This window comes from Cydia strobilella, chromosome 9, assembly GCF_947568885.1.
Source record: "Cydia strobilella chromosome 9, ilCydStro3.1, whole genome shotgun sequence".
NCBI lineage: Eukaryota > Metazoa > Arthropoda > Insecta > Lepidoptera > Tortricidae > Cydia > Cydia strobilella.
The window spans coordinates 1,710,446-1,852,245 of NC_086049.1; the positions used below are offsets into that span (position 1 = coordinate 1,710,446).

Consider the following 141,800-nt stretch of genomic DNA (forward strand, 5'->3'; position numbering starts at 1 on the left):
TATATACGTTAGTCACGAAGTCACGAACCTTGAATATACAATAGTGTTGTACCTAAAATATATTATCTAAACTAATCAACTTTTACTTTGCATGTCTATATCCTATAAGTAGGTACTCATAAAATATAATGCATGTCATGTAGATATATTAAGTATATAGTGTATATTTATACCCACCAACAAACTACAGGCGGTCACATCTAATTAGCGGTTTCTCCCAGAAATCCCTGGGGTGGGCAAAGGAAAAGTACCTACATAAAGTTTAAAATGTTGCAACAATAAAATTATCAAACAAAAACAAAATTTGAAACATACAACATGTATTATACATAACTGCTCACTGTGCACCTTGGTAACCTTGGTTAAAAGAGAAAAACGTAGGTCTGTTCCAGACATACAGTTTAACAATTCATTTATTTATTATAAAAAATATCCTGTCATATTTTAAGTTAAAGATTCAAATATAAAATAACTATAATAAAAGAAATGCATATTACTTAATCGATAAAAAAAATTGCAAATATAAATATGTAATTTGTGACGTTCCACTTTTGTCGTTTTTAATACAGCCTCGAACGGTCGCATACTGTCAACGTCAAGCAGTCGTCAACGTTGACCTCCTACCCCTCATCCGATTCCGATCATCTTGTCATACAGCTTAAGTTTTTGCAATAAATTCAATTTATTTCGTTTCTTTTTTTTCTACTTGTAGTAATTCATATACAAATAAAAGTGCTCAACAAACCAAGCTAGTGGTAAGTACAAAACATTCACTATTTACCGCATAAAGTACCACGTTGATTAATCATCATTTAAATTTCACCACAATTGATAAACATCTGGTTTTCTTTATTTTTCAGACTTGGTAGCACTCAAAATCCGAGGCCTCAGGCCTCGGCCTGTGGGCACACATCCATAAACTATAAAACAAACCGCAAAAACGCTTTAAATTCTTCGTCGCAATTCACCCCTCCTTTATAATTTCACACTATTATTCTACCGTCGTTAAGATGTCTCAGTGGAACAACTCTTACCCTTACAACCAGGATTACCAGGGCTCCAACAGCTGGAATGGTGAATTAGGCAATCAATATTCAAATCAACAGTACTATCCCACCACGCAACCTACTTACGAGCAACCTAACCAGTATGTAAACTTTCAAGAGTTTCTCTCTCAAATGCAAGGCGGTAACGCCGCCGCGTCCAGTTCTGCCTCATACAGCAACACTCAGTATCAAAACTACCCTAGCAACCAGTATGAATACCAAAACATGCCTTCAACATCCCAAAATCACGCTCAGAATCCATACTATCCAACAACAACTGCCGTGAATGGTACAAATCTTCAAACATCACATAGCCAAATGAATGTATCAGAACCTAGCTATAGCAATCAAATGGTATTCAAATCAAATCTCACTGCAACAGCAACAGAATTTGTGCCAAAGGGAACTCAGAAGCAACCAAGTCCTCCAGAAGACTCTTCCAAAGGACTGTCGGAAAATAAGGATCACACTGCCGGAAACTGGAGAGAAAAGTCTTCCCAACCTAGTAGCTCCCGTAGCTTTAATGAACCTCGGAATGATCAGGAATCAAAGAAAAGGCCAGAAAAAGACCGCAGACGGCGCAATGAAGGTCGTAACCATAATTTAAGTAGTCAAAATGAACCTAATAGTCAATACAATGAGCTTAATAGTCAAAATGATCCTGATGGTGGTGAATATGAGTCAAATACTTATAGTTATGATTCCAATAAACATGGTGCTGAGTATAGCAATCGTAATAATGAAGGCAGCAGTCGAAAATATGAGTCAAATAAAAGTGGGCGTAAAAATGAGTCTAGCCGTAACAATGAGAGTAGCAGCAACTATGACTCCAATAGCTCCAACAATGAACCAAGCAGTCGGAACAATGATTCTGACCGTAACTATGACTCTCAAGACCGTAACCACTCAAATAGGAATACAGATTCTGATAGCCGGCACTATGAGTCTACCAGTCGTAACTATGATGGCAACAGCCGCAACTACGACTCAAAAAAACGCTACGAATACAATAATCGTAATTATGATTCTAGCAATCGCGAGAGAGATGGCGGCAGTCGCAACTACGAATCAAATGGTCGAAATTACGATTCTAACAGTCGAAGTCAAGACAGCAACCGTGGTGCTGACTCAGGGCGCTCCGACTATAACCGTCGCGATTTTAACGGACGTGACAGTGACCACAATAGTCGTAATAATGACTACAATCAGGATCGTGAATATGGTCGTAACCAGGACTATAATAGTCGTGACTACAGCCGTGGCTACGACTCTCGTTACGACAGAGGAAATAAAAAGTCAGTAAAAAGTAAAGAAGCTGATAATAGAACTTACTACAACAGTACAGCTAAGAGTAGTCAGGACGTCAGGAGTGGGAGAGCAGAACGAGGAGAAGCCTCGGGCAGGAGTAGGAACTGGCCGGGAAGCCAGCGGGTGAGGCCGGTGGAAAGAGCTGATGATGACCAGTTTGCTAAAGGATATCTGGATAATCGGGAGGATCGGTATGCTAAAGGCTCGAGATCAGAAACCACTTCTAGTCCGATGAGGAACAGGAACAAGCAAATAGATCATGGTGGTAAGTTGGATTAATTAAATTTTATTATCAATACTTAGTTTGTAAAGTATTTGTTTAAACTTATATGACCACTTTTAGGGTTAGGGTAAGTGTCTCTGTTTGGCCCTATGGTTGACTGGTAGAGAATGCCATTTGGCATTAAGGCCGCCATTTGTACATTGTTGTATATATTTTGTGCAATAAAGTTTAAATAAAATAAATAAATAACTCTACACTCTTTATGCCAAATCGTCCTAAATTAAAAATTTACCATAACATTGCTGGGCAAAACCTATTTAAATGAAAAAATAATTGAAAATAACAACTTTGGTTTCTATGTCAATGAGAGCCAAATTTCAGCCCACACAGTGCGTCCTTTCGTCTCGTTTTAGTTCATTGATAAATTTTAGTTGAATTTGAATCTGTATTGTAATGGGTGTAATTATTTTTCTTTCACATTTGGCTTTTTATCATAACCGTTTCTAACACAGTCTTTGTACAGGGAACGCAGACTTGACCCAACGGGAGCGTCTCTCAGAGCAACTAGACAAGGGAACGTTGGAATGCCTGGTTTGCTGCGAGCGTGTGAAGCAGATAGACCCGGTGTGGTCCTGCGGCAACTGCTACCATGTGCTGCATCTCCGCTGCATCAGGAAGTGGGTCATAAGCAGCATAATAGGTATGATTAATTTGAATGAAATTTTATTTATTATTCTGTAAAGCAGGTAGGTAGTTGTAAAAATATGTGTACGCTTTTACACCGTAGACAATAAAGTCGTGTTCGCATATTTTTGACCAATTGTCTGGATCGATATTTTTGAATGTGTGTTTTTTTTTATACCACGTCGGTGGCAAACAAGCATATGGCCCGCCTGATGGCAAGCAGTCACCGTAGCCTATGGACGCCTGCAACACCAGAGATATAACATGTGCGTTGCCGACCCTTTAAAAACTTGTACACTCCTTTTTTTGCAGATTGCAAATGGCGCTGCCCCGCCTGTCAAAACACGAGCTCCAAACTTCCCTCAGAGTACCGCTGCATGTGTGGCGCCGTGCGGAGCCCCGACTACCAGCGTGGGCAGCATGGAGCCCACACATGCGGACAGGTAGGACAGACATGCATGAAAAAAAAGTTTTGATGGTTTGAATTTTCATACATTTTATAATGCGTAACAATCCATTACAGCAAAACTAAATAAACAAACAGAGAAAATATTAATTAATAAGTTTTATTGAAAATAGTTCTTTCCATTATTAGTATTATTATTATTTGTATCTCCTAAATTTCACGGGCCTATAAATCCCGGTCTTTTGATAGGCTTGCATGGGGATATAGATCCAGCACGTAGAGGCCCCTTGGAGAGCTTTAATGTCATGTAGAATGCCTGCTGGAACCCGTTCACAGGTGCAACAATAGACACCCATGAACCGGTCGCAGCAGGCATTGGGATTATTATAGAAAAAGTGAACAGTATACCGGTTTATGGATTGAAGTTTGGCTGGTCAAAAGATTGGGCTATTGCTGAGAGGTCCGGACACCTGCCATAACAATGTCTGTACACGTTATCGAGGCAGGCGGTGACTCGCCGCTGACTAGATGGGCCCCTGAAACTGCCGTCGCGAAGACGACCAGGAGCAACACCGGTGTGAGCGGCTCAGGGGTGTCGAGAGGTGTGCGCCGCTTTCTACCCAGTGGCTGTTACCAGCCACTGTGCCAACTCGCGTCTTATGCATCTTTCACTTCCACCCCTGGAGCATATAGCTCTTACGACTCCCCTCTGGACGGCCAATATTATTAGTAGTTTGTTTGTTATTATTAGTATTTGTGCTAATAGATTTTTTCCACCACCATGTGACGTCCCCTATTTTCTTACAACTATATGATGGTACTCAGCTAGGTGCTACATTATTGGCAATATTGGCATGTATGTATGTGTTATTGGCAGACATGTCAGCGGCCCCGCTCCTGCCCCCACCCGTGCACGCTGCCGTGCCACCCCGGGCCCTGCCCGCCCTGCCAAGCCACCGTCTCCAAGTAAGTACTTCTCACCGGTCACTGATGTATTTCAAGTGATGAGGTCCGACTCTTAGGGCCACTTGCGCCATTCACTAACCGGGGTGAGTGTATAGATTAGCTACACAAAATGTTTGTTTCCCAAATGTTTTTGTTCCATTCGCGTTTTTACCCATTCGGTTTTTGAACAATTCCTTTATTTTCTCAGTAGTTGATTTTATTACACGCGTAAATACGCGCGTCCTTGTTACAGTACTTGTACTTTTTAGGGTTCCGTACCTCAAAAGGAAAAAACCGAACCCTTATAGGATCACTCGTGCGTCTGTCTGTCTGTCTGTCTGTCTGTCTGTCTGTCTGTCTGTCCGTCCGTCCGTCCGTCCGTCCGTCCGTCTGTCACAGCCTATTTTCTCCTAAACTACTGGACCAATTAAGTTGAAATTTGGTATACATATGTAAGTTTGTGACCCAAAAACGAACATGTAACGTAAACAAATGAATTTTAAACATGGGGACCACTTTTGGGGGATAAATGAGAAAATTAAAAAATAAAGTTTTTTAAACTATACCGTGTTACATATCAAATGAAAGAGCTTATTGTGAGAATCTCAAATATATTTTTTTATATAATTTTAGGATAAACAGTTTAGAAGTTATTCAAGAAAATAGGCAAAAAATTACCTTACCCCCCCCCCCCCCCCTTATCTCCGAAACTACTGGGTCTAAAATTTTGAAAAAAATACATCTTAACCTATAGATTACAGGAAAACCTATTAGAAACGTGCAGTCAAGCGTGAGTCGGACTTAATTGCTTAGTTTTTGATCGACCCCTACGGGTTTTTAAAAGACATTTTTAAGACTCATGTTTTACATAAAAAATACATTGTTTCAATTGTGTAATGTACGGAACCCTTGGAACGCGAGTCCGACTCGCACTTGGCCGGTTTTTTTTATGTCCTACCGTAAATTTTTAACAAATCTACTCGACCAATCATATTGTCGCATTGCGTATGTTCTGTCCCTCACGGGCGCACGCGGTAGGCCACTTCTATAGGATCCTGCCTTCTATGTTCCCAGGCAATGCGGCTGCGGCGCTGAAACCCGCTCCGTTCTCTGCAGCAGCAAGTTACCTCAAGTCTGCGGCCGAGTGTGCTCCCGCAAACTGGAGTGTGGGGTGCACTCGTGCGAGAAGGAGTGCCACGAGGGCCCGTGCGACGCTTGTGGGGCCTCCGTCGAGCAAGGTAAAGCAGACTTAGACCACCGATGAACAGGTGCCAAACACAAGTTACCACAAGTCTGTGGTAGAACGTGTTCCCGCTAACTGGAGTGTGGGGTGCACTCGTGCGAGAAGGAGTGCCACGAGGGCCCGTGCGACGCCTATGTTTTGTTCAGGGTCATGGAATAATAAAGGATACAGGATTCCTTTCCATTACCTAAGTGAATCGTGTTAAGTAGCTATGTAGACTAATTAACATTATATCGAAACTGTTATTTTCCTAGTGTGCCACTGTCCAGCCGCTACAACGCGCTCCGTCCCGTGCTGCGCGGCCACCGGCACGTCGGCGACGTGGTCGTGCGGCGCCGCGTGCGCGCGCGTGCTCGCGTGCGGCGCGCACGTGTGCCGCGCGCCGTGCCACGTGCCGCCCTGCCGGCCGTGCGCGCTGCTGCCGGCCGGCGTGCTCACGTGCCCGTGCGGCCGGACCAAGTACGTCTACAAAACATTTTTTTGTGGCAATTTTTTTATCTCAATTGATTCCGTTTCTATTCGGATTCAATAAGCTTCTTAGATATACTAACGTATACCGTTCGTTTTTTTATCATTAGAAAAAAGGTAAACAATTAAGAAAAGGAAAGCAGCATATTTTGGACATATATATATAGAAACAATAAATACAACTTTAATAACGAAACTTCTGTGAGACACAGACATATTAAATATATTAATAACGGGTCACTCACGTGTTTAAGTCGAAAACGCTCGACATGTTTCACTCCGTACCGAGAAGCGTCATCAGGAGCTTGCGTCGAGTCATCGGGCGCGGAGGGCTGCGGCCCACAGTCTGCGCCGGTCCGTCACCGTCGACGCAAGCTCCTGATGACGCTCCTCGGTACGGAGTGAAACATGTCGAGCGTTTTCAACTTAAAACACGTAAGTGACCCGTTATTAATATATTTAATAAATACAACTTACTGAAATTAATAATTGAAGGAAAAATTGAAGGGAAGCGTGGTAGCGGTAGAAGGCGCACATCATGGACTGGAAATATAAGAGACTGGTTGGAAGTGAAGAACATAGATACCCTAATTCGCATGACTGAACATAGAGAGACATATAGACATATGGTCGCCGACCTCCTGGACGGAGATGGCACGTGAAGAAGAAGAAACGATCTTGTCATGTCTTTTTATTAAAAAACACTTTTGAAAAATAAGTTACAGCAAATATGTAACAATTATATATTTCTTTTGGTTAGGGATAGGTTAGCGATCTAGGAAAGCCAGAAATTAAAGAAAATGTTCATCATACATTCAGTATGGCCGAACTAAAAAGTATAGACCCGCTCAAGCCCAAATTAGATCGTATAGGATTTACACAAATTAACATGTATATGATGATCATAATGTACCAGTATTGTTTAATTTAGCAAACATTTTTGTTACAGGTTACCCAAAGACAAGCGCAAGTCATGCACGGACCCGATCCCGCTGTGCGGTAACATCTGCGCCAAGCCGCTCCCGTGCGGGCCGGAAGGCGACAGGCACTTCTGCAAACTGGAGTGTCATGAAGGTAAACTACCCAAAGACACGCAAGTGTTGCACGGACTCGATACCATTATGCGGGAACATCTGTCGGAATGCGACAGGCTCTTCTGGAAACTGGAGTGTCATGAAGGTAAACTACCCAAAGACACGCAAGTGTTGCACGGACTCGACACCATTATGCGGGAACATCTGTCGGAATGCGACAGGCTCTTCTGCAAACTGGAGTGTCATGAAGGTAAACTACCCAAAGACACACGCAAGTCTTGCACGGACCCGGTACCATTATGCGGGAATATCTGTCAGAAGGCGACAGGCACTTCTACAAACTGGAGTGTCATGTAGGTAAACTACCCAAAGACACACGCAAGTCTTGCACGGACCCGATACCATGCGGGAATATCTGTCGGAAGGCGACAGGCACTTCTGCAAACTGGAGTGTTATGAAGGTAAACTACCCAAAGACACACGCAAGTCTTGCACGGACCCGATACCATGCGGGAATATCTGTCGGAAGGCGACAGGCACTTTGCAAACTGGAGTGTCATGAAAGTAAACTACCCAAAGATACACGCAAGTCTGGCAGGGACCCGATTCCATTATGCGGAAATATCTGTCGGAAGGCGACAGGCACTTCTGCAAACTGGAGTGTCATGTAGGTAAACTACCCAAAGACACACGCAAGTCTTGCACGGACCCGATACCATGCGGGAATATCTGTCGGAAGGCGACAGGCACTTCTGCAAACTGGAGTGTTATGAAGGTAAACTACCCAAAGACACACGCAAGTCTTGCACGGACCCGATACCATGCGGGAATATCTATCGGAAGGCGACAGGCACTTTGCAAACTGGAGTGTCATGAAAGTAAACTACCCAAAGATACACGCAAGTCTGGCAGGGACCCGATACCATTATGCGGAAATATCTGTCGGAAGGCGACAGGCACTTCTGCAAACTGGAGTGTCATGTAGGTAAACTACCCAAAGACACACGCAAGTCTTGCACGGACCCGATACCATGCGGGAATATCTGTCGGAAGGCGACAGGCACTTCTGCAAACTGGAGTGTTATGAAGGTAAACTACCCAAAGACACACGCAAGTCTTGCACGGACCCGATACCATGCGGGAATATCTGTCGGAAGGCGACAGGCACTTCTGCAAATTGGAGTGTTATGAAGGTAAACTACCCAAAGATACACGCAAGTCTTGCACGGACCCGGTAATAAAAATGTACCTTTTTGGCGACGTGCACGGTCTTTATTTTAAAGTCCTTGATGTTTAACGCTTTTCATGTCCAAACCGGTTTTTTCAACCATTGAAAACTGACCACATCAAACATCTCATCTACAGTATACTGACTGACCACATGAAAATATCTTATAACATTGAGTACTACACAGGTGCCTGCCCCGTTTGTCCGGATAAGACCCTGCTGCCGTGTCGCTGCGGCCACTCCAGCCGCGAGGTGCCTTGCTCCGAGCTTCCAGAGATGTTAGACAACGTCTTTTGTCAGAAGAAATGCAACAAGGTGAGCGGTAATTGCACTAAACAAAGCTATATTTGCCTTACACAGGAGTATTAGTTTCAACATTTATGTTTTCTTACAGAAACTGTCCTGCGGTCGGCACCGCTGCCGCGACTGCTGCTGTGCCGCCACCACACACCGCTGCGGCGTCGTGTGTGGCCGCACGTTAGCCTGCCAGCTGCACCGCTGCGAGCAGTTCTGCCACACCGGCCACTGCCCCCCATGTACCCGCGCCAGTGAGTACTTTCTCCACACACCGCTGCCGCGACTGCTGTGTCGCCACTACACACCGCTGCGGCGTCGTGTGTGGCCGGACATTAGCTTGCCAGCTACACCGCTGCGAGCAGATTATACATTCATGAGTAAAATCCATTTGGGTGACGATGAACAACTCTAAAGGGGTCTCGTTTGTCTACTCGGTCGCGAGAAAGTATGACCGAATTTGGTATCAACTAAAACGGCTTTTTTTTTTTTTTTCTTGATGGACTTGAGGGCGGTGTTGCCCATAGCCAATGACACGTAAAAGGGTAGGAACAAAATAAATGCCCTTAGAGCACGACGCTGTTCGGTGGTTGTTGTAGTTGTCTCGTAAAACCGATAGCTGGATTTTACGAGAAGCACGTGGACTACCGGCCGTTGACTCCAAAATGGTGGTTAAACACGCTTTGAGATTAATTCTCCATTCACTGCACACTACCACATTAGATAATTGTATAATAAAGCTATCGATATTACACATTAAACAATATTAATGAGCAAAAAACAAAGGAATTAATCGCGAGGCTACTATCAAGATGGCGTTCGAACCGGAAGTCTCAACTAAAACGGCTTCTCCTAATCGCAGGGCGATCAACCAATGATATTCTTGTTCCTCACAGGTTTCGAAGAGCTAAGCTGCGAGTGCGGCGCCGAAGTGATCCTTCCCCCCGTGGCCTGCGGCGCCAAGCGGCCCTTGTGCAGCGCGCCGTGCCGCCGGCCCCGCGCCTGCGGCCACCCCGCGCTGCACGCCTGCCACTCCGGCCCGTGTCCACCGTGCGTGGTGCTCACGGCCAAGCGCTGCCACGGCCAGCACGAGGTATGTACCGTCCCGTGCCGTCGGCCCCGCGCCTGCGGCCACCCCGCGCTGCACGCCTGCCACTCCGGCCCGTGTCCACCGTGCGTGGTGCTCACGGCCAAGCGCTGCCACGGCCAGCACGAGGTATGTACCGTCCCGTGCCGTCGGCCCCGCGCCTGCGGCCACCCCGCGCTGCACGCCTGCCACTCCGGCCCGTGTCCACCGTGCGTGGTGCTCACGGCCAAGCGCTGCCACGGCCAGCACGAGGTATGTACCGTCCCGTGCCGTCGGCCCCGCGCCTGCGGCCACCCCGCGCTGCACGCCTGCCACTCCGGCCCGTGTCCACCGTGCGTGGTGCTCACGGCCAAGCGCTGCCACGGCCAGCACGAGGTATGTACCGTCCCGTGCCGTCGGCCCCGCGCCTGCGGCCACCCCGCGCTGCACGCCTGCCACTCCGGCCCGTGTCCACCGTGCGTGGTGCTCACGGCCAAGCGCTGCCACGGCCAGCACGAGGTATGTACCGTCCCGTGCCGTCGGCCCCGCGCCTGCGGCCACCCCGCGCTGCACGCCTGCCACTCCGGCCCGTGTCCACCGTGCGTGGTGCTCACGGCCAAGCGCTGCCACGGCCAGCACGAGGTATGTACCGTCCCGTGCCGCCGGCCCCGCGCCTGCGGCCACCCCGCGCTGCACGCCTGCCACTCCGGCCCGTGTCCACCGTGCGTGGTGCTCACGGCCAAGCGCTGCCACGGCCAGCACGAGGTATGTACCGTCCCGTGCCGTCGGCCCCGCGCCTGCGGCCACCCCGCGCTGCACGCCTGCCACTCCGGCCCGTGTCCACCGTGCGTGGTGCTCACGGCCAAGCGCTGCCACGGCCAGCACGAGGTATGTACCGTCCCGTGCCGTCGGCCCCGCGCCTGCGGCCACCCCGCGCTGCACGCCTGCCACTCCGGCCCGTGTCCACCGTGCGTGGTGCTCACGGCCAAGCGCTGCCACGGCCAGCACGAGGTATGTACCGTCCCGTGCCGCCGGCCCCGCGCCTGCGGCCACCCCGCGCTGCACGCCTGCCACTCCGGCCCGTGTCCACCGTGCGTGGTGCTCACGGCCAAGCGCTGCCACGGCCAGCACGAGGTATGTACCGTCCCGTGCCGTCGGCCCCGCGCCTGCGGCCACCCCGCGCTGCACGCCTGCCACTCCGGCCCGTGTCCACCGTGCGTGGTGCTCACGGCCAAGCGCTGCCACGGCCAGCACGAGGTATGTACCGTCCCGTGCCGCCGGCCCCGCGCCTGCGGCCACCCCGCGCTGCACGCCTGCCACTCCGGCCCGTGTCCACCGTGCGTGGTGCTCACGGCCAAGCGCTGCCACGGCCAGCACGAGGTATGTACCGTCCCGTGCCGTCGGCCCCGCGCCTGCGGCCACCCCGCGCTGCACGCCTGCCACTCCGGCCCGTGTCCACCGTGCGTGGTGCTCACGGCCAAGCGCTGCCACGGCCAGCACGAGGTATGTACCGTCCCGTGCCGCCGGCCCCGCGCCTGCGGCCACCCCGCGCTGCACGCCTGCCACTCCGGCCCGTGTCCACCGTGCGTGGTGCTCACGGCCAAGCGCTGCCACGGCCAGCACGAGGTATGTACCGTCCCGTGCCGTCGGCCCCGCGCCTGCGGCCACCCCGCGCTGCACGCCTGCCACTCCGGCCCGTGTCCACCGTGCGTGGTGCTCACGGCCAAGCGCTGCCACGGCCAGCACGAGGTATGTACCGTCCCGTGCCGTCGGCCCCGCGCCTGCGGCCACCCCGCGCTGCACGCCTGCCACTCCGGCCCGTGTCCACCGTGCGTGGTGCTCACGGCCAAGCGCTGCCACGGCCAGCACGAGGTATGTACCGTCCCGTGCCGTCGGCCCCGCGCCTGCGGCCACCCCGCGCTGCACGCCTGCCACTCCGGCCCGTGTCCACCGTGCGTGGTGCTCACGGCCAAGCGCTGCCACGGCCAGCACGAGGTATGTACCGTCCCGTGCCGTCGGCCCCGCGCCTGCGGCCACCCCGCGCTGCACGCCTGCCACTCCGGCCCGTGTCCACCGTGCGTGGTGCTCACGGCCAAGCGCTGCCACGGCCAGCACGAGGTATGTACCGTCCCGTGCCGTCGGCCCCGCGCCTGCGGCCACCCCGCGCTGCACGCCTGCCACTCCGGCCCGTGTCCACCGTGCGTGGTGCTCACGGCCAAGCGCTGCCACGGCCAGCACGAGGTATGTACCGTCCCGTGCCGTCGGCCCCGCGCCTGCGGCCACCCCGCGCTGCACGCCTGCCACTCCGGCCCGTGTCCACCGTGCGTGGTGCTCACGGCCAAGCGCTGCCACGGCCAGCACGAGGTATGTACCGTCCCGTGCCGTCGGCCCCGCGCCTGCGGCCACCCCGCGCTGCACGCCTGCCACTCCGGCCCGTGTCCACCGTGCGTGGTGCTCACGGCCAAGCGCTGCCACGGCCAGCACGAGGTATGTACCGTCCCGTGCCGTCGGCCCCGCGCCTGCGGCCACCCCGCGCTGCACGCCTGCCACTCCGGCCCGTGTCCACCGTGCGTGGTGCTCACGGCCAAGCGCTGCCACGGCCAGCACGAGGTATGTACCGTCCCGTGCCGTCGGCCCCGCGCCTGCGGCCACCCCGCGCTGCACGCCTGCCACTCCGGCCCGTGTCCACCGTGCGTGGTGCTCACGGCCAAGCGCTGCCACGGCCAGCACGAGGTATGTACCGTCCCGTGCCGTCGGCCCCGCGCCTGCGGCCACCCCGCGCTGCACGCCTGCCACTCCGGCCCGTGTCCACCGTGCGTGGTGCTCACGGCCAAGCGCTGCCACGGCCAGCACGAGGTATGTACCGTCCCGTGCCGTCGGCCCCGCGCCTGCGGCCACCCCGCGCTGCACGCCTGCCACTCCGGCCCGTGTCCACCGTGCGTGGTGCTCACGGCCAAGCGCTGCCACGGCCAGCACGAGGTATGTACCGTCCCGTGCCGTCGGCCCCGCGCCTGCGGCCACCCCGCGCTGCACGCCTGCCACTCCGGCCCGTGTCCACCGTGCGTGGTGCTCACGGCCAAGCGCTGCCACGGCCAGCACGAGGTATGTACCGTCCCGTGCCGTCGGCCCCGCGCCTGCGGCCACCCCGCGCTGCACGCCTGCCACTCCGGCCCGTGTCCACCGTGCGTGGTGCTCACGGCCAAGCGCTGCCACGGCCAGCACGAGGTATGTACCGTCCCGTGCCGTCGGCCCCGCGCCTGCGGCCACCCCGCGCTGCACGCCTGCCACTCCGGCCCGTGTCCACCGTGCGTGGTGCTCACGGCCAAGCGCTGCCACGGCCAGCACGAGGTATGTACCGTCCCGTGCCGTCGGCCCCGCGCCTGCGGCCACCCCGCGCTGCACGCCTGCCACTCCGGCCCGTGTCCACCGTGCGTGGTGCTCACGGCCAAGCGCTGCCACGGCCAGCACGAGGTATGTACCGTCCCGTGCCGCCGGCCCCGCGCCTGCGGCCACCCCGCGCTGCACGCCTGCCACTCCGGCCCGTGTCCACCGTGCGTGGTGCTCACGGCCAAGCGCTGCCACGGCCAGCACGAGGTATGTACCGTCCCGTGCGACAAGCGGCCCTTGTGCAGCGCGCCGTGCCGTGCAGCACGAGGTACGAAGACGTTGCACTTTAGGCCCTGGAGACTTATAGGTGATTGTCATTCCGGACACTTTTATCACGTCTCCGACTCAAGACGGCGGTTCCCTGAGCCAGAAGGCGAAAAATCTCCTTATATGATCCTGTTTTTCTAAGAGGCGTTGATATTCGTAGACGTGGAAAAAATATATGTAGTTCTTGACTATATTATCTTTAACAACATAGCTTCCGATACACGAATTATGACACTTCGCTCGATACAATTAATTCCCAAAGTAACCTCTAACTCGGACTTTTAATCCTACTTTACTCGGTTATTTATTATGTGATACTATAAACAAAAAAAAAGAAGAAAAAACAATCTTACCATAAATAGTAATTTCATAGCTTTAGAATTTCGATATTGTTAGGTAACGTTTTTAAAATAAATAAAAACCGACAAAATTCGATCAAAATTGACACTTGGCTCGTATGTTCTTTTCCGTTTTTTCTTGCGAAATGTGACAAAGACAGCGGCAAACCGATGGAACGGCCTTAAGAAGCTCCAAACATAACAACACTTCATAATATAGTCAATATATCAAACTTAAGGTTCTGCGAGCATCTTGACCTACTTCCTGCCATTTCAGATTTTTACTTAAAATCCGGAAATGGACATCAAATGATCTAAATTTAGATACTATTGCCCCTTGGTTTATCTTACCAATAAGTAATCTATTCCATATTGTCATTCAATTTAAGAGCTGTGGGCTCTTGTCGGTGCAGCGTGATGAAGTTGTCTCCACCTTGGTCGATCCGAAGCCAGCCCTTTGGTATCCTGGTACGACACGGCCCCTGCATGCTCCTTTACTTGGCTCATATAACTTTTTCTTCCATATTGTACAGGAACGCAAAACGATCCCATGTTCACAAGAAGAGTTCTCGTGCGGGCTGGCATGCGGCAAACCTCTACCTTGCGGCAAGCATACTTGCCAGAAGACGTGCCACAAAGGCCCGTGCGACGCCGGCAAGTGAGTACTTTTCTAAATTTTATCTGAACAAAGACTGCTAACGATTTTTTTTATGAAAAGCACAATTAGCCTTATGCATGAAGTTTATATTTGAACGACCGAAGTGGAGGCATACAGTGAGTACAAAAGTGCAGGCCTTCGAAGAGCAGAGACGAGTGGAACTCGACGCGAAGCGTGACGAGTTAAAGGTGGTGGAGGTGGTCGGGCCACCTGCGGTCATCAACTACAATTTTGTCGGAGGGGTGCTGACCTGCGGTGAGTGTGGCCGTACATTCACTGCAAAAATAGGCTAAGTCACAACGGTCGCTCTCACTAGCCAGTACAAACCCAGTCGCCGTGGCCGAAACCGCCCAGGACAGGATGATGATGATGATTTGAACGAAATATTTTTTTATTCGGATGTTTGTTACCGTTATATCCTGATACAAATGCATTTCCGTTATTAAATTATCATTTAATTGCTTAAAATAAGAAATAAAAAGTACAAAAATTTGCCCGCGAAAAGCTACTGAGCGAAACGTCACGTGACGTCACGCATCTGACAGATTAGTTCACATAAGTGTCATTAGTAGCAAACGTGACGTCATCACGTTGTGTCGAATTATGAGCGTTTCAACCGTTCAAAATTTTTCTACATTTTTAAATATTTTTTAATAAAATAATGTGAAGGTTTACGAAAGTATTTTTTTTCCGGGGTTCAAACGATATAAATTATGATTACAAAAGCAAAAAAAACATGCATGGAGCTCAGCTTCGTGACTCTAAAAATTTTCATAGTGCAAGTTATCGTAGGAAAATTCTTCTAACTTAAAGGCGTCATTCATTTATTACGTTCGTTACGCCACCCAGATGCACTCAACCATGCAACGAGAAGCGTCCAAGCTGCGGCCACCCCTGCGCCGCGCCATGCCACTCCGGCGACACCGACAAAGCCGACAAGGCTGACAGAGACAAGGCTGACAGAGACAAGGCTGACAGAGACAAGGGCGACAGAGACAGAGACAAGGGCGACGTGGCCGACAAGCCAGCCTGCCCGAGCAGCGCGCCGTGCCGCAAGCCCGTGCGGGCTACTTGCCCGTGTGGGAGGCGGACTGCCGACCGATCCTGTCATGAAAACGCTCGTGATCTAGCGAAGTAAGTTTTTTTTTCTTGGTCCAATACGCATTGCGTCTCCCTCTTTCACTAAGCAAAATGTGAGCCGCAAATACACATTGGACAAAGACATTGGACAGGTGGAAATGCCACCCATATGACGAGGTATAGTTTGTCAAAGGACTGTCTCATTTCAAACATAGACAGACAGAATCATACTATCTTTGTCTTAAACTAGTGCTACTAAAGAAAAGGATGGGTATAGTTTTTTTTTGTTTTTATTTACTGACAATTTGGTTTGACCAACTATAAACGCTGGTATTTTGCAAGTTTCATAGATATGAAACGGTTAATTTTTTTTTATTTGGTATTTGATAAAAATATTTTTTGCAGAATAATGAGTACGCTGGCGGCATCGAAGATGCAAGAAGGCGGTTCGGTGGATTTGTCGGAAGTTCAGCGCCCCACAGCCATGCTCAAAACGTAAGTTCTGTGTTTTAGCTATTGGATTTGGGCTATTAATTAAAAACGGCACACAGCGATTTATAAGAATTGGCATTTATTACCGCTCGCACAAAAGAAACAATGGCTTTTGTTCACCTGAGGCGTAAAAATCATTTGAGAAAATTGATAGTATATACCTAACCTCTTTACTCTTTACAGATTGGAATGCGACGACGAATGCCGCGTGGAGGCCCGCACGCGGCGCCTCGCCCTCGCCCTGCAGATCCGCAACCCGGACGTGTCGGCCAAGCTGCAGCCGCGCTACAGCGAGCACGTGCGCGCGCTCGCCGCCCGCGAGCCCGCCTTCGCGCGCCAGGTGCACGACAAGCTCACCGAGCTCGTGCAGCTCGCCAAGAAGGTAACCGCAACCCCGACTAGCCGAGAGAGTAGCAGACCCGCAACCCGGACGTGTCGGCCAAGCTGCAGCCGCGCTACAGCGAGCACGTGCGCGCGCTCGCCGCCCGCGAGCCCGCCTTCGCGCGCCAGGTGCACGACAAGCTCACCGAGCTCGTGCAGCTCGCCAAGAAGGTAACCGCAACCCCGACTAGCCGAGAGAGTAGCAGACCCGCAACCCGGACGTGTCGGCCAAGCTGCAGCCGCGCTACAGCGAGCACGTGCGCGCGCTCGCCGCCCGCGAGCCCGCCTTCGCGCGCCAGGTGCACGACAAGCTCACCGAGCTCGTGCAGCTCGCCAAGAAGGTAACCGCAACCCCGACTAGCCGAGAGAGTAGCAGACCCGCAACCCGGACGTGTCGGCCAAGCTGCAGCCGCGCTACAGCGAGCACGTGCGCGCGCTCGCCGCCCGCGAGCCCGCCTTCGCGCGCCAGGTGCACGACAAGCTCACCGAGCTCGTGCAGCTCGCCAAGAAGGTAACCGCAACCCCGACTAGCCGAGAGAGTAGCAGACCCGCAACCCGGACGTGTCGGCCAAGCTGCAGCCGCGCTACAGCGAGCACGTGCGCGCGCTCGCCGCCCGCGAGCCCGCCTTCGCGCGCCAGGTGCACGACAAGCTCACCGAGCTCGTGCAGCTCGCCAAGAAGGTAACCGCAACCCCGACTAGCCGAGAGAGTAGCAGACCCGCAACCCGGACGTGTCGGCCAAGCTGCAGCCGCGCTACAGCGAGCACGTGCGCGCGCTCGCCGCCCGCGAGCCCGCCTTCGCGCGCCAGGTGCACGACAAGCTCACCGAGCTCGTGCAGCTCGCCAAGAAGGTAACCGCAACCCCGACTAGCCGAGAGAGTAGCAGACCCGCAACCCGGACGTGTCGGCCAAGCTGCAGCCGCGCTACAGCGAGCACGTGCGCGCGCTCGCCGCCCGCGAGCCCGCCTTCGCGCGCCAGGTGCACGACAAGCTCACCGAGCTCGTGCAGCTCGCCAAGAAGGTAACCGCAACCCCGACTAGCCGAGAGAGTAGCAGACCCGCAACCCGGACGTGTCGGCCAAGCTGCAGCCGCGCTACAGCGAGCACGTGCGCGCGCTCGCCGCCCGCGAGCCCGCCTTCGCGCGCCAGGTGCACGACAAGCTCACCGAGCTCGTGCAGCTCGCCAAGAAGGTAACCGCAACCCCGACTAGCCGAGAGAGTAGCAGACCCGCAACCCGGACGTGTCGGCCAAGCTGCAGCCGCGCTACAGCGAGCACGTGCGCGCGCTCGCCGCCCGCGAGCCCGCCTTCGCGCGCCAGGTGCACGACAAGCTCACCGAGCTCGTGCAGCTCGCCAAGAAGGTAACCGCAACCCCGACTAGCCGAGAGAGTAGCAGACCCGCAACCCGGACGTGTCGGCCAAGCTGCAGCCGCGCTACAGCGAGCACGTGCGCGCGCTCGCCGCCCGCGAGCCCGCCTTCGCGCGCCAGGTGCACGACAAGCTCACCGAGCTCGTGCAGCTCGCCAAGAAGGTAACCGCAACCCCGACTAGCCGAGAGAGTAGCAGACCCGCAACCCGGACGTGTCGGCCAAGCTGCAGCCGCGCTACAGCGAGCACGTGCGCGCGCTCGCCGCCCGCGAGCCCGCCTTCGCGCGCCAGGTGCACGACAAGCTCACCGAGCTCGTGCAGCTCGCCAAGAAGGTAACCGCAACCCCGACTAGCCGAGAGAGTAGCAGACCCGCAACCCGGACGTGTCGGCCAAGCTGCAGCCGCGCTACAGCGAGCACGTGCGCGCGCTCGCCGCCCGCGAGCCCGCCTTCGCGCGCCAGGTGCACGACAAGCTCACCGAGCTCGTGCAGCTCGCCAAGAAGGTAACCGCAACCCCGACTAGCCGAGAGAGTAGCAGACCCGCAACCCGGACGTGTCGGCCAAGCTGCAGCCGCGCTACAGCGAGCACGTGCGCGCGCTCGCCGCCCGCGAGCCCGCCTTCGCGCGCCAGGTGCACGACAAGCTCACCGAGCTCGTGCAGCTCGCCAAGAAGGTAACCGCAACCCCGACTAGCCGAGAGAGTAGCAGACCCGCAACCCGGACGTGTCGGCCAAGCTGCAGCCGCGCTACAGCGAGCACGTGCGCGCGCTCGCCGCCCGCGAGCCCGCCTTCGCGCGCCAGGTGCACGACAAGCTCACCGAGCTCGTGCAGCTCGCCAAGAAGGTAACCGCAACCCCGACTAGCCGAGAGAGTAGCAGACCCGCAACCCGGACGTGTCGGCCAAGCTGCAGCCGCGCTACAGCGAGCACGTGCGCGCGCTCGCCGCCCGCGAGCCCGCCTTCGCGCGCCAGGTGCACGACAAGCTCACCGAGCTCGTGCAGCTCGCCAAGAAGGTAACCGCAACCCCGACTAGCCGAGAGAGTAGCAGACCCGCAACCCGGACGTGTCGGCCAAGCTGCAGCCGCGCTACAGCGAGCACGTGCGCGCGCTCGCCGCCCGCGAGCCCGCCTTCGCGCGCCAGGTGCACGACAAGCTCACCGAGCTCGTGCAGCTCGCCAAGAAGGTAACCGCAACCCCGACTAGCCGAGAGAGTAGCAGACCCGCAACCCGGACGTGTCGGCCAAGCTGCAGCCGCGCTACAGCGAGCACGTGCGCGCGCTCGCCGCCCGCGAGCCCGCCTTCGCGCGCCAGGTGCACGACAAGCTCACCGAGCTCGTGCAGCTCGCCAAGAAGGTAACCGCAACCCCGACTAGCCGAGAGAGTAGCAGACCCGCAACCCGGACGTGTCGGCCAAGCTGCAGCCGCGCTACAGCGAGCACGTGCGCGCGCTCGCCGCCCGCGAGCCCGCCTTCGCGCGCCAGGTGCACGACAAGCTCACCGAGCTCGTGCAGCTCGCCAAGAAGGTAACCGCAACCCCGACTAGCCGAGAGAGTAGCAGACCCGCAACCCGGACGTGTCGGCCAAGCTGCAGCCGCGCTACAGCGAGCACGTGCGCGCGCTCGCCGCCCGCGAGCCCGCCTTCGCGCGCCAGGTGCACGACAAGCTCACCGAGCTCGTGCAGCTCGCCAAGAAGGTAACCGCAACCCCGACTAGCCGAGAGAGTAGCAGACCCGCAACCCGGACGTGTCGGCCAAGCTGCAGCCGCGCTACAGCGAGCACGTGCGCGCGCTCGCCGCCCGCGAGCCCGCCTTCGCGCGCCAGGTGCACGACAAGCTCACCGAGCTCGTGCAGCTCGCCAAGAAGGTAACCGCAACCCCGACTAGCCGAGAGAGTAGCAGACCCGCAACCCGGACGTGTCGGCCAAGCTGCAGCCGCGCTACAGCGAGCACGTGCGCGCGCTCGCCGCCCGCGAGCCCGCCTTCGCGCGCCAGGTGCACGACAAGCTCACCGAGCTCGTGCAGCTCGCCAAGAAGGTAACCGCAACCCCGACTAGCCGAGAGAGTAGCAGACCCGCAACCCGGACGTGTCGGCCAAGCTGCAGCCGCGCTACAGCGAGCACGTGCGCGCGCTCGCCGCCCGCGAGCCCGCCTTCGCGCGCCAGGTGCACGACAAGCTCACCGAGCTCGTGCAGCTCGCCAAGAAGGTAACCGCAACCCCGACTAGCCGAGAGAGTAGCAGACCCGCAACCCGGACGTGTCGGCCAAGCTGCAGCCGCGCTACAGCGAGCACGTGCGCGCGCTCGCCGCCCGCGAGCCCGCCTTCGCGCGCCAGGTGCACGACAAGCTCACCGAGCTCGTGCAGCTCGCCAAGAAGGTAACCGCAACCCCGACTAGCCGAGAGAGTAGCAGACCCGCAACCCGGACGTGTCGGCCAAGCTGCAGCCGCGCTACAGCGAGCACGTGCGCGCGCTCGCCGCCCGCGAGCCCGCCTTCGCGCGCCAGGTGCACGACAAGCTCACCGAGCTCGTGCAGCTCGCCAAGAAGGTAACCGCAACCCCGACTAGCCGAGAGAGTAGCAGACCCGCAACCCGGACGTGTCGGCCAAGCTGCAGCCGCGCTACAGCGAGCACGTGCGCGCGCTCGCCGCCCGCGAGCCCGCCTTCGCGCGCCAGGTGCACGACAAGCTCACCGAGCTCGTGCAGCTCGCCAAGAAGGTAACCGCAACCCCGACTAGCCGAGAGAGTAGCAGACCCGCAACCCGGACGTGTCGGCCAAGCTGCAGCCGCGCTACAGCGAGCACGTGCGCGCGCTCGCCGCCCGCGAGCCCGCCTTCGCGCGCCAGGTGCACGACAAGCTCACCGAGCTCGTGCAGCTCGCCAAGAAGGTAACCGCAACCCCGACTAGCCGAGAGAGTAGCAGACCCGCAACCCGGACGTGTCGGCCAAGCTGCAGCCGCGCTACAGCGAGCACGTGCGCGCGCTCGCCGCCCGCGAGCCCGCCTTCGCGCGCCAGGTGCACGACAAGCTCACCGAGCTCGTGCAGCTCGCCAAGAAGGTAACCGCAACCCCGACTAGCCGAGAGAGTAGCAGACCCGCAACCCGGACGTGTCGGCCAAGCTGCAGCCGCGCTACAGCGAGCACGTGCGCGCGCTCGCCGCCCGCGAGCCCGCCTTCGCGCGCCAGGTGCACGACAAGCTCACCGAGCTCGTGCAGCTCGCCAAGAAGGTAACCGCAACCCCGACTAGCCGAGAGAGTAGCAGACCCGCAACCCGGACGTGTCGGCCAAGCTGCAGCCGCGCTACAGCGAGCACGTGCGCGCGCTCGCCGCCCGCGAGCCCGCCTTCGCGCGCCAGGTGCACGACAAGCTCACCGAGCTCGTGCAGCTCGCCAAGAAGGTAACCGCAACCCCGACTAGCCGAGAGAGTAGCAGACCCGCAACCCGGACGTGTCGGCCAAGCTGCAGCCGCGCTACAGCGAGCACGTGCGCGCGCTCGCCGCCCGCGAGCCCGCCTTCGCGCGCCAGGTGCACGACAAGCTCACCGAGCTCGTGCAGCTCGCCAAGAAGGTAACCGCAACCCCGACTAGCCGAGAGAGTAGCAGACCCGCAACCCGGACGTGTCGGCCAAGCTGCAGCCGCGCTACAGCGAGCACGTGCGCGCGCTCGCCGCCCGCGAGCCCGCCTTCGCGCGCCAGGTGCACGACAAGCTCACCGAGCTCGTGCAGCTCGCCAAGAAGGTAACCGCAACCCCGACTAGCCGAGAGAGTAGCAGACCCGCAACCCGGACGTGTCGGCCAAGCTGCAGCCGCGCTACAGCGAGCACGTGCGCGCGCTCGCCGCCCGCGAGCCCGCCTTCGCGCGCCAGGTGCACGACAAGCTCACCGAGCTCGTGCAGCTCGCCAAGAAGGTAACCGCAACCCCGACTAGCCGAGAGAGTAGCAGACCCGCAACCCGGACGTGTCGGCCAAGCTGCAGCCGCGCTACAGCGAGCACGTGCGCGCGCTCGCCGCCCGCGAGCCCGCCTTCGCGCGCCAGGTGCACGACAAGCTCACCGAGCTCGTGCAGCTCGCCAAGAAGGTAACCGCAACCCCGACTAGCCGAGAGAGTAGCAGACCCGCAACCCGGACGTGTCGGCCAAGCTGCAGCCGCGCTACAGCGAGCACGTGCGCGCGCTCGCCGCCCGCGAGCCCGCCTTCGCGCGCCAGGTGCACGACAAGCTCACCGAGCTCGTGCAGCTCGCCAAGAAGGTAACCGCAACCCCGACTAGCCGAGAGAGTAGCAGACCCGCAACCCGGACGTGTCGGCCAAGCTGCAGCCGCGCTACAGCGAGCACGTGCGCGCGCTCGCCGCCCGCGAGCCCGCCTTCGCGCGCCAGGTGCACGACAAGCTCACCGAGCTCGTGCAGCTCGCCAAGAAGGTAACCGCAACCCCGACTAGCCGAGAGAGTAGCAGACCCGCAACCCGGACGTGTCGGCCAAGCTGCAGCCGCGCTACAGCGAGCACGTGCGCGCGCTCGCCGCCCGCGAGCCCGCCTTCGCGCGCCAGGTGCACGACAAGCTCACCGAGCTCGTGCAGCTCGCCAAGAAGGTAACCGCAACCCCGACTAGCCGAGAGAGTAGCAGACCCGCAACCCGGACGTGTCGGCCAAGCTGCAGCCGCGCTACAGCGAGCACGTGCGCGCGCTCGCCGCCCGCGAGCCCGCCTTCGCGCGCCAGGTGCACGACAAGCTCACCGAGCTCGTGCAGCTCGCCAAGAAGGTAACCGCAACCCCGACTAGCCGAGAGAGTAGCAGACCCGCAACCCGGACGTGTCGGCCAAGCTGCAGCCGCGCTACAGCGAGCACGTGCGCGCGCTCGCCGCCCGCGAGCCCGCCTTCGCGCGCCAGGTGCACGACAAGCTCACCGAGCTCGTGCAGCTCGCCAAGAAGGTAACCGCAACCCCGACTAGCCGAGAGAGTAGCAGACCCGCAACCCGGACGTGTCGGCCAAGCTGCAGCCGCGCTACAGCGAGCACGTGCGCGCGCTCGCCGCCCGCGAGCCCGCCTTCGCGCGCCAGGTGCACGACAAGCTCACCGAGCTCGTGCAGCTCGCCAAGAAGGTAACCGCAACCCCGACTAGCCGAGAGAGTAGCAGACCCGCAACCCGGACGTGTCGGCCAAGCTGCAGCCGCGCTACAGTGACAGGACACCCGCGACCCCAACTAGCGAACAAAGTAACAGACAATCAACCCCAAATAGCCATGAAAGTAAGAGACCTGCAACCCCAATTAGCCAAGAAGGTAACAGACCCGCAACCCCAACAAGTTAAGAAGGTAACAAACCCGCAACCCCAATTAGCCAACTAGGTAACAGACCCGCAACCCCAACTAACTAAAAAGCTAACAGCCCTCAACCTCAACTAATCAAGCAACTAACTTACCTGCAATCCCGATTAGACAAGAAGATAGCAGACCCGCAACCCCAACAAGTTAAGAAGGTAACAAACCTGCAACCGTGACTATGGCTTGAACGATGAGTTGGTGGACCTATAAAAACATTTCTTATTTTTAAAAGAGTTAAAGAGTACCATAAATTAATAATCTAATGAACGAGCTAAAATGTAGTTTGGCAAACCAATTTGTCAGTAGAAATAGTAGAAAATTTGTTTGAGAGCTCGACTTAACTTATTTTTAAAATTGCCGCCTTCTTCTATTGATATAATTAGTTTTCCAAACTATACTTGATACGCAGAGGCTAAGTTGACGTATTTTTCCGCAGTCGAAACAGAAGACACGCGCCCACTCCTTCCCGTCATGCAACTGGCAGAAACGTCAGTTCATACACGAGATGTGCGAGCAGTTCGGCTGTGAGTCTGTCGCGTACGACGCCGAGCCGAATCGCAACGTCGTCGCCACCGCCGACAAGGAGAAGGTATGTCTCACGCTGCGAGTGCGAGCAGGACAGCATTAATCTGCAGCGTTGTGTGCTGAAAGCGAAAAACTGAGCGCTTCGTTTTTAGTTAACGAATTACTCGTTAGATGGCGCTGACCGTGTATGCCGGAATCCTGCGTCGCGCTGTTACATTTATCTTAAAAAAAATTACCCAAAGCATTAACATTTTGTTTTTGTTAGTTTATTTATTTTGTTATTTTAAACTTTATTGCACATCAAAAAAAGTACAAAAGTCGGACTTACTGCGTAATGGCATTCTCTAGCGGTTAGAAAAATTATGAAACAGATAATTTATGTATAGATGATGATAGTAATTTCGGGGAGGAGGGATATATCTCTTCCTAACACTCCGCGCCTCGTTTTTAGTTAACGAATTGCACGCTAGACGGCGCTGTACCGTATAAGCCGGAATCCTGCATTGCGCTGTTTAAATTTTTCTTGAAATAAGGACCCAAAGCATGAACATTTTGCTCTTAATTATTTTTTAACAAGCAGAAACGTTTGCGAGCGATGTTATTAAGCTTAGAATAAATTTATAAGTGGAAAGTGGAAAAATTACTGCCTTGGGTGAGACTTGATCCAGAGGCCGTGAGTTCAAGTCTCACCCAAGGCAGTAATTTTTCCACTTTTAAATTTATTTTGCTCTTAGTTGTAGTGTTTGTTGGTGCCTCGTTTTAGTTGACGAATTTCACGCTAGATGGCGTTGTTCCGCATACTCGCTTCGCCCGGGACCGATATTTGCTTCGTTGAATTTTTTTGTAAAACGATCATTTCTGTTTCAGTCGTGGCTGCCAGCTATGAGTGTATTGGAAGTGCTAGCTAGAGAGAACGGCAAACGGCGCGTGCCCGGGCCAGTGCTGCGAGCGCCGGCCGCACCTGCGCCTGCGCAATCCACAAGCGCAAAGTCAGTATAAATAATTAATAAACATTATATGTTACATAGATCGACCTAGTCCCACAGTAAGCTCAATAAGACTTGTCGTGGTCAGATTATAGAATTTGATAATTATCAATTAGCCTCATGCATGAAGTTTATATTTGAACGAAATATTTTTAATTCGAAATGCATTTCCGTTATTAAAAACATTTAATTGCTTAAAATTATAAATAAAAAAGTACAAAAATTTGCCCGCGAAAAGCTAGTGAGCGAAACGTCTCGAGACGTCACGCGTTCGACAGATTAGTTCACATAAGTGTCATTAGTAGCAAACGTCAGTTGGACCATCCAACTTGTGTCGTCATCACGCCCTGTCGAATTCGCGCCAAAAATTATGAGCGTTTCAACCGCTCAAAATTTTAAATATTTTTTAATAAAATAATGTGATGGTTTATGATTACAAAAATGAAAAAAAAACATGCATGGAGCTAATTCTAAGATCTGGTCATGACATTCGGTTCGGTTTATGGTTCGGGGACAAATAAAAAAATATACCGTAAATTGGCCAATCGCTCCTATTATTTGTTGATTAAATTTTTGGAGTTTTTTTTAATGGCGGATCCATAGGGATCACGAAGTCTACAGCTTATGGCTCCTGACACACCTATGCAGTGGAATGAGATAGCAATATCACTTGCTTCCTCTAACGCATAAATGCGTCCCTTGGACTAGCCTACGCTGGGCCATCGAGTAAAGAAGCCATTACAGAGCCACCAGGGCCTTTGCCCTCACTCCAGTAACCAAGGGCCTGACACTCTTTGATAGAGAAAGATAGTCTTATTGCGATTCCTATAAGAGGAAAGAGAAAATAGTGCCATTGTAGCCGCCGTGCAGGTCTCGACGACTCAAATAAAAAGACTTCGATTTGAACTAATATAATTTCAGTAGGTACTGGTTACAAGGTACAGTTGACAAAACGGTTAAAAAGTGTAGAAGTGGTGGTTGTGGTATGGAGGCTGATGAAAAAGTGATTAAGCAAAATCGAACAGTAAAAAAGTGGTTTAAATTTAGGTGCCTCTAATTGGCCGCGATACAAATGATGTGGAGCGCTCCTATTGGTGTTTTAAAAAAGCCTCCACATACTAACCGAGCCCGACGGCTGCGTTTAGCTACTGCTAGGAAGAGTTTATATAAATAAAAAGTTGCATTCGCAACAGCCATGCTTTGTCTTTGTCGCTTTTGGCATTTTTTCATTGTCGGATTATGGCATTAGGTATAGCAAGGAGGCGATGGCGAAATACCGAAATTTATAAGAGTGAAAGAGAAAAAGGATTATGCTGCCATGCATGAAACTGTCAATTTATAATTATGTCTTTCTCTTACCCCTGGTCTCTCGGTTTCATGTCTATAACTATTTGTATATACTACCTGTACCGGCCAATAATATATCATCTTCATATTTTTACAGTATAATTATTTTGTTATATTTGTTACTGACTTTCACCTCACTGTTTTAGGTAGCCTAGTAGTATTCCTTTGTACGGGCGATGAGAAAAATTGGTCTCATGTAATGGTTTCTTCAGAGGTTTTTTTTTTTAAATGTATTGTTGACTTCATTTTTTTGTTAGAGGTTTTTTAGTAATATGCTGAGTATCCTATTGTAATTCACAGTATTTCATTGCAATATTCATCATATATTTGTATAAAATGACTAGTAAAATAGGTGATATATTATATTATTAACGACCGATCTGGCCTAGTGGGTAGTGACCCTGCCTGTGAAGCCGATGGTCCTGGGTTCGAATCCCGGTAAGGGAATTTATTTGTGTGATGAACACAGATATTTGTTCCTGAGTCTTGGGTGTTTTCTATGTATTTGTATATTATATATATCGTTGTCTAAGTACCCACAACACAAGCCTTCTTGAGCTTACTGTGGGACTTAGTCAATCTGTGTAAGAATGTCCTATAATATTTATTATTATTATTTATTATTGGCCGGTACTGTATATATGTCTATGCCAGTAACACACGAAACTATTCCCCAGGTCGGGCAGTGGCTGGGCGACGCTAACATCGACCAACGCGTGGGCTGCGCGCGCGCAGAAGGCCGAGCAGCAACAAGCGCAGGCGCAGGCGAAGCCCAGGATAGACTACTTCGACAACCCGCCCGATAACTAGACACGTAAGCGCAGGCTCATTGGGAAATATTTCTATACTTATTCGTTAAACTTTACGGACATGATTTAGTTAAAATTATGTTATATCCCTTTCTTACAAATACATAAGTCAAAATGACAGATAAAGACAAACGATTTATACCTAATTCAGGCCAGTAACGCGTTTATGAATAACGCTATTAGTCTGACCAACATTTTCGTGGTCAAAATGTACGTAAAATGCGGTTAAAACCACAAGTTCTTTCACCGCGATATGACCGGCTGACGATTTTATAATTCCCAATAACAATCGATCGATCAAATAATTTATTTGCCAGAATACAGTTTTTGATTATAAACGAAATAAATATAACGAAATAAATATAATTTTTCATAAGAAAGTAATTTAATTTGTTCTTAGTTTTTGATTAGTTGGTAATACAGTTTATTTGCTCAGTGTATTCGGCCCACATACAGGCATGCAAATATTGAATTAAATAAATACCTAACACATAATTTAGGACATTTTTGAATCAATATAATCAAAATTCATTAAATAAGAATAAATAATGTCAGAATAATAAATAATAATTAACATCTAAACTACCTATAGTCCGACAAAGTTTAAATCTGATTTGATGACTAATTTTTTTACTGTTGCTGCTTTTCCTTAACCCACCAACAGAGCAGCAGCTGACTTCCACGAGGGTTCATTACACATCGCCCTTAACCACTTAACGAGTTATCGCTTTGGATGCAGACGATGCAGTGACTGACAAAATTTGCGCCTGGTTCGCGGTCTATTATGATACGTAGTAGAAAGATAAAAACTATCATACCATTTACCTACAGTATCTATACGTCAATTCGAGATCAAAACAACCATCTAATAAATCTGATAAATTTCATCGTAATCCGTTTTTAGATTGTTCAAAACGTAATTTTTTTTATGCCAGTATAAATAAATAATAAATAAATAAATATTATAGGACATTCTTACACAGATTGACTAAGTCCCACGGTAAGCCCAAGGAGGCTTGTGTTATGGGTACTCAGACAACGATATATATAATATATAAATACATAGAAGACACCCATGACTCAGGAGCAAATATCTGTGCTCATCACACAAATAAATGCCCTTACCGGGATTCGAACCCAGGACCATCGGCTTCACAGGCAGGGTCACTACCCACTAGGCCAGACCGGTCGTCGACTATAAGACATTCAAGCAAGTATCAGAAATATTTCAGAATCAGCCTGCACCTGCAGTCTACCCTAATTAAATTTTAAGGTATTTCAAAACCCCCTGCGAGTTATATTTATATAGATAAAATCATTTGTATTTTTTTTTTATAAAATTGGAGTTCCAAAGTTTCAACCCAGGGCTCGGAAACCGCTTTTTTTTCAAACCGGTTTCGTTCATTCACCCGGGAACGAAAAGGATTTCGTTTATGTTTGGGGTACCAGTTAAAGTACTGTTCTTTTGAAATGACGGTTTATGCCAAATACGTTCTCATTTCGTTTTTGAGGAACGAAATTAACCGGTTAAATTGAAAATATCGAAGCAAGATAGAACGAGTAAGTTTTGCTGTTCTTTCACGTATGACAACGAGTTTAGCCGAGAGTCTCCGAGAGATGAGAGTAACCGGTATTATATCGTTGCCCTCGAACCATAAAATCCCGTTCCCTGTTTTTACCGGTTAGAAGATAGAAAGATTTTTTTTGGTTCGCGTTCCATCAATTAACCGGTTTTTAATGAACGAAATAAAATAACGGATTTGGAACGATTTTAACAGGTACTTCAATACCGGTTCCGAGTCTTGTTTCAACCTGACTCACTTGTTAATCTATTGAAAACTCAACTGCTTATTACCTAATGACTACTTATTTATTTTGTCTCTAATAGGGACTTTTAGGTACCGGTATAAAGCCATACCAGTAATATATAATCACGCGCCATGTTGCGGAATTTCACTGGAACTAATTTTTTCATATACTGAACTGTCACCCTATACATGAGAATAACAGCGCCCTCTTGACAATGATCATATTACTGGTCAGGCTTTAACTTCATTTTTGGTGAATTATAATTATTTTAGATGTTTTAAAATTGTGATTCAATAATGAAAACTATTTAATGACACTCATAATTCTCATAAATACAAAAATAAGCCTTTTTTTAATTACATATAATGTAAAAATCTACCGGTACTGTCTCAAATTGTATTTATAATATTATTTTGTGTATTCCCATGTGTCCCCGCCGAGCACAGATGGGAATAAATACATTCACATAAATCATTTCCTTCCGCCTCATGTACGGCTGGCGGCGGTCACGTGAGGCGGGGACAAACGGGAATACACTTACCAATTGTGACTTTAAATTTAAGATTTCTACTTTACTTTTTCGCCGGTTGTGACTTGTGAGTATTTTTTTATTGATATATTTTGCGATTTTTGCGGTTATTGGGTTATATCATTATTACTAAAGTGATATTTATTATTAGCAAAGATACATTGATTGTGTAACTGTAAATTGTGATGGCGGTGTACGGTTCCGATTTTTTTTTTTATTCATGGCTTTAACTCCTAGCTAAATTTAGCAAAGTGGATTCTGTCAATGTCGAGGTGTAGACTTTTGACTTGTGAGACGAGAATGTTCGGTTAAATTTTGATTTTGTGGAAGGATAGGCTGGGAACCGAACCTACAACAAACAATTCCGTATTTAATTGTTGCAGTAATTTTGGCTGTCAAAAGTTGACGTTTGACAACTCACTGGCACAAAACATGGCGTATGTATAGTCATTAGTCTGTAGGTACCCGTAACAGATGGTACTACCTATACTACGTCAAACTAGGCGGCACGTTTTTTTCTGAGATTACCTCTCTATTAAAAATAAAACACTTTAGTTTAGGTACAGTAAACTGACAGCTCTTTTGTAATTCTTGATTTTCAGTGAAATTTTAATAAAAAAGAAATAACACCTTAATGCCAAGATATTAAATAGAGAGTAGGATAAGTAGCATTATTATAAATCCTACTCTTTATTCCTACTATATAGTTTGTCAAACGACTGTCTCATTTCAAACGTAGACAGAGAGAATCATACTATCTTTGTCTTACACTAGTACTAGCACCCAAAAAAAAACGGGTATAGTTTTTTTTTGTTCTTATTTACTTACAATTTGGTTTCACCAACTATAGTAATCCCATTAAATACACGCCCGCAAATGTCAGTTTAGGTACTCCATCTAATTCTGAATTCGAATTCTAAACCAGGTTTAGGTTTATGGCCTATAGGTTATAACGGTCACATTTCTTTTTTTTTCTATCAAGTGAGTGTGATAGAGAAAAGTGAGAAAACGTATCGACAACGAAATGGCTACGATATGCCTTTGAAAATAATGATGGTCAATTTTATGGAGTACTTTTGCCCGCGACTTTGTCTGCGTGGAATTAGTAATTTGGGTACCTTAATTTTAAACAAATCTTCTTTTAAATCCACTCTCTTTTTCATCCCCCAATTGGTCCACTCTATAAATTTCCACCCCATTTTTTACACCCTTAAGGGATGATTTCGGGGATAAAAAATATTACATATCCTTCCCCACAGCTCCAACTATCCCCATACCAAGTTTCATCTAAATCGTTTCAGCGGTTACTGATTCCCCATACAAATTTCCACCCCCCTTTTCACCCACTTGAGGGGTGAGTTCTGGGATAAAAAGTATCCTATATCCCCGGGACTCAAACTATCTGTATACCAAATTTCAACTAAATCGGTTCAGCTTCAGCGGTTTAAGCGTGAAGAGGTAACAGACAGACAGACACACTTTCGCATTTATTATATTAGTATGGATGAAAACCCTTATCCAATGTGTAGGTATTTGCGTCTCACATTTTGCTCAATGAGAGAGTGAGACGCAATGCACATTGGACACATGGACCACCCTTACTTGGTCCCAAAAGTTAAAAGGTTTTTCGAGAGAATAGTGAATCAAATGTGGCTTTCCAACACAGAAGGATCCTTATGCTTTAAACGTAATACGGACGTTTCCATCTGAAATTCCGATAGAAACGTCCTTATTGACCCTTCTCTAATGGAAAGCCACAAATATTTAGAATAATAAATAAAAAAACATTTAGAATATCGTTTACGCCACGCCGCGCGCCGGTGACAAACAAGCATTCGGACCGCCTGATAATTGGAGCCTTTCGGAGCTTTCAAGTGTAGACGTGTCACATAACACTATAAAGAGTAGGCGATTTGATTGTGACGTCACATGCTAGTGTTTCATATAAATTCCATAGTAGCAAAATCGTTTTGACAGTTCGAAAAAAGAAACTGATTTGACTAGTAGCCAAATACCCTATATTCAACCTACGTGCTTTCCGACACGGTTTTTTTTTTACACTACGTCGGTGGCAAACAAGCATACGGCCCGCCTGATGTTAAGCAGTCTCCGTAGCATGAGTTACATGCGCGTTGCCGACCCTAACACTCCTCTCCCTCGTTGAGCTCTGGCAACCTTACTCACCGGCAGGAACACAACACTATGAGTAGGGTCTAGTGTTATTTGGCTGCGGTTTTCTGTAAGGTGGAGGTACTTCCCCAGTTAGGCTCTGCTCTAGATCTGGAATTACATCCGCTGTCCTGTGCCCTACCACACAAAGCGAGAGGTCATTCACTGTGCCCATGCCTCTCTTATGGTTTGAAATGACGCACCGCACATTGAACTATTATTAGTAACGTCACAATAAAATAATAGTACATACTCGTATTAAGTACAGAAGATTCACTCTCTAACAAAACGCGTCTATTACGACAGATATGACCGCTAGGTGGCGCAAGCGCGAACAGGCGTCCGTAGCGGTGCGCGGCGACTACTATGGCTAGACACCAAAATTGGTGTAAGCCGCATATACTTGTAGCGTACGACGAAATCGCGGAGTGATCCACGCCTGCCATAGTATATGTTGTTTTGACAAGAAATCATAGAAGCAGAGCGTGAGTCTCGCGACCTAAACGCGTAAGCGCCATGAATTTTACGGCGCTTACGACGTTTTGGTCGCACACGGCGACAATTTCATTGTTCAGTATGGCTTTATAGTAATAATATTGACCACACACGATAGGCGTGGCGCTTAAAGGCTATTAACAACAGATTTAATATACATATACGCTATATGACGCAAATATCACGATTTGTATTGAAACCAAGCGTGCCGACTTTTTATACAAAATTTACGCATAATATAATTTTAAAATTACTTACCTGTGATAGGAAATATGTTTTTGCCTTTAGGTGCTCGCAATTTTTGGGCTGTTGCTGTTTAAATATCACGCAACGAGGTATTTTTTATGTTTTCACCGACGTCCGGCTGTAACAACTGACGCGCGTGGACTGTCAAGAGCGACAGTCAACCCCGAGGATTTCTCGGGGTTCGGAGATGCGAAGTAGATGCGTTTGCGTTATCTATGGTGTATTTATATCTTGGGTATTAACCCAAAACATTGTTTAGAGAACACCAAACCGTAGTCTTACCGTATCTTGGTTATGTTCACAGACCATTTGCTAATGTCATCCAGGGTACGTAGGGGGCGTTCAAATATTACGTAACGCAATTTTCGCAGATTTTTGACCCCGCCGTAATCATGGCAAAGAGTGACAAGAATAAGTTAAATCACCCATAGGTACCATAGTTTGTCAAAGGACTGTCTCATTTCAAACACAGATAGAGTCATACTATCATTGTCTTACACTAGTACTAGCACCCAAAATATGAGTAGATTTTTTTTGTTCTTTACTGACAATTTGGTTTGACCTATAACTCCTAAATTCGACCAATTATTTCGCAGCACAAGGTTCACTTTAAAATAACACCAATTTACTTCCAACGACCTCATGTTATTAAATACATGAAACTCGTAAAGCTCGCTCCAGACTACGCGGCGCGAAGGCGCGAACGCGAGTGTGGAGTCGATTTCGCTGATTAGACTCCACACTCGCGTTCGCGCTTGAGTGTGGAGGGCCCTTATCGATAATATTTATGATAATATCCAGTGCAAATATTTATATTGGTGGAGCGTTCTTAATCTTATGAAAGTTTTGTGACTCCATATTTGTAGTTTATAAATATATTGTAATAATATACGCCGCTTTCAGCAGGCACATGTAACTAATAAAGTGTTAAGTATTTGTTATGATGAGTTTTATTTTAACCAAGGGTTTTTTGAAAGGAAATTCCTAACGGATTGGCTTGGTCATATGTGGCTTTCTATCAGAGAAGGGTCCTTTTATGCTTCATCTGCAATAAGAATGTTTTTATAAGAATTTCTGTTCAAAAATTTCAGATGGAAACGCCCTATTACACTTGCTTGAAGCATAAAGATCCTTCTGTGATGGAAAGCCACATAGAAGAAACGTAAGTCTAGGTCAAGAGTAGTATAATATATAGGAGAGTAGGTCCTAACCCGTTGTATACATATACAGGTGACCAAAAAAAGGGTAAGGTGTATTTGGATAATTGAGACTACCTATTTCAAAAGTGTCGGCTATTACATTTATACATTAAGCCCGTCAGAGACGGAGCGATAATATAGCAAGGCATCTTACGATACATTTAGTCCACACACGAGCTATAATATATATTTTGGTATATTACGATATCTTAAAGCAAGGCATCTTAAGATATCTTGTTAGCTCGGTATATTTATATTTCGTCTCTCACAATGTAGGTGCTAGACAGAGAGCGATATATATTTTGGTATCGTTGTGTGTGGTGCTTAGCTATTCAAACACAAAAGCTGTCAATCGGACGCCACGTCACAGAAGTGTCAAAACTGAAATTGAACTTTATGCACATGCACGTCTTATGTTGCTCTGTGGTCTGTGACGGATTAATCGGTCATTGGCGTTGGACCGGCGGTGCCGATATATCCGTCATTGGCGTCCAAAAGGTTAATACATATCATCGCTACGTCTCTCACGTCTGTGACGGAGCTTTAGTCTATTTTTTTAATTACCTAACATTCGGAATTACCCGAATATATAATGTAAGGTCTAAGTTAGTTTCGTCTGTTAGTTTTACCTATAGAAACTATCGAATTTTATTTGCAATAATCAAATGAAAATCAATTTTGTTATACATAACAAAATATTTATTTATTTGCCTTTCTTAAATGCAATAACAGTGAAAATTGTTTACAAAATATATGGAATAAAAATTCAATATGTATAACATTGCACAAATGACATATCAGTCAGATAACATAACATTCAATCTAAATAACGTTGTACTTAACAAATTATTAATATTCTTCTTAAAAATAGTGAAATCATTCCTAATAACAGTAATAACTACACCATCAATACTAGTTATTTACTATACAAGTGCGAAATTCGCATCGGGTGGCGAATTTTAAAACACGACCGAATGGAATGTTCTAAATCGACACGAGTTGCGAATTGCCTATTCGCACGTGTATCGTACAACGTGTTTACAGTACATACCCTTAAAATTTTCGACGTAGTTACGTAATGCGCTTATTATAGCACAGGGTGTCGTAATGGAGAGATGTACTGTAAAAATACTGTATAATATTTTAATGGTAGTCACATAACCTATAGATAGGTAGGATGGGTTCCTTAGGTTGATTCAGATCTCAGGGATCATGAAAATGATTTTCACGATCCACGACATGACTAGGAATTTCATGATCTGCCTGATTTTACGATCAGCCGCTGACATTATATAATTACAGTTATGTTGTAATTAATTAATTAGACGTATGTAGCACTTATATGGCACCAAAGTAGCAATATAGTCTGTCAAGCAAATCTTGTCAGTAGAAAACTACTGTCTACTGACAAGATTTGCTTGACCAACTATAGTTATGAGTCATAACTATAGTATGTCATAACTATAACACTGATCTGGATCGGTTTGCGAGCAGGACAGCGCTCCGACGTGCAGATCCGATGTGAAGATTTTAGTGTCCCTTGTATACAGGTTTCCTCTTCTCAATGAACGACACCATGCCCTCAATCCGATCCTTCATAGGAATGTTCTGCTCGTAGAACTTCTGTTCCACCTCATAGCCGTCTTTGATGCTGCCCTGCACACCCTCGTTGATGGCTTGCTTGGCGCAGCGGAGGGCTATTGGAGCGTTGGGGATTATCTCCCGGGCCAGCTCTAAGGACTTCTCGTAAGCTGCATTCTTATTGCTGTTCTGTGGCACAACATGGTTTGCGATGCCTGGTAACAATTAAAAAGTATTATAAGCATTGAAAAAAAAACCGGCCAAGTGCGAGTCGGACTCGCGCACCGAGGGTTCCGTACTTTTTAGTATTTGTTGTTATAGTGGCAACAGAAATACATCATCTGTAAAAATTTCAACTGTCTAGTTATCACGGTTCATGACATACAGCATGGTGACAGACAGACGGACAGCGGAGTCTTAGTAGTAGGGTCCTGTTTTTACCCTTTGGGTACGGAACCCTTCTCCGACCTCTTCTCCGAGACCACGGGCACAACGCCGTCCTCGAAACGTCGTAGGTAAATTTAAAACTTATTTTTCGCGATTACGTTCCGCCGTTGCGAATAATAATGAGTTGAAAGAACTGTTACAATTTCAAAAATCTAGTAGTTCTCTTACCCATAGCTTTGGCTTCAGCACCACTGATAATTCTGGAAGTATAGATAAGCTCCTTAGCTATATTAGGATGGATGACCCTGGGTAGTCTCTGCGTACCCCCAGCCCCAGGAATCAGTCCCCGACCTGTCTCCACCAGGCCCAACTTTGCCGTCTCTGCAGCCACACGGATGTCACAAGCTAGTGCTAACTCCAAGCCTCCTCCGACAGCCACTCCTTCAATGGCCGCAATCGTTGGCATCGGAAGGTCCTCAATTTCAATTAATGTCTCTCTTAATCTTCGAACAAATCTGGCAACCTCTTCATCAGGCATTTTAAACCTTTCTTTCAAGTTTGCACCTGAAAATATATGTTGTGAACATTATTTCATTATTTCTTAACCTCCTAAAGCCCAGTGTCCTACCTATAGTACTTCTTCAGTTCGATATGGTTCGATAAAATTTAAACCATATTCAATTCGAACAGTTGCACTTTTGTTTCGGTAAATTTTCAAACAAATAAAAATCAACTCTGTTCCCTGCACTATAGGTTCAAATTTCAGTGGCAAATTTTGGTTGTTTCATTTGTATGGCTGGGCCTTAGGAGGACCTTGTAAACTGGTGTCATTACTAGCCAGATGACAAAATCTTGATTAACATGTTCACTGCGGCACAGATTATATAATACTATACTACTGCGGCAATTAGTATAACTCCTTTAACCATACTTTGTATCAGGTCTTTTGGCCCCATGCCGCAGTGAGTGTGTTAAAATTGTTATAAATGTAATTGTAGCACTATCAAGACTTACAAGGAGAGTGTGTTTATTTCTAACTAATCATTTCTCACAAATTTTTAAGTTTTTAAGAGTCCCCAACAAGCTCAGGCGAATTTCACCTTCCCATACAAACGGAGTTTCGTTCTCATTTTAAAAGTATGTGTTGGATTGTAAAGAAACTATGCACATACAATGACATGAGGTATATCTGCGTCTTTAATTAGTTTATATAGCTCCAGTTTATAAAACAAACGAAATAGAGCAAAAACAAGTTTTGTATGAAAAATTTAAATTCACTGTATTTTTTTAATTATGGTATCTGAAGCTACATAAACTAATTACAGACATAGATATACCTTATCCTATTCTAAGTACAAAGTTTCAGAGCAAACTAGATACAAAGATAGATATAACTCCGTAATAGATGGATACAGTCTAAGGAAAAAACGTGCCTCGAAAATCAAGAAAATTTGATTCTCGTTCAGAGGGTGCTACTAGTTTTGGCCTACAGTCGTATAGATGGCGTTGACGGTTTTGTTTGTTATTTAACAATTTTAACGCATATCAGTGAATAGTGAATTTACTGGGGTTACAAAATTTACTATGACAGTACCGCTCTAGTATAAGTTACTCTATGCTAGCTACTTGTTTTAAAATTACAGCGTAACTAATTTTGCATGGAGAACCGAGCTTGCCGGGGACCCTTCATGGAACACTACTTACTACATTTGCTGAGTTAAAAACCTATGTACATTAAACTGTTGTCGAAAAGACTAGATGTGTAGTTTTCAATCAAAAGGTACCACATTGTAGCTTGACATAAGGACGCTCTGACAGGTTATTCGTAAAAAATACAATCTAATTTCGTCCTTATGGTAAGCGACAATGTGGTACCTTTTGCTTGAAAACGTCACAGATATTGCTTACCAGCGCAGAATATCCCAGGCACCAAGCTGTACAGTATGACAACAGAAATCTTAGTATCCTCCCGCAACAGCTGATTGACCTCGCGCATAGCGTCGACCATGTCGTGGCTGAGCGCGTTGCGCGTGGCGCCGGCGTTCAGCCCATACACCGCGATACCCTTATCCTCGCCAGATAGCTTCTCGAACACTACCGGCCCTTCTGGAGCCGTCGCCAGCCCGCGCCACGGCACTTTGCATAACCGCCGCAAATTGTTCAGTCTTGTTATCAGCATCTTAGTTTACGAATTTACACTAGTTGAGCAATTTTAGAGAATTACAGATATGATATAATCTTGATATGATGACTGATAACAAAAAAGAAAGATTTTCACAAGATTTCTTAGAGCAAGAGCAAATCAGAGTGATTTGAATATCAGATAAACGTCAAAAGACCTATTTTAGATAACGCGTTATCTTTTCGTCAATGTTTTAATTAACTAAACTAAAAAATTAATCTCGTAATTTCGGATCGTAAACAAGTCAAATATATTTTTTTTACTACTAATACTACTATGGCATGGATGCGAGTCTTTTAAGCCAAACAATGTAATGTGACGGTTTTCAGGATATATATATAGTTGGTTAAACCAAATTGTGAGTAAATAAGAACAAAAAAAACTATACTCAACCTTTTCTTTTGGGTGCTAGTACTAGTCTACGACAAAGATAGTATGATTCTCTCTGTCTATGTTTGAAATGAGACAGTCCTTTGACAAACTATAGTTGGTCAAGCAAATCTTGTCATTAGAAAAAGGCACGAAATTTAAATTTTCTTTGACGATAACCCTTCGCGCCTACATTTTTTTTAAATTTGCCGCCTTTTTCTACTGACGAGATTTGCTTGACCAATCCTTCAACCTTTTTGCTCTAATAATAATTGATAATAATAAGCGCTCCATAACTCGAGCCCCGCTGGACGCTCGCTCGCCCCCAGCCCCCAGTCCACAACCACATACCCCAGTCTGTCGCGAAGTCAGCTGTGCGAGCACGTCCGTGAAATGGGGTTGGCAAGTGCCCTTTATTAAACATTTTGATCAGACACCACGTCTCCAAAGTATCAAAACTGAAATTGAACTTTATGGATATGCGCGTAGGTCTATGTTGCTCTGCATGTGGTCTGTAACGTATTAATCCGCCTTTGGCGTTGGACCTGCGGTTCGAATATATCCGTCGTTGGCGCCGGAAATGTTAAATAATTTTGCCTCAGAATTTCTAACAAAGTTGACCGTACGTTTATCCATATTCGTCTTACTTATCAAAGTAATCGCGATTTTTACGTTTAAATAAAACTATTATCATTGTCTTTTGTATTTTATTAACCAAACAACAAAAACATCAATCAAAGTCCCGGACGTCAGTTTTGAGGACATCGTCCAAATACTGCACGAGCGTGAGCATGGGGTTTGCGCGCTCGAAGGTGCTGGAGACGGTGGTTTCCAGCTCAGAGGGCCAGAGGGTCCGGGGGCTCCGGGGGATGAAGCTACGTTTAGCTTTTCGCCACTACACATGGAACATTAAAAGAGCATCCTATAGGAAAATTGTATTAGCAACGATACATTGATTGAGTGATGTCAAGTCTATAGGGCCCTCCACACTCATGCGCGAATCACGGCGCGAAGCCGCGAACGCGAGTGTGGAGCCTAGTTCGCTAATCAGCGAACTAGGCTCCACATTCGCGTTTCTTTCTTCAACTTTACCTCTCTATTTGTTTCAAATAGGACAACTAGACGAGATGGCGCTGTATGGCTCCATTGATGGCTCCGTACATTATGCGGTTAGAGTTAGACATAAGTTAGACCAAGAAGTCTGCAGAGATTTTGACAGCACACGCAGTGCCAGTGTTATTTATAACTTATTTATACGTCAGAATTTCATAGAAGTTTAAGGTTTTTTCAGGTTCAACTTTCATTAGCCAGACTCTAGCTAGTGACCCTACAAGCACTTACCAAGTGGACTTACAATAGAGATTAAGCTCTTGTGTTAAGTCTACTATCGGCTGTACACACTCGCCGAGAGCCTCTCGCCGAGTCTCGGCACCGCTCCGATCCAATCGGAGAAGCGCGAGACGAGACAAGGAAGAGCGAGACGAGAAGGGAGCAGCACCTACACACTCGTTCTCTCGGGGTCTCTCGACGTGTGTACAGCCCGCACACGATACACACCTCTCGTCTCCTCGGTTGTCGGTGTCTCCTGTTTTGCTCCATTGTGTGTACGACTGAGTATTTATTCCTGTCGTGTTGCCAGGAGCTGCCCGAATGTTCCGCATGGTGGTTATCTTCGAAGCGCCTCGTGACTCTTTTTTGCGAACTCGAATTTATCTGCAATTTAGTTACTGTTTAATAAATATGTTGAGCCATTCTACGTGAAATGCTGAAGATTGGCCTTATATTTGTATCGGAGTTTAGATAAAAAATACATCCAGTGAAGCTCAAAAATTAGAAAATTACATCTTAAATTCGCATATATCAGAAGCAACAGATCCCTAAATCAATAGTTATTTGTTATACAAGGGTGCAAAGTTGTATTTTACCAGCGAGTGTAGAATTGAAACACGAGCAAGTGAAAGGATTCTATAGTTGAACCACGAGCGAAGCGAGTGGTTCTAAAATAGAATCCTGAGCGTAGCGAGTGTTTCGACACACGAGAAGTAAAATACATTTGCACCCGTGTGTAACACAAAACTTTTCACCTCACTATAGCGAGGAAAGTGCAACATCCACAGGCGTTAGATCATCTTCATCAGTGGAATCACTAATTTTTTTACCATATTATAACAATAAACTCCGGAAATTCTGTATTTTTACGTGAGAAGTTTTAAAGTAAAAATTTTGTTGACAATGTTGACATTTCTGACGTATGAAATGTCAGTGATGCGTTTTGAAATTGTGACGACTCAACTTGTGCGTTCAGAATTTGCGCGTTATTTAACATCATTATTAGAAAACAAACGTTTCTTATGGAATTTTAAGGTTTATGACTTAAAATCAGTAAATAAAGCTAAATTTGGTATTTTTTATTAAATTCTCAAACCATTTATTTAATGATAATTAATATCGAACGAACCATTATTATGGGCGTTTTACGTTTTGTTATCTGTCAAGCTACTTAAACACGCTCCATCCAAGGTCAAATTACTTTCCCCACTAGTGGATAAAATGCGTTTTTCCCCGCTGGTTTTAAAGGATAAAAGACGGCTTTCCGAGCTAGTGAGGGGAAATAGTTATTTGTTATACAAGGGTGCAAAGTTGTATTTTACCAGCGAGTGTAGAATTGAAACACGAGCAAGTGAAAGGATTCTATAGTTGAACCACGAGCGAAGCGAGTGGTTCTAAAATAGAATCCTGAGCGTAGCGAGTGTTTCGACACACGAGAAGTAAAATACATTTGCACCCGTGTGTAACACAAAACTTTTCACCTCACTATAGCGAGGAAAGTGCAACATCCACAGGCGTTAGATCATCTTCATCAGTGGAATCACTAATTTTTTTACCATATTATAACAATAAACTCTGGAAATTCTGTATTTTTACGTGAGAAGTTTTAAAGTAAAAATTTTGTTGACAATGTTGACATTTCTGACGTATGAAATGTCAGTGATGCGTTTTGAAATTGTGACGACTCAACTTGTGCGTTCAGAATTTGCGCGTTATTTAACATCATTATTAGAAAACAAACGTTTCTTATGGAATTTTAAGGTTTATGACTTAAAATCAGTAAATAAAGCTAAATTTGGTATTTTTTATTAAATTCTCAAACCATTTATTTAATGATAATTAATATCGAACGAACCATTATTATGGGCGTTTTACGTTTTGTTATCTGTCAAGCTACTTAAACACGCTCCATCCAAGGTCAAATTACTTTCCCCACTAGTGGATAAAATGCGTTTTTCCCCGCTGGTTTTAAAGGATAAAAGACGGCTTTCCGAGCTAGTGAGGGGAAAAATAGTTTTTCATCAGACGAATTCTGACTACTTTTATTTATACATTGTTCTATAAGTACGTTTTATTGCCGCGGAATTGCATGCCCACAATATGCAATTTTGCAGCTCGCTGCTATAGCTACTGAACAGTACACCGTTCCCTAACATAAGTATCCAGTTATCCACCTTTCCATACAGCTAATGGCACGTGGGTAGTTACTAGTTACTTAAGCTGGAGAGCTTTTACTGTAGGTACCGATATCTGGAAATGGTGACATGAATAGCGCAATAAAGGTAAAGTAACTGGGTACCTTATATTTAGACGATTTCCGTATTATTTTCGACCCATGAGACTTTTTCTTTTTAAGTTTTTTGCTGCAGATAGTGGAATGGTCTTCAGAATCACTATCATATTTCACGGGTGAGACGTAATACTGCAAAATATCACCTAAAATTAAAATTCCAATATTTGAGTTTCTGAATTAGACCATAACAGGCAAGAAAAAATATATTGGCACTGATTTTGACTGGGTCAGCATAAAAACAATTATGTTATGCTAGAAATTTTCTGGTATTCCTCAAATGGCCATAGTTATATTGATAAGGTAAGTATACCCTAAAGATATAACGTTTTAGTAGTAAATCTAGAAACTGCACTGACCTATTAAAGTACAACATGGTTATAGTAAATCCGCAGCGGCATAAACGACCCACAGGAACGTCCCGCACACTGAAAACAGACAACAAGTAATCGTGGGCACAATACGGGCTACCGGCATCTAATCCGAGTATCAGATGGCCTGATGGGCCTACATAAGGATTAAGGGCGTCGGCTAGCTGGTACGGTCGCACGCAGCGGGTGAGTAGAGCGGGTTAACGAAAAAATGAGCAACGAAATGGCGGGAACGTGTGCGCGACATGGCACCCGCGTGCGTGCGCTCGCTCCGTGCACCCGCGCCAGCCAGTGGACTACCTGGCACCGTCAAGGGGGATTATGACCCACTAGTTACCACCAGGCACCAAGTAATTAATTACCTATGGTCAGGCCTCCTTCACTCGCTCAAGGCCACGCGCTATATGCCTACCGCTCGGCGTATCGTCGACGATTCAACCGACAGAGGGCCGCCGAACGCCCGCCTGAGCGCTCGCACCGCGCGTTACCGCGCCTACGCTTCGAAATGCCGAAACCACGAAATTTTTGTGCAGTAGATGGGTGTAAAAGTCAAAAAACAAAGGAAAATTTAATATTGTCTTCGGTTACCGCGATAGTTACTCATGAAATAAAACACCCGTCACCCGTTGACCACGAACGCTGTAAAGAGTTCGAAACGTCGGGATGTATTATAAATTCAATATACGCGATATAATCCGTTTTCATAGTTTTATTTCAAAGGAAAATTTGTCGTATTTACCGAGTAGTATTTTAAATCTATCTTTATGAATTTTGTCACCATTTATTTCTTTGAACATAAGTAGGTAAATCGTAAATGAAGGAGTTTTTTGAGTCAGGTGATATAATTGTTGTTTTTAAATATTTGATTGACTAATAAAAAATATGGTTGATTCGCAACATTTGTTTTATTACAATAATAACATAAGTAACAGTACAACCCTAGCGCATTCTTACGATGACGCGTTGGCACGTGACTCGCACGGCGAGCAAGGCAGTCTCGACTCTTTGTTCGCGTACTTATGGTACATTTCTTCTCGTCCTGAGCAGCAGGTATTATTATTAAGATTTTGTAGGCTATTATAGCGTAGGTATTTTCGCTTTTGTATGGGAATGATGTATCTGTTACGTAGTAACTATTTATTAATCTGTGCTATGGTAACAACTGAGAATTTTATTCTCATCTGTTCCCAGTGGTTCTGAACACTCAATATTTATCTAGGTATTTTTGTATTGAACACTAACAAAATTTTGATGGTAGAGCGGGTTAACCAAAAAAATGAGCAACAAACTAGCGGGGACGCGTGTGCGACATGGCAACCGCGTGCGTTCGCTCGCTCTGTGCACCCGCGCCAGCCAGTTGACGCCCTGGCACCGTCAAGGGGGATTATGACAGTTACCACCACAGGCACCAAGTAATTAATTACCTGTGGTAACAACTGAGAATTTTATTCTCATCTCATCTGTTCCCAGTGATTCTGAACACTCAATATTTATCTAGGTATTTTTGTATTGAACACTAACAAAATTTTGATGGTAACTACTGAGAATAAATATGGGGAATTGATGGTACGCAATTAACGTTATTGCGAGAAAAATAAATAAACAGTACGTACTCCACCATCTAATATAGGCCAACACCAACAACTTAATGCCAAGTATTAGGTGGATTGTCTGGCATTATTAGCGAAAGTTACGAGCGCCCACTAGGCAGATTTCTGGCACTCCTTGCCAGCTGTACACGCTCTTCGAGAAACCCCGAGACAAGCCGAGAACGAAGTGTGTAGCTGTGTACATACTGCTCCCTTCTCGTCTCGCACTTTCTCATCTCCTCTCGCCGGAGCGGTGCCGAAGACTCACGGCGAGAGGCAATCGACAAAAGTGTGTACAGCCTGCATCGAAATCACATCCGAAAAATTAGTGCTTAAAGGAAGAGACTGTGAATATAAAGAAGACTTACACATGCGGTTGACGCCGCGGCGCAGCGCATCGCACGCCAGGACGGCGGTGAGCAGCTGGGAGCTGTAGTCATAGTAGCAGTTTCCTGAAACCACTCTCCCTATACTAAAACGTACTATCACGCTCCGCGATTGAGTTTTCAGGGTCCTAGCTAACGGGCTAATGAATACTAACGCTATGGAATGTCCAATTTAGCTAGAACCCTAAGTGGCTCAACAATCACGGCGCGTGATACAGTCGCCATCAGATATATCGGAGTGGCCGAGGTGCTCTAAAATATCTGAAGGTGCTCTAATAGATGCTTGAGATATTTGTGAGCGACGTGGCCGCTTCGATATATCTGATGGCGACTGTAGGAACTGTTTTTTTGGCCATCTTACGAAACACAATGATCACATAACGCTTATTATCATCAATCGTTAAGAAAAATAAACCGAACTCGTTTGGTTTGCATTGACAACTGATTACCAGTCCGCCGGACGATATCAGCCTGTCAGTTAAACAAAAAGTTGACAATTCCGAACAACTGACAGGCCAGAGACTGCAGGCGGACTGGTAATCAGTGGGCCCCTTCAGTAACTTTGCTTATAGTGTTTCAACCTCGGAGTTACACACTTGTACGAGTGGCGCGGTAAATGACAATGAATAACAAATTTTAATATTTGAACGCAGAGAAACCAGTGTGTGCTTCGTCATTCATCGTGAGGATTTAGGCTGCCTTTTCCACTACGGGGGAGATGAGAGAAAACATGCAGGAATCAACCAATAGCATTGATTGTCATCCAACAGTGGGAGAAAACAACCAATGATATTGATTGATTCTCGCGCGTGTCCTCTCTCATCTGACTACTCCGCCCTCCGCTTCAATGGAAAACAACCTTAGCACATAAGTGTAACTGATCTGCGGGATTAGATCACCAACAAATATTATGTAGGTAGGTACTTAAGTAACTTCAAAAGGACTATCTAATCGGTAAAATAACTGTCAGAAAGTAATTTCAAGATCGTACCATGATTAAGTTGTATAATATGGTAAGCGAACGCAACCAGGCGGCTCCACATATAAAACAATTGATTCTCATCAACGTTCTTCCGAAGAATGTTTTGCTTGGGCCAACCCAGAGAGTCTACGCTCGCCTCCGAGTTGTGATCACCGTCAGCCATCCGGGAGTATCTCTCGAGGCTTGCCAAGTTTTCTTTAACAGTCTGTAGATGGAGCTTTATGTTTTCAGCAATAGTTCGTTGCGTGGACCTGTCAATGATAACTCTACATAGGATAGGCGTTCCAAAATTAAATTGTACAGTTGCAGTCATGCACGTGCACGCACGAACCACGCCGAAAGAGAAAGAGATAAGCTTCTTAACAAAGATTGTAACAAAGATTGCGAAAATTAATCAAAAAAACGGATTCATTCGTAGGTAATGAGATATAGTATGAGTATATAACTTATCTATAATAATATAATATCAATTGGATTGGAACCTGTCCGTAGCTTCCTTATCAACCACGCTGGATACACTATCCGCGCAGCTGGTATCTTCTTGGAAATCTTCTAAATTCTTATCCTCAATGAAGGTATTATGGGAGCCATGGTGGCTGCCCAGGCTGTTGTTGTCTTCAAAGTCGTGGAGTTCACAGAAGCTCTCGTAGAAGTCGTCGTTAGTGGTGCTGAGGCAGGTGGCTTGGCTGCGATCTTGCTTCGGGTCGCTGATATACATGCTGACCTGGAGAATTTTACTATTTTACTTAAAGCCAGAATGGTGGCGAACCAAATGAAGAAGGCATAAAATACAACAAATCAAAACTGAAAAATATTTTTCGAGCTTGACCAATGGGGACGGAACCGGTGACACATGTAGAGTGAAGACAGTTTAACACAGCCACTCGTGTAATGGGCCTTCAAGCCTTCAGTCGAACTTCAAATTCCTTGGTATACCTATAGATACGAATTGGTCACGCATTTCGCTCGATGAAAATATAAAAAAAGAGAGGAATGAAGTTACCTGATCACGGTGAGCGGCGGTCACTCCGTGAGCTGTTGGTGCTGATGCCGCTCCTGCACTGAGCGGTTCCGTAGCTGTTACTGTAGGCCTAGGAGCGGTGGGACCGTATCTCTAATTAATACCAAGTACTATTATTTATTCTGTGATACGGTTAGAATAAGACAAGTAGGTAGTCTATCTCGCGGGCGAGATACTGTCACAAGCTCCTATGCTAAGCCTACTGATGCTACTTTAGTGTTCTTTATAGCCCGCACAGGTGCCGCTCCGTGAGTTCTTGATGCAGCAGTTGTTCTTGTACCGGTTCCGAAGCTATTGCTGATGCTACTATAACGTTATGTACATACAACTCCCGTACGGATATTCTTCTTCTTTGTCGTATTCTCACGACTGACGTGACGACAGTGGACACTCTTCATCAGTGCTCTCCAAGCTGCTCTATCTTGGGCCCGTGTATGGTAGCCTACTACTCCTACTAGCATGTAATGTGGCTTTAGTCTCTAACGTAGAAGTACCTGATCAAAAAGACTACGCCAAGTGTACCGCTCCGTGAGCTCCTGATGCAGTAGTTGCTCTGGTACCAAGCGGTCCCGGAGCTGCTGGGCCGCGTCCAGCTGATGCTGCTCCAGCGTTCTGTATACTCCGGTGCAGGTCAGTTACTTCAGTTAGTTACACTAGGCATTTTTCGATTCTCGGCAACCATTTTGCGTGAAAAACGAGGTAGCGCTACTGTAACCACCACAGCTCCTCCACGAAATCTAGCAAGGTTTTCAGGTTGCTAGCTGCCTTCTTAAGTGTGCACGGAAATCCTAGGTACCTGTGCCTATATACCTGCTTGCAGTCCAGAAGAATTTGTTTCGTTGTTTCCTCAGTTTTCATGCACGTTCCATCCCATAAAGGTACCTGATCAAAAAGACTACGCCGAGCGCGCCGCTCCGTGAGCTCCTGATGCAGCAGCTGTTCTTGGACCGAGCGGTTACGCAGCTGCTGGGCTGCGTCTAGCTGGTGCTGCTCCAGCGTTCTGTACTGCTCGTAGAGGTACCATGAGCGCATACGGTCGGTCTTCTTGCCATGTGCATGCAGTTGTAGATCTACAAGACATTTTAGCATCAGGTGCCTTAGGTGGCAGTCGTCCTAGCCTCGCTCGTGAAAGGGCCCTTAGGCCCCATTAGCACGAGAGCTTAAAAAGCGTTGCGTGTGCGACGCACTCATAAGTAAGAGCGAGAAAGCGATATCTCTTTCTCGCTCTTACTTATGAGTGCGTCGCACACGCAACGCTTAAGTTTTCGTGCTAATGGGTCCTCACAGCAGTCTCAGCCTCAGAATAATGATTTAGTCATTATTCTGAGGTCACAGCGGTTGCCAATGTTGCCATACGACAGGATTTCCAATGAAATGTTACGATTTTTGGTCCTTTGTCAGGATTTTTAGGGTGTGTTCTAACTTTTGTCTGGATATAGATAAATAAATATAATTGTAGAAGTATATAAGTAGTTTGATAAAACCTTAATAAAACTTACCTAATGAATCTAGAAAATCCATCCAAATAGCTACTGTTAATGTTTACACTGAAAGTATGCCTTGGTTTATCTAAATAAATATAACATTGTTAAAATAAATATAATTACGTTAAAAAATATCTAAAATACAATGTGCTTTACATTTCTTCTGACACTTATTACTCTAATAAATAGCACACGTCAAATATTTGGTAGAGTTCCGCAGATATTGAGCTAAAACCTTATTACAAAAGAAAAGAAAAATTTACTTGGCATTGGCAGTAAGTAACAATCTCTAGGAGGATATAACCATTTGTTTATATCCTCTTAGCTATTACCTACTACATGCCTACTACCAACTACTACTTCCTACTAACGAACGTAGTGATTTGATTATTATACTTTTTGCATGGTAGCCTCCTGAACGCACGTTTTTTGCAGTGTGGGTTGCGATTGAAAAATTCCTCGATTGAGTTCGCTCTATACTCTTTTACGCCATGAGTTGATGTTGTTTTGACAACAAACCAGCATAGAAGCGGAGCGGAGCGTGAATCTCGCGACCATCTCGCGACCTAAACGCGTAAGCGCCATGAGTTTTGTTCGCGTGGTACAGGTTTCGATTGCGACAATTTCATTCATTGGTTTGGCTTCTATAGTAATAAATAATATCTCAATGGCTATATAACGAGAAGCTTTATCAAGAGCGCATTGGCTAATCGACACAGACGCAGGATAATATATGTCAGCCCTTATAGAGAAATAAATATAATTAAAATAATACAATATACATAGAAATCATTGTAATTTATAATAGCTTAGGGATTCACCAAATATTTATACATTGAGGGGCTGTTTTTCTTTCACTAAACAATACAATTTTCACACTGGGTAAAACAGTACAAATTTATAGCAACTGTAGTTAGACTGGACCGCAGCCCGGGCCGCCACAGCCCCCAAAGTAGTTGACCACTCCGCAGCACCCGCCGTACAGGCCGCTCCGGCCGCAGGGCACGAAGCGCGGCCCGAAGTAAGCGCTACGGCACCCGCAACAAGGCCCGCAACACATTGCTTACTAAGTTAGAGAAATATGTGGAAAAACTGGAATTTCTGATATTTTTTATTAGTTTTTTTTACTAATTTAAATAGTATGTACGTGGTATGTACTATGGAAAAGTCAGTCAATTTATGTCATAGACATAGAATAACTTTTTTATTCTATCACGCGATAAAATCAAAAGGAAATGCAATAGTTATTTGTGCAACAAGAGAGGAAAGTTGGTTTTTCTTGCGAGTGTTTATTTTGAGTCCTGAGAAAGCGAAAGATTCTATAATTGAATCACGAGCGAAGCGAGTGATTCTAAGGTAGAATCTTGAGCGTAGCGAGGGACTCAAAAACACGAGATGTAAAATAACTTTGCGCTCGTGTTGCACACATAATTTTTCACCTCAGTAGTGAGAACATATTAAAGGTTAAAATGTATTTCGAATTACGCAGAATAAACAGAAAAAAAAAGTATTATAAGATGTACGATACGATAAGATACGATACGAGACCAGACCGGACCGTACCGTACCGTACCATAAAAAAAAGTAATAAAAGTATGAAGTTCATGGCCTTCACTAAATTAAAAAGCTACATTGTTTCACTCCCTGGAGTGAGGAAAGTCGCACTTTCCTCACTCCAGGGAGTGACGAAAGTAGGCTTGTTCGAGCTGCTGAGGTGAAAAGAGTATTTTTATTTTATAAAGCGCGATAAAGGTGGTTGACGATTGAAGTTCCTTTTAGTTCCTATTTGAAATAGGTTTGAAGTACGCGTCTTATTTTTTTATTTTAATTTGCCACCTTTTTTTAACCTTTTCGACACAAACGACGGATTTATGTGACGTGGCGTCTGATGTGTGACAGCTTTTGTGTTTGACACGGCGTCGTAAAGGTTAATATTAATAAATTAATAATATTTATCAATCAAAAAAACCGGTCAAATGCGAGTCGGACTCGCGCACCGAGGGTTCCGCACTTTTTAGTATTTGTTGTTATAGCGGCAACAGAAATACATCATCTGTGAAAATTTCAACTGTATAGCTATCATGGTTCATGACTTTCATGAGATACAGCCTGGTGACAGACAGGCAGACGGACAGACGGACAGCGGAGTCTTAGTAGGGTTCCGTTTTTACCCTTTGGGTACGGAACCCTAAAAATCAAACACCGGAAGTGAAAAAGCCAATTACAGAAAACAAAACATTTATTTGAAGCAAACCAACTTATTTTCTCTCCTAATGATTTATTGTTTGATAAGGGACAATAATAACATTTTTAATAACTATAATTAGATATGAAAACAAGTAATGGTTACAATATTTACAAAGAATAGTTAGCATTAGCACACAAGGTTGATTAGGACATACTTCAAAGCATAATGCAAAAAATTGCAAGTCTTTATTATCTTATCTTACAGCACCAAATAATTTAAACAAGTTATGACCTAATCTGAAAAACTACAGATATTTTAGCTTCCGACTGGAAGCCATGATTTAATTTATTTATGATTAAATAATTAGGAATTTTTGCGTTGAAGCAAAATTCCCTGAGTTCGACCACTTTTGAAATTCGCGCCTTTTTCTGGGTTGCCAGAATATATGTACAATAGAAGAAGTATTTGCTCAAGTTTTTTATTTATGCATGGGTCATACCAGAATAAGGTACTTTTGCCGCCGACCGGCTTGCGGCTGTAGCCCTGTAGCCGGGGTTGGTCTGCGAGGAGTGCACGCCGTTCATGAGCTTCACTTCACGCTGAATGGCGACCGCCGCTGCGTCACTTGCCTCAGCCCGCCGCCGCGTTTTATCTTTATTAGTAGAAGAAAATGGCGCCGCCGGCCGGCTTGCGGCTGTAGCCGGGGTTGGTCTGCGACGAGTGCACGCCGGAATTCATGAGCTTCACGCTGAATGGCGACCGCCGTTCGGTCAGCCCGCCGCGTTTTAGCGGGTGATCCTGCAATAACATAAAAATATTAGAATTATAGAATCTTTTAGCGCTGATCTTGGCGCTTTTTTAGCGAAAGACTGCCTGTAGTATTTTCTGTATTGAGGTGAGCAATAAAGAATATTTTTGTGGTCTAATGGGGTTGGCAATTGTCAAAGGGTTGCAAAGATGGCGCCATCATAGCTTGCCTCTCTTTCTATGAGATTTGGGTTAAAGAGCTGGCATCCAGGGCATAAAATTCCATTAAAAAAAAACACAATTCTAGAGCTCGCTCCACACTCGCAGATCTGCGAAATAGATTCCACACTCGCGTTCGCTGCTTCGGGCCGCGATTCGCGCACGAGTGTGCAGGGGGCTAAGAGCCCTTACATTGAAAAGTATAACGACTGAGGTGAAGCGAACGCTATTAAGTCATACTGCCAAACGTTCTATACGTGCAGCCTGTGGATCAAATATACGAAGCAAGCTTACGGCGCCCTGCGCGTCTAATTTAATAATGGGTATAGAATGCTGTTGGGGCTGCCGCGGTTTTGCAGTGCATCTGGGATGTTTGCGGAGGCACGAATGGATGATTTCTACGCCATTATGAGAAAACGCTCAGTATCTCAGATGCACCGTCTGAGAAACAGCTCCAACAGTTTTCTAACCGAAATTGGAGAGCCTTGATAATCCCTTCTTTAAGTATTGGGCCTTAATGCATGTCCCATTCTACCGGATGGATAAGTGACTGGTATGCAATTTTTTAATGTAAATAATGTATATACTTCAATATAATTTGTGTTGTCAATACTAACATAGTGATAAGTACTATTGTAACTAACCAATCATTTATGGATCATTGATGTCCGAAATAAAGTCTTAATAATAACCCGCTCTATAGACTTTGGTTCGGTTTACATGGATAAGGTGATTTAAAAACTTACTAGAACCACAGCAGTACGTTTATCGCACGTGTTCCTCAGCCTCCGCCAGGTGTCGCAGCCGATGGTCTCCGGCTGGAGGTATAGGTCCTCCTTGTCTGCGAATCGTTCCGTTGAATGGTTGTATGTGGCCGCTAGCACTATGTCTAGACTGTCGTCTGGAATGCTGCAAAAATACACAGTTTTTAAATTAATAGGGCTAACAGACGGGCGTACCAGATCGCGACTTGGTCGAGCAGGCTTATCTCTTTCTCGCTTCCACTCATAATTGCGTCCTTCGGCTTCATAGGCAGGGTCACTACCCAGCAAGGCCAGAACCGGTCGTCAACTTGTATTAAATAAAACCTAATGAATAAAACTTACGCGAACGGGTGGAAGTAGCTCATTTTTCTTACACTAGCGAGTGTGTGGTGAGAGAACAACCGATATCCAGTCGAACCTTGGTGCTTTTCTTTTGTAGCAAGGATTATTTCTTTGGTGAGCACGCCCTCCTTCCTCAGATCAGGAAGGAGCTTTTTATTTCTCACTTGCTTAACTTTACCACCTTGTTCTTTAGGAGTCATGGTGATTCACTGTGATAATTTAACGAAATTAAATAAAATTACCCCAATTTGAAACTCATTACCGAAATATAATCATTTAATGCTGTTGCATAGCAACGGTTGGCTGTGCAAATACCCAAACAACCTACAAAGTGAAAACCAAGGAGATGCATTCGCTGCATTCTATACCCAGGATTTGCCCAGGATTGCCCGGAATTGCCCGGAATGCTTTTAACATAAGATTTTTTATTTAATGTTAGTTAAATTTATTTTAAAATAATTAACGCCTCAACGGTCGTATTCTACCATGATGAGATCGTCAGACAGGATTTCCTTTAATTTTTGCACAACTCAACACTGCCCCTTCCTTCACTACCCCTCAGAATAATGACTAAAGCAAAGAAGCCGGGCAAAAATAAAAGCTTGGTAAAAGATATCGTATTCACAACACGTTATTACTTTTTGTCTATGAGTGAGTGAGACAACAATCCGCAAGTTCTTTCGTTTTTTTCAGTATTGTCATAAGATGAACTGAGGGAAATGTCAAATGGTCCTATGTGGTTCTATAATATAATCCAGCCAAATAAAATATAAGTTCGTTATTTCACAGGTAGGTGTCAACTGTAACAACTTACATAGTCGTATTATTTTAGTTGAAATATTTCGGGATGTTTCAGCGGTCATCTTGGTTTATTTTAATTATATTCTTGCTATTCCTGAAAGATTGTTGGAAAACGTGTTGAGTTTTTATTTGTAATGGTTTGAAGTTCCCTTTGTGATAATGTCTTGTGTGATCGAGGGCTGTAAATCGCATACAGGAAGAAAAGAAAATACGCACGAACCGATAACCCTTAATCGGTGAGTTTTGTTCAATTTTGAAGAAATTAATTTATAGGACCTGACCCTAAACATAGAAATCGATATATTGTTTATGTAATTATTACTTGCATTCAAGTCTATATAGATTTTTGCATAAATTTTCGAACTTATCTGCTAAGTATGAAAGGTTATATTTTTGGCATAGTGATGTATCGACCTCAGATCAATAACCTATCGACATTTACAGCTTTCTTATAGTTTGGCCCAGGACTGTCTCATTTTAATTGATGAGTACAGTCAAGGGCATAAATATATATACATTCCCAAAGTCTCAAAAATATGTGTACGCTCAGACAATAAAATCGTGTTCACATATTTTTAAGCCATTTGTCTGGATCGATATTTTTGCCTTCGACTGTACCTATAGTTTTCTTTGTTCTTACTTACTGACAGATTGTGTTTGCCAGACTATAGTTTAATACTAAAAACCGGTCAAGTGCGGGTCGGACGCGCGCACCAAGGGGACCGTACTTTTTAGTATTTGTTGTTATAGCGGCAACAGAAATACATCATCTGTAAAAATTTCAACTGTCTAGCTATCACGGTTCATGAGATACAGCCTGGTGACAGGCAGACGGACAGCGAAGTATTAGTAATAGGGTCCCGTTTTTACCATTTGGGTACGGAACCCTAATAAAAAAGACATTAATGATCATTGATGAATGTTCCTTTTATTAATATTGTTGGTCACAAGACTCAACTTTTTATTTCAGATTTCCAAAGGACGACGAATAGGGGATATTACTGCAATGTTCTGCCACCAGAGTGCAGCACTAGCTTTTTTAGTGCACCGTAGAGTAACTTATTCATACTGTACCTTTAACAGGTTTTTGACAAGTTTTCAGGGGACCTACCGGAAAACTCGAATCCGAAATTTCGTTATCTAGCTGCCTCTTTATCGCTCGAATACGCAAGAGTGACAGAGATGTTAGATAACGAAAGTTCGATTTTCTTGTTTCGCGATAGACCCTCAGATTGTGATAGTGGCGCCACCTACGCCGAGTTTCGCGTAATATTCCCTATTATTAAATAAAAAAAATATATTACACGAACGTTTTTTTTTTTCATTTTCTATTTGGTACAGTCAGCTGCACAGAAAAGGTACCCCACGTCCATACTAATTTACAGAACTTTGTATGCAGGGGGGGTGCCTTTTCTCTGCAGCTGACTGTACATGACTAGAAACTATACTTAGTCTTTTAGCATTAGAAAAAACGGTAAACCATTTCCACGTGTCTTTTTATTGACAAGTTTTTTTATAAATATAGCAATATTTTACTTATGAAAGCAAAAGTATGTAAATGATCGTATATTATATTTGTTGTGACTTATTTTTAAGGTGTTTTTCGATAAAACGACACGTTAAGATCGCTCGCCTTCTTTCTAATGATAAAAAAACGAGTGGTATAGTTAGACGGTTCTGAGTGGTAGACTGCAAATGAGATAAAAGCTATATTAGGTACATGCATTAATCCTCATATCAGGCGGCTCTTTGATTCCAAGGATTGCATAATTTTTATACTTTTTAATGATTTTTAGAATATGAAAATTATAAAAAGTATAAAAGTTATGCAATCCTTGTATTCCACGCATTTCATTTCATTTCAACGAGCCGCCTGCTACAGATGTCTTGAAATTGACGCGTTTTTTCAGGTTCAACTTTCATTAGCCAGATCAATTTGCCAATTTCGTGATTATTCTTTTACACGGCACATAAACTTATGCATAATTTATCGATATAAAAAGTCGACACAGTCACATCCCTAGCAAATTATCAAACTTATGACACCGTACGTAAATGAGAAATAACAAGCATATATGCATCTCTTTTCGGCACATTATCTAATTCGTAAGGAAGTAAAGTACGGGTATACATATTTGCGAAGCATTTTTGCCCGACTTCTTTGCTTTAGTCATTATTCTGAGCACTACCCATTGCTAAAGTGGTAACACCATGATTGTGATGAGTGATCCCTTCCGTTTCCATCCGTTTCCCACTTCAGCTCAGTGTTGCAACTTGCATAGAAAGATAATTTAAATAGGGGGTTTTTAGCCACCTGTTAACCTGATACAAATTAGTTAAATAAATACTATGGCGTTTATCGTAATGTACATAGAGTTAGACCAAAAAGAGTCTGCAACGATTTTGATAGCAAAGGCAATGTAAGTGTTATTTATACGTCATAATTTCATAGAAGTTTGACATTTAAAATTACACTTGCATTGCACTGCGTGTGCTATCAAAATCGTTGCAGGTTTTTCTTGGGCTGACTACAAATTTAAATGACTAATATTTAAAAAAAGTTACGATTGCATTACAATGATTTTAGATTTTATTTAATTTTCTAAATCTGGGATTTTTTAAGACAGTACATGGCAACTCGGCGACCACGCATCAAATCAAATGCGCACCACACCGACACCGACGCCATTTTCTGTCAACGGAGTCTTAAGTTGCGTGCTCGCTGGACGCCATTTTATTAAAATAATAGTTCCAATTATCTCTAGTGAAAACTATTTTATTTTATATAAGTGAACGTTAAGTAAGTTCAAAATGAGTTACGGAAGACCTCCGCCGCGTATTGACGGCATGGTGTCGTTGAAAGTGGACAATCTCACATATCGTACTACCCCTGAAGATTTACGCCGCGTTTTCGAAAGGTGTGGGGAAGTAGGCGACATTTATATTCCCCGTGATCGTTACACAAGGGAAAGCAGAGGATTCGCTTTTGTCAGGTATTATTTTGTCTTATTTACTACTGATTTTTGCCGGCGTAAAATGGCCACGCTTGGGTTAACCTTGCTTTGGTTTGTTGTAGGTTCTACGACCGACGCGATGCGGAGGAAGCGCTGGACTCGCTCGACGGACGCATGCTGGATGGAAGGGAGCTGCGAGTGCAGATGGCTCGCTACGGAAGGCCTTCGTCGCCCTACAGAAGCCGGTACGACCGCAGACGCAGGTACGGTGTTGTAGCCTACCGTGTTCTGTCAAATTTATTAATAAGCATGACTAACATTTTTTAAATTTCATAACAATTACAAGTAAAGCCATTTATATTTTATCTTTTGAAAATGGATACTTCCATAGTAGGTAAATTGATTTGTTAACAGTCTCTACCACCATCTACAGTCTTCAAATCCGTGTGTGTTAAATGGGGCACTAGATAAAATAACCAACATTAACAAAAACGATATATACTCCTTACTACTCCTTATGAGTAATGGATTAATGATATTTTACAAATAACCACACATTAATTATTATTGCTTTATACATATATGAAAATTGTAATGTTTTTAAATAAAAATGCTTCTATCTGCATTATTTAGGACAATCACCTGAAGCTCGGCACAGGATTGAACTCTAAAGTGACAAAGCAGTCTTCACATTAGATGCGGATCCGCACGCCGCTCCGGTGTGCGAGTGGGACATAACTACATGCACAGGGCTGTCACGCACCAGAGCAGTGTGTGTATCCACATCAGTGTGACTGCACAAACTGTCAACTGACCAACATATGTTTCCAGCGGCTCCCGCTCCGGGTCTCGCTCACGTCGCCGCTCCCGCACTCGCTCGCGTTCCCGCAAGCGCTCGTACTCGCGCAGCCGCTCGCGCTCCCGCAGCCGCAGCCGCTCGGACTCCAAGAGCTCGCGCGGGCGCTCCCGCAGTCGCTCGCATTCCAGGTCACGCTCCAGGCATTGAAGTGCTGAGTAAGTTTTAATATTGTTACACAATTAATTCTAAATCAATGTTTTAGACAAAGGTACTAAACATAATTTCGAAATTCTGATTGGACCTGTTTTCTTATATATTTTAGATAATTATTCACTGATACAAGATGCTGTTGCATATTGCAGTAAAATACCACGACAATTTTTCAATTACTATTGTTTGTACTTGTACCATAATTTCACTTGTACAATAATTGGCTTTCTAATTCTATTATAGTTTTTTGATATGTATAGCACTGTTGGTTTTTTCCATGTACCAAAATAAAATAAATAAAATAAAATAATATTGTATAATAATTGGTCTATGAATAATTTTTTTTAGAAATTAGCCTATGCCCTGAACTGGAAACATCAGAGTTTTCTAGAATGTTAAAACGTGAATTTTGGAACTATAACTGGTTTTTTCCCCCAACCATTCAAGTTCTTCTAGAATAATCTAGAACTAAAGGATCTTCTTTATATTAACTAAACATTATGCTTTTTTGTTCCAGGTTGAGAGTACCGGTTTAGAGCTGAAGCTGTGCCAGCTAACTCGTGCACTCTTCGGCCAAGGTACTAGCTCTCACTTTAGCCCCACAGACCTAACTATGTCCGACATAGTGGCAAATTTTAACGTAACAAATTACCTTTTAAGTTCTTCACTTAGATTAACAACAACTCTTAATAATTTTGTCTTCTTTTTTTATTATTTGCATTATCAGACTGTTATGTAGCAAGTTGATAACTTATCAGATATCAAATTTTCCTGATTGATTTTTAATTTGTGTAATTAGGCTCAAGTTCTGTTCTGATTATTTTACTACATTTAAAAAAGGCTCCTTGACACAAATGCTTGTGTATTGTGTTTTGTGATTCTCGAAAAATCTATTTAAGGAGAATATTATTGTGTATTTAGAAATGTATAACATATGAATTCATCAGTTTGTGTAATTAATCACCAATATAGGTGTGACCATAAAGGTCCTTAGATATATTTCAGGTTAGAATCATTACCCAGGAGATCATGTAACCCGTGGGCATTATGGGCTAAATTGGGACTTTTTGGGACACCCTCATGATGTGGTAACAGAAATTAACAACCAAATGCCTTTCAGTTCTTTTTTTTGTATAATTTCAAAATTGTTAGCCGCTAAGGTACTATGCCCTTGAAATGAACAAATTAGTCAAAAACTTAAAAGAAGTTTACACACATTACCTTTTGCTTTTGTAATTTGATAAATCACAATCAAAATACAAATTGGGCCATTTTCAGTCAAAAAGTTTTCCAATAATTTGTAAGTGCATTTAAGGCTAACTGACAGCCAAAAATAAGTAACTTTTTTGCTGGAAATGACCCACATAAAATCTATTTAATAGCCATATGCTTTGAAAGTGTAATTGTACGAACAAGGACATGTTATTTTAGCTTGAATTTTTTATTGTAATGTACCATCGTGCACACTGTTAGCTGGCAATTCGTAACCTCACTGTAAAAACAGAGGTCAACGGATGGTCAATGGACAGTGTTTGTGTAGTACAATATTAACGTATGTATGTGTGTGCTCAGGGCGGAGCGGGGGAGCGCGTGTGGAGGGTGCGGGGAGGCGGGGCGAGGGGGGTTGCGGAGCTGACAACTGCTGTTTTGCTGTTGTTGCTGTTCATAAAGTTATGAGTAAACGTTTTATATTATTGACCAACCAGACTTGTCTCACGTAGGTACTTAAAATGACCCATACGTTTAACAGTATTTTTAAAACAGCATTTTTATACCTAATAAATTAAAAAATGTACACCTTTTTGAAGTTAGACACTAGTAATGACAGATGCTGTGCTGGTGATCGCGAACTAACGTTTGCATTTGTTTGGCAGGCCGCGAGCAGGTGCCGCTGGCCTGCTGTGGCAGTTTCCCGCTGATTGCTGTGTTTGCAGACTTTCCAGATGCGTCTAGGTTTCATGTACAGGACTACGCCCCCCGCCAATGCGAGTTAGCTTAGTACACCCGTATATTTTCTTTCGAGATTTTATTTAGAGTTAGATTGAAGATTTTTGAAGTTGCAAGAGAGAAGACATCGACAGGACACCTGGGATTTGGATTCTGTATGTAGGTTAAAATGTCGTAAATAAATAGAGTTAACACGAGTGGTTTTGTTTTATTTGTGAACACTTACAAAGATCCCTCATCATTTTCGTAATTATGGTATTCTAACATATGGTTGGGTTAAATGAGTTATTTTTATTTTATTTAATAGATGGATACAGTATGGAAAAAACGTGCCTCGAAAATCACGAAAATTTGATTCTCGATCACATAGCGCCACTACCTTTGGCCTACTCTCGTATAAAGGGCGTTGACGGTTTCGTTTGTTATTTAACGATTTTAACGCATATCAATGAAAGAACATTGGTCAAAATCGTATAAAAATAATTAATACAGATAAAAAAATTATTTATCCATATTTAAATACATTTTATCGTAATTATATAAATCTTAATTTTTAGTTTTAAAGTGTGTCGATAGATGGCAGTGAATTTACTGTGGTTATAAAATTTACTATGACAGTACCGCTCTATCCTGTTATATCCTCTTTGGTTAAATCAACTTTAGCTATAGTTACACAATTCCCTATGTCACTAAAAACCTGGTAAATTGTATTGTATTGTATGGTTTTAAATTAACGTAAGCTCAAAATTGACCATCTACCAAAGATTACTTACGGAGTTATATCTATCTTTGCATCTACCAAGCATGTTAGTTTAGTAGCTAAACATGTTACAACAATAGTAAAATTGTCCCCTGGCTGACGTGACAGAATAACAAGAAATAGTTGTACAGTCAGCGTCAAATATATTGTAGCAGCCAGTGGCCAAAATAGTTCCGTCACACCGTACTAAATATATGGTGTAACGAACTATTTGACCACTTGCAGCTATAATATGTTTCGATGCTGATTGTACAGCCGGCAGGGCTAGATTAAAAACTAAAATTAGCTTCTGCAGCATTTATCCTAAATAGGGAATGCAAAGCGGTTTTTATTTGTATGAAATTTCGATTAATAACCGGTTTTTTCATACAATTAAAAACCGGTTTGTATTCCCTAATCCAGGGGTCGGCAAATTTGAGAATAGCCACCGCAGTCACAAAAGTTTGACTGGTCCGTTATTGTTTGTGTATTGTGAGAAGCCCGAGTTTGCCGGTCCCTGCTCTACAAGCTGGCATTAGTTGTAGGGACTCGGCGACTTTCGTGCGCAAGCAAGTCACTCTATTTAATAAGCTCCCTACTGACCTAAAAGCCATTACGGATTGGTTTTTATTTAAGCGTAGGTTGAAGTCGTTCTTATTGACTAGATGCTCCTATAGTATTGATGAAATATTTGATGTCGCTAATTTAAGGTATTTATAATTGTTATTTAGTATTAGTATAAATGTGTTTATTATTATTGTTATTTATAAATTGTATTCAATGTGATTTCTGACACAATGATTGTATTGTTTAAGAATAAAATAAAAATGAAATAATACGCGCACGGCTCCTAGCTGAAGCAAGTGAAGGCGCGAGCTACTGCTCTACAAACATACTGCATGATTGGTGATAAGCGGTGTCTTAGCCCATAGTTGCGTACTACAGTAGGCTTAGCATAGGAGCGGCGACAGTATCTCGCGATGCGATTTTGGTATTAAGAAAAGGTAGATGGGTAGGGTAGATATTTGCTGAGAGGGTCGAATGGATTTACCCGAGTTTGAAGAGCCGACACACATAAATAAATAAATATTATAAGACATTCTTACACAGATTGACTAAGTCCCACAGTAAGCTCAAGAAGGCTTGTGTTATGGGTACTCAGACAACGATATACGACCCGATAGGGACCAGGGCTATAACCGCGAAAATCGAAGTTCGCAAATTGCGGGGTTCTTTCTCTGTCACTCTAATTAAGGGTTCATTGGAGTAAAAGAGAAAGATCCCCGCAATTTACGACTTTCGCGGTAGGCCCTGGGGGCCACGTTCGACGTGTTGCCTCTCTATCGCACTTGTAAATTCGTACGTAAGTGTGACGTGACAGCGAGGCAAGGCAACACGCGGAACGTGATTCGCGGTAGGCCCTCAGAAAAAGATAGGCAACCTAACTGATTCATATTGTGTATGTTGTATACTCTCCATTGGAACTTAGTTCGTTTGACATAACACTATTGACTACTATCTTATCTGTACATAATGTTAAGCAAATAAACGTATTTCATTTGGTTGGCAAATAAGTTAAATTTGAAAAATTCATTAAAAATATTCATGACCATATTTTTTAGGCAACCCTATTGATATATGTTCAGGAACATATTTTCTTTGTTAAAATATAAGTTTCAAGATCAATGAAGGTCGACCTTACATGGGATCTGACACCATAACTTTTTTGAGATATGGGTTATAATCACAGTTATAATATTGGATTGGAGGCTTAGGCATGGGCATAATATAAAGGGCCCTCCACACTCGTACGCGAGTCTAGTTCGTAATTAGTGAAATCGACTCCACACTCGCGTTCTGGAGCACGCTTAAGGTTGAGAGAGTAAAACTACAAACTGAAAAATAAAATGATTCATTGTTTTATAATTAACAACATACTATGACTTAATATTAAAATTTACAACTAATATGCCATTCTTAGCACTCCCTACTTTGAACCATCTCCCTGACTTGTGTTCTTGTCCAATGGCTGCATACAACTGAGTCCCGTCACTAGTAAAATCCATGGAATTCACAAAGCCATTAATTTCTATACTAAACATAGGTGATACTTTTCTATATGCATCACTGACTTTCCATAATCGAATAAAGTTATCATAGGAACCCGATGCAAACACATCGGAGTTTAACAATGTAGCTAAACTTGTTATCCATTTAGGTACATTGTTTTCGGAGCCATGGGCCTCTGTAACGGTGCACAGTGGTTTCTTTTTCAACACACTCCAAACACACAAGGAGCCATTGTCACTTCCCGATACAAAATGCTCCTCATCTAATAGTTTCACTTCATCCAAGCTACCTACTGGTCCATTGAATATTAACTGCGATTCTTCTACTATTTTCCATATCCGAACTGAAGCATCTCTTCCACCGGCCGATATCGCTCTTTCTCTGGTCAATGCATCAATAGATGTAATAGAAGACTGGTGGCCAAATAATGTTTCAATGTAAGCCATTTCGTCTAAAGACCAAATTTTTATAGACCGGTCTTTGCTTGCTGAATACAATTCATGAGTATTTTTCCTAAACACAAGTCCTGTCACTTTGTCTTTATGGCCTCTGAAGGTATGAACGTGTTTCAATGTAATGGGGTCCCATATTTGCACATCTTTAGACTCATCTGAGGAAGCAAGGTATTTCGTGTCAGAGGATAGGGCTACTGCTGATACACTTCCATTAATATACTTGGAATGCGTTTTGAAGGTCAGGCTGCCGAGTTTCCGCTTCTCCTTGATACCCCACTTGACTATAGTGCCGCACTTGCTGCCTGTGAATGCGAATTGACCGTCACTGCTCACGCACACGCAAGTCAAAGGTAGCTTGTGTTCCCGGGCACGAATGAGCCTGATATCACTCTCAGCAGGAGCCACGTAGTTGTCCGCTACTTCCACGCGTAGTTTACCCTTTAGTTCTAAGTAGTCCCTTTGCAAACGCTTCCCAATCGCATCGTCGTCTACCTCCTTTAACTCTGCACGCTTCGCTTCTTCTTTCTCTATTTCTTCTAGATACTTCTTCGCGAGCCGCAACTTCTTCTGCTCCGCTGTTTCATGGTCGCTTTCGGATTCTTCGGCGTCGGAAAACTTCTTAAAATCTACATCACTGCCGGAGGAATCGTGGCCGTTTTCGAGGTTAGAAACATCTTGTCTCTTCGGCTTAACTTTCTTGATTTTCTCGCCTTTTCTTTTGTGGACTTGCCTTGATTTTCCTTTTAAGAAGAAGGATGAAGACATTTCTCTAAATTTGCTTACTCCAATCCTATATTTTTATTAAGAAATCCCAAAATTAATTCCATAAACCACACGTGTAGGCGACTTTCGTTGACGTTTGTTTGTCACAAACCACATTTGAGTTTGACAACTGCAACTGACAACCACTGAAATTCTGTCAAAATATGTCTGTTCGAGGAATTGTAAAAGACGTGCTAAAGGAACAGTTTTTCTTTTTAATTCATAATAAATTGGATTATAGTTTGTCAAAGGACTGTCTCATTTCAAACATAGACAGAGAGAATCATACTATCTTTGTCTTATTCTAGTACTAGCACCCAAAAGAAAAGGAGGAGTATAGTTTTTTTTGTTCTTATTTACTGACAATTTGGTTTGAACATTATATATGCAAAAGAAGTATTTAAACAATATATAGAGAAACCAGTATAGTACATAATACTGTTCACTATAGCTATACCAAAGAATATAATACTTACTAAGCTATACCCACGCTACACCTCATTACAATGGACCACAAGTTAATGCTGATGGTTGTTTATTATTATAGTTAGTAAAACCTAATTGGCAGTAAATAAGAACAAAAAAAAAAACTGTATTCATCCTTTTCTTTTGCGTGCTAGTACTAGTGTAAGACAAAGATAGTATGATTCTCTCTGTCTATGTTTGAAATGAGACAGTCCTTTGACAAACTATATTTTTTATTTATACAATACAAATGGGATACTGGTTTGTACAGTCCAATAATAACCGGTAAAGATGAATTGAGGCATTTTCTATGAAAAGGGACCTTATTGTCGATGGCGCTTACGCCGCACAGCGTCGCGCGGCATTGTATTTATACCGGAGCATCGTTAATAATGGCGTAAGTGCCATCGACAATAAGGTCCCGTTTTATAGAAAAAACCACAATTCAATTCAAGTCAATAGTATACATTCTGCTCTTTTTCTATCAATACATTTCTATTTTTCAAATTCTCACACATCAAACTTTAAATAATCCTTTACCTCCTTGTATTACAAATGTTTATTATCAACACACATTCATAAGTACAATCAAAGAGTATAATAGTATAAGTATAGAGTACAATACATATTTATGTCAAAAAATACCAAAAAATAAATCAAACTTTAAACTAATTATTACTAATACCTCGTTAATTATTAGTAATAATTATTACTAACTCCTTGTTACATTATGTTACATTTGTATCGCTTCAATTTCATCAAAACAGTCTTTACAACAGTTTTTCTATCTAGTCCTTATCCAACAATAGTGTTCGCTCCTCTTAACTGCAGGAAGCCAGCAGTTATATCCATGGGTAAACTCCTCACCGTTGCAAATTCCTCCGCATTGCTGTAGTACAGTTTGGAATGGCGGTCCATGTAGGGAGCGGGGAGGCCTGAGATGTCTGAGTACTTCTTAGTTGGCTTGAATGTTGGTGGAGCATTTATTGAATAATCTGTAAATATAACAACATGGTAAATAAAACACAAGAGCATGGTTACTTTTTTTCTTAATGGCTAATCAACCATATGCTTTTTAAAAGAAATGTCTTGACATACACAGTACTGCAGTGCACATACTTAAAATAGAAAATACTTACAAAGCACAATATCGTTTGGCCATGGTAAAGCTCGTTCTGCTGTAAGAATTTGTTTCAAAGATCTCCACATGCGCTTTTTGCAGCCACTCTTGACTAAGAATTTGTTCTCTGTTTTAAAACTGTACACTTTATCTGCATTAGCAGTCATGATTTAAACAGAATATTGTTAATTTAAGCTTATTAAATTTATTTCGATTATTTCCGGATCACTTTAAGGGTTTTGTTATGACAGGTTATGACAGCTTAAATAATACCAGCTCTAAGTTTTAAAATGATTCTGGTTAATCTGGTTTTTCCCTTGAGAGGTGCTCAAGGGAAAAACCAGATTAACCAGAATCATACTTTTACGACTATATTTAACAATTTTCGAAATTTATTAGTGCATTAAGTAGTATTTATTTAGTTAATAAAATGTACGGTATGTTAAGGGCCCTCCACATTCGCGTTCGCGGCTTCGCGCCGCGTAGTCTGGTCTGAAATCGGCTATACCACAAAAATCTGCCTTTTATACAATATTTACGGAAGTAGGATATTTCTGGTGTACACATGGTATACAACACATACAACTGTACATGGTAACTCTAGATTACCGGAAATGGTAACATCTTAGGTAACATTCATAAAATACATTCGGCTAAGGAATTAATAAACATACGAGCATTTTTTAACGAAGCTCAAATGGCTTGGTACGTCCCCACACGTGTTTGACAGTAACGTCAAAAAAGTTAGGTTAGGAATTCCTTTGAACCTTTGTATACAGTGAAATGTGTTGATTTTACGCACTAAAATGGATATAGTTAATGAAATTTTAGAGAAAGAACAGAAAAAAGCGGAAAAATATAAGCCTATCACCGTAGAAAAGCACTTAGATGTAGAATTTGACATCGGAACTCTTCTTGCATTTGACTCAAATGACTTGGACACAAAAAAGTTAAAGTAAGTGGCCGATAGTTACTGTTTTAATTTGATTATCTTATCGCCACTATTAAAGACAAGTTTTCTTGTTAATTAATCCCGTTATAAAACGTTTAAGCTACAGTAAATGTTTATTTTTAATCAATTGCATTTCCTTACAGTGCAAACAAAAGCAGAGATGAATACTTACAATCGTTATCCCGCGACAACACACAACTGTTACTCAACAAGATCTGGGAGCTCCCCACCGAGAGGGTGGAAGAGGCTATAGTAGTGAAGCTGCCGGAGCCCACCACAATACTGCCAAGAGCCAAGCCAGTACCAAAGCCCAGGCCGCTGACCAAGTGGCAGGAGTTTGCTAAAGCCAAGGGCATTACTAAGAAGAAGAAGGATAAACTTGAATGGGATGAACAGTTGCAGAAATGGGTGCCACTTTATGGGTAAGTTTTACACATTTTTTATTTTGTACAGTGTTTACATAATAAAAAAAATGTTTATTTCTTCAAAATTCAAAATATAACATTTAAAACTTTCGCGTTTTGAACACATATTAAATCACATTTACAATCGGGCCTTTATGTATCAGGTCATAATTAAAATGTAGTATGTAATTTTAGAAAAAAAAAATGCACTTGTGAATGCTGCTTTAGATAATTTTTATTTTTTTATTTTTCACACATTCCAGATTCAGAAAGGCAGCTGCAGAGAAAGAGAAGAACTGGTTAATAGAGGTCCCACAGAATTTGGACCCCATGACAGACATGTACGAGAAGAAGGCCGAGGCCAAGTCGGAGAAGGTGGCCAAGAATGAGCTGCAGAGGCTCAAGAACGTTGCAAGAGCCAAGAAAGTCAAGATTCCTAGAGTTGGACTACCTGTTACATCTGATAAAGCTTCTGCTAATCAGGTATTGTTTTTTAGTAAATAGACTAAGTTTGAAAGAGATTTTTCAGGAAAGCACCTCATGCCTTTAACTTGCACTATTCGATATAATGTGATGCCATTTCATACAAAATCGGTAAATAATCAAAAACACCTAAGTTATTTTTAGGGGTAAGGGCAAACCTGTTTCATATAAAAAATAAATCGGTTACAAAACTAGAAGAATGTTTTTTTAGGGTAGCTCCCCTACACGAAAAGTGGGGATGTTTTTTTTTTGCCTCAACACTGTAGTGTGTGGTGTCATTGTATGGGTCTTTCAAACCGAATATGGGTCTTCAAAAACCGTTTTTTGATAAAAGTAATATTTTCGGAAAAAAATACTGAAAGAAAAAATTTTTTGTCCCCCCTCTAATTTTTGAACCATGGGTCCAAAAATATGAAAAAAATACTAGAATATTAATATTCATTTTGACATTGTGTATGATGTTATTGAATATTTTTTTTTAATTCTCCTGGGCTTTGAATTCTATCAAATTTGTAAAAAAAAACCTATTCCAGCTAGCAACCGCAGCAACAGTCGCCCGAGCATCCACAGCCTCCCTTGGCAAGTTCCAAGACCGCCTGCCCAAGGAAAAGGATGCCCGAGGCAAAGGCGTACATGAACTCATCCCCGGGAAGGATAGAAAGAGAAAGCTGCCGGTACCCACAGCGCAGGTTGAGAGGGAGAATAACCTTAATTTGCTGGACAGCATATTGAACAAGCGGCCGAAGATTGACATGGATAAGGCTGTGGCTAAACATATAGCTAATGAGCAAGTGCAGTAAGTTGTAAAGTTAATTTTTTCATGGTCAATATGGTAAAGACGGGCATATAAAATTTATTGCTGGTCATAAATTTATTTATATTATACTCCTGCTCTACAGACCTGTAAGGGCTGTAAGTGAAGTATGTGTACAAACACAAGTTTTTTTTTTATCTGGTTTTTATTGAGGCTTTGGAAAACAAGAGTTATAAGCAACGAAAGAGCTTGTAGACGGTCTTACCCATATTTACCTTAAATCTGCTAGATTGAATTAAATTTACACTGCAAATAGTAAAGTTTCCAAAAAGTTATGTTCTGGAAAAGGAAATAAAGGAAATATTCATTTTTCAAACAAATTTGTCTACATCACCAAACCGAGTTTGTGGTAACTACTGGATTTTTTTTCCCAGTAGTTACCACTAGTAAAAGGGGGGGAAAAAATTCCCAGTTGTTACCAGTGGTAACAACTTATTGGCAACTGGTAACAACTAGTGGGAATAACCCGAAAATTACTCCAACATCGCAATGTAATAAAATTTCATCATTGAATTTTCTTATTACCAGGAGATCAGAAGAAAAGAAGAGCAGCAAGCCGAAGGGCAAACCCCGCAAGGGCAAGACGGGGAATCCCAGCAAGTTCACCGCCAAGAAGCCCAAGGCGGGCGCCGGCCAGCGCAACCCGGGCAAGAAGGCCGGCGGCCGGAAGAGGAGGTAGTGGAAAGATGGAACCTTGGAACGTTCGCTTAAGATGTTTATACAGTAAAGTATTTAAGAGTTAGCCACTTGTTTTATTATTGGAGAATTTTTAACCCTTTATATTACCACTCTTACAAGGAACTATTTGCAGAAAATTCGCTTAGATATTCTAATAACCGCGAACATGAATTCCAGTTCCCAGTATTTATTCCTACTAGTTACCACCAAGTTCTTACCAGTGGTAACAACTGAGAATTTTTTCATACTTCTCCGAAGTTACACTTTTTACTTCTTTACATCAGTATTGAACATTACAATATTGTAGTGGTACTGAGAAAAATAATTCCCAGAATATCAACTCGCTTCGGTGGTTACTAGTGAGAATATTTTCTCAGTTGTTCCCAGTGGTAAAAGTTGAGAAAAAAAGTTGTTACCACTGGTTACAACTTGGTGGTAACATATGGGAGTAACCCACTTTTAACAGCCAATCATTCACCAAATGTTACCTCAGTGAGCTAAATAAGAAGCCTTGTTTATGTTCAATATTTATTCCTTCAACAATGAACGTTCTAAATGTTCTAATACGAGTTCACCATTATGGCTCCTCTACACGATGGGCCATACTGGCCCACTAAGATGGGCCAGCGTGTAGCGAGGGTAGTGGTGTCGAATAGCTTATGATGCGATGGGATGGCCACGGTGTCGGTTTTTCGTCCGCACATCAAACGTGGCCCATTCCATAGTGCGTGCTCTCAACCATCGCATCAATCGCATGGCCATCTCGCTGGCCCATCATGTAGAGGAGTCATTACACAGACACTGCCACTACCATCGAGAGCAACAGAGGGGCTTTACACACACTTGACTAAATTCGAGAAGGGGAGACCCAGGTGCATTGGCAGCATCAACGTATAGACCTAGAAACTTTTTTTTAAGGTTCAGAATTTCGATTGGTAAGCTTTTAAATACCTAATTGCCATGTTGCTAATAATGTTATATTTTAAACTTACCGCGGTCTGCCCTATCTCTTATTAAAATATAACGTTATTAGCAACATGGCAATTAGGTATTTAAAAGCTCACCAATCGAAATTCTGAACCTTAAAAAAAGTTCCTAGGTCTATACGTTGTAGTTTAATAATCTATAAACTTATACAGAAAGAAATTCAATTCCAGTCATTGGGCGAATAGTGTAAATACCAACAAAATGTATGGGATATAATTATAGCAAAATAAGGCTCTTTCAATAAAATTGAGTTTCTATTTCTATGAAAGCCGATTTTCAGCCCACCGTGCGCGGTACGCGATGCAGTTGGTCCCGTCGTCGGCCGCGTTGGGGCGCGCGCCCACTGCAAGGGGCGCACGCCGCGCGAGCGCAACTCACGAAAATCCTTGTAGAACATGTATGTAAAGTATTTTATGTAAAGATATCTCCATGTTCCTCCACAGCTAAAATTTTGAAATATATACATATATATTATAGCTCGTCGGTGAATGTATCACTGGTGAAAAAATTGGATAGGTCTCTAACGTGGAAGTACAAAAAACAAAGTTTAGTCAGCATTTTCTTTATTTTTTTCTATGACATATTGAAAATGTAATTTATGTCATATAATCATTGTTAGTACATGTACAATATATGTGACGCACGCTAAAATCGGTTGGCTAGAACAAAATATTGACGAAAAATCATATTTAGTTTTTTTTGTTGACTAAAAACTAGTTTAGGGGGCTGAAATTTTGTATTCTGATTACTAATGTAAAGCCACACCACCCATAAACATTACAAGCTCAAACTCCGTGGGGACAGAAAAACTTAGCTTATCCTGGCACGGCCTTTGCAACCTTTTTTTATAAGAACGGGATTATTTCCACAGAGAAAAATCATTTAAAACAACTTGTATAAAAGTTTAACTAAAAATAAAAAAGTTGCGCGCCAGTGTCTCAGTATTACACGGGTAAATGTTTCATGGTGTTGAAATAAAGGTATACTATATACTAAAAACACTAATATTAAAGTGTCTCTAACTTTTTCAAGTCTGTTCTTGCTCGCTACTGGGTAATTTTTCATATTACTATTTCAATTTGATATACCGCGGTGTGGCATCCTAAAACCCGATCAATGGTAATTGTGCGCCAACAGCTTTTTTTTACTTTAAATTTCTAATTTTGGAGCAAAGTAGGCACATTTTAATTTTTTACGGTATAACACTTTTAACTCTCGCGTTTTGTACACATAATTAATGTTATTAATGTCATTAGATGTCACATAATTAATATTGAAATTTAATCGCGTTAGACCCGGTAATAGCCGGGTACACACAGCGAAGCGGCGCGCGCGAGGCACTTCTAAAAATGTCGATACAACACGCGCGCCTCGGCCAAGGCACGTCTACACTAGCCATTTTGTGCGCGAGGAAATTGCCTCGCGCGTATGTTCGCTCTGTGTGGACCCGGCTAATGACATTAATTACATTTTACGGTACTTTAGTAGTGCTAAAACTACAATAACCGTCAATAAGGAGAAGGTGTAATACTGTATATCGAGCGTACCACTACAAGCCCTAGAGCTATGGAAGCGATTACAACGTTCTACAACCACGTTATTGCTACTTTAACGTTAACGATGCCTGTTCAGAGGTAACGTTATTTTGATTACATATATAGGTTGGTAGAAAGAAAATTTCAGGATATTTTTTATTATGGCTATGTAAATGTATTATAAAATTTATAAAGTCAATAACATTTAAGATCAAAGAAATATGGAAATTTCTGCAAATTTTGACCAGTTTTCATTGTTTTTATCAATTTTGACAATGTATCTCACAAGATACACTTTATATTAGAAAATTTATTATCTGAAACAGACATCATTTAACAAACTACTCTTAAACATTAATATTGCTATTGCACTAAAGCTATTTCGAATAGTTATATTAGTATACAATTTGTCACAAAATAGATTTCTGGTACAATATTTTGATTACATTATAGTTAGGATTATATATTTATTTATGTTCAATGAAGGTTAAATGCGCTGGTGGCCTAGCGGTAAGAGCGTGCGACTTGCAATCCGGAGGTCGCAAGTTCAAACCCGGCTCGTACCAATGAGTTTTTCGGAACTTATATTACCAGTCGCTCTTCGGTGAAGGAAAACGGACTAATCCCAATGAGGCCTAGTTTCCCCTCTGGGTAGGAAGGTCAGATGGCAGTTGCTTTCGTAAATACTAGTGCCTACGTAAATTTTTGGGATTAGTTGTCAAGCCTACCCCAGGCTCCCATGAGCCGTGGCAAAATGCCAGGACAACGCGAGGAAGATGATGAATGAAGGTTTCCTGGCATGGAGAAAGTTAGTTGACAGTAGTGAATATATTTATGGTAATTGCTTTATAACTGTATTTATGTATGTATGTATGTATGTAAACACTTTATTGTACATAAGACAGATTACAAACACAATAAAAGAACATTTATATTGGTATTTATGAAAAAGAACAGTTATTGACAATAACTTATTGTCAAAAACTTTTTTTTACCGCGTCCTTTTAAAATTGTGTTATGAACGATATAAGTAGTAGGATTTTTTTATCGTTTGTTCTTAATTATTACCACTGGTGATAACTGATTTTTTGTCTCAGTACTTAGTTACCACCAATATTTTGTTAGTGTTCAACACATATAAATAATCATGGAGTGTTATAAAAAAAGAAAATGAGTTGTTGCCGTTGGTGGTAACAGCTGGGAATTTTCTTCTCAGTTGTTACCACGGTCAGTATAACTTGGTGGTAACCAGTGGGAATAACCCAGTTTTCGAAGTTACAATGTCAAAAAAAGGACAGGATTAAAAAAAAACTTTCTTGCATAAAGCTCAGCATGTATCATAAGTAAATACCTATTAATATTTAATTGATCCACTAATATGGAGGGACTCGTATTTTGTCATACAGCATGTTCCTGTAAGTGCTTGAAAAGTATTCGTCCTTCTCTCACTCGCCTTGTCAGAAAGAGAAGATTGCTTTAATTACTGTTATAAATAATAAAAACATATATTTTTTTGTTCTTTTCTCTGTATGGCACAGGTTGTAACTTTGTTTCCATCTTTCCCACTGTTCTATTTGAGAAGTGTTCCTACTTGTTACCACTGTAGACAACATCGGTTTTCGGCAGTGGTAACGAAATTATTTTTTTCCGATTTATTCTTATAGTAGGAACAAATGGGTATAAACTATAAAAAATATAGATACTACTAACATTTAACAGCCTGCCAGAAAACCTGTGAAATTAATGGAACAGTGACGCTTAAGTGTGCCTTACAAGATACTGATATTGTTTAGCGCTACTGGAGTATCGGAATCGGATAAAATGGGTTATTCCCACTGGGATTTTTTTCCCACCTTTTACCACTGGTAAATACTGGGAATAACCCGATAAAATGATGTGATAGCCTGATGATCTGGTCCGTAACATAGCGAAACAAGTAAGCTTAGATTGCTCACTCCATACATCAGTTTCCTTAATTAATAATAATAAGTTGTATGAGAGGTACCTATGGTAAAACGTATTAATAAGTTTAAAACTTGCGTAAAACGGAATACTTATTAAACTTAAATATTATTACAAATAAGTTTCCGCACAAGCTCACTTAAAATTTATTATAAATGGATTTTTATGTATGTATGGAGTAAGCACTCTAAACTTACTTGTCTTATTTCTCTACCTACCCATAGCTAAAATCTCGAGCGTTCAAGTATGTTGTTATCGTCTCTCTTTGCTGTCCAACCTTATTGATATTTGATATACATTATACATAACAAAGTTATACATTTGTATGGGAATGCAACAAACGGGTCATAATATTTTATAAAAAACATTTTGGCAGATCCAGTTCAGTATTAATCCTTTGTTTATATTAACAAACCATCCTTCCAACTAAACCAGTTCGCAATAACCTTAAAAAATATAGAAATATTACTTGCTATTTATTTGTTATACCATGTTTTGGTTAAACAAAACAAAATATGGACAGATTCCTTCCAACAAACTCCGTAACATTTTTATTTTCTATCTATCGCAAACATTCCTTACTTTCTTGACATTCTTGGGTTACCTACTGAACATATTCCTGTCGCTTTATCATGTTGACTTGCGAATTCTTTTTTGTACCTAAATTATCACCACCACCACCATTATTACCACCAGTTATCAACAAAATCTTTTTAATGACAAATACTAATAAAAATGCGATATACAGTACAGTACTAGAGGTATAGTATTTTTCACATAGCACGGGTTTATTACCTTCAAACTGTGTGAAAAAGACTAAAATAAAATTAAGAACATAAAATAAAAATTGGGGTTAAGTTGAATGTTTGCTTCTACATACATAGGTGATTCAGGAAACTACTGGAAATTATTTTTCTCAGTTGTTCTCAATGATAACAGATGGGGGGAAAACTCCACCAGTGGTAACAATTTGGTGGTTAAATCTGGAAATAACTCTTAAATTTCCCCTAGTGTTACACATTTCGTAGGTAACCCACAACCCTCATCATTTTGTGATCTGTTAACGGCTATCTAGAACCCTGTATATAACAATGAGGTCACATGATTATACAATTAAATGTGTATAAGTATAAGAATCATCAGAAATGAGTTTACCAGAACAACCGTATAAATACACAACCGCTACAATACGAATGCCAGAGACCAGATATGAAGACTGTCAATTAATTAGATAGATGGCATCTTTAGCGAAGTCCTAGTTTCTTATATTTTATACAGCAACGTTTTGTATAATTGAAAGTCTTCATTATTTACTTTTCTCCGCGAATATACCATTAAATATTAATAAAAAATAACTTAAGTATAGTCTTAAATCTTAAAGCATAGACTTCTTTCTATGCTTTAAGACTGTACTTAAGTTCTATATCTATTCGAAGGAAAGGAGATCAAAGAAGGAATATAAAATTTTCTCACTAGTAAATGCAATAACAACATTACACCTAAAAACTTGACGAAATAGTAATCAACCCTGGTTTGGCCCTTCTAAGGAGAGGGATCAATTTAAATTATACCACGTTGAACCGTTAACGTTATCTACAAATGTAGCAGAAATCTTCATGAATCTGCACAGGACATTTATAAGAAGATCATAAAAAAGCAATTTAAGTCCTTTCATTTTTAAAATCACTAAAAATAGTCAATTCTAATATCGACCTAACTGTCTAAATAAGTAGACTGGATTATTACCGGCTGTTACCACTAGTAACAACTGAGAAAAAAAATCAGTAGTTACCACTCCCTATTTTCGCATATTACATCTAACACGGCCTCCTTACAAAAATTGCCTGGCGAGCGTGTCGAATTGTCGATGTAATAAGCGCTTATGGTATTTATAGTAATTTTAGTGATATTCATTAAAATAATTTGGGTGGTAATACTGGGAATATTTTCTCTGTTGTTCCCACTTGTAATATGTGATTTTTTCCCCAGTTGTTAAATGTGGTAAAAAATTATAGTGAAATCTGGAAAAACCGCAGTAGAATCTAATTTGATTTAACGGTTCTAATGATTTAACAATGAATACTAATAAAATTAATAATATTGATTTACCACACAGGGCCAACTACTTTTAAAATTTCATTTAAATTCGTCACGATAACTTTATAATATAATTATACAACGCTACACAATTTATTATTAGACAGTTAAAGCAACCTTTGGCTACAGACAGACGCGGTCAAACCGCTATAAAAACCTTAAATAAATTGCGATCCTATCACAGGTTAGCATGAGTTCATGAATATAGCAAAAATAGGTATGTATTCTTGATATTTAACTTCATTTAAAATATCTCTGTTATATACGGAAACAGATATAATAACAACTGCTAAATATATTATTTTTACATACATGTTTTCATACATGTTTTAAGAAATGCAATGTGAGCGGTTTCAAAGTTGACCTATTTTTCTCCTCAGTGAGACCACTATGAGCGGGTCTTAAAAAACACTCATAATATTGTGTGGCACATAAGTTTATTAAGTGAGCCCTAGGGGTTGAATTAAAAGCCAACAGCTTTCTTAAATTCGATCTGGAATTTAAAACGTCAAAGGTTTTTTGGATCCCGAAATGTTTAATCTATAAGGCGTAAAATAGAAGTCTACTGTACGCCATATAAATTATTTTTTTACTCAGATAAATCTATACCTATTCCACCCCTAGAGCACAGAAACTGAAGTGCCACAATTACACAATGCCACGTCTATACTGATCCAACTTTGCAACTGAAAAATGTTACTTTTCCGCTATTAAAACACAATCAATGAAAACAATGAGAGCGATGAAAACGGGTCACTCGGTAGTTACGGAAATATCCCCACAAATACGTTTTCAATACGCTTGCAATTGTAATTTAAGACTTATCATCACTGTTTCATCCTAGACTAAATGTGAACTATATTTTATTGAGTAGTATGTTCTATTCACACTCAGTAAAATGCTTGTAGACCAATGTAAACGTGACCTTATTACAATTTACTTGTTTTCAATGCTATGCGCACTGCACTTTTTGCAAAGGGTATACACCCCAGACTCCGCATTATGCTTACCTTTATAGTGGCACACGATATGCACCAACTTCAGGTTGTCCCGAGTGAATATCTGCAAATAGTACCTGTCCGCTTCCACTGTTCCATCGCTGCTATGTTCACATAGAACACAAGTGACTTGCCCGGAGTGGACCACTTCTATAGCTTTAACGATTTGGGGTATTATGGAGCGGGAGAGCTCTATTTTGTGGTCTAGGTTCCATGTTTGGAATATTATGCGTTCTTCTCGGCTTCTGTAAGGGTTAATCAGATGGTCGTCTTTGTAAGCGCATGATGTGTTGTTGTAAAGGCCTCCACATTGGAATAGACCTCGTTCGTTGCAGAGGCGGTTTTTCTCTGCTTTTCTGTTAAAGTAACCCTCGTTATATTTATTGGTTTCGAGTAGTTTTCTTAGGTCTGCGAGGAACTGATCGACTAGTTTCTTGCCGCGGCTGTTTTTGGAATGAGTATAGAGGTCAGAGGCCTGGAGGGCGGACTTGGTTTTGTAGAAATAGCCCCTCATGCGATCTTTGACGCGTTTGCACATTGACTGCTCTTTTGTCTTTTCTGAAGGTTCCAGACCTGTAATAATGAGCGTTTGTTTATTTATACTTTATTTCAGAAACAAAAAAAAATGGAGGACTTGATGTTAAAAGTTTAATCTGCCAGTCAACGATTGGGTAAAAGAGAGATAAGAAAAGTTGGTTCAGGGAAGTACTCCTCTTTGGTTGTCGAAAGAAGAAAGGCCCTTGATAAAAGTCTCGTAGCAGCCTCATTCAAACATCTTTAAAGCTAGCATAAGTCAATTGGAGAGATCAAAAAGGTTTCTGAATAACTCGAACATTTGAAATAATAACCATAACACGTATTTTCTTTTACATTTTCCTTAAACATATGCAGGACTTTTATTTACGATTTGAAATCTTGATTCACCTGGGAAGACTTTAAACTAACCTTCAAACCACTTAGGGTCCTGCGCGCGCTCGCTCAGCATGGTGCGCGCATCATCAGCAGCTGCAATATATTTCTGGAACACCTTGAATTTCTCCTTGATGTTGGTTGTAAGGAACTCCTTAGCGGCCAGTCCTGTGTCGATGTATTCCTTCTTGGATGAGCGGATTAGGCTGTAGTAGTGGTCAAAGTCTGGAAATAAAATTTAATTTATATATTACAAATAAATAATTATTATAGGACAGTCTTACACAAATTGACTAAGACCCTATAGTTCAAGAAGGCTTGTGTTGCTGTTACTCAGCAAATGATATACAGGTATACTTAATATACAAATAGTTAAATATATAGAAAACACATGACTCGGGAACAGATATCTGTGCTCATCACACAAATAAATGCCCTAATCGGAATTCGAACCCAGGACCATTGGCTTCATAGGCAGGGTACCGACTAGGCTAGACATAAAAAAAAAATTGTTTGATATTATTTCGCTAATTTGCATGAAAAATCAGAACTCTTTGCATTGTTTTGGATTGCAGAACTGCAATCTGTTTTGGATATAATCTAAGCTGTTGCGTACAGGGTTTGTGATTGATTTTCCATTCAACTTTAATACAATAATCAGTATTTAAAACAATAGTATGATTTGGGTTATTCCTAGATGTTACCACCAAGTTTTTACAAGTGGTAACAAGTCAGATTTTTTTCTAAGCTTTTCCCAGTGGTAAGAACTGTTTTTTTTTTTAGTTTAGTTTAGAAGCAGTTTACTAAATCACTATTTTACGTTTTTTTTTTTACCTCACTCCATGTTTATCTATGTGTATTTTATTGGTATTGAATACTAAATTAACTAGTGGTACTACTGGGAATAATTTTTCTCAGTTGTTACCACTGAGAATAAATGAGACATATATTCTCAGGTGGGAATAATCTTTTTTTTTTTTTATGAAATAGGAGGCAAACGAGCAGACGGATCACCTGATGGTAAGCGATTACCGCCGCCCATGGACACCCGCAACACCAGAGGGGTTGTAAGTGCGCTGCCGGCCTTTAAGATGGGAATACGCTCTTTTTTTTAAGGTTTGAAGGTCATATCGGGTAAATGTAAATCCATTCAGCTAATATCTACCCTATTGCCTTTTCTTAATACCAAAATCGCATAATCTGATAGATGGATTTACACGAGTTTGAAGAGTTTGATGGATTTAAGCGAGTCAATTATTGATTCTTGATACTTATTTTTTTTTTTTATTTCGAATACTTTATTTTTATTTCGATACTTATGATTATTATTGAAATCCAAACATTACACAATCACATTGTAAGATTCTTGTTCTTGAACAGAACAAAGTGAGGGGGTGTCATTATGAACATGATATTTTCATAGAAATTTGACAATAATGATGACATGACCACCCTTTGTTATTGCAAATGCCATGCAGAGTTAGCTTGGTCTGATTCTATAAACTTTATGATTAAATCTTACAAAGTTGAAGTATCCAAGAATGTGTACAACCTAGGGTGGGTATGGTTCTTTATACATATAAAGGTAAAGATGCATCTTTATGGGCATATTACATTGTATTATTGCATTTTTAGTAGTGTAGTACTATATTGTCTCTAACAATAAGTCTTCTTCTTCTTTGTCCTCGCCTTATCCCGTTACGCGGGGTCGGCTTTCCTAATCTTGAGGCGCCACTTTGTTCGCTGATATGCGTTGTCACTGGACAGGCCCAACTCCTTCATGTCTCTCCGGACATTCGTCAGCCAGGTAGTTACTGGCCTGCCCCTTCCTCCCTTTGCTGCAGCCATGGAAAGGCACTTTCTCACAACGTGGTTTTCGGGTCTACGCATCACATGTCCGAACCACCTTAGTCTGGATTCCTTTATCTTCTCGGTAACTGGTGCCACCTTGGAGGTGCCCCGGATATATTCATTTCGGACTCTATCTTTAAGGGTAACCCCTCCTGCCCAACGAATACGCATTTCAGTAGTGTGTAGGGTTGACACAACTTGTCGGCATGCGCGACCAAATATGACTTGAATTTTGACCACCCTAAATAGCCAAAAGGGATAGTGCCATACATTAGAAAGGGACAGCGTGATTCGTCCCAAACTTCGGTTTTGTAGGAAGTGTCCTTTCTGTATGGTAGTACTATTATTTATTCTGTGATTCAGGTGTACATTTGTTAAATATATATAAATATATATTGGAATTGAAGAGTTCAGTACTCCTAGCGCCATGCCTCATTACAGTGAAGTAAAATACTCCCCGATTACTCTTACTCAAACCCAATATTATCCTTACAACACTTTTGCCTATCTATATAATCTATAAAACATACCAGTTACCATTTGTTCCTTGTCATTCAACAATATGAAGAGAGTCTGCGGAGGCAGCGTGTCCAGGTAATCGTCGTCCGCGACCTGCGTCCCGTCCTCGGCCACGTAAAGCGCCGCGCATCTGGCATTGAACTACAAACACAAATATAGGTCAATGCTAACCGATATGGGCCAAGGCCGCGCTTTTCAAGGACAAATAATTAAAACTATGAATGAAACCACTATTTTAAACGATTAAAACACATCTAGATATTAATGAAGTGAAGATATAAACACAGAATAGCACTTACACCGAGCTTTTTGCATGATTTCTCAATTAATTCCTGCAGATTTTCGGCGGCGACGCCGATTCTCTTCTCCCTTTTCACATCGGCCACTTTATATCCTTTTTTCATGGTTTTTTACGGCGATTTTTAGCACAAATAAATTAATATATGCAAACTAAATCAGACAAAGAAAAATATGCAGAAAATGACCGCTCGCGCGCTTCGCGAGATAATTTACGCTTTACGCGACAAAGTACTTCCGGATTGTTTGACGCATGTCAAAGTTGCAAAATGCACTTCATTAATTGTTGCCATATGAAAAAAAAAATTCAAAGACCATTCGAGGTACTGATAAAAATGCCGTTATCCTAATCAATTTATTTAAGCGAAAATAGTCTTTAATATATGTGTCATAGAGATTAATTTCGTAGTTTCGATGACAGCCGTTGGATTGATGTTTGATGTGCCGATGTGCCGGTGTAACATTGTGGTATTTACATTTTGGCGCAACTTTTTTCAGGATTTTAGGTTGCTCCTAGGCCTATTGGTTAGGTATTGAATTTGTCTTATCTTAATGTGCAGTTAAGTTGATAACCCTTATCCCGATAGTCTTAGTTTAAAGTTTCCTACAGTGAACGCTTGTATACCTAGTGTACATACTATCTACTTTCTACTTTCCTTACCTAGTAAAGGCAGCCATGAAGAGAGGAGCTTTGATTGTTATTGAAGGACTTGATCGAACGGGGAAATCTACGCAATGCAAAGCACTTGGTTGGTATTCAAAGTTTTCTATTGAAATATATCATATTGATACGTATTTTCATCGTATTTATAAGTTGAAAATAACATATGGTGTTGTTTATTGACCTCGGAATCGTAATCTTCTAAATATGTTTATTTTGAACAGTGGAAGGCCTGCTGAAGAAGCAAATAAAAGCAGAGTACACCAATTTTCCAGCAAGACAAACTGAGATTGGGAAAGTTATCAATAATTATCTTATGTCCAAGGTAAGCCTCTGAATCATCAATCATCACTATAATGAGTATAATATGATATTCTATTTTTAAGGTCTATGTGCCCACAGCCAACCAAACTGTAACTGGTGGCAAACCATCTAACTGTGGTCCCAAAACGTATGGCCCAAAATTAAGTCTATTCTTTGGTTAAATTATTCAAATTTTTACAGACTTAATCCTAATCAAAATAAAATCCAGTACTTCTTACCAATCTCGAAACTAGCTATGTACAGAAACGGTCCTTACTGTAGATGCGTCATCATAGCAAACAAACTACCCGAAATATTGAAACAGGAAAGTAATGACAAAATATTTAAAAATAAGTTGGAAATGCTGCTCACCGATAAGTCTTACTATTCAATTGACAAATTTTTAAATGATGACACTTTGTTGAAATGGAATCCGTTAAGTTAAATATAGTAGGAATGAATATGATTATGTAAATGTTAAAAATAATTATAATAACAGATTATGACATTGCATTGTATACTTCTTAATTTAATTAATATTGTTTTGACATACCTTTGCTTTGCATGAACTATCTTAGCTTTAAATTATATTAATTATTTTGATTTTCGCTAGAATTGTAAGTACCTAATGTACCTATCTATCTGTTAGCATTTTGTGCCCTATCAGGGTGTCATGTACCAACTACCTGTAACTAACATCTTTTGTAATGCAGATGACATGTAATGTTGAATAAATATAAATAAATATCTAGTATAACTGGATCGGGCATGAGGGGTGGGGGGAAATGACAGCATGGGATAGTCTTATATATCTTTTAGTTTTAGTAGGAGTAGCAGAGAAAGCGCTGTTATTGTTTGTCCTTGTAACAGTCTCACATTTTTTTATTCCCCACCGTAAATTTAGTATGGTTTATGGTGGGCTACAAATCTACTCGACCAATATTGTCGCATTGCATATGTTCTGTCCCTCATGGGCACACGCGTATAGCTCATCTATGTAATGCTAGGTCTATGGTTATTATTGAGTGGTTGTATGGTACAACGTTGTTTCAAAGACATTTTGATGACATCATACAGGCTGCAGGAAAGAAATGGATGGATGTTGCCACCGACAAAGAGAGGTGGAGACAGATGGAGGAGGCTTATACCCTTGGGGACCACTAATGTGGGATAAAGTTAAATAATAATAATAATAATGCGCAATAAAAGTGCAACCATTTCACCTGGTCAAGCATCCACTTATTTTTAACAACCAAAATTTCAGAAAGAGCTGTCAGATGAAGCCATCCACCTGCTGTTCTCAGCCAACCGCTGGGAGAGAGCCGGTGAGATCATCAAGACCCTTGAGGAAGGCACCAGCATCATTGTGGACCGATATTGTTACTCGGGAGTAGCATTTTCTGCTGCTAAAGGTATGAAACTGCTAAAGTTGGACCACGCTAACTGCATGGAATTTGCAATGACAATGTGTAGTAATGTCATGACATTCCTCAAATAAAGTAAGGGAGTGTCATTATTAGCCGCGTACTGACTGAGCGAGGAACCTCGCGAGGCAGCCTCACGAGGAAAATCCTCGGTCACCCAGGACGTGCCTCGCCCGAGGCGAGCGCGTGCGGCGCGCCTCGGCCCGAGCCGCGCGTTGTCGGTTTTTGTCCATGCTCAAAGGCGCCTCAGTACGTTTGCCGCACTCACTTAAGACGGTTGTGTTTTTCCTCGCTTGTTCGTCGCATGTTAGCGTCATGGACAAAGAACAGTGCCTTAAATTAATACAACTATGCGGTGAATATAGACGATTATGGGATGCGAAATGTCCCGATTATACTAATAAAGGACTAAGAGAAGATGCGCGGAGAAATATAAGCCAGGAAATGAATATATTTCCGTTTTCTTTTTTTTACAAGCCGTAGAATTATTAGAAAGGCAGTGGTGGGAATAGCTTTTCGAATGAACGGCCTTATGACACGGGCGGTCTCTGTGTGACTAAGCGCTCGATGTTGGCTCAGCCTCACCGTGGCTCGGCTTTGCCGCGCGTGGCAGCCTAGTGCAACAAATCCTACTGATCGAGGCTGCCTCGCGCGGCAAACGTCCGAGGCTGCTTCGCGAGGCTGCTCGCTCAGTCAGTACGCGGCTATTAACTGTTGAATTTTATAAGTACAGAAACTACAGAAGTTGCATTCAAAATTGCCTTTCACTTCCCCATTTGAATTGCTAAACCTATAGTCTGTATCTTTAGGTAGTTAAATAAATGTAAACAATGCATGTGTTTTTAAAATTAGTGTGCTCGTTGCCCAATAAAATACCTAATAGGGATGTTGACACGAGTCGCGAATATATAAAATGTTATGTTTTTACTTTTACCATAGCATGGAATATTAGAATGCTGAAAATCATATTTTGTAAGTGTAAATATGTAATAAATTAATAAAAAATAATTTAAAAGTAAATTTAAAAGTACTGCAAACGCAAATCGGAGCGCGTGACGTCACGGTGTGAGAAACACGCACAGACAAGTTGTCAAACCTGGTGGTGAGGACCACCAGGTCAGTGCCAGAGGTGGCACTGGCAGCAGTTTGTTTATCACATCATCAAGATCACGTGACAGCTTGGAGCGTTTTTGCGCGATATTTAAACACTAAACTAATTATTCGATTTTTTATTAAAAAATTATGGAGAAATTTGGTTTTTTTTTTGCAATAATTACGTGTCTATCTATAAAATGAAAACAGTTCTAAAAAATTGTCAACAACAATAGGGATCTATTGTGGTTTGTTTACATTCTTTTAAATACCTAAAGATACAGACATAGAGTGGTGTATACATACATGTTTGTATCTGTATGCTATTGCTATATACCATATACCTGATTACTACCATTGATTTAAATGTCAGATTATGATTTTAGTAAGTACTATCAGGGGTGCAAAACTCCTCGCTTCGGGCAAACCCGGCTCCGTTCGGCTTAGCATTGCTCCCAGCAATTATTAGGGTTGGCACAACTTGACGTCCCTTTGCGTGCACGACCACAGATAAGATAATGACCTGAATTTTGACAACCCTAAATAGCCGAAAGGGATAGTGCCATATATTAGAAAGGGACATTATGATTCGACCCTCAACCACTATCAAACTTCGGTTTTGTAGGAAGTTTCCTTTCTGTACGGTAGTACTATTATTTATTCTGTGGTATTATTCTAAGATAGGTATTTGTATCTTTGATAACTTATCCCCCTATTTATAAAAGCTTTACATGGCTCAATTTGTTACTAATTCTGCAATTTTTTTGTTAGGTCTCGACATAAACTTCTGCAAAGCCCCCGACATGGGCCTGCCCAAGCCAGACCTAGTGTTCTTCCTGACCATGCCCATTGAGAGCATAGAGCAGAGAAATGGCTTCGGAAACGAAAGGTAAGAATTGCATGATTGCATAACTGGATACTTATTTTTTTTTAACAAGCAGAACCAGAACCCTCAAACACACACAGTCTCTATAGAGTTTTGATGCAGTTTTCGCATTTCTGTTAGAATGCCACCATTGCCATCCAAATTCCAAATCTACAGTCAATAAATATGTCGAAAATAGTTTCATCATTATGTAATTTCTTATTATTTTATAGGTACGAGGTTTTAAGCTTCCAAAAGAAGGTGGCAGAAATGTATCACCAGCTAAAAGAAGATGACTGGGAGGTGTTAGATGCAAGAAGGTAGTTATAGTTATAACCTATTTTTACTATAGTACATTGTACAACGTGGGGGGTAAGTGACACATCGTACGAGGGTCTATATATTCACGACAGCCGCAGGCTGGAGTGAACTAAAGACTCGAGTAACAATATTCTTCCCGGAGTTACACACAATGTTTTTCATTACACTTGCAAAGAGTGACATTTCAAACATTCGGCCGCCATTTTGAAATTTTTTGGCAGTTTAGGCATCGAAGGCACAGACCCATCGGCATTCAGCCACAATTCAAAATTGTGTAAAAATATTTGAAATTAGGCTTAGGCCCTTAGGCTCTTAATTCTAAATACCTAAATCGTGTCTATGATTTTCAGATCAATAGAAGAAATTCAAAAGGAGATTCTGGAGAAAGTGTTGCAAGTGGTAGAGAAAGCTGCCGACCAGCCTATAGGCAAGGTGTGGATTAAATCCTGATGTGATTAGTTAGTAGATTTAATATAAGATGGGCAATCTGACCAGCGGGGATCAACGGGGATGAACGAGAAAATAGCAGACCGCTTGTTTATCGCTGACAATCAGACAATAGGTCATTCCGCGAGAATGTCCCTTACAAAATGCTTTTGCCTTGTATGGCAGCTAATTCAATCAAATCCGTAAAGCTCGAGAATATACTGGCAATTTGTTAGCAAAGTCATGAAAACCAGACCCAACATCATTTTCACAGCCTTTTCAGAACTACTAGAAGAACGGTGTTTCGTAAGGGACATTCTCGTGGAATAATTGCCATAGGTAGTAAATGTATTTTTACCGCACCAGCTGGTAAAGGCTCTCTTGATTGTTCAAAAACTTATGAGAAAGTTGCGTTTTACCCACATGTGCGCAAAGTAATCACAAATTTTGAGTTGTTTCCTTATATTGGCTGGTAGAATTGACTTTTAAATGATGATTTTGAATGATAAATATTTTTACTAACATTAATTTTGAATTGATTTGCTTTGATTTTGTTAGATATTTTACGGGGTCCCTTTGTTTGACATCATTATTGAAAGTCATAATGTAATGATTGTCATATTATCATTAGTCATAATTCTGAAACCGTTAACTTTCAGGATTTTCCTCGGGTTATCCTATAGATAGGTTAGGTTTGGTTAGTTTTATGGCAATCATGAAAAGTTACGCGTTTCTGAGAAAAACCAAATTATGACTAATGATAATATGACAATCATTACATTATGACTCTCAATAATTATGTCAAACAATAGAGACCCATATTTTACAGTTAGTATTTTCCTTGTGTTTGTGTGGTGAAAAATCTCGGTGGCAAAATTTGTTTAAACCTCGTGCTTTATATATCATGAATAATTACTAGAAAGATAAATTGCTCTTTTTCAGTGTGAGATTTTTTTGCAGTTATCATTATCATTATCATCAATCATGTGATGTGATTGGGGGCCTTGTGTCATATTTATATAAAATAAAGGTCAATAGAAGTGATCGAAATTATAATAAGTAGGATTATATTATAAACTATTTGACACAACCTCTAATTTTCAACAAAGTTATGGTTGATATAATAAAGATAAAAAAATATGGTGAACTTGGAGTACTTAGTAAATTCATGTGATATACCCCTTTTAACGCCAAATAAAAACGTCAATCACACGCCAACATCATGGGCGCAAGTGCATGATCGTTACTTTGACAGTGTACACTATAACACTTACAAGCGTTTTTAGCGCTGTGTGCTTTACTCACTACTTTAGACGTTATAACATTCAAAGGGTTAAGAGTCCCCGGCAAGCTCGGTTCTCCATACAAACGTAGTTACGCTCTCATTTTAAAACGACTAGCTAGATTGCTCTGAAACTTTGTACTTCTAACAGGATAATGTATATCTAGGTCTGTTTATGTAGCTTCAGATACCATAAAAAAAATAGTAGTTTCATTACAACACGTAGTTTTAAAAGGAGAACGAAACTCCGTTTGTATGGGAAGGTGAAATTCGGCCGAGCTTGCCGGCGACTCTTAATAATCAATGTCATTTCTATTAACTCTTAGAGTACAACCACAGAATAACTAATAGTACTACCGTACAGAAAATTCACTCCTTCACAAAAGCCAGATTTAGGTATAAAATTATACCTACACTCGCCGCCTGCAAGCAAAATTAAATTTAATTAAAAAATTAAAATTATTTATTTGGTAGCATACAATGTTTCGGTAATTGGGCTAGTATCTCTTTTTAAGTATTGTAAATACTTGTATTAAGAGAATACCGCTCTTTCACTATAGATAAGTTAAAATTGAAACTTATAACCGCGCACGAACCGTGAATCTTCTTTGCGCGCCGCAGTTTTATGACCGAGCTGCGAGTGTCGGCACGGGGTTGTCACTTTACAAGTTTTTGTACCTATACCTACTGATTTATTATTTTTAAGATAAATATGTGGGAATCACAAACGTTGATTCTGTAAAAATAAAAATTTTAGCCGGAGATAGTATGTCTGATTCTCACGGAAGTAGGTATGCCACAGAAGTACTTATTCCTTTGAAAATATGTCGGTCAATATAGTCCGGAATTTAAAAAATATGTTTTTTCTGCTTCCTTGTTCTTCCGTTTATTCAGACATCCGTAAACAGAACATTATCTTTTATACAGTTTAGATCGCGATTTAGGTTTCGAAGCCATTGCGTATTTTCAATTTTGCGCGAGCGCCACGTGACACGACTATCGTGCGAGCCGAGCGGCAGCCCACTGACATACACCTGCCCGGGCGGTGCGCCGGCCAAATATACCTAAACTGCGCAGTGACACCCCCCTGGTACAACTACACTAAATTTTATGTGAAATATATATGGCCATATATATCAATGTGCAAACTTAGTGTGTTTAGACTAAAATAAAACAATTAGATAAACCAGACTTATTTATTTACTCTGAACATTCTGTAACAGCAGCTTGGCTCCTTCTGTCTTCTGTTTCTTCAAAAGTTCCACGTGTGGCTTGAGTGTCTTCTTGATCTTGCTGGCTACTTCTGGCCGGTTGCTCTCGATCAGCTTCAAGAGGAAGAAGCAGCCGCGGTTGGTGGGCAACCACACTTTGATCTGGAATATTGTGTACCTATGTTAGTAAAAACACGACAAAATAAAAAGGGGGAATCTAGTTTAAGAGTCAATTCAAGAACCATTTTGACAAACATTTTCGATAATACGACATGTGGCAAAAATTAAAAAACCCCAACGCAATGAAACGGATGAACCGATTTTGATAAAATATATATAAAAACCAGCGCTAGAAAACATGCTTTCAAATAAGAAAAGGCATCTAAATCGGTTTTCCCGTCTAAGAGCTCCGGTGCCACAGACATATATAGCTATCCATGCCGTAATTGGCAACGGCGACCCTAGCTAATTACGAGCGTGAGCTCTGACATGGCTGGTAAAGCCGAACTTATTTTTAAAACTATCGCTGTAAAGCTGACCAGAAACATTGTAAGTGTAATTATAGGAGGGTTTCGGCCGGGACTACGTATTATCAAGTTCAATGAGACGAGCGTCTTCAAAGTTCTTTACGCTCATCTTAACACGAGAACGCCATTCTGGCCGCTGAGAAGCATACTCCTCCCATTTGTCAGGTGGTATACCGCAGGCAGTTAGGCGACGTTTAAGCATGTCCTTGTAACGTAGGTGCTGCCACAGACATACACAGCACAGCGGTCAGCACCCCTCTTTTCTGCGTCGGGTATTCAAAAAAAACGACAGCAATTCGCTTTTGGCCAGACGGATTCTGGACAAACTGCCAACTCATAGTGGTATACTAACTGTATCTTCATTAAGCCGGCCGCACACCGCCTCCCCCAATGAACCGCCATCCTTGGCCTGGTCCAGCGCGGCCAGCTTCTTCAAGCACATGTGCATGCCGGCGTCCTCTATGGCCAGTCCGGCGCCGACGGCCCAGTCCGGGCGGCAGATCACGTCCGCCAGCCCTGATACGATGTCTTCCTTGGATTCTGAAAATAAAGAGTAGTTTAGGACACCATTCCACACACTGGACCTGATTCCAGATTCGAATAACGACACACAAAACAAGCTTATAAACCCGATAAAACACTTCACCCACCTATAAAACTACACACCACATAAACATTTCCACCAGATTGTCCGAGCACATACGTAGTATGAAGAACAGGGATAGCCGGGGCTCTGCGGTGACGGAACACGTATTGGATTCGGATTCGACTCACTATATACGTTTCGATAAGGTAACCGTGCTGGCGAAAGAAAAGTTTGTGATTCAGCGAAAAGTACGGGAGGCTATCGAAATTAGTCGTCATCCGAATTTTAACCGTGATTGTGGTTGGTCAGTGCCTCCGAGCTGGAAAACCGTTTTGGGTACTACGTCGGTGGACAGTGTGGACGAACCATTAGCGAATGACGTAGTGAGTGTTGTGTGCAACCCATCATTTGACAATAATGCCGTAAACGAGGGTAGTTTCTCGCCCCCCCTGCCGCCACCGGCGCCCGCGCCGAGTCATCGGGCGCGGAGGGCTGCGGCCCGCAGTCTGCGCCGGTCCGTCACCGTCGACGCAAGCTCCTGATGACACTCCTCGGTACGGAGTGAAACATGTCGAGCGTTTTTCGACTTAAAATACGTGAGTGACCCGTTATTAATATATTTAATATAAAACTACACATCTATTTCACATCGTAAGAACGCAATGTCCCGTAGCGTACTCTAGCTCAGAATAAAAGGGCTAGATAGAAGAACGCAATGTTAGCGCGATGTAGCATTTCCGCCAGCGAGGCAGCGCCATCTAGGGATATATTAAGAAACTAATCCTCACCTATTGAAAGCACAGGCACAGCTAACAGCATTATAGTCTTCTCGCTGACCCAGAACTTTGGATCAGAACCGATATCTTTTACAAGCGCCAGGCAAGATGACTTCCCGTAACTCTGCGACACGTATGGCGAAGGCGGCATCTTTCTTGAGATTTAACCGTCATTAGAGAAGCGCCATCTAGAAATAAATTACGGAACTAATCCACAAAACTCACCTATGGAAAGCACAGCCACAGCTAACAGCATTATAGTCTTCTCGCTGACCCAGAACTCGGGATCGGAACCAATGTCTTTCACAAGCGCCGGCAAGATGGCTTCGCGTAACTCCGCGACACGAATGGCGGCGTCTTTCTTGGATGTGCCGCTCTGGAAACCTTCTTCGAGGAACTTGATCAGGCTCGGGTGGAACGCGCCCGGGTCCTTGGGCTTCACTAGCCAGTGGAGCGTCTGCAAGCAAACGTTACTATATTTTTTCCTGGTTGCACCATGAAAAGGAACTCTGGACAGAGTGGCCCCTATTGTCGCAGGCACCGGTTTTTACGAAAACGCCAGCCATCTAACCCAGAGCAGAAAATGGGTTGGGTTGGGTTAGACGGGTGTCATCTCGAAAATCTAGTCTTGTTACTAAAAGGAGTTGATAAATTTAAATTGATATTTCCCATATAAAATCTAATAATCTGAATCTGGGAACAGCATTATAACTAGTTATTACTCGTTTCACGCTTTGCCTTTCGTTATGATTTTTTTTATACAAACACATTTTTACAAAGTATTGTGTTACCTGAGTGGTTCTTGAAAAATGAGGGTCTAGGCTCACTACGGGCTTCTGAACCAGCAAATTGTATTAAGTTCTTACGCTCAGACTTCTCTCGTTCAAAAAGCAAATACTTTCCGCTTTAAATACCTACACATTAATACAATGGACCGATCTTCAACGCGCAGGTCATTGACCGCACGCACTAAACAACGCTAGGGTTGCCTACGCTTAGAAATTATTTTGCAACATAAAAAGCGAAGGTAAAAACTGTTTTTTTTTTAAATGGAAAACTTACCATGTTTCCCCAATGGTCCTTCGCCAACTCGTGAATATGGGGCTCCAGGGCTGACACTATAGCCTTCCGCACCAGAACCGTGTCGTCCACGGCATCAAAGATGGTCAGCAGCAGACGGTAGCCAGTTTTGTGCTTGGCTAGGGCCATGGCGTGCTCTTTCACCACTTTCAGTATAGTCTGTAAGGGACAACAAATCAAAGGTTAGTTTTTAGGGTTCCGTACCCAAAGGGTAAAAACGGGACCCTATTACTAAGACTCCGCTGTCCGTCTGTCACCAGGCTGTATCTTATGAACCGTGATAGCTAGACAGTTGAAATTTTCACAGATGATGTATTAATGTTGCCGCTATAATAACAAATACTAAAAACAGAATAATATAAATATTTAAGTGGGGCTTCTATACAACAAACGTGATTTTTTTTGCTGTTTTTATCCGTAATGGTACGGGACCCTTCGTGCGCGAGTCCGACTCGCACTTGGCCGGTTTTATTATCCTACTAAGTTTTCATCGTTAGTAAAATACGTAGCCTATGTCACTTTCGCCAAAAAGACGAATCGATTGACACATTATACATTAAATCAACTCAGTAGATTGATTGTTAATTTTGATATACAGAAAAGTTCGCTAAATTTTATTCTATGGAAAGTTTCATAGTTGTTTACTATGAAACTTTCCATACAATAAAATTTAGCGAACTCTTTAACAATGACAAACAGTTAGGTGCAACCGAGCCTTAGACTGCTAAAATTATAACCTTTCCTATTAACAAAAGGGCCTACTGAAAAAAAGAAACATTTACTCTACTAATATGTTATACTGTTCTTTTCCATTATGCGTTCTATTGGTTTATAGGTTTAAACAATAATGTATGTGTTAAAATTTTGTATTTTGCTACCTTTTTGTCCTTGTTGGAGCCCTGCCATACACAGATGCTGGCGGTATTGGCGCCGGGCAGGGAGTTACTGAGCGGCACTATGAGAGGCGCGAGTGTTGTCACGAGCTCCGTTCGTTCCTCGTCGCTGCATACACGGATGTAGTCATAGAGCACGGAGTGGAGTAATCTGTGGAAAGAATATACTGTACATAGACCATTTATTGGCATTTATAGATGCAAGCCATCGCGTAAGGATTCTTTTAGTATTAATTTGAGCATTCAATCTACTTTCGACTTTAAAATTTGAGTGACCCGTTTAATTTTTTTTCAAGTTTACAAAAAAACATTGTACTGATTTTAGGGCCCCTGTAAATAATACAATTGATAGATAAGAAACATTACTTTCCACCATGCAGATTCTTGTTCAAGATCTTTTTTTTTCTGTTATGGTGTTTGTAAGTTTATATATACAATGGGAAAAAGAGCGAGGTACTTGTTTTCAAAGCAGGAAGAAAATCTTACAAAACAATACCCCCTGTGACCTTGGGAGGGGAACTTCTCAAGGTCACTAAAACGTTCAAATACCTTGGTCACTGGGTTACCGAGGACCTCAAGGATGACCTCGACATAGAGAGGGAGCGTAGAGCGTTGGCCGTGCGCGGAAATATGCTAGCGCAGGTTTGCTAGGTGTAATAAAGACGTGAAAAAGACACTGTTTAAGGCATTCTGCCAATCTTTTTATACCTGCAGCCTGTGGGCCGGCTATACGCAGCGAGCGTACAATGCTCTACGAATACAGTACAATAACGTTTTCAGGATGCTGATGGGACTGCCGCGTCACTGTAGTGCGTCCGGAATGTTCGCGGAGGAGCACACGGACGACTTTTGCGATTATACGCAACAGATCGGCGTCACTTATGCGGAGACTGTGTGGCAGTAACAATAGTATCCTGAAAACGTTGGCAGGTAAGATAGATGCACCATTACTCAAACACTGGAACAGTCTACACGTGGCCGCAACAGATGTTGAGAAATGGTGCATCTAGATTGCCTAGATTTTATTCTAGCTGTTATTGTATTTTATTTTATAATTTATGTGTGTGTTTTGTGAATTGTAATTGCATGTCACTAACCTTATTTCATTCTAAGTTTTGTTGTATTTACTAACACTATATGGATCAAAATGATTCGAATTAAATAAATAATTGAATTGATTTGAATTGTGTGTCATTCTGTCAAATAAATTATTTATCTATCTATCTTATCTATCTTCTGAATGTTGGCCTTACAGGACTGCAGTATGGCTGTCTTCATCTCTGGACTGTCCTTGTATGTACCGCTGAGGGTATGCACCCTATCCTTCGTATGAAATACTTACTCTCCATCATGCAGATTCTTGTTCAAGATCTTCTGAATGTTGGCTTGGCAGGACTGCAGTATCGCTATCTTCATCTCTGGACTGTCCTTGTATGTGCCGCTGAGGGTATGCACCCTATCCTTCGTATGAAATACTTACTCTCCGTCATGCAGATTCTTGTTCAAGATCTTCTGAATGTTGGCCTGGCAGGACTGCAGTATGGCTGTCTTCATCTTTGGACTGTCCTTGTATGTACTGCTGAGGGTATGCACCCTATCCTTCGTATGAAATACTTACTCTCCGTCATGCAGATTCTTGTTTAAGATCTTCTGAATGTTGGCTTGGCAGGACTGCAGTATGGCTGTCTTCATCTTTGGACTGTCCTTGTATGTGCCGCTGAGGGTATGCACCCTATCCTTCGTATGAAATACTTACTCTCCGTCATGCAGATTCTTGTTTAAGATCTTCTGAATGTTGGCTTGGCAGGACTGCAGTATGGCTGTCTTCATCTTTGGACTGTCCTTGTATGTGCCGCTGAGGGTATGCACCCTATCCTTCGTATGAAATACTTACTCTCCGTCATGCAGATTCTTGTTCAGGATCTTCTGAATGTTGGCTTGGCAGGACTGCAGTATGGCTGTCTTCATCTCCGGACTGTCCTTGTATGTGTCGCAGAGAGTATGCACCTTGTTATCCTTCGTCTGAAATTAATGTATACAAAATGTAAATAACTAGTCGGACCAAGCTAACTCTGCATGGTATTTACAATGACATGTGGTACCCAGATACCAGATAGTTGCTTGTGTGTAATTACTTCCCAAAATAAAGAGTAGGTGTTGGTCATGAATACAATTTTATACCACAATTTTACAGCAATATAGCTAACCTTTTTAAATACATTTATTAAAAAAAAGTGCTCGCCATTTTGCACTCTTGTTTTACATGCCGGCCCAAAAATACATTTTCATTCTCTGCATCTAATGAATATAGGACAGGTTTAAAAATATTTATTCTTATAAAAGACATACAAGTCACTTACACGAGAACAGAGTTATAAATAAAAGTAATCTATTTACGGTAGCGTAGAAGTCGCTCGAGAGGTACACGCTCACGCAACATTTTCTTTTTTTAAGGTGGGTTGTGGTTTAAAATGTATTGTGATAATATTGTTAACTTAAGACAAAAAAGACCAAAAAAGTATGAAGAGTAAAATTAGCAAACTTACATTTTTATATATATCACCGTAAAACTCCTGCTGCATATGTTCCTTTTCCTTCTTAGTTGCAAACTCACCATAAGCATAGTCCAACACAGGCGCACTAATGATATGCGTAGCCAGCGAGACAATATGTCCAAAGAATTTATTGATAACTTTATGGCGAATACTATCTGATCCATATTTCAGTATTCTTTTCACGGCATGTTGACCGTACTTCGACTGTACCATGGGCACCATGAGATCAAGGAGTTCTTCAGTTATTTCATTTCTGATGTCTTCTTCGCTGTGCTTCAGAAGTACTTGGATGACTCGGGTGAGGTCGTGCGTGAGAGCTATGGCTTTGTATTGGCCTTTGAGAAGCGTGTGAAGCTCCTTACAGGCGCTTAAGCGGAAGTCTGGCTTTACTACTTTCCTAGAAAGTGATATTACTAATTAAAATATTGTATTTTTTATGGTTACAAATGGCAGCCATTTATACATATAAATCTAATAATAAATACCTCAATGATCAAAGATCTAACAGTGAATATTAAATTTGGGCTATAATAAAATACTAAATTGAGGTTTAAACAGACTTACCTTAATTTAGTATTTAATTATTAATAATAAAGCGTTCTATATGACATTAAAGCTCTCCAAGGGGCCTCTATGTGTTGGATATATGTCCTCACGCAAGCCTATCAAAAGACCGGGATTTATAGGCTCGTGATATCCAACGAGATACAAATAATAATAAAATACTAAATGACTACCAATATTCCAATATCCAATATTTATCGGATAATTATCAAAGTCTATAATTATCTGGATAATTTTGAACCCTGAATATTGAGTGTTAAAACAATGTATGGTCTGAATCTCTAAAAAATTCCTGTAAGACTCAAACATTAACATATCCCCCAAAATTAACCCATTTAAAATACACTACTGACCTCTGAATCTGGGCAGCAAGCAGCTTAGCCTTGTTTGCAATCTCAAACACTTCAGCAGAAGTCTTAGCCTTACGTCTCACCAGACGAAGCTGTTTCTTCTCCTTCTTCATCTCCGACCATTTTGGCTTCTCACCGTTGTTCTGATCTTTGCCAAACTTATTGCTTGCTTCTTTGGCGAAATTACCCTTGCCTTTGCCAAATTTATTGAATTTATCACCTGGCTTTCCTTTTTTGAAATCTTTCTTAGGCCCCTTGAAATCTTTCTTAGGTCCAGTCTTGAAATCTTTCTTAGGTCCAGTCTTGAAATCTTTCTTAAGTCCAGTCTTGAAATCTTTCTTAGGAGAATTCTTCAAGTCTTTCTTCGACGCGTCTTTTAAATTCTTTTTCGCTTCTGCATTTTTTGGTTTCTTTATCTTTTTTTCAGAAATTTCAGACTTATTTTCCTTCACATCTTCTGTGATCTGTACTTTTTTCTTTTTGGGGGAAGGAGTGTCGCCTTCCCCGATTTTTCTTTTCGTTTTCTGCATCTGAAATAAGTTTGTTTATTAATATTTTGAGGTTAAATATTACCTATAGGTTGTGTCTGCGTGTTATTTATTGAACTTACCTCGTATATGTTAAAGTATTCTATATCCCAACAAATTTAGTGTCTTTATTCCCAGAGCTTAGTAATAACAGCAGAACCTGTTAATAAAGACCAATAAAAAGCACAAAATCACATGTGGAAATTATCAAAGATCGTCAATCCGTCAAGAACTTAAGAAGTGTTAACTGTCAATGTCAAAAGTGAATTAGTGAAGTAGTGAAGTATGCCAAGTATGGAAACAAATAATCGATTACTCGATCGGAGTTGCTTGTCAACCGCCATCTTTGTGATATCGAGTCGTGATTAATTTTTAGGGTTCCGTACCCAAAGGGTAAAAACGGGACCGTATTACTAAGACTCCGCTGTCCGTCTGTCCGTCTGTCCGTCCGTATGTCCGTCTGTCAGTCTGTCTGTCTGTCACCAGGCTGTATCTCATTAACCGTTATAGCTAGAGAGTTGAAATTTTCACAGATGATGTATTTCTGTTGCCGCTATAACAACAAATACTAAAAAATATGGAACCCTTGGTGCGCGAGTCCGACTCGCACTTGGCCGATTTTTTGTTTTTGCTCGTTGTTTCAACTAACGTTGATAGCCTATTATGCAGTAAAATAATGTGGAAGTGTGCGGGTAAGTGGCGGGGTGGTGGCGGGTAATAAAGAATTAATCTAGATACGAGTTTATCCACCGTTCTGGCGTCAACGCCAAGTAGCTCCACGTGGCCCTTGTATAGTCCTGCTATCGCTTTAAAAGAGCTAATAACCGTACACTGTCTTGTACTAAGTTGGTCAAGCAAATCTTGTCAGTAAATGGAAACAAAAAAACTACACTCATCCCCTTCTTCTAGGCGCCAGCACCAGTGCAAGACAAAGACAGCATGACTCTCCGTCTACGCCCGAAATGAGACAGTCCCTTGTCAAACTATAACCGTACAATATTCGTCTATATTATAATATAGACGAATATTATATTATTATTACGAATATTATATATCCTTATACCTTGACACTGGCTAAATTGTCCCAATGGACTGAAGCCATTTAAGTTTAAAAACTGAACTGAACGTGACTGAACTGATTTCTCGATCGTTCTTATATTAATTTATATTATTTTTATTTTTATTTATTTATTTATCCATTCACACCTTGAGATAGATTGGTGGTTAAGAAAAGAAGAAAACTATTTTTTTTCTGGTTATTATTAGTAGTAAGCAAACCCGATTATTTCTGTTAATATAAATCGATTATTTCTATTTCAAACACCGATTATTATTTAATCGGCTTCATCAGTATTATTTAAGGGTTCCATGAGTGCATGACCTGTAGCCGGCAGCACAGAAGCCCCCTATTCATTGTCAAGTTTATATTTATAGATTTAAGCCACTAGATAGCAGACCCTACTATGAGAAATAGAGCCAGTGAAGTGTAGGGGGCAGCACCTGCTTATAACTTATAATAGAAGCGTGAATTGTTTTCACTTTCGATTCGTCACGACTCACGAGAATATGGCAGACCCTCCAACACGCACGGACTCTATAGTCAGCTAAGTATATTCAAAACGTAGTGATTATATTCTCTTTGAGTATATCGATTCCTCATCCATCGTTGAGGTGTTTGCCTATCTATAGGAAGAATAAAATAACTTATATTTTTCAATGGCACTGTATTTCAGGATCCAAATACCTTCGGATATCGGACACACCGTAAACTTTTTGCGTCCTCTCGTTATAATTTAGAGCTTCACATATTCTGCACATTTGCGAGGACATAGTTCCGAAGTACCCATGCTCATTAACGACTTTAAAATGATTCCTCCAAGTGTGATAAGAAAGCAATTTAGTAGCGTTTTTGCTGATAGCATCAATTTCCAACGCTAAATGTTCGGGCGTCTTAAAATTGTCTATATGTAGAAAAGAATTAGGGGGCAATAGTCTTTCGCAATCTTCTAAGAACGGACCAACGAAGACTGGTATCGCGCCTTTGCCGTAGGCGTGATGAAAACTCTTTTCTGTTAGATATTGTCGGCATTTTGAGTTTTCCATGACTATGTAGAACAAGTATCTTGACAAGATTTTGCAATCGGAGTGGAAATATCCTGGGCACCTGAAAAAAATAGTTACCTAGTTAGGCTATTTACTACATTTTATTATTGACAACCAGAGGCCCTACCGCGAAAAACGAAAATCGAAATTTCTGTTATACCTATCTATCCTTTCGCCGGTCACTTTCTTCTATCCTGCTTCTGAGGCCCGGCACCCACTATCAGCAAGGCACGGCATGGCTCGGTAGCCTCGGCATGCCTAATAAGGATGTCTTGGCAGTCATCGGGTTGCTTCGGCAGCATAAGGTGTATCTAAAGACGCCTAGGCAGTCGTCGGGATGCTGAAGCAGTCTTCGGGAAGGTACGGCAGTCTTTCGCTGTCAAAGCAACCCGAAGACTACCAAGGCGTCCTTAGGCATACCGAATATGATAAAACTATTACTTATTCTGTGCCGAGGCTACCGAGTTGTGCCGTGTCTTACCAATGGTGGGCGCCGGGCCTAAGGACAGGAAAAAATATGTAAAAAGAAAAGATGACATTTAATAAATATCGATTCTCGTACCCTTTTCTCTGGTACTCATCCTTCGCACATCCTCCATAAATATCGATTTTCATATGTTTCTTCAGTGTCATCAAGAAACGCATGCGAGCCGCTAAGCAGTTTGAAATCAGAATAGTAGCCAAGACATCCCTTCGTTTGTCCTTCCAAAAAGGGACAAGTTCTTTCAATATCGTATTTGTTGAATTATGGTCGATGTTTTCCAATCTTAAATTGTGAGTCTTCGGATGTAACAGAGGTACAGTACGTCCATAAGGAATTGGTACATCAGAATCTGTTCTAAAAAAAGATTCGTGTTATATATATATTTGTTAAAAACTTACTTGTTAAAACTTGTTAAAAACTGTTAAATCTGGTGAGCAACAGCATGTAACCCTTTTATCTCGCACAAAGAGCCAATGTAATAAGTTCAAGTCTCCTTGACGACTAGTATTCGCAGAAATGGTAGATAATTTACCTGTATGTCATGGACCAATTGAAAATATTAGACAACTCCTTGAAACTGGGAGGCTTTTTTGACAAAGAAAAAGTGTTTCTTGGAGACTCGTCTACCCAAAATATCCATAACTGATGTAGATTACGACTTGCCACTTTAGGTATAAGCCCTTTCTGTATATGTATCACAACAGCATCTGCGGATGAGATATTTGTATCTCCTGAAAATTGGCAGTTGGATACGCTGCATCCGTATAAAGGGTTATTGCTGCAATCAAAGAAATTTAATATAAGTAGGATGTTAAACAACAATAACATTCAATATCGAATGTCTTTTTTTGAAACAGAAGTTAACGATCAGACTAACTAATCGCATGGCATAAGCAATTTACTGAACACCTGCAACACCAGAGGATGGAGTTGCGTTGCCGGCCTGTGCGACGCAGGAAGTTTCTGGAGAAACGCACAGTTGAGGACTGCCAAACATCTAAGTGGTGAAGATGGAAATGTTTTCGCGTAGAGAGGCGGAAAGAAGCGGCAGGGATTAATACGAACAATTCCTCAAAGCACTCCCCGTTACACATGCAATAGAAAAGTAAGTCTAATAGTGTAGGATAGCACATAGCACCCACGGTGTATTTCATGTGTCTATGGTCTATTAGTATTGGATGAGACTACGCGTCAAAAGTATCTACCCTTCCTCTAAAGCTCTACAAAAAGATAAACAATTAGAGATAGGTACCTGGGTAGGAACCTAGGAATTAAGTAGGTATTTGGTTCTCTTAGATAACTTACTCGTGTTCAATAAATCCACCAATGTGTCTACGCTTTAGCCATTCCCAATGCTCCCATATGAGAACATTAAAGACGCCATGCAAGCTTTTATTCCATGCGATATTATCAAGTTTAATCCCATGTTTAAATAAATATGTTCCCAAATTAGATGTCGTCCATTCCTGTTGAACAAACAGAGATTGCTTTTGTTTAGAAAGTTTATATTTACATATGTAAGGCAGGCAGACGATAGGTAAATACCTACTATTATTTTATGGTTTTCATCAGCAGTTTCAACTTATTTAATATCCAAGAAAATTCAAAAGGAAATGCGTGAAAAGAGTATCAAGAGTGATTTGCTCAGCTATAAGTACAGCTGTGATTGTTGAGCCATTTAGGGTTCTAGCTAAATTGGACATTCCATAGTGTTAAGTATTGAACAACCAATTTAGTTAGGACCCTAAATGGCTCACCAATCGCGGGCCGTGATGGTACATTACCTTTCGTTACTAGACCGTTACCTTTCGAACTTCAAAAAAGTTTTTGACGATAATCTGATATTCCTCCGTATTATAATTTGTCACTGGTACTGGTACTAGCTGACTTTTTGTAGTATGTGGCCAACTACGTGCATTTAATACGAACATTACGGTCATAGTTGAAATGAACAGTAAATATTGGGTCAGTGAGGAATTATGAAAAATTCTAAAACTAAAAACCATTATTGTTGTTACATTTGTAGCACTTTGGAATTTTTAAAGTAAATCATATAAAAGTTTCACATTTATGTGAGTAAAATGTTTAGTTATTAAACTTAGTAATTCGTAATATTCATAATTTGATGAGTAAATAAAGTTTAGGATACTGAAACACTTCAGTAATGTCAAATTTTGGCTGTCAATTTAATGTTTTCTAGCTGACCCGAGTTCCTAATATTTGGGATTCTGTTTTTAAAAAGAAGGTAGAGGCAGTCTAAGCTGACTTTGCACTGACTTGAACAGAACAACGTAAATGTATTGGCGCGGGCGAAAGGTACGATAACTAAATTATATCATTCAGATATCATTCTGATGTCTGTGTAAGTACGTTTGAATGGGGAATGGATGAAAATATTAAAAGTGCCTGATTATCTTTCTGGTGATAGGAATAACCATTTCTAGTCACAGAAAAAAGTTACAGATTTTTCGGGTGCGTCATACATTTTATAAAAATAAAAACATTTTGTTTCACCGCGCGTCCGGGCCTATCCGGCTGTTAAGACATTTTCAAAGTATTAAAAAGTTAAGGCTGCTTGAATCTGTGGTAGGTAATGACATTGACAGTTGATTGACAGCCTGTCATTTTTCCCGCAGAATTCAAACCCTTTTGTGATCTCATCTGAACTGCTTTCTTTAATTTATGTGCGACTTATTACGACTTATTACTTTGGCCTGATCTCATTGCAAATGCCATGCAGAGTTAACGGACGATATCAGCCTGTCAGTTAGAACAAACATTTGACAGTTCCGAACAAATGACAGACCGATATCGTCAGGCCAACTGATTGTCAGTGGGTCCCTTTAGCTCGGTCCGATCCGAATCTATCTGCTTTGAAGGCGTCCGCTGGCGCGGGTGAACGGAGCGTGCGCGCGCACGCGGGTGCCATTCTGCCGTGCTAACAACATATGCAGTAATCGCAGTTGAAGCATAACGTTTCAATTGTTTATCTTGTTATCTTTGAATAAGTTCTTTATTTAAACGATGTTTTTCATGCAAGTACTACACATACGATAAGCAGGGCAGCATTGTAGATTGTAGGTAAAACCCGTCGCACGCGTCCGCGCCAGATTTGCTCCTACTATTTTCACCCGCTCATTCGCTCCGTGCACCTTGCACCGCGTAAGCTAGACGCCTGAAACTGGACGTTCTGTCTTATGCCATTGCCATTCCATTGAGTATAAGTACATGCTTTCAATATTATAGTTGCGTTTACCTTTCTCGACTCATAGAAGTCTTCGACAATATTTCGATGTTGCACACTGTAATTTATAACTGGCTTCACTAATGGAAGACTTTTAGTAGAACCAATTTCGTCACGAGCATATGAAACTAAAAGTACAGTCACAATTACACACAACAAAAATGATTTACCAAGTTTGGCATTACGAGAAAAACTTTTAAACACCATTGTTACACTTGTATTTTACTTATTACTTATATTTTATTCTTTTTATAGTGAATTGGCATTGTATTTTATTTGTTACTATTCCGGACCTTATCTTATCTGAATGGTGCTGATAAAGTGGCAACGTTCTTCGTGATATATCGAACGCACTGATTCAGATAAGGAGCGCTAGGTAAGCGTTTATTGTAGATAGGGTTTAGGTATAAGTAGCCTGTTAATGTATGAATAAATCAGTTTTAAGATTGCCTGAAAAAGGGTCTTATTTCTCCGATCACCATTATGTAAAATGCGTGCATTGATAAAACACGTTTATGAATACTAATTAAGCACACAACCAACGGACCATAACTTCGATACCGTATAATTAATCGTACAATGTGCGTGTAATCAGAAAATTGAAATTGATGCTTGATATGATTTTATGCATTTTTTTTATTTTATTTTCGTGTGAATTATACCTACTCGCAGTTCAGGGGTATTTAAACTTTTAATATACCAATAGCAACGAAAACGTTCTATTGCTCTTCAGATTTTAGAGTTGTTCAACTTTTCGTTAAAAATCTGTTAGAAATATTATTGTAGCTACCGTCGTACAATACATTTCAGCGCATTATTATTCAAGACAGAACCCGCTTAAAATTATGACATAACTTTGTTTCTGATTGTCCCTTGACGTCTTAAGAAATAATCAAATTACTCTTTAGAGTACAATCAAAATGTAGAGGCACCATGTGAATATTCTTACCAAAACGTGAAAAATATTGTAAAACCTATACTAGTTAGACCAAGAAAAGTCTGCAACGATTTTGATACTAATGATAGTATAATAATTATAAATAATAAAAGACGTTTATTCAAAAACACGTATACACGCACACGTAAACACGCAGTACACGCAGTGCAAGTGTTATTTATACGTCATAATTTCATAGAAGTTTGACGTTCAAAATAACAATGGCACTGCACTGCGTGTGCTATTAATATCGTTGCAGACATATTGGTCTAACTATACTTTGACTTTCTTATTTTTCAAGTTCAAGTATTTTTTCATAAAAAAAGCAAATTAAAATTTAAAGATACCTATATAAAAAGCAAAATCCTCAAATAAGGAATTCTGACCAACAATTCCTCTGGAACCAGCTTTCACATGGCGACCCTTCCAGTGTCTATCGGCTTTCTACTTACATAATTATAAGGTGTAACATAAATAGTGACGATCCGTTTAAGGGCATAGTCTGTGTTTTGATTGGTAAAAGTAGAAGTTTTTTTTTGTCACGAATATTTTTTTTCTATGGGGCAGATGGCAGATCCAAGTCAGCCAACCCTCCATACAAAGGCCAAAATTTTTCTTCTAATTTTTGCTAATCAGAACACGATATCGAATATGGCCTTAAACGGATCACAAGATATGTGGTAGGTGTAACAGGGTGTAACCTGTACATCGATTTGCGATTTTTCTTTGATATTGGGGTCGAGCGGCTTCCACTACAAGGTTTAAGAAGTCACGTGCTTTATGAAGACAATTGGCCGGTGAATATCCACGACGCAGTTAACTCAGATGAGAATCGAATGTAGATCTACCTACAACCAGAAGAAAACATATATTATTAAAACTTACTGCTACAAATACAAGTTATTGTTTTTTATGTGTTTAGCTAAGACGTTCACAAGAACATTAGTTACCTCCCCAACTAATGTAAGGAGGAAAGTGGTTTAAAATACTTTATCAAAGTTGCATATTCTAGTAGGTATCACGCCGGAAGGAAGACAACGTTGTCAGCTACAAGTTGAGCTAATGAAGTAGTTTGCTAATCCGTTACGAAAACAACAACGTTGTTAATTCGTTAAAACGTCGGGCTTTCGTCAAAGACGTGGATGTTATGGACTATTTTGTGCGTTTTCACATCATATATATTTTTCCTATATTTATTTATTCGTTTAAGAAATCTGCATGGCAAAAAAAAGAACTTTATAACACTTTAAACTCCCGCGTTTTATACACATTACCGGGTCTAACGCGTTTTTTTTTTTTTTTTTTACATTTTTTCCGACGTTTCAGCTAGGTTGCACTAGCTGTGGTCACGGAAGACTGCCGCCTAGCAAAACGTCAATTGAGATATTGGTAAACAACACTAAACTACCCGACATTAGTTTATATAAATGTTCGGGGTAGACAAATAAATTTATCTACCCGTTTCTGTTTAATATTTATTGTCCACGGCACGACACGCAACACTAACAATATCCGCACACTGGTCCGAAGATAGATCCCTTGGTTTCAACATCTGAATCACTGGTCCCCAAGTTGACGATAATTTAAACGATAATTTGGACGAGAATTTAAAAGAACTTTAACCCAAAAAGGCGGACCTCATGCCACAGAGCAATCTCTAACCTCTCGGACTTCTGACTCGGACTCTTCTAGTGTGAGTCAACCTCTTAATATTTATTCGCACTCTTACACAAACTTGCCCTTATTCCACTCCAAATTTGATCCAGAAATAAGATGCGTGATAACAGCCATTTGAAATGGAGCGTCTATAACACATATTTTCATTGGTCAATGGCGTAACGTTAATTGTTTTAAGAAATACATGCCAGCGTTGGAGCTCAAAAGCTTAGACGAAGCTTATTTCAGTGTTAGCGCACAAAGTTTAATGAGCTGTCTTAAGGATATATTATAATGGGATAACGATGATGAAATTCCAGAATTCTTGCGCTGTTCTAGTTTGCTTTAGTTGCTAGATATATAGCTAGTGTTTACTTTTCAGTGTCCTATATTTGTGTAAAGGTAGGTAATATTCTGAACAGTTTAAACCTTCATTTGAAAAACGTCACATCAAATATAAAAAAAATATTCTCTTGTTAATAATAATACGTGTCGTACGGTTGCGTTCGTGGCCCACAAATGGTCTCGCCGGAACATCAGCGCTGACTTTTGGGTTAGCATTATGCTGAGGCGGGACCATTTCGTGGTAAACTTCAAGAAAAGAGCGTATTCCCATCTTAAAGGCCGGCAACGCACTTACAACCCCTCTGGTGTTGCGGGTGTCCATGGGCGGCGGTAATAGCTTACCATCAGGTGATCCGTTTGCTCGTTTGCCTCCTATTTCATAAAAAAAAAACTATTTATTTTTATGTTTATATTCCTTTGTTGCTTTATACTTTTGTATATTACTTATAGTTTATCACGAATAAATGCGATGATTTCCGATTTCTGATGTCTGTTAACAATTGACTATCGTATACAATAGCACACTCAGTCATTAAAACCAAAGATATTAAAAATTTAAACCTATGCTAACTTAATGTAGAACAATTTCAACCCCCGTCTTTTGAAGTTACCTTTTGTTTTACAAGGGAGCAAAGTTGTTTTTTAACTCTTGGGCTAATATTGATATCCAAGCAAGTGAAACATTTCAAAATTCAACCACGAGTTTTCACCACCGAGAAAATTTTCACCACATCAACACGAGGAAAATGTTAAATGTAAAACAACAAATTAAATCCTAATGAACGTTATTAAATATTTATCATTCAAAATCACCTTTTAAAAGTCAACACCACCAGCCAACATGAAGAAACAACTCAAAATTTGCATCAAATTACTTTGCAATGGATAAAATACAACTTTCTTATCCCCTTTTAAAGAATAAAGTGAGTTTTAAAAGTATGGTAAAAAATACACAATTTAAATATTCTTCCTCTCAATCTACCCGTTTGGTTTTGATTGTAGTAGCGAAGTAGTTCTAACGTCGCCTGAAGCCAAAACAGTTGCAGCTGTTTGTTGTTCTGTTTCCATCGCTGTGCGAAATGAAATGCCTCTAGCTAATAGTGACCCTGGCGGCTAATTTATTTATTTATTTAAAACAAAATTGTATAAAATATTGATTGATAAATGTTTTTATAGTATTAGCGAATTTTTATTCTATACATTTTGAATATTGACTGACATTTAATTTACATGTATTTAAAAGAACTTGACTTATTCTAATTTTAATTGTAGTTTCTTTTTTCTGTTAATCTGATTATCATCACTATTGATCTCTTACTAAATTAATTATGTACTATTATAAATATTTGCGCCAAATTGTAATTAATCGTGTAATTGTATTTAATTCAAATTTTATCAGACTGAGTGACATATATATATATCACTGACAAATATTTTCACATGTCTATCTTGACTGAATGTATAGTGGGAAGCAATGTATATAAATTAAGATCTTATGTTACCATATGTTCATTGTGAATAAACGATTTCATTCATTCATTCAATTCCAACTCACATTGAAACTGTCTTCTGTTTTCTTAATGTTGCATTTTTAGTATATTATTTTTATTTATTCTTTAGATCAAAATATGGCTATTACGCATACGAGTATATATAGCCGGTCAAACAACATTCAGTAGAAAAAGGCGCGAAATTAATTTTTTTTAAGGGACGCCCTCTACATTTTTTAAATTTGCCGCTTTTTACTACAGACGGAAATGTCTTGACAGACTATATGTATATTTTCTTGTTTTTTTTTTCTGTTGATTATTTTTGTTACCTGTTGCGATTATTTCACCGTATGATATACCGTATATAGTTTGTCAAAGGACTGTCTCATTTCAAACATAGACAGAGAGAATCATACTAAGACACTAGTACTAGCACCCAAAAGAAAAGGATGAGTACAGTTTTTTTTGTTCTTATTTACTGATAATTTGATTTGACCAACTATGTATATGACCGGGGACTTCCAGATCTCAAGGTCAAGTGGTCGGGGAGTTGGTTTTGGTTAGACTTCTTGCTGAAGCAAGCACTGCATTAGAGTTATCCTCTAGCGGCCCACCATACAAGGAAAATTGGTAATCGAGTTTGAATCAACGGTATTAGAAAATAGAGTTGAATGTGTTTTATTTTAAAATACCGGCCGACGACCGATCTGGCCTAGTCAAGGACCTGACACTCTTTGATAGAGAATAGTACATTGTAGGTACCAAAATATATTTACCTACTCATTTTCCTTTCCTGTTTATTAATCTTGTAAATAAATTTTGTAATTTACGCGTCCTGTTAATATCCTTTGCCTAATTTCTGAGTTTTATTAATTAAATTTTGCAATTTTCCTTTAAAAGTACTTAAGTATTGTGACTGAGGCACGTTAAATTAAAGCTAGTCGTTATAAATTGTGTTTATTTATATTTTGGTTTTCATTATCCCTTAACAGTGTATAAAAACTCGCATACATACATACAAACATGAACGCTGAAAACATTACACTCTTTTTTGGGCAGTCGTGTAAAAAGCAAAATAATACAGTGTGTGAAACACACCTGAATAAATATAGCCGGTCAAACAACTCAGGTCAGTAGAAAAAGGCGCGAAAATCAAATCTATGGGCCGATAACCCATCGCGCCTATATTTTTAAAAATTGCTGCTTTTTTCTACTGATGGAAATTACTTTTTCCCCTCACTAGCTCGGAAAGTTGTCGTTTATCCTTTAATACAAGCGGGGAAAAACGCGTTTTATCCACTAGTGGGGAAAATAATTTGACCTTGGATGAAGCGTGTTTAAGTAGCTTGATAGATAACAAAACGTAAAACGCTCATGATAATGGTCCGTTCGATATTAAACTCTAATTCTACACTCGCGGGTAAAATACAACTTTGCACCCTTGTATAACAAATAACTATTTCCCCTCACTAGCTCGGAAAGTTGTCGTTTATCCTTCAATACAAGCGGGGAAAAACGCGTTTTATCCACTAGTGGGGAAAGTAATTTGACCTTGGATGGAGCGTGTTTAAGTAGCTTGACAGATAACAAAACGTAAAACAATCATGATAATGGTTCGTTCGATATTAATTATCATTAAATAAATGGTTTGAGAATCTAATAAAAAATACCAAATTTAGCTTTATTTAATGATTTTAAGTCATAAACCTTAAAATTCCATAAGAAACGTTTGTTTTTTTATAATGATGTTAAATATAATTCTGAACGCACAAGTTGAGTCGATGCAATTTCAAAACGCATCGATTGACATTTCATACATCAGAAATGTCAACATTGTCAACAAATTTTTACTTAAAACCTTTTCTCACCGACTCGCGTAAAAATACACAACTTCCAGAGTTTTCTGTTATAATATCGTAACGAAATGAGTGATTCCAGTGATGAAGATGATCTAACGCCTGTGGATGTTGCACTTTCCTCGCTATAGTGAGGTGAAAAGTTTTGTGTTACACACGGGCGCAAATGTATTTTACTTCTCGTGTGTTGAAACACTCGCTACGCTCAGGATTCTATTTTAGAACCACTCGCTTCGCTCGTGGTTCACCTATAGAATCCTTTCGCTTGCTCGTGTTTCAATTCTACACTCGCGGGTAAAATACAACTTTGCACCCTTGTATAACAAATAACTATTGTCATTTTGTCGTTTGTGGCCGGCTTTAGCCTAGTAAACGTGTGAATTTTTATAGCATTTGCCTTTGATTAAAACGTGTAAAAATTCAATACAAAAATTACAATATTGTGTTATAAGAGTGAACTCTTAAACAAAACAAACATCCTAATATACCAAACCAACGCATTTAAAATGTTAATAGTAGATATAAAATGACAGTAGGTAGCTATTTTGTATTTCCCAGGATCATTTTATCCACTTGTTGTCTATGATGGATAGTCGTCCATTGCCGTGACGCCCCTAATCTCTTGAATATCCCTAAAGGATCCTTTATACAGTACGAGTTTAGATTTTAGGACAGGAAATAGATACCTCCCCTTCATATAATTATGTAAACTACACGTAGCTATGTAAGTACGATCTCACATCGAGAAGAGAAACAATCGCTTTGGCATTTTGTGTCTATTTTAAAATAGAAAGCGGAAATGGTACTTAAATGCTTGTTATGAGGGTGTGTGTGAGAAATCGTATTTGATCGATCAATTGAATTGGTTGTACCGATAATCTTGCAAGCGATGTTCTCGTAGCTTGCAGCGTCTGAACGTTACGAAAATCGTGTGACAATACACTTGCTTTATCTAAGATCCGCCTGCGGGCTTAGCACGGTAGCATTTTTATCGCCTGTCACCATGCCTGTCGCGTTCTAACAAGTATGTCAGTGCGAAAGTGACAGGCATAGTGACAGGTGATAAAAATGCTACCGTGCTAAGCCCGCTGGAGATCCTTCTTCGTTATCGTATACAATAGTCACCCTAAAACCATAGAGTAACTTACACTAGAGCGGTACTGTCATAGTAAATTTTGTAACCCCAGTAAATTCACTGCCATCTGTCGACACACTTTAAAACTAAAAATGAAGATTTATTAACGTTCTGTCACCCACTTCCCGCTTTTTTTCTACTAATTTTTGTATTCGTCATGTGTTTGTCTGTGATGTTCATAACAATTATTCGTTTTTAGGTCTTCCCAACCACAACCTCCCAGACTACCGAACATTCTCCTCACGTGTGAAAGTCAAAAACCGACATTGGCAAATTCACCCCGTGCAAAATTGCGGGGAGTAAAAGCCAGATAGGATAAAAAAAAAAAAAAAAAAAAATTCACTGCCATCTGTCGACACACTTTAAAACTAAAAATGAAGATTTATAAAAATACGATAGAATGTATTTAAATATAGATAAATGATTTTTTTTATTTGCATTAATTATTTTTATGATTTTGACCCATGTTCTTTCACTGATATGCGTTAAAATTGTTAAATAACAAACGAAACCGTCAACGCCATCTATACGACTGTAGGCCAAAACTAGTAGCGCCCTCTGAACGAGAATCAAATTTTCATGATTTTCGAGGCACGTTTATTCCTTAGACTGTATCCATCTATTACGGAGTTATATCTATCTTTGCTAAAACGTACGAGAAACCCGTACCGTGTAAATAGCCCTTTGAGGGATGACCGGAGTCCGCACTCGAGCAATTTAGGGTAATTTATTCGGTGCAAACTGAAGCGTTTTCATATTTTCGCCTATAGGTGGCCAATCCCAATTCCATACCCCATAAATTTTGAAGATAACCCCTTCGTGTCCTCTCGTGAAGCTGGGAGTATTATGTATTCAGGGGCGTTCTAAATTGATTGGAGAGTTACTGGTCTAACCTCTCAATAGAGTGCTGAAAGAGTGTGTTTTTGCTGTGAATTTTTGGTTTGGTTTTTGCGCTCGAGTTAGTTTTAAAATGTAGATTTAGGTATAGCCTCTAGCTTACGGTTCTAATGCTAGTACAAAATACCTCCAATAAAATTTGTTCATTATTTAATGGAACAAAATTGATTGTTTTGTTTTGATTCGTTCGATATTAAAGAAACAAATTTTATTTTATTTTCTAGGTGGTTGCGGAAAGGGTGTTAAATAATTAAATATATTTTTATTGTCGTATCAGTTAGTATTTTTTCAAAATGGTGGTGCCATGGGTCGCGAGATTTACAGCTCACAGAGCCAGAGCTAGTTTAATTTTGGATTTATTTGGATTACTGTTTCGATGATTAATTTTGTATTTATTTTGTGACTAATATAGACGCAGGTATAATTGTTTAACACTAGACTAGTGCCCGCAATAAATAATAATTTAATTTAATATAAAATTTATACAAAATGTACTTACTCATGTTGTGTTGTGGCCGAATATTCTGTATTTGGGTAAAACCACTATTCGTGGCATCTCTAATAGGATACCCTACTTCATCTGTTAATAGTAATTCATCAAAATCCCTCACTAATTATATCTACCCAACATGACGAGCCATCGGAATTCCTGGCATATATATTTGTTAAATATGGAAATTTAATTAAACTGAATATCAGACACGCTTTGCGTTCGTTCCGTTCGTTTTGCACTCTATATTCCCCTCGCGTCTAACTACTAGGTAGATACTTTGGAATTTATATGACTTCATTATGCTGTCTCTGCCGCGTGGTCACAAATGTCTGTGTAGGAACAGAGGGCATACGGCCCGATTCGAACAATGCTTATAAGAAGTCACAGCGGTACCGATTCTCAAATTCGATTTCTTCATCCAAGAAACGTCACTTTTTTACCGACTTCCAAAAGGGAGGAGGTTATCGATTCGACCGTATTTTTTTTTGTATGTATGTTACCTCATAACTCCGTCATTGCTCATTGGAAAACAGATTTGGAAAATTGTTTTTTTGTTTGAATGTGTATAGTCCCAAGTTGGTCACGCTTTTGTCAAAACCCAGTTCTGATGATGGGATCCATGAGGAATCCAGGGAACTTCTCGAACCTTATAGGCATACATATAGTGATTTTTGTATTTTCATTAATAAATCAAGTATTTACGTTCAGAAAAAGTGACATTTAATGAAGTGGAACTGCTGATGATGATGAAAACGAAACTTTAACGATGCATAGTTCACTTTGACGATTTGTCCTCTTATGTTTACTAAGCCATTAAGATTTATAAAGAACATTTTTATGAAGGTTTAGTCTGATGATGGATTCCATGAGGGATTTATTTAATTAAATAGTGCCATTTCACTAAGTGACGTGGAGACCTACTCCTTTCTCAAGCACTAAGCAAGCACTAACGGCCGTCGTGAACGCTGCTCGCACTATTAGTGCTTGAGAAAGGAAACCTAGGCTCCCCGAAACATGTCGCGCGAGTGACTAAAACAAGTGAGTCTAAACCGTGAAATTATTTAATGTTAGCATGTCTTACAACAGTTTAAATTCGATTTTTCTGACATGTCTATTTTTACGTTACGTATACATTTGACGTGCCCCTCCCCCGCAAAAATTGGCAGACTGTTTTGTACATATAATTACAGACATGGCGTCTCCGTTTGGTTATATCCTCCAGAACTTTGACCGACCAACTCCATTGTCCTTGGTACTTTATCATCCTTGTAGCTTGAATTAGCTACAACAGCACCCACGCGCACTGCAGGGCTTTAAAAATTCCTTTTCCAGCTCGCATCCTTAACCATTTTCGCATTTGCCACTGCATATTTTTACAGTGAAGTCAATTGGAACTTGCATTCCGATGCAAAATGATGTCATTTTGTTTTCCGCGCGTACATTTCGCTCGTACTTGTCCATAGACCTAGTATTATATAGATGAACTATACGCGTGCGCCCGTGAGGGACAGAACATACGCAATGTGACGAAATTAAAAACACGTTTTAACATTCCTGACAACATACCAAAAACAACCTACGTAATTTGGTCGGGTTATTTGTTGCCCACCATAAACAATACTAATTTTACGGTGAAGAATTAAAAAAAGGTGAGACTGTGACCAGGACAAAAAAATAATGGCGCTTTCTCTGCTACTCTTACTGAAAGATACATAAGTGCGTCTCGTTCGGTCATCTGGCCCCTCCCCCATTTGGCGTGAGTAAGTCCGTGTATTGGCGTGAGTAAGACGCACGGGCGAATGATAACAAAATGAAATCATTTTGAAATCTTAATGTAATGTTGGATTGGCCAGTGAAGCAGTTTTTACGCTGAAAACGTGGAGGACGGTAAATAAATGGTGCTCTCATACGACTGATTCAGAAACATTGTCGTACTTTCAATTTGAATCTTTTTCTCCAGATGCGTTAGATTTTTTTATTAACCTACTTATATTAGTTATTTGCTTTACAAGGGTGGAAAAGTTGTTGTTAAACCGCTAATATTGATACCCGAGTAAGTGGTTTAACAAATCGAATCTTGAGCGCTGTGAGGGTTTCAAGGCACGAGGGCTTATAGAATTCTTAATATTATAGAGCTTTGGTAATAAAGCGGATTTGTCAATTTTTGGATTCGAATTTCTACCGACGATTCAATTCCCCTCTAATCGCGAACAATTTAAAGTCCAAGGCAAATCAAAAATAGCTCCAATTAGCTGTCAAAAGGTACTAATCACATTCCTGCAGTACACATAATGATTTCAAGTCTAGCTAGAATGTAAAATGGTGCAGGCCGATTCCATTTTTACAATTTGGTTTGATTTACATCTCGTTTTGATACAACTTTGAGTCGTGTTACAGGCATCTCACGCGCACCAATAAGTGCGAGCAAAATGCCTTAAGGGGCCCACTGATTACCAGTCCACCGGACGATATCGCCCTCTCAGTTAGAACAAAAGTTTGACAGTTCCGAACAACTGACAGGCCGATATCGTCCGGCGGACTGGTAATCAGTGGGTCCCTAAAGACGACTCCAGGGCCTAGCCAAGATGTCAAACGTACATCGACAAACACCGATCGAAAAAACATGTATTAGGATGACAGGGGCAACGAAAAGTCACGTGATCATTTCCATACATACTTATTTTCACTTTCGATTGGCATGCTATAGTTTCGTCAGCACAAATCAACGTGAGCCGCTAAGACGAAGAAAGTTCTTCACCTAAATCTGATTGGAGCTCAATTGGAGAATATAACCAAACGGAATATGACTAATGGTCATACACATTGTATGGACTAACGTTTATCTGTCATGACTATTTTTACGTTACGTATACATTTGACGTTCCCCTCCCCCGCAAAAATTGGCAGACTGTTTTGTACAGAAAATTACAGACAAGGCGTCTCCATTTGGTTATATCCTCCATTCCTCCAAGGGTGCTCTGCTCACGGCCAAAGTCGTATCAAAATAAGACAAAAACCGTAACTTCTATTTGGCCCTGAGATAGTGTCGCAACAAGCAGCTTACATATGGCAAGAATATGCGTATGTCAAATAACATGTCAGTATAGGCTATGTCAATGACTAGGTAATTTCAAAACATTGTGTATTTAAATGATATGCAATCCTTCGTCCTGTTATTGGTGTAAATGTTTTTTGGTGTTCATAATTTTTTTTTCGTCTTGGACAAATCTACTTTATCATTTTTGTGTTATAATCGTTTACCTATAGATGCGAAATCGTTGACATTCGATGACTTTCGTCTGTTGTTTAAGAGTCTCCTTGTCAGTAAAATAAATCAGTAGGTAGTTACAGTGCGACATAAAATAGTAGAATTTAAATAAAATGGAACTCAAAAATTTCCATGCTAAATTATTACCATGTTTAAGCATTTTGCGTCAAAAATGTGACAGTTACGTAAAAAGTGGCGCCCTCAATAATTTTCTACAATTTCTTGTCGGACCATACCACTGAAAATCGGCAACCGAAGGTCAAATAAAATCTTGTCGGAGAATTAACGCCGTTCTGTCGCCAAAATAGTGTTTTGTAAGGTATGTTTCTGGGTCTTTGTTTCTTAAAAATAAATAATTTTTGATTTTTGAAAACAGAATCAGCCTCATGGCTAATCAGACGCGCAGTCTCAAAGACTGAATATGTCGGCGCTGTAATCAAAGCAAGTGCTGATTAAAAGACCCGAGGCGCCTTAATTGCTCTGTTAGTGGTGCATAGTGCTTGTGAAGACAGCGCGTTTGTAGTTTAATCAACGAATACACTACGAGGTATGGTCTGAGAAGATTTTGCGTGCGGTCGCCCATTGTGTACCATTGTCTCTGACAATGGCACTCGCCGTAGCACGCGCTCAGACTCAATGGTGCACAATGGGCGACCGCTCGCACAAAGGTACAATGGCTTTTGTTTAACAGATTACCGTCTTAGACGAAAAAGTCATTTGAAAAGATGCAGACTATGGGTGGTACCTAGGTACTCAATTTGCTGTGCAAACGGCGGCGGGCTGCTGCAGGCGAAAAAGTTTGTGCGTGACATAAGACAAAAGGGAGATGACCCCCGCTCCGAATCGTATCTGTCCATAGCCACCCAGCGGGGTAATGTCGTCAGCATTATGGGCACTTTTGCACCGGAAGCGATAAGGAACGGGTTTGAGCTAGTTATTTGTAAAACTTAAAATATATATACTCGAAAAAATATTACCCTATAGATAGATATAGATAGATTTTTATTGGTGGTTTTTAGGGTTCCGTACCCAAAGGGTAAAAATAAAAACGGGTATTACTAGGACTCCGCTGTCCGTCTGTCCGTCTGTCTGTCACCAGGCTGTATCTGATGAACCGTGATAGCTAGGCAGTTGAAATTTTCACAGATGATGTATTTCTGTTGCCGCTATAACAACAAATACTAAAAAGTACGGAACCCTCGGTGCGCGAGCCCGACTCGCACTTGGCCGGTTTTTATACTAATTATTAGTCTTATTGAGCTTACTGTGAAACTAGGTCGATTTGTGTAAGATTGTCCGACAATTATTTATTTATTTAATTATTTACGAAAGTAGACTTGTTTTTCTATTTCGCTAATTTTTATTACTTTTAACCAACATCAAAATGGACAGGTTAACCGTTGTCTCTTTTTGAATTTTTATCGTAACCAAAATCACTCTCATTTTTGTGCCGAATGGCTGATATGTTGTTTTCTTGAGCTATCTCGTTGAGTTGTCTACAAAGTCTTACAGAGACAGTATTGGTTGGAAATGAAGTGGACGTCCTGTGAAAGGCAATTTGTTGGGCGTGTTTGTAAGTTGTCTCATTTGTTGTATGGGTTTCGATTGCTTTGGCAACCATTTTCTAAAGAATGAATTGACAGACCTTAATAAAGGATGTTTATATTTTGTTATTACTTAAAAACCGAAAACGGAGTCATTTCCTTGGGAGTCATACTGCGAACTGCTAAATATCAAATGATATATCGATATCGTACCTAAGGTAAAAAAAAAACTCATTGGAATGAGTCGGGGTTTAAACCCGCGACCTCCGGACCAAAAGTCACATGCTCTTACTACTTAGCGCCACTAGCACCATCCCGCTAACCCGGGGTTAGGCTGTTAAACCGTTAACCCAGTGTCAAATTGTACTGGCAACCATGGGAACTCCAGGTTTAACTGGTTAAACCCGGGTTAGTGAAATGGTGCAAGTGGCGCTTAGAGTTAGCAAACGGAGTTAGAACAAGAAAAGTCTGCAACGATTTTGATATTTTCTATGAAACTTGACGTATAAATAACACTTGCACTGCGTGTGCGATCAAAATCGTTGAATGAATGAATGTTTATTTGCATCAAACAAGCAAACTTATTTAGGGGCGTAGCTAGAGGATATGGCGCCCGGGGCATTCACCAAATTTACGCCCCCTGACAACTGACAAAAGTTTCCCTGCTGCTGCCTTTTGCCCATTTTGGCGCCCCCTCTTGGATGGCGCCCGGGGCACTTGCCCCCCCTTGCACCCCCCTAGCTACGCCACTGAACTTATCTTTGTCTCTCAATAAACAATATAAAAAGCTTTAGAAGTTATCTAGAGTTAGACCAAGAAAAGTGCAAAGATTTTGTTAGCACACGCAGTGCAAGTGTTATTTTAAACGTCAAACTTCTCTGAAATTATGACGTATAAGTGACACTTGCACTGTGCGTGCTACTTTTCTTGGTTTAACTATAACGCTTTTTATATTGTTTTTTTGAGTATGTTTCAATAAAAACTTAAAGTTCCTTAACAACATTCTAGCCAAGTAACAGAGAAATAGGTTAATGTAGTGTTACAAAGTAACGAGTTTCATTTTAAGTTCATGAAGGATACTTTGAATATAAACGCCCTAATGAAACTTGGGACGGCAGACGCGACAAATGCTTTCAAAAGTAGAGGAATCTAATTTGGCTTCCGTTCGACTACGTCCCTCACTGACTCAAGTAACGCGACAAGAAACTTTTCATTAGATCTCACTTCCAATTTAGGACCTACACGGAGCAGTGAGTCCAACGCTCAGACAGACTAGACTACTTATAAAGGATGACTCACACTGGAACGGCCTAGAACCGACACTTCATTTTCCAGTTAACCGGTGATCACGTGATGCCTCGGCCCGGATCCGGACCGTTCTAATCCGAGATCCTAAACACTTCGCTAGCACAGGGTTCGGTAAACTTTTGAAGAAAAGGCCAATCGCAGTAGAAATCATCTGTTCAGTTGATAATTTTTATTATGATTTAAATACTCTAGTATAGTATAAATTTTCTCAAATGATTTTTACGCCTAAAACCCAAATCTGTTAAAAAAAGCCATTACACGACTTTGGGAACAAATCAAATTATTTTATTAAATATTTTGATTTGTGTTTTTTAAGTAGTCACACTACTATGTATAAATTATAAACAGAAATATATGTCACATATCGACTCGCCCGCGTTCACACACGTAAAGAATGCACGAATTAGACTTTAAATACAATTCTCCTCTCACTCACTCTATTTTCAAACTAGTTAAATCTGAAAGAGATAGAAAATCCGTTGCAATTGTGAAACTCAGACTTTTATGCTCGAGGGGGCAATAGCGATGTATGCAATTAGAAAGATAGCGGTTGATTCAATTGTATTTATAACTCCGCTGCGGTAGAACGAATTTAATTAACCTTCTTATGAATTATTCGCCCGGCACCGTTAAGTTTGCAAATCCGAGCTTTAATTATATTGAAGTTTGCTGAATCGGATTTTGCTGGAAACAGCGTGAACTTATTTTACCTATGAGCTATTTTAGATGAAACTTTAAATGAAGCGGTTTTAGGTTTTATACCTACGATAGTTCTAGTTCTTTACCGGCACCACAGGAGTGTCCTCATGTCTAAACTGTTGAAAGTAATTTTAAACTATTTATGTACGTGATTAATTCCCGTTTCAGTTTAATTTAATTCCAAGAATCGTAACCTTAAGCGGCCCACTGACTATCAGTCCGCTGGACGATATCGGCTTCGACCAACTGACAGACCGATCTCGTCCGGCGGACTGATAGTCAGTGGGCCCCTTTACAAAAATCATAAACGGCCCCTCATTAACAAACAAAACTGCGCCATATTTAAAAGATGAGAGACATTTAAAACAGTTAAGCGAAAAAGGGCAAAAAGGGATGCCGTAAGTTCTATTTAACTGGGGTACTTTTGATTTATGATTTAAAAAAAATGCGTGGGCGGAGTGGATGAGTTGGCGGAGTTGATTGGACCAAAAATATGATTATTATTGTTTAAAGATACTTTCTGAGTACATAGTATTGAAAAAAAAATAGGATAATGTGAAAATATGTTTCAATAAGTTTTGCCTAAAAGTTCAAATTGATACATACTTTCACAAGTGTCTACAGTAGGTAGATATTTAACTACTTAACCTACCACTTTAAAAGCCAGAAAATCAACTATTGAATTTAAACTGTTGTGAGACATACTAACATTAAATAACTTCACGGTTTAGGCTCACTTGTTTTAGTCACTCGCGCGACACGTTCATGTTGTATGTCGCGCGAGTGACTAAAACAAGTGTCTAAATCGTGAAATTATTTAATTAACTATCTTTTTATTTCGTAAAATGAATCAAATTTACGTTAGGTAATTTAGTTTTTCTAAAAAATCGAGACTAGGGTCCCATACCCGTCGCGCGAAAAACCTAAAAATATCTAAGATAAACCGTAAAAGTTTTCTTTATCTCTAAATGTTATCATTTGGGAAGAAGACGTGGGTGACGAGAAAAGTAAGTGTTTTTGCACGCTAGCCCAATGCGGATATTGCGGATTGGTCACCTACACCTTTGAATTTTTTCGCAGATGCATGCGTTTCCTCACGATGTTTTTTCTTCATCGAAACGCCAGTGGTAAATGTCAAATGATATTTCGCATATTATACCAGAAAACTCGTACAATTTTTTTCGGTTCTTTCATGCCGCTTATCCACTACAGTAAAGTTACTATTGCCAGGTGGTCTTTTAGTTGCAACCTTGCAACCTTGCAACCACCCGTACTAAAGCCATGCCACGTACATAGGTGCAGTTGTTGCATTTATCTGCATTGCAAATGGCTTCCATCAGCGCACGTCCGTGGGCGACTAACATCGTTACGCGTAAAAAGAATATTAACAACAATCTTCAGTCACTAACACAATGTAGCCAGTAGTGAATTTATTTTGTACTAGCTTTTGCCTGCAACATCGGGTGGATGATGATGATTGTTATTGTTAAAATCTTTTCCCAGGCCTCAAACTATCTTCATACGAATTTCATCTAAATCGGTTTAGCGGTTTAAGCGTGAAGAAGTAACAGACAGATTTACTTTCTCATTTATTTATAATATTGGACAGCAGGAATCAGGCTAAATAATCCAAAGAAGAACAATTTATCGCCAATCTGATTAAATCGGCCGGTCGAAATAATTAGCACATGGCGCCAGCATAGCTTGCCCTGTCAGTCCCTAGAATTGTGTCAATTTTTTGTTTTTTTAATGCCCTGGATGCCAGCCCTTTAAGCCAAATCTCATACAAAAAGGGGCAAGCTATGATGCTGCTGCAAACCTTTGACAGTTGCCAACCCCATTTGGCTCGGCGATTTCGACCGCCGATTATGACCGATAAAATGGTGGTGCGGAAACAAGAATACCAATCTGTGACGCCAGTTTTCGGTTAGTGGGATTTTTATTTAATTTAAATTTTATGAACCTAAAATTGGTGATGAAATTGGAGATTGACGCCAATTTCTTTTGTGATCAAATCGGTCGTTTTGATCATCCTGTCTGGAGAATCCTTAAGTGTTGTTAACGCTATCTCTACTGAGCTCGTTCTCTTACCTGTACTAACAATGGCATTCTGTTAAACAAAAGCCGTTATTTCTTTTGTGTGAGTGCGTGGCCTTTGTGCCTGAGGCTCACGCACAATTGGCCACGCGCGCAGGCACAAAGGCCACGCGCTCACACAAAAAAAAAATTGCTTTTGTTTAACAGAATGCCATTGTTAGTACAGGTAAGTGAACGAGCTCAGTAGAGATAGCGTTAACTATACTAGTAATACCTAAACACCTAAATTGGTAAAACTATGTAGGTATAAATATTTTTGCTGTAGTAGGTTAGGTCTCGACCAAGGCCTTAAAGAATAAGACCTGAAGTTGAGAGCTATTACCTTACAATCAATAACATATTTAGGTACAACCGAGTAGAATAAACACACACCAATTACCTAAATTGTTTGTGATCAAACGAACCCCCAACGCTCTCAATACAGAAACATTTCGCCATACCTCAGACACAAGAAAATATATTTGATCCCAACGAAATGGATTTCATTGTATTCAAAAATCGTTTTCGTGCGTACATAAATCACAAGATTAAAAAGCAGCAAGGGGATCGGGTCAGCGATATATTACGGGAAGGTTGGCCAACGAAGAATGAATTCGAGAAATTGTCTCGGCACCATCTGTTCCGATTCGTGCCACTTTCGATACTTTCATCAATGTATTTTTTACTCTTACGGCCGTAGCTGGGTGAGGTTTACAATGGGTCGTGATTCGAAATGTACCTATGAGAATCATTTAATACGAATATAAGTTACCAGTTGATCTTCAGTGGAGGAAAACATCGTGACGAAACACCATCAAGGAAGTTGCTTCATAACTAGTCATGTCATATACTCGTATCTACAACTGTGAAGAAATTTTGAAGGTGTGTGTACCTGTGTAGCTATACGAGCAGCAGCGCTTAGAAGACTTGGATGCTAAGCGCTTCGTACACCTACACCTACAATTCAGCCGGCCAGCTCCATTGCGTACCATGCAATCGCATCTTCAAAACCAAGTTTGGCTTCGCAAGCCACATTAGAGCGTTCCATGTTTCCCATTAAAAACGGTTGGAGTCGCCGTCGTCGGACACGGCGAGGAGGACATTTTTTTTTTTTTTTCATTAGCTATGCTACGGCCCAAACCCAAAACTTACTGTTAGAAACTGTTTAAACTCTCTCTCTCTCTCTCTCTACTGTTAGTGTTAACCCAGTCTTACAACACTTTTTTATACATATTTATGAACTACAATAATCCATACTTAATATTATATATGCGAAAGTCTGTCTGTCTGTCTCTGTGTTACCTCTTCACGCTTAAACCGCTGAACCGATTTAGTTGAAATTTAGCATAGAGTTTGACTTCCGGGGAAGGACATAGGATAGTTTTTATCCCGAAAATCATCCCTCAAGAGGGTGAAAAGCGGGGTGGAATCATGGTGGAATTGAGATAATTAATGAGTTGCCTGATAATTTGTGTGCATGAACAAATAAATGCTCTTACCGGGACTTGAACCCCGGACCATCGGCTTCATAGGCACTACTGACTAAGCCAGACCTAGTTGTCAAAATATCAGCGATGGAGATTGCCGTTCCATGGCTGGAACATAATGTAACTTACAAAACAAGTACTCTAACTTAGCGCCAAAACTATTGAAATGTAATGAAGGAACCATAAAATAAAAAACACCCTCCAAAAAATAAAAGAAAACAAAACGAAGAGGCCAGGAAATGACTAACCGACCTGTCTCCTTTCTTGTTAGCGACGGGTTCAGACATTCGTACAGCACATAATACACACCTAATCATTCGAGCCCGCGGCGGGCGTAATTTCCTCTTATATGCGACGACTATACCATGATCTCTCCTCCCTCACTGTCTTGAACTTTTCCAGGCTACGAAGGGAGAAAACTGCGGGTCTTGTTCAGTTGGTCGTGCTACTCGATTGTTTGTAGACTGTTATGTTACAGGCACTTTTTATTACGAGCCCGTAAAGTAAAACAAACAGCTAGGCCACAAATTACGCGCGAATTCGTACTAGGCAATAAAAACAGAATTTATATTTACTACTCAAGGCGCTAAGGTCTTATAAGGTCATTGAGCCCTTACCATGATTAGTAATTAACGAATATATACGAAGTATCTAGTTAACCCTTGTGTTGCTTAAAACGTGATATTTTTTGCAGTTAAAATAATATTATTTACCTTCTGGCTTAATCACTGTTCGAATTGGTCTCAATTCAAACTTAGGTACATTTGACATCGAAGTGATGTCATTTTGTTCCCATTCGCCCGTGCGTCTCGCTGACTATATACACATGTATGCCTAATTGGAAAGCTAAATGATACCATTTAGGTATAAGTTCAATGTCGAAGTGTACCTTCGAATTGGCTTCATTAATAAAGATACCTTACATTATTCGTCTCCCACATAAAAACCCTGTGTAGTTAATAAGATAAACTGGGTTTTATTAGATATAGACCACAATAAATTTAAAAATTTGCTTGTGATAAAAGAACAGAACCTTTCTTACGGAAGCAAATTGTAAATTAACCACTTTACCTCGCTATCAGTACAGAAAGCCAAGAGTCGGCAGGTACAGTCAAGGGCATAAATATATATACATTACAAAAGTTTCAAAAATATGTGTACGCTCTTAAACCTTAGACAATAAAGTCGTGTTCAAATATTTTTGAGCCATTTGTCTGGATCGATATTTTTGCCATCGACGGTACCCATGGGAACTCTTCAAACTTATGTGGAAGCAATTTTGCAAATCGCGCCAACAAATAGGTTTAGTACTTGCTCCGAGAAAAGTTTAAACAAATGGCGTTTTAATACCCTCTTAGCTCCGAGTTTGTTGGGAAATTGATCGTGAATTCTCTTATCAAAGAGTGCGTTTAAAGAACAAGCGAAACAAGGATTAAGAAAACGTTTCGCTCAGATTAACGGAGAAAAAGTTACGCTTCGTATATTTAAAAATTCGAAGCATAGGTACATTCGCAAGGTAATACGAGTATAATATTTCAAAACACGATACATACATTTGCATGGGAGTTCCATGCCGATTTAAGGTATGTTTAATTAAATTTACTATCGCGTGAACTAAAATATTATTGAAATAAGTTTCTTGTGAAGAAAATCAGTTTTGATACAAGCTTTTGTCGCTGACTGTACTTTTATTTCAAAAGGCTACTAATACCCATCGAGACAATTTTGACAAACCCAAACACAGGTTGCGTTGTTTTATCATTATCACGGAGTTCCTATGGTCATCTCCTGTATCCATAATAAGTGGTAAGTTGGGTGACATGGTACCTACCATAATATTGCGTTGTCACCTAACTTATGACTATATGTATGTAAAGTTTCAGCTCAATCGAATAATGGGAAGTGGGTCTTATTTAGCTTGCAAGATTTGACCCGATTATAGATACGTAGGTATACATACAAACATGCAAGTTAAATAAAAGCTTGTAAAAACACGAATACTTTTCACGCCAATACTTTGAAATTAATGTATATTTTGCGTTTTCGGGCTTACTCTTATCTATTCTTACTCTTAGCACTGTACGACGAACGTTATACCCACAGCGATAAATATGAGAACAACTATAATTCTCGTGCGAACAGATAGCGCCAAAGTTTTTTATTTGAACAACTTCCATTGCTATAAACTTAAAGTTGTTTGTTAAATGAGTAAAACTCGACGCAAGTTCTGTGAGGACGGATGTAAACTTCCGACCATAATGACAATTTGATATAGCTCGCTCTATATACTTACTATTATAGAAAGTTTCTGAGATACAGGGACGCATAAAGCAGTTATTCAATATCAGATTTTATCCAATATCAGTTATCCAATATTTATTTTTAGTAGTATCAGGGTGGCTAAAAAATAAGTGCATTCCCGTTGCCAGGGAGGTTTTGGGATTATACTGAACAACTTTTACTATGGGACCAACCACGAAATACTTTATTTTGTTATTCTGAACTGCAGGCAGATTAATTATAATGAACATGTACCTATCTAGTCTTCGTGCACACTAAGTAAAAAGTGACAGGTAAATAGCCATCTGAGAACCTTGCTAGCATGGAGACTATATAAAGGAGCCAAATCTCTATGTATGAAAAGTGTCCATCAAAAAACAGTAATTAGGCGGCGCCACCATACACCGAAATACTACCAAAAACAACCTACGTAATTTGATCGAGTTATTTGTTGCCTTATATGGTTCATGTTATACTCATGTCCCAGAGCCTAACTAGCGCCACCGGAGAGATTAGGAACTATTATTTAAAGCTGAAAGCGGTCACTTTTGTAACCATTCTGCCATAAGAGATTGGCATCCTTTCTATACCATCCATACTTGCTAGGTTTTGTAGAAAAGTTGTGGTGGTAAGGGTACCGCTAAATTGTTTTTCACGCAAAATAGGCACTTGTGTTGCGGATAATGCCCAGTAAAACTTACTAACACATCCGACCGTGTACATAGAACGGTGTAGTCATAATACTTATAGTAATTACAAAATATTCCATCCGTAATTGTGTAGTGCCGTAAAAATATCTTCTCTTAAGACTCTCGCTGCAAGTGAAGAGGGAACAAGCGAGTTGGAGTGAAGTGTTCGTTTTATCATATTTTATGAAAAGTAAGATTGCAAGTTTGTATCCTAGCCACTTTACGGCTCTCCCGACGACCTTAATATTTAATATTACTTATTTTTTTGCAAATAAACACTGCAATGCATTGGCGGTACAGTCGCCATCAAATATATCGGAGCGGCCAAGGTGCTCACAAATATCTGAACACGCCTCTATTGTCAAGGCGCTAGGTGATATAGATATTTTTGAGCACCTAGGCCGCTCCGATATATCTGATGGCGACTGTACCATCGCCCAGACTGTTAACTGACAGTTCGTGAATCTTATTACGAAGGCATAAGGTATACCGATGGACAGTTAAGAGTATTGCTGTTCGTATTGTACGTCAATGTCGTTACGTTTTCAATCAAAATGTACCACATTGTCGCTTATCATAAGGACGAAAATTGCTTGTATCTTTATACGAATAACCTGTAAGTGTCCTTATGGTAAGCGACAATGTGGTACCTTTTACTTGAAAACGACACATATTTGGAATGTAACCATTGTAACCTTAAATCTTGGGAAAACATTGCTGCGCAGCATTGGAGGAACGGGAAGCGGTCGATATCACTGTCAAATTTCTGGGTAAATTGATTCAGGCTGAACGTTTCAATCGTGACAACAGTCCAACGTTAGTAGCTGAGACCGTCAATTTTGTCAATAGTGTACGCCAAAAAACGCTGCAAATTGTGTTAAAGGCGTGAAAATCGGTACGATTGATATTTAGGCCATTTGAATCAATTTGACACGTAGCACCAAAAAAAAAACGAGAGGAGTTATTATCACATCTTTTTTTGTATGGGAAAAAAAAAATTGTTCAGGAACCTATCGTGTGTGGTATGAAATGAAAGGGCTTTTTGAGCCGATTCCAAAAATATATCACATCATTTATATTTCAGTTTTTTTTTTTAATTACAATAAAAATAATTTTCAAAACATACCAAGTTTGGGCTTCTCCAGATACTCCATTTTTTTGGTGCTACGGGTAAAATTGATTCAAATGGCCTAAAGATCAATCGTACCGATTTTCATGCTTTTAATACCATTTGCAGAATTTTACTGAATTGCGGGGTGTACCGCTAGGACTATAAGTAATTTGGCCGAGAACATGCTGGAGCGTATACAATTGAGATGGACCTCAAATTAATGGAACCACGGAGAGGAACAATAATATGTCTATTTATTATTTATTTCTAATTCTGTAATGAAATGCTTATATTTAACGCAATAGTCCTAAACTTAATAGTAGTAAAATGGACAGTCTCCTTATCAAATAAACTGACAGTGGCTTCACCCGTATTTACAATATTCGCAAATGCAAATCTTAAATGTCCCACTGTACCTATATTGTATGTCCTAAGATACTGGTATAAGCTGTGGTTACCTATAATTGGACAAACATCTAACCTTAATGTTATGTAAGCTACAGATTGTTTTTTCATGATGTATTGTCTGTTGGTGATCCCAAATAAAAAAAAAAAAAAAAAAAAAAAAAAACAAAGTTAACAAAGCATAAAAATAGGTACACTAAAACTTGCCAAGTACACTATACATTGCAAGTTTTACCACCCTCATGGTCCTCCAAACAACGTTAATGTATAAATCAACACCTAGACGGGCAACATCCGATACGGGGCAATTTACTAGCGAAGCTTCGCGAAGAAAGCGTCTCACTTTATCGCGCCACTTCACTTCGGCGCAAAACGTACGCGGCGCTACTTCGCCGCGCCGCGCCGGAGCGTGAAAAAATCTACGTCCAAAGAGGATATAATAGGATAAAGCGGTACTGTCATACTAAATTTTGTAACCACAGTAAATTCACTGCAATCTATCGACACACTTTAAAACTAAAAATGAAGATTTAAAAAATACGACAATTTTTTATTTATTTGAATTAATGATTTTTATATAATTTTGACCCATGTTCTTTCACTGATATGCATTAAAATTGTTAAATAACAAACGAAACCATTAACGCCCTCTATACGAGAGTAGGCCAAAGGTGGCGCCAACTGATCGAGAATCAAATTTTCGTGATTTTCGAGGCACGTTTTTTCCTTAGACTGTATCCATCTATTACCGAGGTTTATCTATCTTTGCTACAACGTATACGATTTCCAAGTTAAATCAAAAAGAAGGACTTGATAAATTGTGATTGTTCTTATTAAGATTAAGACTTTTATTATTACTAAAAATATTTTTCAATTTCAATTTCAATTATTTATTCATTCAATTTTACATTTTATTCGTCAGTCGGTATACAATTACACATTACATTAGATATTAAATATACATTAAACAACTATTACAATTTTGGCTATCTAAATACTTATTTACAAAAAGAATTCGTCAATGGTGTACTAATTTTGTTTTCATTTGACGTACAAATGAAGCGTTTACTCGGGGCCTGCGGGGGGTTTTAGTACTAAATACTATATTAGAAAACAAAAACTACAAAGTAAGATGTAACTCAAATTAGTATTGATTTCAATCTGACTCGACGTGACAGGCATAGCCTAGTGTGGCAGTCATAGGGTAAGAAAAACTTTTACACTTTTTGGCAAATAAACAAATTTTTTTTATGACACAGGGCACTCTCTAGCAACTTTTCGCTAAAGGGGCCCACTGATTACCAGTCCGCCGGACGATATCTGCCTGTCAGTTGTCCGGAACTGTCAAATTTTTGTTCTAACTGACAGGCTGATATCGTCCGGCGGACTGATAATCAGTGGGCCCCGTAACGATCATTCGACATGTCTGTTATAATGACTCATTCCGATCGACTGGGTGAAGTCGGAGCGTACATTTCTGGGGTGAATAGAATCGAAAACTTAGAGAAGTAAGCAGTTGAAAATGAAAATGAAGAAATGAAAAATATATTTATTTTGCACACAAAGATGGGAATTTGCAGATGGAGTATACATGTGGTCCAGGTTGCGCGCATACAGCGGTACATTTATAACAGTATGAACAGGGGTCCCCAAACTAGGCATAGCCTGTATCTTGGGCGACCAGTTAGTGAATTAAAAACTAGATTGAAAAAAAAGAAAGTATGTCTAAAGATGAAGATAGGTCCTAATGCTAATAACCTTAGCTACTAGGGATTTACGTTGGTCAGTCTGTCAGTCAAGTCTACACATTACATACATACACACATACATTACATTTACATAACATTTACATTAGTTACATTTTATATTGAAATATATTTATGGAGCAGCATTTTTATTACTTCCCGTGTCACACAATGTTTTTCATCACATTTGAAAATAAAAATAGTTTTAAGCGAAATAAGGACACTTCTTATCTCCAATTAAATGTGTCGTTTTCAAGTAAAAGGTACCACATTGTCGCTTGCCATAAGGACACTGACAGGTTTTTTGTATAAAGATACAAGCAATTTTCGTCCTTATGGTAAGCGACAATGTGGTACCTTTTGATTGAAAACGTCACAAATATTAAATTAGGATCGAAAGAGCTCGTGATTCAAAATAGAAATAAAATAAGAACAACTTCAAATAAAATGCCCCTAAAAAAAACCTACGGTGCGCGATACGCCTGCGCTGCGTGTGTTTTACGCCTTATGAGTGTTGGTTGATTTACGAGCCGGAATAACGTTGTTGTACTGAACACGCAACTTATGTGTTTACGCCCTTATAACGCAAATAATAAACATACTGCGTGTTTACGACTAGGGAAAAAATAATATTATTTCATGTTGTAAGTTAGCCGATAAGGAGCGTGATTCAGATTAAACAATTTGTTATGTCTTTAATGTCTTTAATTATCTGCCTAATGAAATAAAAAGCTTGGAAGGAAATACTTTTAAAAGATGCTTAAAAAACTTTTTAATAGACAGAGTCTTCTATAACCTAAAAGAATTTTATAACTCTGTAAACCTAAATGTATATTAAAATTTAGTTTAAGATTACTTAGTTTAAGATAAAATAAATTGTATGCCCGAAAAGGGTAAAACTGTTGATACCCATAAAAAAATGTACCTAGCTATACTTCTTGTACCTACACAGTTTGAACAATAAATGTTTCTGATTCTGATTCTGATTCTTATGGTTTAGAACTAGTTTTGAAGATTGCTAACGATGACGGTGCATGTGAAAATTGTTAAATGAAGTGAGTCGTGCGTGAGATATTTTTTTATGGGGTCCCTTTGTTTGACATAATTATTGAAAGTCATAATGTAATGATTGTCATATTATCATTAGTCATAATTCTGAAACCGTTAACTTTCAGGATTTTCCTCGGGTTATCCTGAAAACCAAACAATGAATGAATGGGTGGATAGATAGGTTAGGTTAGGTTAGGTTTGTTTTATGGCAATCCTGAAAAGTTACACATTTCTGAGAAAAACCAAATTATGACTAATGATAATATGACAATCATTACATTATGACTTTCAATAATTATGTCAAACAATAGAGACCCTTTTTTATACTATGTCGGTGGACGCCTGCAACACCAGACATTACATGCGCATTGCCGACCCTTTAAAACACTCCTTTTTTGAAGAACCCCATACTGTAGCCCCTCGGGAAAACCTCGGCAGGGAGCTCATTCCACAGCCGAAGCGTCCGCGGGAGAAAATTCCTCTTAAAACGCACAGTACGCGACCATTTTGGTTCTAGGGTGTGCCAAAAGCGACTAAAAATACAAGTGAATGAAACCGTTCTGATCTAGATACCAATGATGATACCAATTTTTAAATTTAGAACGCCACTCATGCGTAGCCCCGCTACGAAATGCTACGTCGTAGCACGTAGTTAAGGGGCATACTGACTATCAGTCCGCAGGACGATATCGGCCTGTCGGTTGTTCGGAACTGTCAAATTTTTGTTCTAACTGACAGGCCGATATCGTCCGGCGGACTGATAGTCAGTGGGCCCCTTAGGCAATCTTGTATCGCATATGGTGGAAATATGTACACATTATAGTGCGACATAGAATAATTAGTAGAAATTAAATAAAATGGAACTAAAAAAATCGGCTACAGTCAGTAGACAGTGGTCTATATGTATAGAGAAATGGCCGTATTCTCTTAAGTTCCGACGATAGCCATCTGACGCCTGATTAATGGCTAGATCCTGAACGGCGAATCTCGATGAAGCGAGGGGCCGTGATAATGCATTTTTTTCATCACACTTGCTCAGTAAATGTGGAATTGCACGCAGGCTTAGCGGGAACTATAGAAAAATCGTTTTCCCTAGAGAGTTATGAAGTTTCTATTATTATAATTAACAGTTTTTTCTCTTTATACTTCATTTTTGAATCGCAAGTGTGATGAAAAACATTGTGTGTAACTCGGGGCGTAATGATATTGCAAACTCGAGTCTATGAATCGCTCCGGCAAGACGTCGCGATTTAACTATACTCTCTTTTGCAATATTTAACTTACGCCCCGTGTTGCACAATGTACTATTAATTCCTTCATTAGTGTAGGAGGCCACAGTGTAATAGCTGGATTTTTATCTCTTGAGAGTACAGAGTTATTAATGCCGTGTACGCGCGTGTATCTGGCTAGGTTCAGCTCGTAGCCTCTTGGAGCGGGTTCAACAGCAATAATGTAGACGACGCCTTTTGTCTTAAATACAAGATATATACAGTGGTACTACGTAAACGAAATTAATAACTAGCTTAAATCTAAAATAGGCCCTTGAGGCATTGTACCAAGGATGCTGGCGGCATTTCCCCGCTGTATCGCAATGCTGATACGTTGTGCGAGAAAGCCGCCAGCTCTTCGGTCACCAGTTACGTCAACCAGACGCTTCGCGATTTCTGCAAACAACTTATGCGCGCTGGGACCCCATGGACCTAGAGTTTCAAATAATTAAATACTTTAATTACAAACTAGTACATTTTGTACAGAAATCAGAAAAAGTATAAGTATATATAGAAAGGCACGTATGCCTGCATCTGGTAATGCGGTGAATAGCGAATGCCTTGAGTGGGGTTCGGCTCCTGCGTAGCAACGTCCTGGACCAATCACAGGCGCTGTAGATGTCGTGATATCGGCGCTGATTGGCTGCCGATGATGCGATCTTGTATACGGTAGGCTGCTAAAGTTGCATTGGGTACGGTCTCCCTTATAAGTTGCATTAACATGCCGTATGTCGAAAACATACGACGAAACACTTACCTTAAAATTTACACTCCATTATTATTTATAGGCTTTTTTATTGAAGTGTTATTGTAGTGTTATATATATTCTGTGCGGCATGGGAAGTATATTGTGTGAAAACTTCTATAACTTTAAAAATTTTATTTTACAGAGATTCACGGGCGACGGCTGCTGTATATATAGTTGGTCAAGCAATATTGCCAGTAGAAAAAGGCGCGAAATTAAAAATTTATATGGGACGATATCCTTTCGCGCCTACATTTTTTAAATTTGCCGCCTTTTTCCACTGACAAGATTTGCTTGACCAACTATATCTAGGATGTAGTCTATTGATCAGAATAGAGATTATTTCAAACCGATAATATTGCAGGTCTTTAGGCACTTTTAAAGTCAGGATAGGTCGTAACCTACATTTTCCCGTATCCTTACGAGGTCGTAATGCAAATCAGGCATTCGTCATACATATGACCCGTAACGCATTGGCCGTAAGTTTGGGTTTGGCGCATCGAATGTGCTAACTGCTAATTTAGTGTTCAATAGCATTCAACCACCAATTAATTATTCGGATTAATAAAAACAGTCTGGTTGTAACATTTCAAGGAAAAGAGAATTTATTCGCCGGAGGTAAATTTCAAACTTAATTTTACGCGATTAAGTCCCGTCATTGTGAATAATAATGAGTAAAGATCGTGAGAGTTTAAATAAGTTATTCCCGCACATCACTAAATCCAGTACAGTCCCGCTTAAATAGTAATTAGCGTCCGCTACTGGCACCGGCGGCCAGCAGCGATCGCGTAAAAACTGCAATTTGCCGCACCAGCTCGATATTACTGGCCGCCGGTTATTATGTGTCTGCATGTGGCGGGCTACTTATTATTAATTTTACTTTTTCAATCCTTTACACATAGAGTGGTAAAAACTGACCAGTAATATATGATCATTGTCAAGAGGGCGCTGTTATTCTCATGTATAGGGTGACAGTTCAGTATAGTATGAAAAAAATATTTCCAGTGAAATTCCGCAACATGGCGCGTGATCATATATTACTGGTCAGGCTTTACGTAGTTTGAAATAATGTCGTCTGCCAATTATTCTTTGGTCAGTCAAACTGTTCGTTGTACAGTGAAGGGATTGACTGCCAAAAATGTGCTGTGCTGTGCTAAACTTCTTGGTGCTTATATAACTTGGTTTGAATTATGTTTTTGTCGTGATTCATTTTACTACAAAGTTATGTAAATCATTTTACAATAAAAGTTATCGTCAGCGTTTTTAGGGTTCCGTACTCAAAGGGTAAAAACGGGACCCTATTACTAAGACCCCACTGTCCGTCTGTCTGTCACCAGGCTGCAACTCATAAACCGTGATATCTAGACTGTTGAAATTTTCACATATGACGTATTTCTGTTGCTGCTATAACAACAAATACTAAAAAGTACGGAACCCTCGGTGGACGAGTCCGACTCGCCCTTGTCCGGTTTTTTTAAAGGACTTTGAATAAGTGTCATAATTCTTTTGTTTCATGTGGGCTTCAAATCAAACAATAATCTTTAAATTTTAAATCATATGTGTTACCAAAAAATGTAAAAAAGGAAATATGAATCAGAATATAAAATGCCGCGAAAAGTCACGATTATTTCCATACATTATTTAAGTTTCATTTGGCGTTATCTATCAACGATAGTCATCGTGGCTAAGTTCCCTGAATATAATCCACAAATTATACAAGCTCAATACAGTTAATTAACATTTCCCTGTGAACATCAGCAATCGAGTCTGCCGATGAAGTGCTATTGTTGCGCCAAGTTTGGTGCACCGCGGGCTACAAATCACAACTTCGGTACATTTGTACTGTGGCCGTGTACAGTAAAATTAATTAAACTTGTCTTTGAGAAACTTATCGTCTTGTTTGCATGTATTTAGTAGCAAGGATAGCTGTCTTAGATATTGGAAACATCACTTGAGTTTTAGCGGGAATCAGCAGAACACGTCAAAATTATCTCTGAAGAAGTGCCTGTACGGAGTAAGTATGTAACAGACAGACACACACTTTCGTATTTATAATATTAGTATGGATTAACAATGTGTACATCTAAGTTTTCTTCTAACGGAGGTCCCAAAAAGGACGCAAGATTTCAATTTGCCGCCATTTTTGTATTTTAGTGCTGGCAACCTTAAAAAAAACTATTTGACAGCTGAATGGCGGGTTATACGAAAGATCAACGAGTTTTTATTATTGAACAATATTTCAAAAGTAATGAAAGTTTGGCGGGTACGGTTCGAAAATTCCTAGTCGTGTGATCTCTCGATCCGGTGATCAGAATTGGCCCCCTAGATCTTGCGATTTAAAAACTTCTTTTTAGGATTATTTAAAGTCTAAAGTCTATGCCAATAAGCCTGTGGGCTCTCCACTCATGCTTTAAAAGAGGAAATTCGACGCTGCATCGGAGAAATTCAGCCGCATCTATGCAAAATAGTCATAGAAAATTTTGACAAAAGGTTGCGTATGTGCCAGCAAAGCCTAGGAGGACATTTGCCTGACGTATTATTCCACAAATAACCCTATTTTATGTATTTCAAGATTTTATATACAAATGTATTATAACGAAAAAAAAAATGAGTTTTTCATCAATTTCAAATCTTGCGTCCTTTTTGCTACACCCTTTATTAAACGCGTATAGACTAAGCGGTTCATGTAAGAAATGTGTTAAATTGAAACAAACTTGAAGTCCTAAATCGTCTTTACTCGCGCCGTCTTAGATTCATAAAACTTCGAAATATAATTAAAGGTGTTACAAAATGATTACAACCTTATAACAGCAAAGTTTCAAATTGAAGGTAACGTCTTAAGAGTCCGCAGCAAGCTCGGCCGAATTTCACCCTCCCATATTACAAACGGAGTTTCGTTCTCATTTTATTGTATAGTAATGAAACTTTGCACATACAAGGACATGAGGTATATAGGACCACCAACAACAACAACACAACAACAACACTAGTATCAACATTACTAATACGCTCTCATTTTAAAACGACTAGCTAGACTGCTCTGAAACTTTGTACTAATATATGCCTGTAATTAGTTTGTGTTGGCACGTGGGCGGACGTCGGAGGATCAAGATCCTCCGACTCCGGGAGTCGGAGTTAATCAATCATGTGCTTTGTATCGAGTATATTTGGAAAGTAAAATAATTACATCTAAATTCACTAGCCTAAATCATATAAGTATTGATTACAACGCCACCTATGAACTGTATAGGGAACTATGTAGCCTTATTGACAGCGTATCGATTATCGATAAGTCATCGTCTAGGGTTCGTTTAAGTATTATATAAAGGGTCAGATAAATGGCGCTGTTAACCTCACAACTCTCACAAGTTAACAGTTTGTATGGAGAACCGAGCTTGCTGCGTCTTAAATCAAACCATTAATAATGTTGATGTCGGTCCTTAGACGAGATTGACAAACTTTTGAGGGAAACTTGTGATTGCCCGAGGATATACTGTTTTCAGAAGCGGTTGATGAGATTTAAAAGACGCTTAGACGCTTAGTAGTAGTTTAGGATTTAATTCTGTTTTCGGTTTATATAAGACATTAGTTTAATAAGGTAATTTATTAAAAGGGGCCGAAATACTAGTCATCATCATCTTCCTCGCGTTGTCCCGGCATTTTGCCACGGCTCATGGGAGCCTGGGGTCCGCTTGGCAACTAATCCCAAGAATTGGCGTAGGTAGTGTCCACACCAAGTTTCACGTAAACCATTGCGGCTGTGTCCCTGATACACCCTATCCCCATTTTTAGGGTTCCGTACCTCAAAAGGAAAAAAACCGAACCCTTATAGGATCACTCGTGCGTCTGTCTGTCTGTCTGTCACAGCCTATTTTCTCCGAAACTACTGGACCGATTAAGTTGATATTTGGTACACATATGTAAATTTGTGGCCCAGACATGTAACGAAAAAAATGAATTTTAAACATGGGGGGCACTTTTGGAGGGTAAATGAGGAAATTAAAAAATATAGTTTTTCAAACTATATCGTGTTACATATCTAATGAAAGAGCTCATTGTGAGGATTTCAATTTTTTTTTATAATTTTAGAATAAACAGTTTATAAGTTATACAAGAAAATAGTCAAAAAATGACCATTCCCCCTTTATCTCCGAAACTACTGGGTCTAAAATTTAAAAAAAATACACAAAATAGTTCTTTACCTGTAGATGACAGGAAAAATTTACATAAAAAAGTACATTGTTAAAAATTGTGTAATGTACGGAACCCTTGTAACGCGAGACCGTTTCGCACTTGGCCGGTTTTTTTACAGCTGGATTACAATGAAAATGAACATGAACCTAGTTCAATAAATTATCCGACGGTCTCAAATCAGTTCAATAAAATTGCAGGTAAAAAAGTCAAAAGTAATTAAGTTAGGTAACTTTTTACCTCGATAAAATTTCCAATGCCTCCTTCAAATGATTTAAATGTGCTGAGCGCTCATTCCATCTCTAACGAGCGTGAATCGGAAAATAAAAGAAAAAAAAAATCCTTTTTCAGCTCCGCGATGTGGTTAATTGATATGAAAACCGTATTTTGCGGAGTCATTTTCGTTATCTGGCATTGGAGGGATTTGCTTTTGTGCGTTGAGGGCTGATTTCAAAGATTTCTCTACATTTGGAGGGATGGGAATTGTATTTTGTGACGGTATTAGTGTTTTTGCTCTGTTTTATGTGCTGTTCATAGAAAATTTGTCTAGTGAATATTATTATTTTTATATGGTTACGTGCTTAAATGATGATATTAAAAATCTGAAATAGATGTCATATATTAAAGAAAAAGCCCTCCAGTGGTGAAGGCCGGATTCGAACCGCCGTCTTTAGCAATCCGGGCTAACGACTTGAACCCCTAGGCCACCCCGCCAATGCGGAACCCGAAACCCGTTACGTCCCGTCCCGTCCCGTTTATATATAGTAGTGTGACTACTTAAAAAACAGAAATCAATATATTTAATAAAATAATTTGATTTGCTCCCAAAGTTGTGTGAAGATATAAAATTTTCCAATACCTATGGCAAATAAAACCATTAATGTTTTATCTTTATACTTACCTAGAAAGTTAAGGACAGCTTTACTTCTGACAAAGATAGATATAACTCCGTAATAGATGGATACAGTCTAAGGAAAAAACGTGCCTCGAAAATCACGAAAATTTGATTCTCGATCAGATGGCGCCACTAGTTTTGGCCTACACTCGTATAGAGGGCGTTGACTGTTTCGTTTGTTATTTATGATTTTAACGCATACCAGTGAAAGAGCATGGGTCAAAATCATATAAAAATAATTAATGCAAATAAAAAAATCATTTATTCCTATTTAAATACATTTTATCGTATTTTTATAAATATTTATTTTTAGTTTTAAAGTGTGTCGACAGATGGCAGTGAATTTACTGGGGTTACAAAATTTACTATGACAGTAACGCTCTAGTATAAGTTACTCTATGCTTCTGATTATGACTAAAGGGGCCCACTGACTATCAGTCCGCCGGACGATATCGACCTGTCAGTTGTTCGGAACTGTCAAATTTTTGTTCTAACTGACGGGCCGATATCGTCCGGCGGACTGATAGTCAGTGGGCCCCTTAACATCTCTCAAAACCAATCCCTAAGTAGTAGTTGTAGGGAGTATCAAAGTTTAAGAAATTTTTGTACTCTTAAGCTCCCTTCACACTCGTGCTCGAATCGCGGCGCGAAGCTCTGCGAAGTCTACTCCACACTCGCTTTCGCGGCTTCGCGCCGCGATTCGCGCACGAGTGTGGAGGGAGCTTTAAGTACTTCTTAACAAATGTTGCAACTGCAACAAATGGCATGCGACTTTAGATAATAGCCGGAAAGGTAGGAGCAACTAATTCTATCGATCGAGGAAATGCCGCAATGTATCGCAAATCGCATGCGAATATCGGTGACGTTTGTATTTAACATTTGAAAAAAAAACGCACTTTTGGATAGGTACTATGGACGGTATAGAAAGGACGACAATCTCTTATGGCAGAACTATTGCAAAAGTGACCAGCTTTCAGCTTTAAATAATAGTTTCTTATCTCTCCGATGGCGCTAGTTAGGCTCTGGGACATGAGTATAACATGAACCATATAAGGCAACAAATAACCCGACCAAATTACGTAGGTTGATTCTGGTAGTATTTCGGTGTATGGTGGCGCCGCCTAATTACTGTTTTTTGATGGACACTTTTCATACATAGAGATTTGGCTCCTTTATATAGTCTCCACGATAGGTACTAAATCTGTGTCACGTGACTCAAATAGATGTCTCTAAAAAGGTCTAATTAATTAGGTTTAAGTTTTAGGTTAGCTAGAAACCTATAGACCATTTCTAAATTACCTCAAAGCACTTACTAGTAGGTACTTAATGAAATAACTTGGAAACTGCAACTAATATAATCTTTAATTAAGCATGTTCGTATGCCACGATAAAATCTTCACCGCGGTGTTGCGGCTAAACTTGGGTGTGTTCATAGCTCGCTGTTGATCCTTTTGAAATTAATATTATAATGTGGTTATTAATTACCTCAGAACTCAGAGCGAGAAGGTACAACTTTTGTATGTAGAGATAGAGATAGAGATCTTTATTTGCATCCAATGTACATATTTATATTACATGTAAAACTTCTACTCGCTTTAATAGTAGGGGAGAGTGGCGTAATCCCGGACAGTGGGTAATTGCTGACGTTCATGTCTTGGGCGATACCGGTAGTACTATTAGTTATTCTGTGGCGATACGGCGCCCCTTTGACACAGAATAACTAATAGTACTACCGTACAGAAAATTCACTCCTTCACAAAAGCCAGATTTAGGTATAAAATTATACCTACACTCGCCGCCTACAAACAAAATTGAAACTTATAACCGCGCACGAACCGTGAATCTTCTTTGCGCGCCGCAGTTTTATGACCGAACTGCGAGTGTCGGCACGGGGTTGTCACTTGACAAGTTTTTGTACCTATACCTACTGATTTATTATTTTTAAGATAAATATGTAGGAATTACAAACGTTGATTCTGTAAACATAAAATTTTTAGCCGGAGATAGTATGTCTGATTCTCACGGAAGTAGGTATGCCACAGAAGTACTTATTCCTTTGAAAATATGTCGGTCAATATAGTCCGGAATTTAAAAAATATGTTTTTTCTGCTTCCTACATTATCTTTTATACAGATTAGATCGCGATTTAGGTTTCGCGAGCGCCACGTGACACGATTATCGTGCGAGCCGAGCGGCAACCCACTGCCATACACCTTCCCGGGCGGTGCGCCGGCCAAATATACCTAAACTGCGCAGTGACACCCCCCTGCCTTTGATCCCCTTCAGGGAAGTTAGGTATGAGTTAGGTGTAGTCAGATATTTTATTTATTCGCGAGGTTTCATGTAATTTACATATATTTTAACTACCTGTGCCTGTAAACTTCGTTCCCTGGTCTTTAGAGCTTTGAAATTGTTATAGCCTTCCAAAAAACCGCTTGGCTTTATAAACCACTTCGGTGCACTGTCGCATGTATTATTTATTATTTATTGGAAACAATGTAAGTTTACAGTTTAAAACCAATTCACTTACATGCTAGGAGTACAGATATGAGTAGGAACATGAAAACTAATTAAAACTAACCTCAACATAAATACTTATAAAAACATGCGCATAAAAATGTCAAAACAAATTCTAATTTCAATATATTTCAATATACCTATATATAATGTATACCCCAGACCAACCCTGTTGTCCGTATTAACCCCACGGGTAATGGCGAATACCGGACAGAAAGGGTTTTGTAGTTTTTGAAAAGAAAATGTGAAAATGTGGTAAATTTTACACTTCTTCACTGAACGAACTATACGTTATTAAACATTTCATGACTAATTTGCTACGTCACGATTAATAAAAATGTTGAAGCGAAGGCTATAGTTAGATGCTTTGTTATGCAGTTCCCATTGTTTCTGGAAATAAAGGCCAACTAATAAAGCGGCAAGAAGTGGGAAACAATGCCACTCAATGATAAAAATATAATGGAATAAATACTTAAGTGGCTTCAGTCTGAGCAGGGCTCATTAAGACGGTGCGAGAATTCGCGTGCGAGTTTCATTCACGTTTCATTACATTAAATAAATAAATATTATAGGACATTTTTACACAGATTGACTAAGTTCCACGGTAAGCCCAAGGAGGCTTGTGTTATGGGTACTCAGACAACGATATATTTATAATATATAAATACTAAAATACATAGAAAACACCCGTGACTCAAGAACAAATATCTGTGTTTATCACACAAATAAATGCCCCTACCGGAATTCGAACCCAGGACCATCGGCTTCACAGTCAGGGTCACTAATACCCACTAGGAAAGACCGGTCGGCGGTACATTGCGGTATTTGATCGATCGGCTGAATTGAATGTAAGTTCAATAGTCCGCAATGTAATTAAAATCGCATAGGAGTTCACGCGCCGTCAAATGAGCTCTTAAAGTCGGACGACGCTAAGTTTCCATGCTAAGTGCTACGTCAAGTATGTAGTTATGGAGCTTATAGGAATATGTATGCATTCTTACTGCCAAGTTAGTGCAAAGTTAGCGTGGTCAGAGTCTATAAAGTTTGTTTTTAATTGCAGATTGCGTAAATTGCGGAAAGTTAAAAAATGACTGGAAAGCTCTCGAAGTTTTTCGGAAAATTTATAACGCAAATTCCCTTTGGAAATGAAAATTTCGTTCCCCAAACAAAAATATGCGAAATTTTCGAAGTATTTTCCAAATGGGATGGGTAGTACTGGGGTGAAGGGAAATGTCTCACTATTTTATGTACAGTCAAGTGTAAAAATATGGGTGCATATAACTTACTCAAAAATATGTCCCATAGTCCTTATTCGCTGACATAAGACATGTTTATTTTTTTATTTTTTATCATGAATAGGCAGGCGTTTGACCACGATCCCACCTGATGGTAAGTGATGATGCGGTCTACGGTGGAGCACGCTTACCTATGAGATACCTATTAACTCTTGCCTTGAAGAGCCCCAGATTGTACTCATGCGGAAACACAGACTCGGGCAGGGCGTTCCACTCCTTGGCAGTTGACATGTTTTGAGTATGATGTGTGCACCCATATTTTTACACTTGACTGTACATAAAATAGTACAACATTTCCCTTCACCCCACTTGGAATAGTTATTTTTATTCCAGTATTTTGTAAGAATTTATTTAATGTATCAAATTATTTCGAGTGAAACATTTTCTGTGGTTGCAATTATAAAGCTAATTTGTGCTGGGACGGAGCCAGATGCTGCTTATTACAAGCCTTTTATCTCAGTCAAAATTAAATCTTCTGCACGAGGCTCGTTTGTAGCGGGCGAGTCGATTTTAGTAATATCATGTTTTAATAAAATTAATTAAACGTTTCTCTGCGTGATGGAGTCAGAAATGATGATATCCGCAGTAGAACTAGGGTCACCGAAATATCTCGCAGAATTGCGAGTCTTAAGTGGCAGTGGGCGGGGCCCATTGCTCGCAGAACTGATGACCGTTGGGGCCGGAAGGTTCTGGAGTGGCGTCCGCGTACCGGAAGACGAACTGCCGGTAGGCCTCCAACGAGATGGAGCAACGACCTGGTGAAGGTCGCGGGAATTCGGTGGACGCGAGCGGCACAGGATCGGTCGGAGTGGCGAGCCTTGGGGGAGGCCTATGTCCAGCAGTGGACGTCTATCGGCTGACATGATGAATTAAACGTTTGTTGTAGTCAAACCCCGAAAAAAGGCTCTCTCGGTTTGCCTAGTAAAAATTTAATGCCTATAATTTATAAAAATAAATTAGCAATCCTATTGACCAAACGCAAATCGGGTTCAAGGTAAAACCACAGAATAAATAATAACTACTAACGCACAGAAAGGAAACTTCCTACAAAACCGAAGTTTGTCAGCGGTTCAGGGTCGAATCATGCTAGCCCTTTCTAATATATGGCACTATCCCTTTCGGCTATTTAGGGTTGTCCAAATTCAAGTCATTATCTTGTCTGTGGTCGTGCACGCAAAGGGACGTCAAGTTGTGCCAACTCTAATAATTGCTCGGAGCAATGCTGAGCTGAACGGAGGCGGAGCCGAGTTTGCCCGAAGCGAGGAGTTTCGCACTCCTGGTAAAACGGTCAATTTGGAGTTTGACCAGTTACCTACTTCAGCACGGCTTATCATTCCACCCGGACACTTTTGACTGAGGCATGGTCCAAAATTGGTACCTTTAGAACCTCTTTTAGGAGTTTTAGGACCTTAGTGACCTCCGTTTACCGGTTTATAATGGGATTGCCCAATACATTTTTGATCAAGTTGACTTATCCAGGCAATTCTTACAGTGTCGTAGTTTTGAGTTTTAACTACAACATATTAAAGATCCTCGTCAGGTAGAAAATAATATAGTTAAATTGACTTCGGGAAATACGTTAATTAATGATGACATTTTCTAGAATATTCTGAAATGGGTCACCGTAAGTGTATTATAATAGAAGTTTGAAACTGATACCAGGGTGCGTAGCCAACATGCAATCGTTAACGCTCGGTAGCGAACGAAACGCAACTGTCACTGTTGCACTAGTGGGGAAGGGTGATAGAGAGAGACGACTACGATACGCTACGGAGCGTTAACGATTGACACGTTGGCTACGCGCCCAGTAAAACTTAGTTGCGGGAAATAATGGCGATGATATTTATCAAATTACAAGTAGCTTCTGTTTCTTAAAGGTAATTATTTTAGATTAGTTACCACCAACATTATTATAAAACTCCACAAAGGTTATTCCTACTGTTCGGGAGTTTTTATTTTTTTCCCTTGTTTTGACGGAAAGCAGACGTATAATAATAATAATAATAAACCCGCGGGGGCAGCTTGTGGCGAGCTGACGGTGAGTGGCGACACCGCGGACCCCTATTCCGGAGGGCACTGTCATCTGGCCCTCGCCTCTGTGCTTGCCTTGACTGGCCGGCTAGAGTGGAATCGCAAGAGCGGGACCTATGCTCCAGGTTGGAAGTGTAAAATGTCATAAGGCCGGCGGCCTGCTGAACGGATCACCGGGATCTGGTTACTGCAGACTCACCTCTCGACAACCTAACAGCCGCTCTGAAGTGTTGCCCTATTGTCGCACTGTGCGTGCGGCCGTTGTAGGGCCCACTAAATGAGTTGGCGAGTCACCACATGTCTTACACAATTTTGAGACATTGTCACGGCAGGTGTCCGCTAGTCTCCCCCCATAGCCCATTATCCAGTCCATCCAACATTCAAATCAATAGCCCATGACCTTAGTTCCCATCGCAGCACAAAAGTGGTGCACTGCAATAGTCTTTGCACCTGGCGGGGACCATCTCCGGATGTATCACATTGTGCTTTCGGGGATAGTATCCGCCACGTGTATCCCTTGCTTTTAGATTAAAGTGTCTTAAAGGGCCTCTGCGCTGTTGGCTTCGGCCCCACGTACGCCTCCCAAAGGTCCGGGACCCCATGGTCCCGTGATATGGTAAAGACATACAAATAATAATAAATATCCATTATTGAACCACAAAGAAAAAAAAACAGATTTACAATGCAAATAAAGGTAGCAACAGGCGGTCTTATCGCTGTAAGCGATCTCTTCCAGACAACCTTAGGGTAGCAGGATATAAAGAACAGATAGTTTTTATCATATGTTTTGTTTGTTAATGTATTTACTACTGAATCAAAACGGATCGACCGATTTAGTAGTGATTTTCTCAAAGAATATTTGATACATCAGTGATGTTAATTAGAGAAGTTCCAATACACAAAAATATACTTTAAAACAGTGTTTTCAAATTAACTGTTATTTCCTGTATTGCTAATTTATTTATTATAATTAAATGTTATTAATAACAGACTGCCCAAGCTCCTGAAAATACATTTAATTTGACTGTGGAGTCAGGTATCAGTCTCATTTTCTACTTAGTTATAGTAAAAGGCGAATTTACGAAATTATTCGCGAGCATTGCGTAAGAACTTTGACTGTACGAATAGTAAAAATGTAGCTGGTTAGCGGGTAATATGAGATATCTCCATCTTTCTATTTGGCAGCGATTCAATAAAAGTGTCATAGACAATGTGTTGCCGTCTGCGAGACACTTCTTATATATTAAACAGAATCACAGAATAAATAATAGTACAACCGTACAGAAAGGAAACTTGATACAAAACCGAAGTTTGACAGCGGTTCACGGTCGAATCATGCTGTCCCTTTCTAATATATGGCACTATCCCTTTCGGCTATTTAGGGTTGTCAAAATTCAAGTCATTATTTTATCTGTGGTCGTGCAGGCAAAGGAACATCAAGTTGTATCAACCCTAATAATTGCTCGGAGCAATGCTAAGCCGAACGGAGCCGAGAATACCCGAAAGGAGGATTTTCGCACCCCTGACAGAATCTGATATATTAAAATGGCAAGATTTTGTAAAACATGCGGTTATTTTGGATAATATATTTGCCTGATTTCTAACATGACAAAAGTTGATTGTGATTTAAATTTTCTATTGTAAATTGTATGTTTTTAACATGAATTGTAGAGTGCCTTGGTTTCGACTTTAAGTATCTTATGTTTGTAATAAATAAATATAAAAAATGAAGTAACCAACCTCAACCAATACTAAAATTCAATTTACCTTCCTACATTAAATCACTTCTAACTGAATCGCTAAATTAGATCGCAGAATGACAGTAGTTTCGAGGGATAAGTGCCGCCATATGTCACCGGTGGCGGGATTTCGGCAAAAACGCCGGACATGGGCCTGCCGAGGTTATCTCCGCTTTGCGACCAGATACTTTTGAAATTTGACCTCATTCATAGTATGTATACCTAAACTGTTTTTTTGTCAACATGCAAATGCTAGTTTACCTTAGTCTTAACGTCTGTAACGTTGCAACAAATGGCATGCGATTTTAGATAATTGCTGGCTGCTGGCTAAGTAGGAGCAACAAATTCAATCGATCAACCAAATGCCGCAACGGTCGATTTTAGGTGATGTTTGGAGAAGCCATTGTTAGGGTTCCGTACCCAAAGGGTAAAAACGGGACCCTAAAAATGGCTTCTCCGAACATCACCGACAATCGCACGTTGCGGCATTTGGTTGGTCGATTGAATTCGTTGCTCCTACTCAATGTCAATTTTCACAGATGATGTATTTCTGGTGCCGCTATAACAACAAATACTGAAAAGAACGGAACCCTCGGTGGGCGAGTCTGACTCGCACTTGTCCGGTTTTTAATTTAGTTAAGTTGGTTTGTGAATCGAAATATTAGTGTTTTTGGAAAATATTAATTAAGCGATTTAAGAAAGATTGTTTTGCGTCCAAAGGTATTCGCAAAATACTTATCTAGTCTCTTAAGGGATTTCTGAAAAATACTCATGTTTCTACAAAATTCTCGGGTTTTTAACAAGTTGAAAAGAACTCATGTTTCAACATGTTTACAAGAGTCTGAAAATCTAAGTCGAGTCTTTAAGCAGAGACTCAAATGACTCGAATCTTAACCAACACTAGTCGGAAGCCAATTGTCATTTGTACAATCATATTGGCCCCAAGAGCAATTTAGTGTACCTAAATTAATGATTCTACGCTTTCTCGAC

At 41.2% G+C, this 141,800-nt stretch overlaps 12 protein-coding genes across 14 annotated transcripts; 4 read left to right on the forward strand and 8 right to left on the reverse strand.

The window, feature by feature from the left end:
* The first annotated feature begins 594 nt into the window (after positions 1-594).
* On the forward strand, positions 595-33,087 carry LOC134743978 (uncharacterized). Its single transcript, XM_063677609.1, has 56 exons — positions 595-755; positions 861-2,619; positions 3,101-3,277; positions 3,574-3,704; positions 4,545-4,633; positions 5,687-5,850; positions 6,110-6,314; positions 7,273-7,397; positions 8,773-8,900; positions 8,980-9,133; positions 9,776-9,972; positions 14,471-14,595; positions 15,445-15,729; positions 16,081-16,170; positions 16,351-16,549; positions 16,612-16,719; positions 16,782-16,889; positions 16,952-17,059; positions 17,122-17,229; positions 17,292-17,399; positions 17,462-17,569; positions 17,632-17,739; positions 17,802-17,909; positions 17,972-18,079; positions 18,142-18,249; positions 18,312-18,419; positions 18,482-18,589; positions 18,652-18,759; positions 18,822-18,929; positions 18,992-19,099; positions 19,162-19,269; positions 19,332-19,439; positions 19,502-19,609; positions 19,672-19,779; positions 19,842-19,949; positions 20,012-20,119; positions 20,182-20,289; positions 20,352-20,459; positions 20,522-20,629; positions 20,692-20,799; positions 20,862-20,969; positions 21,032-21,139; positions 21,202-21,309; positions 21,372-21,479; positions 21,542-21,649; positions 21,712-21,819; positions 21,882-21,989; positions 22,052-22,159; positions 22,222-22,329; positions 22,392-22,499; positions 22,562-22,669; positions 22,732-22,839; positions 22,872-23,009; positions 23,668-23,820; positions 24,624-24,745; positions 26,767-33,087. The coding sequence occupies exons 2-56, from the start codon at positions 1,011-1,013 to the stop codon at positions 26,897-26,899; spliced, it is 8,220 nt and encodes a 2,739-aa protein (XP_063533679.1). The 5' UTR covers positions 595-755; positions 861-1,010; the 3' UTR covers positions 26,900-33,087.
* A 1,566-nt stretch (positions 33,088-34,653) lies between these two features.
* Positions 34,654-37,724, reverse strand: LOC134744049 (methylglutaconyl-CoA hydratase, mitochondrial). The gene is made up of 3 exons (XM_063677710.1): positions 37,222-37,724; positions 35,542-35,877; positions 34,654-35,141 (listed from the first exon to the last, which is right to left on the reverse strand). Exons 1-3 carry the CDS (start codon positions 37,490-37,492, stop codon positions 34,876-34,878), a joined length of 873 nt encoding a protein of 290 aa, XP_063533780.1. The 5' UTR covers positions 37,493-37,724; the 3' UTR covers positions 34,654-34,875.
* Positions 37,725-38,586: 862 nt separating this feature from the next.
* On the reverse strand, positions 38,587-47,354 carry LOC134743857 (uncharacterized). The gene is made up of 8 exons (XM_063677484.1): positions 47,332-47,354; positions 46,715-46,902; positions 45,294-45,535; positions 44,821-45,062; positions 43,812-43,895; positions 41,493-41,629; positions 39,422-39,577; positions 38,587-38,759 (listed from the first exon to the last, which is right to left on the reverse strand). Exons 1-8 carry the CDS (start codon positions 47,351-47,353, stop codon positions 38,595-38,597), a joined length of 1,236 nt encoding a protein of 411 aa, XP_063533554.1. The 5' UTR covers position 47,354; the 3' UTR covers positions 38,587-38,594.
* Positions 47,355-49,537: 2,183 nt separating this feature from the next.
* On the reverse strand, positions 49,538-52,078 carry LOC134743858 (protein CFAP276). Its single transcript, XM_063677485.1, has 3 exons — positions 51,577-52,078; positions 51,217-51,379; positions 49,538-50,302 (listed from the first exon to the last, which is right to left on the reverse strand). The coding sequence occupies exons 1-3, from the start codon at positions 51,774-51,776 to the stop codon at positions 50,162-50,164; spliced, it is 504 nt and encodes a 167-aa protein (XP_063533555.1). The 5' UTR covers positions 51,777-52,078; the 3' UTR covers positions 49,538-50,161.
* Positions 52,079-55,037: 2,959 nt separating this feature from the next.
* LOC134744050 (serine/arginine-rich splicing factor 2) lies at positions 55,038-58,484 on the forward strand. 2 transcript variants are annotated; one of them, XM_063677711.1, is made up of 4 exons: positions 55,038-55,370; positions 55,454-55,594; positions 56,163-56,345; positions 56,858-58,484. In XM_063677711.1, exons 1-3 carry the CDS (start codon positions 55,189-55,191, stop codon positions 56,335-56,337), a joined length of 498 nt encoding a protein of 165 aa, XP_063533781.1. In that variant the 5' UTR covers positions 55,038-55,188; the 3' UTR covers positions 56,338-56,345; positions 56,858-58,484. The 2 variants fall into 2 exon arrangements, with proteins under 2 accessions (XP_063533781.1, XP_063533782.1); XM_063677712.1 differs by having other exon boundaries at positions 55,454-55,576.
* Positions 58,485-60,922: 2,438 nt separating this feature from the next.
* Positions 60,923-62,437, reverse strand: LOC134744051 (U3 small nucleolar RNA-interacting protein 2). The gene has a single exon (XM_063677713.1). It carries the CDS (start codon positions 62,314-62,316, stop codon positions 60,964-60,966), a length of 1,353 nt encoding a protein of 450 aa, XP_063533783.1. The 5' UTR covers positions 62,317-62,437; the 3' UTR covers positions 60,923-60,963.
* An 885-nt stretch (positions 62,438-63,322) lies between these two features.
* On the reverse strand, positions 63,323-64,132 carry LOC134744052 (INO80 complex subunit C). Its single transcript, XM_063677714.1, has 2 exons — positions 63,918-64,132; positions 63,323-63,773 (listed from the first exon to the last, which is right to left on the reverse strand). Exons 1-2 carry the CDS (start codon positions 64,063-64,065, stop codon positions 63,574-63,576), a joined length of 348 nt encoding a protein of 115 aa, XP_063533784.1. The 5' UTR covers positions 64,066-64,132; the 3' UTR covers positions 63,323-63,573.
* Positions 64,133-64,630: 498 nt separating this feature from the next.
* Positions 64,631-67,293, forward strand: LOC134744053 (ribosome biogenesis regulatory protein homolog). The gene is made up of 5 exons (XM_063677715.1): positions 64,631-64,853; positions 64,994-65,272; positions 65,518-65,737; positions 66,271-66,533; positions 67,080-67,293. The coding sequence occupies exons 1-5, from the start codon at positions 64,705-64,707 to the stop codon at positions 67,228-67,230; spliced, it is 1,062 nt and encodes a 353-aa protein (XP_063533785.1). The 5' UTR covers positions 64,631-64,704; the 3' UTR covers positions 67,231-67,293.
* Positions 67,294-70,686: 3,393 nt separating this feature from the next.
* Positions 70,687-78,586, reverse strand: LOC134744054 (DNA fragmentation factor subunit beta). The gene is made up of 4 exons (XM_063677716.1): positions 78,387-78,586; positions 78,099-78,228; positions 75,754-75,942; positions 70,687-75,381 (listed from the first exon to the last, which is right to left on the reverse strand). Exons 1-4 carry the CDS (start codon positions 78,489-78,491, stop codon positions 74,747-74,749), a joined length of 1,059 nt encoding a protein of 352 aa, XP_063533786.1. The 5' UTR covers positions 78,492-78,586; the 3' UTR covers positions 70,687-74,746.
* Positions 78,587-78,862: 276 nt separating this feature from the next.
* Positions 78,863-83,546, forward strand: LOC134743859 (thymidylate kinase). Its single transcript, XM_063677486.1, has 7 exons — positions 78,863-78,914; positions 79,050-79,133; positions 79,270-79,370; positions 80,613-80,760; positions 82,636-82,753; positions 82,963-83,049; positions 83,401-83,546. The coding sequence occupies exons 2-7, from the start codon at positions 79,061-79,063 to the stop codon at positions 83,498-83,500; spliced, it is 627 nt and encodes a 208-aa protein (XP_063533556.1). The 5' UTR covers positions 78,863-78,914; positions 79,050-79,060; the 3' UTR covers positions 83,501-83,546.
* Positions 83,547-85,940: 2,394 nt separating this feature from the next.
* Positions 85,941-95,590, reverse strand: LOC134744056 (protein penguin). Of its 2 annotated transcripts, none has more exons than XM_063677718.1 (9): positions 95,572-95,590; positions 93,304-93,830; positions 92,378-92,783; positions 91,726-91,853; positions 89,817-89,982; positions 88,921-89,097; positions 88,084-88,315; positions 86,849-87,036; positions 85,941-86,131 (listed from the first exon to the last, which is right to left on the reverse strand). In XM_063677718.1, the coding sequence occupies exons 2-9, from the start codon at positions 93,828-93,830 to the stop codon at positions 85,955-85,957; spliced, it is 2,001 nt and encodes a 666-aa protein (XP_063533788.1). In that variant the 5' UTR covers positions 95,572-95,590; the 3' UTR covers positions 85,941-85,954. The 2 variants fall into 2 exon arrangements, with proteins under 2 accessions (XP_063533788.1, XP_063533787.1); XM_063677717.1 differs by lacking the exon at positions 95,572-95,590 and adding an exon at positions 93,911-94,071.
* A 1,072-nt stretch (positions 95,591-96,662) lies between these two features.
* Positions 96,663-98,395, reverse strand: LOC134744057 (uncharacterized). Its single transcript, XM_063677719.1, has 4 exons — positions 98,220-98,395; positions 97,720-97,880; positions 96,947-97,192; positions 96,663-96,763 (listed from the first exon to the last, which is right to left on the reverse strand). The coding sequence occupies exons 1-4, from the start codon at positions 98,352-98,354 to the stop codon at positions 96,757-96,759; spliced, it is 549 nt and encodes a 182-aa protein (XP_063533789.1). The 5' UTR covers positions 98,355-98,395; the 3' UTR covers positions 96,663-96,756.
* Between the last annotated feature and the right edge of the window lie 43,405 nt (positions 98,396-141,800).

What these genes read in the sequence shown, in the direction of transcription:
- LOC134744056 (XM_063677718.1), bottom strand. Translation starts at nt 93,830, where the DNA reads ATGCAGAAAACGAAAAGAAAAATCGGGGAAGGCGACACTCCTTCCCCC. An exon ending in CTTGCTGCCCAGATTCAGAG is followed by an intron (nt 92,784 to 93,303) that starts GTCAGTAGTGTA and finishes ATCACTTTCTAG; the next exon opens with GAAAGTAGTAAAGCCAGACT. An exon ending in ACGGTGATATATATAAAAAT is followed by an intron (nt 91,854 to 92,377) that starts GTAAGTTTGCTA and finishes CATTAATTTCAG; the next exon opens with ACGAAGGATAACAAGGTGCA.
- LOC134744057 (XM_063677719.1), bottom strand. Translation starts at nt 98,354, where the DNA reads ATGACCGTAATGTTCGTATTAAATGCACGTAGTTGGCCACATACTACA. An exon ending in ACTTTTTTGAAGTTCGAAAG is followed by an intron (nt 97,881 to 98,219) that starts GTAACGGTCTAG and finishes TTTGTTCAACAG; the next exon opens with GAATGGACGACATCTAATTT. An exon ending in GGTGGATTTATTGAACACGA is followed by an intron (nt 97,193 to 97,719) that starts GTAAGTTATCTA and finishes CTTTGATTGCAG; the next exon opens with CAATAACCCTTTATACGGAT.
- LOC134744054 (XM_063677716.1), bottom strand. Translation starts at nt 78,491, where the DNA reads ATGAAAAAAGGATATAAAGTGGCCGATGTGAAAAGGGAGAAGAGAATC. An exon ending in CAAGGAACAAATGGTAACTG is followed by an intron (nt 75,943 to 78,098) that starts GTATGTTTTATA and finishes TTTTATTTCCAG; the next exon opens with ACTTTGACCACTACTACAGC. An exon ending in GGACCCTAAGTGGTTTGAAG is followed by an intron (nt 75,382 to 75,753) that starts GTTAGTTTAAAG and finishes TCATTATTACAG; the next exon opens with GTCTGGAACCTTCAGAAAAG.
- LOC134743978 (XM_063677609.1), top strand. Translation starts at nt 1,011, where the DNA reads ATGTCTCAGTGGAACAACTCTTACCCTTACAACCAGGATTACCAGGGC. An exon ending in TCGTGCAGCTCGCCAAGAAG is followed by an intron (nt 22,330 to 22,391) that starts GTAACCGCAACC and finishes GTGTCGGCCAAG; the next exon opens with CTGCAGCCGCGCTACAGCGA. An exon ending in TCGTGCAGCTCGCCAAGAAG is followed by an intron (nt 22,840 to 22,871) that starts GTAACCGCAACC and finishes CCGAGAGAGTAG; the next exon opens with CAGACCCGCAACCCGGACGT.
- LOC134744052 (XM_063677714.1), bottom strand. Translation starts at nt 64,065, where the DNA reads ATGACTGCTAATGCAGATAAAGTGTACAGTTTTAAAACAGAGAACAAA. An exon ending in GCCAAACGATATTGTGCTTT is followed by an intron (nt 63,774 to 63,917) that starts GTAAGTATTTTC and finishes TTATATTTACAG; the next exon opens with ATTATTCAATAAATGCTCCA.
- LOC134743859 (XM_063677486.1), top strand. Translation starts at nt 79,061, where the DNA reads ATGAAGAGAGGAGCTTTGATTGTTATTGAAGGACTTGATCGAACGGGG. An exon ending in AGCATTTTCTGCTGCTAAAG is followed by an intron (nt 80,761 to 82,635) that starts GTATGAAACTGC and finishes TTTTTTTGTTAG; the next exon opens with GTCTCGACATAAACTTCTGC. An exon ending in GAGGTGTTAGATGCAAGAAG is followed by an intron (nt 83,050 to 83,400) that starts GTAGTTATAGTT and finishes TATGATTTTCAG; the next exon opens with ATCAATAGAAGAAATTCAAA.
- LOC134744050 (XM_063677711.1), top strand. Translation starts at nt 55,189, where the DNA reads ATGAGTTACGGAAGACCTCCGCCGCGTATTGACGGCATGGTGTCGTTG. An exon ending in AGAGGATTCGCTTTTGTCAG is followed by an intron (nt 55,371 to 55,453) that starts GTATTATTTTGT and finishes GGTTTGTTGTAG; the next exon opens with GTTCTACGACCGACGCGATG. An exon ending in CGGTACGACCGCAGACGCAG is followed by an intron (nt 55,595 to 56,162) that starts GTACGGTGTTGT and finishes ATATGTTTCCAG; the next exon opens with CGGCTCCCGCTCCGGGTCTC.
- LOC134744053 (XM_063677715.1), top strand. Translation starts at nt 64,705, where the DNA reads ATGGATATAGTTAATGAAATTTTAGAGAAAGAACAGAAAAAAGCGGAA. An exon ending in ATAAAGCTTCTGCTAATCAG is followed by an intron (nt 65,738 to 66,270) that starts GTATTGTTTTTT and finishes AACCTATTCCAG; the next exon opens with CTAGCAACCGCAGCAACAGT. An exon ending in ATAGCTAATGAGCAAGTGCA is followed by an intron (nt 66,534 to 67,079) that starts GTAAGTTGTAAA and finishes TCTTATTACCAG; the next exon opens with GAGATCAGAAGAAAAGAAGA.
- LOC134744049 (XM_063677710.1), bottom strand. Translation starts at nt 37,492, where the DNA reads ATGCTGATAACAAGACTGAACAATTTGCGGCGGTTATGCAAAGTGCCG. An exon ending in GCCTGGGATATTCTGCGCTG is followed by an intron (nt 35,878 to 37,221) that starts GTAAGCAATATC and finishes ATATATTTTCAG; the next exon opens with GTGCAAACTTGAAAGAAAGG. An exon ending in TGCTGAAGCCAAAGCTATGG is followed by an intron (nt 35,142 to 35,541) that starts GTAAGAGAACTA and finishes AATTGTTACCAG; the next exon opens with GCATCGCAAACCATGTTGTG.
- LOC134744051 (XM_063677713.1), bottom strand. Translation starts at nt 62,316, where the DNA reads ATGTCTTCATCCTTCTTCTTAAAAGGAAAATCAAGGCAAGTCCACAAA.
- LOC134743858 (XM_063677485.1), bottom strand. Translation starts at nt 51,776, where the DNA reads ATGACTCCTAAAGAACAAGGTGGTAAAGTTAAGCAAGTGAGAAATAAA. An exon ending in AGCTACTTCCACCCGTTCGC is followed by an intron (nt 51,380 to 51,576) that starts GTAAGTTTTATT and finishes GTATTTTTGCAG; the next exon opens with CATTCCAGACGACAGTCTAG. An exon ending in AACGTACTGCTGTGGTTCTA is followed by an intron (nt 50,303 to 51,216) that starts GTAAGTTTTTAA and finishes ATGTTATTGCAG; the next exon opens with GATCACCCGCTAAAACGCGG.
- LOC134743857 (XM_063677484.1), bottom strand. Translation starts at nt 47,353, where the DNA reads ATGGATTTTCTAGATTCATTAG. An exon ending in TATTATACAACTTAATCATG is followed by an intron (nt 43,896 to 44,820) that starts GTACGATCTTGA and finishes GAGTGGTTTCAG; the next exon opens with GAAACTGCTACTATGACTAC. An exon ending in GACAACCGAGGAGACGAGAG is followed by an intron (nt 38,760 to 39,421) that starts GTGTGTATCGTG and finishes TTCCATGTGTAG; the next exon opens with TGGCGAAAAGCTAAACGTAG.